The sequence below is a fragment of the Mus caroli genome, chromosome 2 (assembly GCF_900094665.2).
Source record: "Mus caroli chromosome 2, CAROLI_EIJ_v1.1, whole genome shotgun sequence".
Classification (NCBI taxonomy): domain Eukaryota; kingdom Metazoa; phylum Chordata; class Mammalia; order Rodentia; family Muridae; genus Mus; species Mus caroli.
Window position 1 is genome coordinate 23,495,431 of NC_034571.1, and position 140,917 is coordinate 23,636,347.

The 140,917-nt window shown below is 52.8% G+C and overlaps 1 protein-coding gene across 5 annotated transcripts; it reads left to right on the forward strand.

Annotated features, from left to right (window-relative positions):
• Positions 1 to 31,641: 31,641 nt before the first annotated feature.
• On the forward strand, positions 31,642 to 119,544 carry Rxra (retinoid X receptor alpha). Of its 5 annotated transcripts, none has more exons than XM_021180527.2 (10): positions 31,642 to 31,770; positions 93,921 to 94,186; positions 97,624 to 97,774; positions 98,315 to 98,494; positions 105,220 to 105,389; positions 108,890 to 109,019; positions 110,835 to 110,967; positions 112,805 to 112,896; positions 114,379 to 114,484; positions 116,153 to 119,544. In XM_021180527.2, exons 2-10 carry the CDS (start codon positions 93,977 to 93,979, stop codon positions 116,298 to 116,300), a joined length of 1,320 nt encoding a protein of 439 aa, XP_021036186.1. In that variant the 5' UTR covers positions 31,642 to 31,770; positions 93,921 to 93,976; the 3' UTR covers positions 116,301 to 119,544. The 5 variants fall into 5 exon arrangements, with proteins under 5 accessions (XP_021036186.1, XP_021036162.1, XP_021036153.1 ...); XM_021180503.2 differs by lacking the exon at positions 31,642 to 31,770 and adding an exon at positions 31,819 to 31,939; XM_021180494.2 differs by lacking the exon at positions 31,642 to 31,770 and adding an exon at positions 31,819 to 31,919.
• Positions 119,545 to 140,917: the final 21,373 nt, after the last annotated feature.

Genomic DNA, 140,917 nt, shown 5'->3' on the forward strand with positions numbered 1-140,917 from the left:
GTAGCATAATCTGGGAGAATGGGAAGATGGACCGGACAGAGAACCCATGGCCACCCTTTACTGCTAGCAGAGTGAGCTTCTACCTTCTCATCTGAAGGCTGGGAAGAAGGCCGAGTGAGGCACATGATTGCTGAGATGGATTTGAGTGTGCAGGGGAAAGTTGTGGGCAGAGCCCCCCATGCTCCAAGCCTGTGTGTGTGGTTGCTATATGACATAGCTTGTGAGTTGTTTGTTGGGATAGCATCTTGGCCAGGGTTCTCCAGGGAAACAAGGCCAATAGAATTTTATATGTCCTGGCTCACACGACACTGGAGCTCCTGAGTTTCAGGATCTCCTCTGGCTTCCAGGGGAGTCTGAAGTTCAGCTGAGTTGAGGCTGGAGACCCCAGACCCAGGGGAGCCGATGCTGTGAGCCTTGTTCCAGTGACAGGAGCAGAGCAGATCCCAGCGCCAGCAGGCAGGCAGAGAGCGTGGGTCCACTTCCTTTTGTTCCATCTTCTAGCCTCTGTAGATTCATGAGGCCACCTCCCAGTGTAGACTTCTTGTAGTCTTGTGTGTGTGTCTCCTCAGGACCCACCCTCACTCAGGAAGAAAGAATGCTTAACCTGCTGTCTGGGCACTCCAGGCTTTGTGCACAAATGTGCATCTGCTTGTGTGAGCTTGCTCTTTGCAGACTGGAGTGAGGTCCTCCGTTTTCCTAGGAGATGGATGTACATTCCACTACATGGTCTGCATGCTTATGCATACGTGTTCGAGCATGTTCGTGAGCATCTGCGATCTTCTGGGGTGCATGCTTGCAAAGTGTGCTTGTAGGCCCATGCTTTTGTGCTGGGCTGTGTGTACAAGGTTGGTCCGCATGTGGGTCCCAATGCAGACACATACCATGTCTCTACTGACCTCTGGATGTCACTGTGAGTGATCCCTGCTCTGTTCTGAGAAGGTTTGCAGGTGGCTTGAGCTTCTTTGTGGCCAAGTGTTTCTGTTTAGATCCTGGAGTTGAACTCAGGGCTTGTGGCTCCAATGGGGTACTAATGCCTATGTGATTTGCTTCTGTCACATCTACACAAGGCAGCCTTGTCCTTCTGAGAGGATGGAGGCTCCTAGGGAGGAAGGACCATCTCATCTAGCCCAGGAGGTGACATAACCAAATAGAAAGCAGGCTAGAGAAGTAGTGCGAAGCTTTGTGACTCCAGGCCTTGGTCAGCTCTGAGCACCCAAGCCCTGCTGCCCTGTGAGCACTGGTCAGTGCTGATTCTGGAGAAGACATAGTCAAAGAGGGATGGGAAGGCTGGGACACTCCTGGGCCAGGGTTCTATAGACCACAGGGTGCTCACTCCAGGACATGGGGTGCACAGAGAGCCCACAGGAAGGGGCCAAGGTTCTTGGGACCCAGACCTTGCACAGTTGTCTCACAGGGAGCCCTGACTTGGGTTCTGCTTGCTGGCTCATCTCCAGTCTCCACTCAAGGTCCACAGGCTCAGAGGGAGCCCATCCTCTGTGCTGCCCCCATCCCAAGTGGAAACAGCTGTGCAAGTTCCTCCTCGCCCAGCCACTGTGCTCTGCCATCAAGTCCACATCCTGCTTCTAGAGAGAAAACTAGGAGCGACAATAAGCATAAGAGGAGGGGAATTTCCATTTCAAACGAGCAAGGGAATTGGCACTCCCGCAAGCCCTGGGGAGTTGTGCAGCTGTGAGACAGTAGGACACAGGCAAACCAGGGAGGGGACAGAGGCTGGTCCTTGGTGGAGTCTGGGAGGGGATAGAGGAAGCTTTCTTTTTAACTTGGAGATGAAGCAAGGGAGTGGAGGGGCTTTTTTCTTTCTCTCATCCATGTGTGGCTTATGTGTGTAAACATGCATGTTACATCCATACCAACACACAAGTACACGTGTAGGTTGGGCTGAGGCTGATATTGGTTGCCTTCCTCAATCTCTCTCTGTCTTATCTTTGGAGACAGGGTCTCTCACTGATCGGCTAGATAGGCTGGCAGTAAGCCGCAGAGAACCACTCATCTTGGTCTCCAGCTCTGGGGGTCTAGGCATGCTGCCATGCCTGGCTTCTACGTGGCACTGAGGATCTAAATCCAAGTTCTCACCCTCGTGTAGCAGTATTTTACCTGCTGAGACATCACCCTGGCCCTGGGAGGGTCTCTTCTTGATGGTATCTGCATGCTGCCCTCGGGCCTGCATGAGGCTATGGGTACTACTCATGGCAGAAGCTGTAAAAAGTGGATCGTGGTGGTTCATTTTTCAGTATGAGGCGCACTTAGAGTGTGCCCCAGTTACAGAGAAGCCAGAGGCTTCTCCTCTCTCCCCTAGCTGGCAGCTGGCCCCTGTTTGTCTCAGAACTCTTGAGAGTTAGAAAGGTACAGGCAGTCTGCCATGTGACTGAGCCCACGACCAGAAAAAGGCAGCAGCCTCAAGGCCCAAATTATTCATTAGATAAGACTTCGTCCTAGGATAAAGAGACCTATGGGAAGAAAGAACAGGGATTTCTCAAGAAGTGGGGAATTTAAAAACGACTGTCTTGAATTAGAGAGATGGCTCAGTGGTTAAGTGCCCGTATTGGATTTGTGTAGCGCCCACATGGTGGCTCAAACTCTCCATAATTCCAATTCCAGGGAAACAGACCCCCAAAGGTGCCTGCCATACATGTACTACACATACCTATGCACAGGCCAAACATATATACATATAAAATAAGTATGTCTTAAGAACAAAAACTAGCCGGGCGTGGTGGCGCACGCCTTTAATCCCAGCACTTGGGAGGCAGAGGCAGGCGAATTTCTGAGTTTGAGGCCAGCCTGGTCTACAGAGTGAGTTCCAGGACAGCCAGGGCTACAAAGAGAAACTCTGTTTCGAAAAAAAAAAAAAAAAAAANAANAAAAANNAAAAAANAAAANNAAACTTGTCTNCCNCNCCCGCCACTGGCGCCTTTTCTCCACACCAGCATCCCTCTCTTCAGAATTGTATGTTAAAACCTGCTCTGTTCTCACTAGTCTCTTGGGCTTGTTAGCATCATCTTGTTTCTGACAGGGGCTGAGGCCACCTCTCTCCTCCAGGATCCAGTGGAAGCTCAGCTTCCTCATTGGTTTTCCCTGTCTGGTGAGCCGACTCCCAGGTTAGCTGGTGCTGAGGACGCAGGTGTGGGCAACCTCTTCTGAAGGCACCCCTGTCAGGGGATTTGAACTGGGAACTGGAAGTGCACTGAAGCAGCCATGCGTCTTATGGGGTCTTGGTGATTGCTGTGGATCTCAGGTCTCACTTGAGCTCATGGGCTCAGGTGACAGGTAAGGCCTGGCACTTACATCCCTGTACTGATAGTCTAATCACCCTGGAAACTTCTTCCCAATCCTGGTCCCTGGACTGGGACGCCATCACAGACATGAAGGGCAGGCCGGGCTATTTCCTGGTGGACTCTATAAAAGTGCTTGTGTTGTCTCATTAGCCTGAGCTCATTCCTACAAGTTCGTATTCCTACTGGCTTGTGCTGGGAGCCAGCTGAGTAGACAAAGATCCCTGACCTCTACGAGGAAAGGTGGGTGGGATGGGGCTTTATTTGATACATGGTATTAATAACAAACTCGGGTCAACCTCAGGAACCCTACCCTGCTCAACATGGAACTTGTAGATGCTTCTCCAGGATAGCTTTCACAGACACCCGATCCCTGAGGATCTGACCTTCTCAGGTGGGTGCATTCACCCAGCGATGAGACGGTCAAACCATGTCAATCCCAAGGCAGAGACAGCAGGTCGGAGATGCAGCCGATAGAGTGGAGAAGGGGCTCTATGGGTACATTCTGAAGCAGTGTAGATTGCCACGGTGGCCTTCATGCTGTAGCAAGCCTTGGTCTCAAAATCATGGGGTTGCATCTTCAGAGAGGAGGGCCAACAACCTGGACACAGTGCTGCAAATCTTGTATCTGGGCTTTGTCTCCTCCCACTGTTCCCCAGCTGGTCCTACCCAGAGGTGAGACTGTTTGCAGCCTATGGTCTTGGACTAGCAGGTGGAGCGTTGGCTTTTTCTGGAGAAGGCGCAGGTGGAAGGCCTTACTTACTTGCGAAGCCACCAGCCCAGAGCCCTCTGACTACACAAAGGCTGGCCAGCTCTCTAAGTGGGAGAGCCAATTTGCATATTCGTTATAAGTTCCAATGGATCACAGAGGTGCTCACTCTTGCACTGATCCTCAACCTATCCGTCTGTGTGACAACCTGTCAAAACTGAAGTACTTAGGGCATGGGGGTGAGCCAGGTGCACCTTTCCTCTTCTGGAATGAGAATCCCGATGTGGCCTGTCTACCTAGGAGCCAGCTCTGCGGACTATAGCCCTGGGCTCTTCTGGACTCTGCAGAGTAACTCAAGGTGGGCAGACCTTGACCCTGCCAGGGCCAGCCTGGAGACCCAGGGGTCCTCAAGGTCTCAGGTTCTAGGGTATGAATTTCTCATGTTGCCAGCAGTTCAAAAGCCAGACATCCTAAAACATCAGATACCGGTTTGAGGGGATGGTGCAGTCAGGGAAGTACTTGCAGAATAGGGGTGAAGACTAGAGTTCAAACCTTGGAGCCTGTGTAAGAGAGCTGAGTATGGTGCTATATGTGCATAATTCCAGCTCTCAGCAAGCAGAGACAGGAAGATTCCCTAAGGCTTGCTGCACCAATAGCCTAGCTTATTTGGAGGGCTCCAGGCCAGCAAGAGACCTTCTCTAGAACAGCAAAGTGGACATCAACAAAGGAATAATAGCTGAGGCTGTCCTCTGGTCTTCTTGTGCACTCACCTACACTGGATGTCTTAGTCACTGTGTCACTGCTGTGATGAGCCACCATGGCAGAGGCGAACATTTACTTAGGGCTTGCTTCCACTTTCAGAGGGTCAGTCCGATCATCACGGTGGGAAGCACATAGGTATGGTACTGTAGCTAAGAGACTTCCATCCTGACCCACAGGCTCTGGGCCGGGGCTGGGCTTTTTTTGTTTTGTCCTGTTTTTTTAAAATAGGGTTTCTTTGTGTAGCACTGGCTGTCCTGGAACTCTCTCTGTAGACCAGATTGGCCTCCAACTTAGAGACCTGCCTATTTCTGCCTCTCAAATGCTAGAATTAAAGGTGTGCACTACCACAGGTTTTAAAAGCTCAAAGCTCACCCGCAGCAATACACTTCCTTCAACAAGGTCGTGTCTCTTAATCCTAATCCTTCTCAAACAGTTCCACTCCCTAGTGACTAAGCATTTAAATATATGTGCCGATAGGGGCCTTTCTCATTTAAACTACTGCACTGTGTATCATAGCACAAATGCACACGCGCGCGCGTACACACACACACACACACACACACACACACACACAGACACATAACCAACAACAAAATAGCAGAAACTCCCATCTCCCAGTTCTAGAAACCAGAAGGGGAGAAAGGCCGCAGGCTTCTTCCTGCTTCTCCCAGCTTCTGGTGGGATCGACAAACCTTGGAGTAACTTGGTTTACAGCTGCCTCACTCCAGGCTCTAATTCTGTGTGGACATGTTCTCCTTCTCCCTCTCTCTCCTCACATGCTATCTTCTTATAAGGGCACTGGTCACCCTGGATTGAGAGTCCACTCATTTTTTTAAGGTGTATATATGTGTGGTACATATGTGTAGCTTCATGTGTGTACGTGTGCGTGGAGGCCTGAAGTTGACATTGGGTGTCAATCACTTGCCACTACTTATTTAAGAGCAGGGTCTCTTGCTGAACCTGGTTCAGGCTTACCAATTCTGGTTATTCTAGCCTGCTAGCTTGCTCCGGGCATCCACTGTCTGTCCCTGTTAATGCAGGGATTACAGGCAGACATCATATCTGGCTTTTAATGCATGGTAGGTATTTGAGCTCTGAACTCCAGTGTTCATACTTACATGACAAGAACTTTATCCACTGAGCAGTCTCTCCAGTCTGAGTCCATTCATCTTAACCAAGCAAGCAGACAATAATAAACCTACTGCTAAGTAATGTCACTGTCTGGGATCTTAGGTTTAGGACTTGGGCACTTAGGTTTGCACTTGAAGTTGCAGTTGTAGTTTTGACAGACTCAGAGGTATTATTCATCACAGATATGGGCTGAGGGGGAGCTGGGTCTGCCAAGGGGCTTGGCTTTCCTGCAGGCTGTGTGCTGTATCTCCTGGGCAGCATGGGCTGTGCCGCCTCTTCTCTGGGGGCTGTGTCTGTTCCTTTTGTCCTTCCTGATGAAAGAACTGAAAGGAGAAATGCTTTGTTTTGGTTTTAGAGGTCTCACCCACCAAGGCATGGAAGGCATGATATGCTATGGCGGTTTAGTGTGTGGGGCCTGCAGCAAGTTCACTTCACAGTAGATGGGAAGTGAGCTGTGTTGGAGCCTTCAAAGGCCTGCCCCTAGTAAACTACTCTGACCAACTAGACTCCTCCTCTCCACCCCCCACCCCCCCTTGTGGCAGGACGTGCAGGTTTGAGAATGTCACCCATAGGCTCTTTAGTACCTAGTGTGGGAGCTGGAATGTAGCCCCTGGGGAAGAAACATTTACAGACCCATTTTTTTTTTTTTATTTTTTTATTTTTATCAAACCAGTGTGTAGTTTCTGAGCTCACGGAGGCCATCAGAGCCTGCGGTTTTGCCCCAGGTCTGCAGAGCAGCTGGCTTGAGGCTGCGCATCTGCTTCTGTTGGAGGGATGGAGCCGGTCCTCATCTGGGGATCCAGGCAGCTGTGTGTTTAAGGCTGCTGGTGGTGGGGCAGGCCCAGGCAGTGGCAGCCTGAGCCCTGGGAGCTTCCCCCCCCCCCCGACCCCCCATAGGGTCAGCCCAGAGCTCCACCTCCCTGCCCGGACTGCAGAGCCTAGGGCCCCTTCTTTCCTCCTTTCCTCACTGCACGAGGTCTTGGGTAGGGGGGAGGGACAAACAAAGGCCCAGCATCCACATCATTTTTCTCCCCTTCACCCTCTGGCCCAGCCTTTTCTTCCTTTTATTATGTATTTTAATAGGAGCAGACCAAGATAGATGGCCCTAGCTGGGGTGGGAAAGGCCTTGCCTCTGCCCAGCCTAGCCTTGGAGCTCTGCTGTATTCTCACATGAGTGGATGAGGGCCCCAAGGACTGAAAGCAGGGTGCCTGCTGGCTTGTCTCCTGGGAACTCCTTGCCCAGGACCTGGTCTGTGGCTTCCCAGTTATTCCAAGACCCTCTGTTTCCTGCTTCCTCTGTTTCAGCAGGAGAAGGTCATTTGTGGTTGGAGGAGCTAGTCCTGTGGCTAGCGTGTGTGTGTGTGTGTGTGTGTGTGTGTGTGTGTGTGTACGCGCGCACACGCGTGTACCCCTACCAGGGCAGAACACACACAGTGAGGCTTTGGTCTTCCTCCCTGGTCACATTACTTAGGACTGAGGCCACAGCTCAGGGGCAGAAGGCTCGCCTAGCACATACACGAGTCCCTGCACTTGCTGGTCTACACCTGATTCCTTGTGTGCCTTTTGTTTGCATCTGTGTTGAGGACACAAAAGTGAAGCTCCTGGTGTCATTGTGTGCACCCCCAGTAGCAGCCTCAAGTGAAGCAGCTATGCTCATGTTCTCATAAGGAAAGTGAGGAGCCTGAGTCACAGCCCTGAGCCTCTTCTGCCTGGCAGGAACAGGGAAGCACCTAGACTGGTCCCTGTGGCTGTGGGGCTCAGGGGCTCAGTGACTGGGTCAAGTGCTGAGGTCAAGAGAAGCTTTGTCTTGACAAGGGCCCTTCCTGACCCCTGACCTCTTGGTGTCACTCCATCCCAAGCTAACAGGGGGATTTACCATGAAGAAACGGGCTCAGGCCTCTTAGCCCATCCTGTCTTTTACTCGATAAAACAAGTAACTTTAAACATCCAAAGGGATCCCCTCCCCTCCTGGGCACAGCTCTCGGATTAAATTTGATCAAAATATAAATTCAGATCCATAATATCTTGACTGGGCAGTGGTTCTGCAGCTTCTCTAACCCTGTGGGTGGGACACCTCTAGCCACAATAACCAATGACCGACATGTGGCCTGGAGAGTAGTGTTCAGCCATTAAAGGGACACATACTTCAAGCCTGCACAGAAGTCACTCGGTTCCTAGGAAGTGTTCAGAACAAGTGAATCCGTAGTGCGGAGACATAGTTCTTAGAGACTGGGGGGAGAGTGGAGTGGGAGTGATGGCCAGATGTCGGGACTTCTTTTGTGGGTGGTGAAACTGTTCTTGAACTGAATAGTGGGCATAGGTGCATAGTTCTGTGAATATTCTGGATACCCCTGCCCAGAACTGCACTTTGAATGATGATATATTCTCTCTCTCTCTCTCTCTCTCTCTCTCTCTCTCTCACCCCTTCATGTTATATCTCCATTTCTTTAAAATGTCCTAAGTGGGATGTCATGACTATTTTTACAAGTCTGCTCAGCTGGACTGAAGGTTGTCCATTTATCCAGCAGGAGCAGGGAAGCAGCCAGCCTGGGTCTCAGGGGCTCAGGGGCCTGATCAGGGGCTCATCATTTCTGGATGAGATTAGCATTTGGATAGAGACAGGGTAAACCAGTGACCACCTACACGGGGTGACATCATGCAATTCCAGGGCTTGAACACAACAAAAAAAGTGAATGAAGGGGATGTGGTTTGGGTGTTTATCATCCAAAGATTTGAATGTTGGAAGTGTGGTCATCTCTGTAAGGCTTTTGAAAGGTATGGGACCATGAGAAACTGGACTCAAGCAATCATTGGAGGTCCAGTCTCAGAAGGAACTAATACTTACTGGGGTGGGGCAGGTCTCCTGGGACTAAATTCATTCTTTCAGGAATGGATCTTCATAAAGGAAGCTTGACTGTCCCAGCTCCCATGAAGAGTTGTAAATGTCTCACCATCAGTTGACTTTATTCTCAGTGGTTGTATCATAGAAGCTACTTTGCCAGCACTGAGTTGGGTGTTTCTAACAGGTTCACTCTAGTACCCAGAATCTAGACTTTGATGCGTGGTCTCAAACTATGCATTTATGTTTCATATCAGCCATCTATGCTGCTAGCTAATGTAGAAATGATTCTTATTATCAAAGTGGCTCCAAACAGCAGCGACATGTCATCATTTCCAAGTCTCTGTGGGTTAGGAGTCTGGGGGGCAGTGTGACTGGACATGCCAGCTAGCTACCATGGCTTGACAGATGGAAGACCCTCTTTCTAGGGCTCACTCACATGGCTAGGTGGCTGGAATGGACTGTGGACCTCTGCTCCTCTATGCCATCACCTCTCCATGGGGGCCCCAGTGTCCTCATACCATGGCACCCATGTTCTCTGGAGCAAATGCTGAAAAAGAGAAAGCCATATCCTATCAATTCTTCAAAGGCACATGTCTAGTGACCCACTTCTTCCAACTAGGTCCCTCCTCCTCCTGTTTCCCATTGGTCTGTTCAGTTAGGAACCCATCTATGGATGAAGTCAGAGTATCTAGTCACCTCTGAACACTGCTGAACTCAGGACCAAACTTTCAACACTTGAGTCTTTGGGGAACATTCCAGATGTAAACAATAGGGACTACCTGGTGTTTGCTGTTAACACAGGCAGGAACTCTTGATGTGGACACTGAAAGCCAGACTTTCAGAGTTGAATTGTGCTGCCCCTTCAAGGCCTTAGCACTGCAGTTGCTAGAACTTTGGGAAAGATTGACAGTAATTCCCCATGATTACCCATGCTGCATCTCAGGAGCGTCCCCATGCCAGAGGCAATGTTTTTAAAGCTGCCTAATACTGTCTGCTTAGCAGGCCAGAAGGCTGACAAGCCTGAGTGTAGATGGCAGAAATGTCCCCACACATGGCTCACATGGGACAGCAGCAGTGAGAATGAACTGAGCCCCAGTCAAGTCCATGCAGAACCCCTCAGTCTTTGCCTTTCTCTCATCTCAGAAGGAGTCTGAAGGAAATCCCATTTATCCTCTAGCTTTCTAGACTCTCTCAGTCCTCAGCCTTCAGGTCTGTAGCTCTTCCCAGTGGCAACCAGAGACTCTGATGCCTCCTTCCTCAAGAGACTTCTTCTGACTCCCTTTCCTTGTCAACCCCCTGACCCATACCCCTGACTCCTAAAGTCAGGATCTTTCCTGGAAGGAAAAGGGATAAGAATTTGAACTAACCACCCATCAGTCATGACTCACCCATGGCACCAGGCCAGGAGGAGCTCTGACTTGGTCACCCAAGGAAGGGAGAAAACCATCCCCCAATGGCATACTTGGAAATGTCCTGAGAGCACAGACACACGCATCTTGCCACAGGGGTTCCCAGCCTGGAGTCATGTGCCCTTCCCCTCCATACGGACTCTGTCCTTACTGCTTTCTCCCTCTTTCCTCTCATGGATGTTCCCTGGTTCCCCTTCTATCCACTGGAAACAGCTATCTGGTACCTGCTTGGAGGTGTTGGCCACTCCAGTTAGGCAGAGGTATCTGCTGGCTTCAGGTTAGGCTTTCTTCTTATTGCGCCCCCCCGCCCCCCGGGCCCCAGCCCATGAGATCATGTCCCTCCCCTTACTCTCATCCCCTCTACACAGCCAATCAGGCCTTGTCACTCACTTCTGACTCATCACTGCCGATGATATCCTATTAAGAGTTGGAAATGTATTTTCCTCCTGCCGATCTTTTTCCTTTTCATTTAGCAAACATTGATTTTTCTCCCCTCCTGCAGATAGAATAGAAATGAAATCACATCGGTCTCTTTGGGGTGATTTACTTGTCAGAGCCTGAGGCAATGGGTAGTCACCCGACTCCTTGTGTCACCTCATCCACGGGTCACTTGATGACCTCGGATGGCCATTTAACCTTTCTCCTCTACCACATGCCTCCCAGCTGGGAAAGGAGACCTTGGGCTCCTTGGCTTGGGGGAGCAGGAGTCTCTCTTTACCAGACAGAGCTGCCTCCTCTGGAGGTCTAGACAAAAGCTTCTGAAAGAAATCCAAGTTCAAGGTTGTGTTAACACCAGACACCATGAAGTGGCAATTATCCAATTAACGTGATTAGTGTGGAGTGCACGAGCAACGTCTGCTCTGTATCCCCCTGCCTTCCACCTCACGAGTTCTGTCAGCTGTTCAGCAGAGAGGACACTGAAAGCAAAGAGGCTGGGCCTCCAGAGACTCCAGCCTGCCCTTTTCTGTGCCCCGATTCCTTCCTCTGTTGTTTGGAGATAAAGACCTCTTGCCCATGATAAGCTAACCACAGTGGGAGACTCTGAGGAGACCATAGGTTCAGGTCCATGAAGAAAGGGTTCTTGAGCAGGGGCACGGGGTACCAACTTGCAACCAGGAACTCCTCCTAGGTGGGGATGCATGTGGGTATGAAATACAACAACTTTGTGCTTCTATTTTCATGATTCCAAGGGGAATAGTTATCTCAATAGTGATGGGATTTTGGTAAGGATGCTATAGCTGTGTTTGTGGTGGTGGGGGTAGTTTTGTTGTTATTGATGCCAGTGGTGTTGGTGATGATATGGTGCTGTGGTTGATGATTACGGTAGTGTTAATGGTGATGATAATGATGATGACTGTTATGGTGGCGCTGCTGCTGCTGCTGGACTTGATGGTGATTGTTGGAAATGCTCAGGAGTAGATAGTGATGTTGATGAAAGTGTTAGCGGTAATTGCTGGAGCTGATAAGATGTGGATGGTAATGTCATAGTGCTTTTGATAGTAGTGAGGATGCTAATCGTGTTGATACAGACAGTGTTGACGATGTTGATGGTGTCGGTGCTGATGCTGATAGTAATGGTCATCTTGATGGTGATATTGTTAGTGCTGATGGTGATGCTGCTGACATCATCGATGGCGATGATGGTGCCGGGGGTATTGTTGATGGTGGTGAAGAAACTGCTTAGGTGTGGATGGTAATATGAAAAAAATGATGTTGGTGGTAATAATTATGGTAGGGATAATGCTGAAGAAAAGGATGTTTTGATGGTGATTAGCTAAAATGCTTTTCTTTTGGTTTACACTACAACTAATCAAGGAAACAGCCTTGCACAGAGCTCTTCCACAGTCATCTCTCTGCTATTAGAGCCAGGGTCTAATCTTTTCCGTTAACTCTGGATGGCTCTGCAGCTTGCTGTGACGACATTCTGTGAGTCCTGAGCTGAGACCTCGGAAGTCCACTTTCCCTGACAAGATAGCTACTGAGAAGGCTTTATCAGGTGATAGTATCCACTGAGCCGAGCCATCTGATCAGGCTGTAAGGGAAAGCCACAGTCAACCCCCCAGAGCAGCCGGCTGACATCTAAATACCTATGAACATGCAGCCAGAACACCGTATCAAAACTCTCTAGCTGGACCTTGTGGACTCTTGACCCACACAGTCTTGGTGTAAAGTAGATTGTCTTTGTGAGCCCCTAAATGGAGGGGCCCCATGATACATAGCAGCAGAGGAGGTGTGCCTGCTTCAGGTTCTGAGCCATGTCCTGGATTAGCATGGCATCTTCAGGTAGCATTACAGCTCAGCAACTTAGGCCTAAGCACCGCCTGCCCTTGCTTTGCCACAGGGACTCCTTTGTACAAAGACTGTTTTGACACTTAGATCCCTCCATGTGAGAGGCCAGTACTCATAGAACCATAAAACATTCCCACAGAAAAAGCCAGCGTGAGCCAAGAGCTACCATCAGGGACACCACAGTGGCAGAACATCACAAGGATGAAACTGGCATGAGAGGGACCACCCATACAGTTCTCGGGTCCTGATGCTGTTTCAAGTTCTGCTCTGCTGATCCTTGGGGAGGAGGAACCCTTGGAGGTTCTGGCTTGCTTCTAAAACCGCCCTAAGTGGGTAGGAGTAGCAGCACTGCTCCCTTTGGTACCAGCCAAGGGGGAAGGTGCCAGCACTGCCTTGGCACCCTGTGCTCTTTCTTAGGGCCTCAGAACTCACCTGGGGGAAGCGGCTTGCTATCTTGACACAAGTGAGAACTTGGGGGGTCTTTAAGCTTCAGGGACCGAAGTCACAATGCTAGGGCTGAGGTTTAACCTGAGGTCTGCAGGACTCCCAAGGCTGTACCCTTGCCATGTCATGGGCTGCAGTGTAAAATTCTAGTAAGCTTTAGTTAGGGATGAAGGACACCTTCCTGAAAAGCTCTCCTTCCTTAGAGGAACATGGTTTCCTTGGAACAGGCTTCTCCCCTGCAGAGAACACCACCTTCCGACAGGGCAAAGCTCAAAGTCTTCTCTGATTGGACACACCCAGTGCAATAGATCCTTATATTTTATTTGGGGGCTTAGAGGAAGAATGCAGTAAAATACTAAGCTGTGGATGTGAAGACGAGGAGAAAGCTCTTTGCTTACTGTATTCAGCAAGGTTAGGGCCGTCGTTTGTATGCCCATGGGGGCCACTTGTGTTGAGGGCTTCAGATACCATAGGGAACAGTATGGAGCCAGGGCTCGGGGGCATCAAGGGTCATGCAGACACCAGGCCTGGGATCCCAAGTACTTCTCCTTTTCTTCTTTGTTTTCAGGACAGGGCTTTATAGAGGTCAGCCTTGAACTCGGTGCATAGCAGAGATGATCCTGGCATCATCCTCCAGTTCCTCCCACATCCACCTCCAGGCTGCTAGGATTCCAGGTGTAGGTCACCACAACACACCAGGTTTATGTGGTGTTGGAAACTGAACTCAGGTTAAATGCTGGCTAGGCAGTCACTTTATCTACTCATCGATAATCCCAGTCCCTAAGTGGCCTTGACACAATACTCCTCACTGCCAAGGGACTCCTACTACAACCTCCTAAGCTCTGGGTATCTGCTATGTCTGCCTCAGATGTTCCACCTGACATCTTTTTCTGCAGTCACTATATCCTCTGAGGTTTGAGGTCTGATACACATCTTTATCCTTGTAGGTATGACTTGGAGTTATCTGGTCCCTCTGTCTGTCTGCTCATCACTGGCCCTGTTTACATTCCCTATGTATTCCAATGGTACCCCCAAAATGAACATCACACTAAGGGCAGGTACATGAGTGCATACCCACACTAGGTTATGCTCTCCATTGACACACACAGGGCACTTGCCATGGATGTACATAAGGACCTGCACTGTTGTAATTTTGTTGTAGTTTGAACTGTTGGCAGTTGCTGAGATCCCCTCACTCCCATAGGGAGCCTGCCACTCATGGAGATGAAGCTGTTGGAGTGAAGTCATGCAGCTAATATGTGTCAGGAGCAGGGTTGGATCTTCAGGGCCTCACTTCCTACCTCACTGACTCCCTTGGAGTTTCTCTGCTTGCTTGTTTGAATGATACAGGTAGGAGAGCCCATGTGTGCTGCAGGGGGCTGCCCAAGCATTCCTGTATGTGTCTTTTGGTGGGCACATGCTCTCGGGGTAAGTGGTTGGGCCATGTTTCTATATTTTATTTACATTTAACTTCTAAAGAGAATAGCATCTTCTCTCCCAATGTACTTGTCCTGTTTTATATTCCCATTGTGAAGGCCAAAGAGTTCTGTTACTCTACATCTTTGCCACCAGTAGGAAAAGTCTTGGAAATTTTAGCTGCCCGGCCTTGTGGTGTAATTTTGTTGTAGTTTGGACTATTTGTGCACATTCTTTTGTGAGATGTATATTTAAGTATGTTGCTCATTTCTTTAGAAAGGATTTTTAGATTTATTTATTTTTTATTTTATGTGTATGAGTCTTTGCCTGCATGTCCGTGTGTCCATCGTGTGCATGAAGTGCCCAGGGAGGCAAAAGGAGAGTGCAGGAGCCTCTGAACTGGAATCACAAACACTGTGAGGTTCCATGTGGATGCTGGGAGTTAAACCAGGTCCTCTCAGGAAGAGCAGCCTGTTTCTCCAGTCTCCTCTTACCCACTTTTTAAAAGATTATTATACGTTTAAAACATGCGTGTGTGTGCATGTACATGCATGTGTGCATGATTGTGGGTTCCTGTGCCTGTGAGAACAGGTGCATGAGGAGGCCAGGAGAGTGTTAGATCCCCTGAAGCTGGAATACAGGTGGCTGTGTGTTGCGGCCCGCCCGCGGTCTACAACACGAACGGTTCGACTGAAGAAGGGCAGTTCAGGCTGAAAGAGAGGTAACTAGATAGGGCGGAAGAAAAGAATGAAGCCAGGACAAACAGATTTCTACTTTTTGTTTGTTTGTTTTTTGTTTGAGGCAGGATTTCTGTGTGTAGCCATGCTGTCCTGGAGCTCTCTCTGTAGACCATGCTGGCCCGTAACTCACTGAGATCTGCCTGCCTCTGTCCCCTGAGTGCTGGGATCAAAGGCTTTTACTTTTGATGAAGTCCAATTTACTTTTTAAAAAGAGTTGAGGATTTTGTGTTCTATTCCTACCATAAGTTTGCAAAGACCTCATCTATTTCCTTCTTTCTTTCTTTCTTTTTTTTTTTTTTCTTTTTTTGGTTTTTCGAGATAGGATTTCTCTGTGTAGCCCTGGCTGTCCTGGAACTCACTCTGTAGACCAGGCTGGCCTCGAACTCAAAAAATCTGCCTGCCTCTGCCTCCTGAGTGCTGGGATTAAAGGTGTGTGCCGCCACGCCGGCCTATTTCTTTTTAGAGTCCTCTTAATGTTAATTTCCCATTTAGTTCTCTGTGGTCTGGGTCAAATTAAGCTCTGTGTCTGATGTTGGGATCGATACTTAATTGTTTATATAGTATATAGTGGATACTGCCCTTGAAAGCCTTCCTGTAACAAATTCTTTACCAGATTGTCTTGCTCCTATGTCAATTTTCCTGAGGCCTTATTTCAGGATTCTAAAATATACATAATATCTTTCATTTGCTTAAGATTCCATTTAAAAATGTGTGTATGAGCTCCTGCATGTGTGTGGTATTTACAGCCTGTCTTAGGGTTTTATTGCTGTGAACAGATACCATGGTCAAAGCAAGTCTTATAAAGGACAACATTTAATTGGGGCTGGCTTACAGGTTCAGAGGTTCAGTCCAGTTTCATCAGGGTGGGAACATGGCAGCATCTAGGCAGGTATGGTACAGACATAGCTGAGGGTTCTACATCTTTATCTGAAGGCTGCTATGAGGAGACTCACTTTCAGGTAGTTAGGATAAAGCCCATGCCCACAGTGAGACACCTACTCAAACCAGGCCACACCTCCAAATAGTGCCACTCCCTAGGCTAGTCATACTCAAACCACCACTTTCTACTCCCTGGTCCCCATAGACTTGTTCAAACACATAAGTCTATGGGGACCATACCTACCCATAGAATAATAAATATATTTAGCCCAACTTCCAAAGCCCCCATAGTCTATAGCAGTCTCAACAGTGTTAAAAGTCCAAAGTTTAAAGTCTCTTCTGAGATTCATCCAATCACTTAACTGTAATCCCTAAAAAAACACAGGAAACCAGCTGGGCAAACTCCAAACTCTGCATCTCCATGTTTGATGTCAAAGCAGTCTTCAGATCTCCAACTCCTTTTTCATCTTTGTTGACTGCAACAAACTTCTTTCCACTATTTCCACTCCCTGTTAGCAGCTTTCCTCAGTAGAGAAATGGCTCTGGCATCTTGAACATCTTGGGGTCTCCAAGGCAACTTCAATATTATAATTTCTTGTTTCAATGTCTGGGAACTACACATGATCTTCTGGGCTCCTTCAAAGGGCTGGCATCTTCTCCAGCTCTGCCCTCTGCAGCACTCTAAGCACAGGTTGATCTACTCCACTGCTGCTGCTGTTCTTGGTGATTCATCCCATGGTACTGGCATCTCTGACATATTGGAGTCTTCTGCTGCAAGGAGGCTTCACCAATATCCTCTCATAGGCTCTCTTCATGGTGCCAAGCCTCAACTCCTTTGCATGACTCCATCAGTTCTGGGTCATCAACTGCAACTGGGGCTGCACCTTCACTAATGGGCTTCCATGGCCTCTCACAGTGCCAAGCCTCAGCTGCTCTTCATGACCCCTTCATGCCTTCAAAACCAGTACCACCTGGGTGATTCTTACATTATCAAGTACAGCAGCATGAGGTACAACCTTGACTGTCTCTGGAACATAACTTCTTTGTGCTCTCAGAAAACACTTCTCAGAAGATTTCACCTCAGTAATAAGCTGGTATCTTCTTAATCACCATTAATTTTTAGCTCCAGCTAACCAGCATCAATTGTCCCAGTAGTCCCTTCTATTCTGGAATCTAAAGCCAGAGCCCCATGGCTAAAGCTGCTAAGTTTTGTTGCTTGCTGGGGCTGGAACATGCCCCACCCCCACCCCACCCCCGTTCTATTACATTATCACCAGTGTTCTGTTTTCTAACTTCTTCACTGCCTAAGCTTGTCTGTCCTGGAATTTGCTCTGTAGATTGACTTTGAACTCAGAGAACTGCAGGCCTGCCTCCTAAACACTAAATTAAAGGTGTGGTCAACCAAGCCTGGATTTAAATTTTTCTTCAGCTAGAACTTGCTCTGTTCTAGGCTGGCCTTGAACTCAGAGATCTGCTTGTCTTTGCCTCCTGGGATTAAAAGCTTATGCTACCTTCCTTGCCCTAAATTTAGCTGGGTGGGATCTTGCCCCAAGGTCACTACTCCCTTAATTCAATGTAATATCCTTGAACACAGGATTCAGCTCCATTTCACTTCCTGCTGCCCCTTTAATACCATATACTTTATATTTCCCCTTTCTCAGCTTGCTATGCTTGTTTAAAATGTTCTTCATGAGGCTTAACCAGAGAACAAAGTCTATGATGGCATCTCTGAGACTTCCTTTGTCAATGCAATTAATCTGAGTCTCTTCACCTTAGCCTCAGGCAGATTCTTTGGACAATGACAAAAAGCAGCCACATTCTTCACCAAACTACCACAAGAACAGTCTCTAGGCCACACACTGAAATTCTCCACTGGAACATCTTGGGCCAGGTCCGCGCAATTCAAATCACTCTCAGTAACAAAGTCTTCCATATTCCTACTAGGATGGCCCATTCCCCATTTAAAGCATTCCACGGCTTTGCAAATCCAAAGTCCCAAAATCCATATTCTTCCAAGCAAAAATATGGTCACAGCAATACCCCAGTCGCTGGTGCCAACTTCTGTCTTAGGTAGGGATTTACTGCTATGAACAGACACCATGACCAAGTCAAGTCTTATAAAGGACAACATGTAATTGGGGCTGGCTTACAGATTCAGAGGTTCAGTTCATAATCAGTAAGGTGGAAACATGGCAGCATCTAGACAGGCATAGGTGCAGTTGAGAGTTCTACATCTTCATCTGAAGGCTGCTATGAGGAGACTCACTTCTAGGCAGCTAGGATGAGGGTCTTAAAAGCCCACAACTATAGTGACATACCTACATCTCCAAATAGTGCTACTCCCTGGGCTAGGCATACTCAAAACACCACAACGCTCTTCCTTAGTAACTTTTTTTTTTTTTTTTCCGAGACAGGGTTTCTTTGTGTAGCCCTGGCTGTCCTGGAACTCACTCTATAGACCAGGCTGGCCTCGAACTCAGAAATCCACTTGCCTTTGCCTCCGGAGTGCTGGAATTAAAGGCGTGTGCTACCACGCCTGGCTAACTTATCTTTTTTTGAAACAAGGTCTTATCATGTAGACCAGGCTGGCCTTGAACTCATAGAAATCCACCTGCTTCTGTCCCCTGGGTGTTGGGATTATAGGCTGGTGCCACCACATCTAATAAATTGTTGTTGTTGTTGTTGTTAGTTGTTGTTATTATTATTATTAATTTCAAGACAGAGTTTCTCTATGTAGTCTTGGCTGTCCTAGAATTTGTTCTGTAGACCAGACTGGCCCTGAACTCAGAGATATGCCTGCATCTGTCTCCCAAGTGCTGCGATTAATGGTATGCATCACCCCCATCTGGCTTATTTTATTATTTTTAATGATGTGTTTTCATGTGTGTATGCCACGTGTGTGCAGGTACCCAAGGAATCTGAAGTAGATGTGGGATCCTCCAGGGCTGGAGTTACAGGTGTCTGTGAGCTGGTTGAGATGGGTGTTGGAAATGGAATTTCCAGGCTCAGGAAGAGCAGCAAACTCCTGCCCCAAGAAACAATCATACGTCCATGTGGCTTCTCTGCCTTCGTTTGTTGATACGTTGAGGTCTACTGATTGTTTACCAAATGTTATTGCCTCCCTGTGACGATCTCCCTTGGTTGTGTGGCATTCCTCTTGTTCCACACAGTTTGATTTGATGTTCCAGTAAAGATTTTGTGAAACTTTTTGAAAATATTTTTCTTAAAGCTTTGGGAAGAAAATTGAATGACTGATCATTTTTACCGGGGAAGCCACCGAGGTTTGGGGTTGTCCTTTGGGAAGTTTCTTGATGAATTTGGTCTCCAATAGTTATAGAGCTGATTGGATTTTGGCTCCTTAACATGTTCATTTTAGCATGTTGTACTGTCCAAGAAGCATGTCCCTTTCCCTGCATTGTTACATATGAAAAATTGTTTTAGTGTTTCCATGTGTATGTATAATGTATGTTCATGGAGGCAAGTGTCACCGAATGTGGGAAGGTCATGGTGTTAGTTTTCTCCTTCTGTCTTTACGTTGTGTGCATGTGTGTGTGTGTGTGTTTGTGTGTGTGTGTGTGTGTGAGCTCCAGGGATCTAAGTTAATCACTAGACCTGAGCAGTAAGCATCCTCTCTCACTGAGAAATCTTGACGGCCTGATTGCCATATATCAAGGTTAAAAGCTTTTTTCTTTTCCTTAGATTTAAAAAAAAAAAATTATGTGTGTCTGTGTGCATGTGAGTGTAGGTGCCCAGAATCCAGAAGAGAGCACTGAATCTCCAAATGCTGGGGTTTCAGTGACCGTGAGCCACCTGACACCAGTACTGGGATCAGAACTCAGATCCTCTGCAAGCCCAACACGTGCTCTTAACCACTGTGCCATCTCTCCAGTACTGGGGCTGAGAGCTTAATCCTCCCTGGGATCTTCACACCAAGTTTCCAGTCTGCAGTGGTGTTCTCATCCTTGGTTCTGTATGCTTCTGGGCTCAGTCCTTTTCTGTTGGGTAGTTTGAGGGTTGTCAGTTCTGGCGATGTTCTCAAAGAACGTTCTGCCTTTCCCTCTTCCCTTGACCTGCCCCTGTTGCATTGACTTTTGCTCAGATATTGACTATTTCAAAGCTTCCTTCTTTTTACTTTGGATTTATTTTATATTTTTTCCTTTAAAAAAAAAATCTCAAGATAAGCCTTAGTGGGGCCGGAGAGAGATGCTAAGAGCATTCGCTGCTCTGCTGGCGGGCTAGAGTTCAGATCCTGTAACTGCTTCGTGGCTCACAAGTGCCTGTCACTCCACCTTAGAGGCATCTGATGCCCTCTCCAGATCTCCAAGGGCACCACTCACACACTTGTGCATTGTGTGCATACACGTGCGCTCCCCCCCCCCTACTCCCACACCCACACATGCACACACAAGAATTAAAAATAAACTTTTACTAAAATAAATAAACCTTAGATTGTTGATTTTAGGACTTCACTGTTATGGCGCTTTGACATTTTTATGTTTTCCTCTAAGCACAGCTTTGGCCGAATCTTCCACATTGTAACTTGGTATCACAGCTTTTATCCCTATAGCTGGAGAGGGCAGTCTGGATTTCCACATCATGTGTGAGATTTTTATTTCAAAGCACTAGGTCACAAGTGGGCTCCTGGTTGGATGGATTCTTGCAGTGCTGGTGGCTGTAGGAGGGACAGGAATTATGTGGATCCCCACAGTGGTGCAACATACCCCTTCCATCTCAGACCCCACATCTTTCTTCTTTTAGGAAGCCATGTCCCTGAACTATAGCTAGAAACCATGTCTAGCCACTCTCTGTATCACTAACCCTGTCCTGCTGAACTCCTATGTCATCGCCCTAGGCCTCTGATCCAACCCATCACATGCCAGCCTGTGTTCTTTAGAGATGTTGGCTTCCTCAGATGTAAACTGCTGCTTGGGTGCCACTATCTTGTTCTTCTGTGCATAGCGGAACCTTTATCTTGCCTCTGCTCTGGGCTGAGGCCTGATAACCGTAATACAACAGGAACCACTCATGCTGCTGTTCTCTTCCCACTCCAACCTCTATATAGGCTTTATTGCCCCAACTGGATAGAGGACAGAAAGCAATGGAGAAGCACTATGAATCTTGCCCAGGCTTGGAGCTCAGAGGCCAACACAACATGGGCCTTACTGCTGTGAAAGTTGGGGCCTTTCTCAATACGCTGGGTGGCTCTTGCTGGTTATCTGCATCATCAACTTCTGACTGATATGGATGTAGAGATAGCCTGACTTTCTCTTGCTCCAGTTGGAGGTACCAGCTGGGGAGGAGACACATCTGTTCTCTCTCCTGTCAAAGGGGCATCACCCACTCTTGAGACCCTAAAGGTGGGGGGCAGAGAAGCCCCTCATTAGGATGAGGTGCGTTGCTGCCTTCCTTGATCATGCAAAAGGAGTTGCCTGAGTTTTGGAGTTTTCCTTTCCTTCTCTCAGTCAGACTCTATATTGTAAAAATGTTTGTGTTTGGGGATGCGGCTCAACAGTAGAGGCTTGCCTAGCAAGCATGAAGCACTAGGTTCATTGCCAGGCACTGCAGAAACAAAATGAACTATGACCTAAACTGTGTATGATTTGCTCATAACAGACACTGTGCTGTGTATCTTGTCTATTATTAAGTCCACTGCACCAGAGAGGAAACTGAGCCCATGCTCTAGGACATTCAGGCAAGAGGTGGTAGAATCCTGACCCATCAGTCCTAAGAGGCTCAGCCACAAACCCCTCATGTGTATGAGTGCTGATCTATTCTAGGGTGGGGATACAGACATAGGCACAAATTGGGGACAATCAGAAAGCCCCTGAAATAGTGACAACCTAGACACCTGCCTAGGACTTTTCAGTATCCCCAAATGAGCCCTGGGGACAGTTACAGCACTGTGTGTACCTTTTATAAGGAGACCAAGAAAAGCCAGTGTTGTCCATGAGAAGTCGATTTATAAGATGTTAGACTGTTACTCTCTTGAAGTACCCCCTATCTGGAAGTGTGCCAAAAGGGCTCTCCATACTCTCCAGAACCTATGACCCTGTCTGAAACTGACTCTCCAAAGGGATGACAGCATTCACAAAAGGCTCTGTAATCTGCCTTTTGATGGACCAAAGGGTCTGAGCCCCAAGATGCTGGCCTTGGCCTTGCAGCCACAGGAGTTGGGATTTAACCGTAGAGCATCAGTAAAGCCCAGCTCTCTCTGCCCTTGCCAGAAATGGATTCTGTGGTAATGGGACAGAGAGCTGGGGCACTCACAGGAGAGCTGACAAACAGCTAGAGCCTTTGCTTATGCTGGGTATACAGTTCAGTCTGGAGGAAGGCTCACCAAGACAGAAAAATGCCTCTGAGTGGAGTGGGGGGTTGGGGTCAGTGCTAATTCCTCTTCAGACTCAGAAGGATAATCACAGAAATGGCAAAGCCACAAATCCTGTTAGTGCTTTGTCTCTAGAGGGCACACATCCAGTGGCTCCAGACAAAGCAGCTCCAAGACTCCCCTTCCTGGGAGCAGCAACAAGACAGGGAAGCCCAGGGGAGGCGTGACAGCTGGGGTTGCTGGGGCTGGGCAGGGCTGGGGGCCCTACTCCCTGGACAGCCTCGGGGGAGTCTTATTTCTGAGCCTCAGTCTCTATGTTTAAAATTGGAGGGCAAGAAAGAACAGACCTCCAAGGGCCTGCGAGCTTGTGGGGTGTCCTAAGTCTTGGTTAGGAGGTCCCAGAGTCCCCTTTGGGTGTTACTTTCCCCTCATCTCCTTGTGCATTGGGTTTCTTCTGGACAGAACCTGGCCCACAGAACATTGTCCAATGCCAGTGTGTCAGCCGGGGAATGATATAGAGTGGTCATTCCTCGATGCATGCATCCTTACCCTCCACACTCTCCTGGGAAGTGTTTGTGAGTGATGGCCTTGGGGTTACCGAGTTTAGGGTGCTGACATCTGAAGTGCTGGGGTTTATACTGCCTGAGTCTAGGATTGGGGGGTTGGGAGTTTTAAGGTCTGGGGTTCTGTGGGAAGAGGTGCTGGTATTTGGAGTTCTTGGGTCCAACATGTTGTGGTTAAAGTGCTAGTTTGGGGGGGGGTACTAAAGTCTAGGTTACTCAGATTTGAAGTGTTAGAGTATGGCATCCTTGGGTCTGGCATGCTGGTACTGTCTGAGGGTGTTGGTTTGCACTGCTGGAGCCTGGAGTGCTGGAGCCAGGGTCCCCTCTTCTTGGAGGTGCCAGCTATTCACTTGTGCTGGCATGAGACAACTATGAACCAAGCCAAGCCATGTCTGCATCAGCTTTTAAAACCACTGGAATGAGCTCACTTGTCATGCTGTGGTCCAAATATTTTGGCCATTTAGATGCAACCTTCTGTGCTTGTGAAATTAAGTGCATTATTAATCTTGCCTGGCCCAGTGACAGGGTAGGCAGATCAGATAAATCTCCTCGCAGTGCAGAGAGGGAAGGAGGAACACGTTCTTATCGTATGAGGAAGACACTGGTTTCCACAGGTTCCTGATGGAGGGGAGCTGACCGTGGGGAGGACTGGCCAGGACTGAGGAAGGCCTGAGGTGCTGGGGGTGCTTTTCAAGAGAGGAACATGTTGTGTGTGTGTGTGTTGAACATTGCTTCTGGATGTTACATGGGTGACATGGGGTAAGGACAACACAGCTGAAGTGGGATAAGGGGCTGTCCTGCTGGATCTCATACTGGACTTGGGGGTGGTGGTGGTCAAGACTATATCTGATTACGAAAGTAATAAAATCTGTTGGGGAAGGAGGATGCGAAAAAGTGCAGAGGAGGCCATGCAAGCTCAGGCTCTCTGAGGAGCCTCACCATCGTCCATGAGTGGTGGGTGCATTTCTTTCCAGACCTCGCCATGTGCACTGGGGATTGGGGATTCCACCATTCATGCATCTAATATGCCTATCACTCTCCCTTGCACTACAGAACAGCAATTCTAGCAGAGGCTTGTATGAGGAAACCAAGCACCCTGTGGCTGGCCAGATCCTCTGTGCCCTCATCACAGGGGCAGTTGTCTTGGGCACTCCCATCCCTTTCTCAGCTGAGCTGTGATCTGTGTGGCAAAGGAGAGTTTTCCTTTCCATGGTTCTCCTCGTGGCTACCTGACAGGAGGAGCCTGTGCTTTTCCTAGCCACTCAATATCTCTCAGTGGTTTTCCCGACCTGCAAGAAGGCACTTGGGTCCCTCTTGGCTTTCCAAGTACAGAACTTCTTAAATGTTGAGACCAGAGGCCAAACAAGCTATGAGGAGGTCCCCTTGCACAACCCTGAAAGGCACATCCTTGGATAGACTCAGCTCACATGGACCTGCATTGTCCACCTGCCATGGTACCTTGAAGTTTGGAGCAAGAGTATCATCACTAGAGTGATCTTGAAGCTTCCAGACACATGATTTAGATGTGGCCCAGCTCCAGTGAAGTTTTTCTTTCATGAAACTGCCAGCCCTTACACAGAAAACTTCCAGCATCCTGATCAGGATCTTGCTGCCCATACCGTGTGTAGAACATATTACTCAGGCCAGGTCCAGAGATATATCATTTGATGGAAAGAGCACTGCATGGTCAGTCCTATCGAGGTGGGCATTGATGCCTGAAACCTGACTGGTCAGAAGTTAGACATGCTCAGGTAGGTCTCACCCTGAGCCCCACAGAGCTGGGTGCCCAACATTTTCCCACTGTGTCTGGATTTAGCATGTGATTTACTTGGCGTGGTGGTTTGAATAAGAGTGGTCCTTATAGGCTCATATATTTAAATGCTTAGTCACTAGGGAGTGCACAGTTTGAGAAGGATTAGGAGGTGTGGCTTTGTTGGAGTAGGTGTGGCCTTATTGGAGGAAGTATGTTACTGGGGATGGGCTTTAAGGTTGCAAAAGTTAATGCCAGGCCAGTCTCAGTTTCTCTCCCTCTCCCTCTCCCTCTCCCTCTCCCTCTCCCTCTCCCTCTCTGCCTTCAGATCAGGATGGAACTCTCAGCTACTGATCCAGTGACATGAGGGCCACCACGCTCCTGCCATGCCTCCTACATGATTATAATTAACTGTCTGTAACTGTATGCAATTCCCCAGTTGAATGCTTTCTTTGGTCATGGTGTCTCTTCATAGCAATAGAACAGTGACATAGACACTTGGACGACAACAACAACAACAACAACAAACCTCAGCATCCATACTGTCTCAACAGCTCAAAAGCCCTCAAATAATTACAAGCTTCCAAACAATAGCGCACGGCTGGGTGAGGAGAGCTGACTGTCAGGATGTGCAGAACAGGCAGAGCTGGGTTCTTTCCCTTCTGCTGTTGCGGAAGACGCAAGTGGAGTTGCGGCTTCCCTTCTTGAATGTTTTAATAACCTTCTGGTCATTAAAGCCATAGGATAAGAAGCTGGGATGTTAGGATTCTGTCTAGATCTGTCACTACCAGGGTGTCCATCAGGTGGCTCAGAGACAAGTGCATACTAGCCAAGGTCTGAGCTCCCTAGGCAGCTTCAACCAGAGTGCGACCTTTCTACCTAATTCCTGCTTTCCATGGTAAGGACATTCATAAAAAGGGTTGATTGCTGAGCCCCTGAACAGCCCACAGACCCAAGGCGGTTTCCCTCTTATATCTCTCTTTTCCTTTTCTGGGCCTCCATCACCCTGGGGGACAGGGTTCTAAGAGACTGTGGAGGAAGCAGAAGAGCTCCTGAAGCCTACACATGTCCTGTCTAAGGGAAGCCCCAGTTTAGGACAGTAGGAACCTTCCAGTCTTGAATATTTATTGAGTATCAGGGACCTCATGGGAGGCCTCTCTTCATGTGAGCGCTTCAAAGTATGAGTGCCCTACCCAACCAGGTAGGGTGTAAGGAAGGGCAGCATGTTTGGCTTAAGACCAATGCTGACCCTCAGCTTCCTGGTGATGCTGTGGGTGGTACAGGTCTGTCTTAGGGTATGGGGAGGTGTGATGGTTTCCTTTATTTCCGGGTGGTTCTGAGGCCTGAGGCTAAGCCCTCAGGCCTATTGGCTGCAGGCATCTGTCTAGGCTCCTCCGGGTGACCTCATTTCCAGGACAGCCCCTCCTTGTGTCTCAGTTCAGAAGAGGCTCTTTTGGGGGAAGTGGACCCTTATTAGAGGAACAAACAAAGGCCAATTGTCACTATGAGCTAGTAATTCATCAGCTTAGGAACTGGGCTCCTCCACGGATTGTGGCTGTCTTGTCTCTGGGACTCAAGATGCAGGGCTGGACTGGGGGCCCAGGGTGAGGTAGGATGGGGGGTAACGGCACCTCCTCTCAGAAACTGTCTCAGTTGCAGACCATTGGCTGCTCTCCAAAGCAAGCCCCTAAAGTTTTCTTAAATAAATGAGCCTTTGTCTCAGAGGGACCTAGATCTTGAGGCAGGGGTTGTGTGTGTGTGTATAGGGGTAAGGGGTAGGGGTGGGGTAGGGGCACACTACTGTACTGATAAACTGAGGTTCTAGGGTGGAAAGTCTTTTGGGGGTGGGGTCTAAGTGGAGGAGGACTGTGATATAAATAGGAATTGGGAATGCCTGCCTCAGACCCCTTCAAAACAATGCCCCTGTGTCCCTCCATGAACCTTCTGAGTTGCTGGGATGTTGTCTGGTACAGACATGGCGGGCTATGGATAGAAGCCTGCCCCCAGCGAGTTAAAAAAGATGGACATGTGTGTGTGTGTGTGTGTGTGTGTGGTGTGTACACAGGTGTGGGTATATTGGCAAATGGGTGGGGCCCGCAGACTGTTGCCGTGTCACATGGAAGTTGGGCCTTCAGGTAAAATGTGGAGTGGCCAGTGTAGCTGAGGTGTGTGGCAGCCATCCTTCCTCAGAGAGCCGGAGGAGGGGTGGCTGTGGGTAGGGCTGGTGTGCAGGAGGAAGCTGACTCAGGAAGGGAGGGAGAGGGCAAGCCTGGTGAGTTTTGCTAGGAGACTGGACTTCATCCCCAGGGCAAAGGGAACTGGGAAGGGGGATAAAGCTGGGGAAGCTGGGTGGGGGTAGGAGTACTGCTTACTCTGTGCTGGGCTGAGGTTTGACATCCTGACCAGTAGGAGGTAGAGTGTGGGCCTTTGGGGGTCTTTATTCCCAAGGCCTGCAGCTGGTCCCAGACCTGCAGAGGGAATGGCAGCCTCCTCAGGCTGAGCTGCAGCCTGGAGCCTGGCCAGGACTCCTCTCCTGAGCCCTGTGAGCCAGCGCTGGCTGGATGATGTGTGCTGGGGTGTGTCTTTGCCTCATTTGTTGGCTGGAGGGCCGGGCAAGGGAGAGCAGCACTTTAAGTACAGTTTCTCCTGCTGCAAGCCCGGAGGAGAAGCACCCAGCAAACTCCAGGGTTACTTTACCCATTCTTCAATGCAAAAGTGACGCCTCTTTATGGCGCTATCAATAACCGCTTGCCTCTCCTGCTGCCGCAGTGGCCACATACGTAATATTTAAACCACATTGGTGGATGACAGAGACGGACGGATATTTTTAATCCCAACAGACTATTACAGTTCATATCATGTCTGTCAAATAAATATTATGAATCATTTCCCGTTATCTTTATGGGGGCAAGTTGGCGACATCAGGGGATTGGGTAGGGAGGCTTCCTCTGAATATTTATCCAGTTCGTATGTATATGTATGTGAACAGGAAATTTATGGAGCAATTGTCGATAATAAATGCCCCGATAAAACACATTATCTCCTCGCTTGATGGGCTACGCGTGGAGAGGGGCAGGGTGCAGGCAGTGCGGAGAGTGTGCAGCCTGCATGCAGGTGAGGTTGGGATCCTATCCCAGGCTGAGAGTCTCCCTTGGCGTCCTCAGCTCCTGGGATGTATTCACCTCCTGCCTATGGTCATCATCTCATTTTCTGCCAAAATGTCCTCTGTGATCCACTGATCCTGTCCTCCTGTCTTCCAGAGGAAGAGACGAAGTTCACAGAGGCCCTTTGTCAAAGGGCTACGGTAGAGGTAGTGGCTTGGGCCTCCTCCTGCTCCTGGTACTTCCCACAGCACTCTGTTTTCTAACTCTGTCAGCTGTCCTTTCTCTCTGGTCTTCAGTTTTACCAGCCATCTCCTGCCCTGTCTGTCTGACCCATACCCTGTGGATGCTTGGGTGTAGGTGTGTGAGGCTGGCAGTCTTCTGGGGGGCTTTGTGGGAAATCTGACTTCGGGCTGGTACCCGTGATGCTGGGCCCCGGCTGCCTCTGCCTTAATCAACGTTCTACCAATAGACTAGGGAGAAGAGTCCTACTCTGCCCTCTAGGAGAAGGCACTAGAGGAGACCTGGCATCTGGACATACACGCATCCTCTTCTCAGGGCTCTGATTTGCCCTTGTCCCTCCACTCTTCCTCAGCACTCCTGGAACTACTTAATTTGGCCTTGGGTTTGGATTCTCTGGAGGCTCCTGCAGTTCACAGGGCTTTGCTCAAAGTTGTCCCTTCCTCGATAATCCCGGTCCCTCTCCACAGAGGTCCTGATTGTAAGCATTCCTTATCTGTCTCTCCCTGTGCTTCTCTACCACTGATGATAGACATAAAGATTCCTCTAGGACTAAAAACACCCCTCCTTCCCAGGGTCCTGACCCAGAGGTACCTCTTTCCTTTGTGGCCACCAATCAGGATAGATAGGAGTCCAACAGGGGCCAAATAGTATTCTTTCTCCCTTATCCTCTAGATTCAGGCATGGACAAGGGGATGAGTCTGGACCCTTGGGCTAGCCCCAGCTCCATGTAACCTCACCTTTCTGACCTTTGTCTACCATCATCTAGCTTGGCTCACTGTCATTCCAAGCTGAGCCACAGGGGAGGTGAACAAGGGTTAGGGTACTAGAGTTCAGAACTAGGCCTGGCAGAATGCTTAACTCCAGTTTACCTTGTGGAGGACTCGGCACTCCCTGGTACCTACCACTAACTTCAGGATCTCAACTTCCTGATCAAGAATATTCCACTGAGGGCCGGGCGTGGTGGCGCACGCCTTTAATCCCAGCACTCGGGAGGCAGAGGCAGGCGGATTTCTGAGTTTGAGGCCACCCTGGTCTACAAAGTGAGTGCCAGGACAGCCAGGGCTACACAGAGAAACCCTGTCTCGAAAAACCAAAAAAAAAAAAAAAAGAATATTCCACTGAGAATGGAATGGAGACAGCCCACTCCCCCTTGAGTCCCAGGATGAGCTGGGTCCCAGCTATCCATCTGATGAAGCCTCAGGGTGTCTAGCAACACTGGCCTTTAAAAACCCCATTCACGCCGGGCGTGGTGGTGCACGCCTTTAATCCCAGCACTCGGGAGGCAGAGGCAGGCGGATTTCTGAGTTCAAGGCCAGCCTGGTCTACAAAGTGAGTTCCAGGACAGCCAGAGCTATACAGAGAAACCCTGTCTCGAAAAACCAAAAATAAATAAATAAATAAAAAATAAAAAAACCATTCACTAGGTGATCCTTAGGCTGTTTACAATGCTGAGCAGAGGCAGTATGAGAAAAGAGCCAAGGTACCTTAAAAAGCATCCTTCAGGGAGTTAAAAACAAACAAAAAGTAAACCCAAACTAAACAAATAGCTCTCAGATGGCAGGCAGGAGCAGAGAGGTGTCAGCACAGAGGTTTAGGCTGCTTGAGCACATGGCGCAAAGGCCACGTCAGCTTGGGCCTGACCTCGCTGGGACAGCCCCTGCCTTGGGCAGTTTTGTGTGGGTTCAGTTGCACCAAAGAGTCCAAGATGAGGGGAAGATGGAATATAGTGGGCGCAGAAATAACAAGCAGCCTGGTCATGTTTCCACTCCAGAACTGGGGGGTTTGAAGTAGGGCCCTCCCTCCAGCACCCTACCTGCCCTTTCCTGGGCACCTGTGTCCCTGTCCTGTATTAGGGACAAGGCTCAGAGGTGCTCAGGACTGTGGATGCTGAGGCTAGATATGAGACTGGTCTGGATCATCAGGGTCTGGACCGCTGTATTTGCCACTGTCCACTTATATCCTGCAGAAGCCGGGCTTCTTAGAAGCAGGTACTACCTCTGGAAACTGCCACTGTCTTTGTCCCCAGCTAAAGTCCCCACATGGAAACCTGCCTGCCTAGCCCTCTCTGTCTCCCAGCACTTACAGCTTCCCACAGCAAGGGGTGAGGTGAGGGTGGGGGTGGGGCTCGGATGGGGAGGGTGTTCGAACCAGCAAATCAGGCTATCCACCATCTGAGGTGACCTCAAATGCCATTGCCAGCTTTGGGGATGGCCAGGCTTCTTCTCACCTCCAGGTCACCACATGCCAGTCCTTCTACCTGGGTGTGTCATCCTGACTCAAAGGGACAAACATGTCCTTTCTTCATGGCACAGCCATGAGGAAGTCACCAGAGTCCCTAGCTGCCTGGGCCTTGCCTCCCTGTCCCTGTTGATGGCTCGGCCTGCACTGCTTTATCCTGATCCAAGGCTTCTGCAGTCGTAATTAGCCACTCTTGCCTACGAGTCTTCCCTATCTTGTGACAAAATATCTACTTTCTGGCAAGCCTCATCCTGGCCGAAGAACAGTCTCTATATTGCTTGGTTAGTCACTTCAATGACCCAGTATGAAGGATGGGATTGTCTGCACTTTCCAGGTCAGGGAACTGAGGGCAAGAGTGGAGTGGCCTGTCTCGGCCACCAAAGAGTTGCAAGGCAGAGCTGGGGTGTGCCCTTGCCCTGCCCATCTTAACCACACCTTCTTTGAGAACCCAGGGTCAAGTCTTCAGTAGAGCCTGCTGATATTTGTTGATAGAACGAATGGCGCATAATACTGGGGGACAGAGATCATTGAAGTTTCTCTATCCACCCCCACAGACCTTTCCTCATCCTTTCTGTTCTGAAACGTAGCATGAGCAGGCTGTCTGCAGCCCAGATTTCACTGGCCAGGGTGGAAAGTTGGTACTTTATTGTTGGTCACCACGTGTTGCCCTGGCGAGGATGGCCCAGGAGTTTGACCAACAGGTCTTAGCTCTACTGTGATAACACGTCCCTAAGGTAAAGCTTATACTCTCTTTCTGCTCTCTGGCCTTGCTGTTGACATAGGGAGTTAGTTCTACCCCCTTACAGCCTGCCAGAAGAGTCTCAAAATGGCCCTGTCAAGGAAGGAATCTGGGGGTTTTCTCCTTGGCCAGTGGGTCCAATGAAGCTGTGCTGCCTGATGCAGGCACTACCAGAAGCACCCCAAGTTGTGTGGCCACACTAAGGGTCACTCCCAGGTGATGGGGCAGGCCTGGGAAAGGAGGCCTGGTTTGTAGCGCAACCCAGGGCATTAGCAACCCCATTTTGTTTCCCAGACATGGCCTTTCTCTAAGACAGGACTATAGCTTTTCTGGTAGGCTACTAAAAGGCGTCTTTAAGATAGAGTCCCACAACTATTGCTTTTTTTGTTTTTGTTGTTGTTTTTTTCTGAGACAGGGTTTCTCTGTATAGCCCTGGCTGTCCTGGAACTCACTTTGTAGACCAGGCTGACCTCAAACTCAGAAATCTGCCTGCCTCTGCCTCCCGAGTGCTGGTATTAAAGGCGTGTGCCACCAAGTTTGGCCAACTATTGCTTTTTACAGAGAAAAAGTGCAGGCCTGGAGGACGGTGGTAGTGGGCCCACGCAGAGCTTTCTTTTTTGTCTTGAGGGGAGGTGATCTCTTTGGGCAGCACCCACTCTGTGCAGCCTGTGGACTTTGGTAAACTCCTCTGCCAGGGCCTCCACGCTGGATTTTGGTCTGGCAGGCACCAGCTGGGAGTGGAGGGAGGCGGGACTGCCGGTTGCCTGGCTTGGCGCAGGGGGAACTCTGCGCTTAGGGAGGCTGGCTTGGCTCCGCTCAGGTAGCTCACACCCAAATCCGAATTCCAGCTGCCCAAGTCGGCGGGCGGGTTGCGGAGGAGGCCCAGGCTCTCCCTGGGTAGGAGTGCTTCCTTTCGTTTTTAAACAAACAAATCATGAATTTAAGTCAGGGCAGAGAGCTACCCAAGGTATAAAAATAGCCTTGGGGCCACGGGTGATGTCCGAAGCTGGCAGTAGCGCCCTTCAAGCCCTGCGCCTCCGAGGAGGGTGAGAGCCGTCGGGTTAACGTGGGTACCCCGAGCAGCACCCCAGCCCCTTCTGCCTGTCTGGCCTGCGGTCAGACACCAGGGTCCTTTTTGGGCCTCTCGCGTGTTAGGTGAAGGGGACTGGGACGTCCAAAGGGCAGCATCTCCCTGCCCAGCTGCTTGCCTCTGGCTCACGGCCCTTCACCGGCCTCAGTTTCCCCATGTGTCCACCGGGATGCGCAGGGCCTCGGCTCTTCTGTAGGGAGCCTTGCAGGACCAGGGTCCTCGCGCGGCCACGGCCGGCCTCTTTGTGTGTCCGCGCAGACAATGGCCCGGCCGCGGGGCTCTCCTCCCGGCCGGGCTCTCCTCCTCCTCCTCCTCCACCACCACCGCGGGCCGCCTGGTTTTTGGGCAGCCGGGAAGGGAAGGCTGCTTTACCCCACCGCCCCGCCCTCCTCCCACGCCGCCGCCCCACGGCTCCCGGGAACCCTTGGCAGATGCAAACTTGCAAGTTTGCAGGGCGCTCACAACTCGGGGCCGGGCTGCGAGCGCGGGGTGGCCGTGGTGGTGGCGGCGGCGGCGGCGGCGGCGGCGGCGGCGGCAGCGGCGGGCGGGGCGCGCACCGGTTGCGGGCGGGGCAAGTGGCGGCGGCGGCGCTGCGCCGAGTCCGCGCCCGTCGCGGGCCCCCCGCCGCTCCCCCCCCAACCCCCCCGCTGCAGGCCGGGCCGGAGCGGGTCGCGGGCGCGCGGCGGAGGCGCGGGCGGCGGGTGCGCGCGCGGGGCGCGCGCAGGCACAAGTAGTTTACATTGTTGGGCGACTTTTGCAACAACTCGCCGCGCCGCGGCCTCCGCGCGCCGCCGCCGCCGCTGCCGCCGCCGGCTCCCCGCCGCCCGGGCTCCGGGCGGGCCGCGCCGGGGGCCGCCGCGCTGCCGCCCTGCTGCTCCGCCGCCGGCTGGGCATGAGTTAGTCGCAGACATGGACACCAAACATTTCCTGCCGCTCGGTGAGTGCCGGCCGCGGCGGCGCGGGCGAGGGAGGGGGCCGGGGCTGGCGGGGCGGGGGCGCGTGCGCAGCGCGCGCTGGGGGTCCGGCCGGGCCCATTGGCCCCGAGCCGTGGCGGTACCGAGAGTTAGCGCGCCGGGCCCGGGGAGGCGAGTGGGCACAGGGCAACTTTTCCCGGGCCCAGGCGCGCGGCGGGAGAGGGCGAGGACGCCGGGCCTCTGACTTGCCGAGGAGCGGGAGTGGGCGGCGGGGCTGGCGCGAGCGCAGGTTCGCTCGGGACGTGGAGAGGGACCCTCACGCTGCGCCTCGCGCTTCCGCGGACCCCCGGGGCGCCCAGCTCTAGCTATCCGGGAACCGAGCCACGCCGGAGGAGCAACTTCTGCGCTCGCTGGAGGGCTCCGGGCCTCCCTGGCATTGGGATGGGGACAACGCGCTGGGCTCCGGGAGGCCACTGCTCTTCCCGGCTCGTCGGGCTGTGGCTTGGAGAAGGCCGCTTGCCCCTGGCTGTCTCTTTGCCCAGGATAGAGTCTGCGATCTTGCCGTTCCCCGACAGCAGACCAAACCTAGGTGGGCACGGTCACTCGGGGTCTCTGATTAAACCCAGAACTGGGGCCCCACGCTCTGGCACCCCTAGTTCTCAGTATTTAGGGAAGACAACCCATCGGCAGAAGGGTCGTTTTCTTGTTCTGCAACCCTCCCGCCAGCAGCACCCAGCCCCAAACAGCCTGCCAACTCCCGGAGTAGAACCAAGCAGGGTCAGAGCCCTCCACTCATTACTCTCCTTGGGGTTTGGGAGCCAGAGGGAAGCAGGGTAGGGAGACTTTATAAATGAGCTCCGGGAAAGATATTAATTTGGTGGTGAGGACAGCAGCCAGGCTGTCAGGCTGGTGAAGAATTGGTGCTGATTGGAAATCAGGACAGCAGATTATGGACGAAGCTTCACGATGATCATTGCCTCTTTGCCTCCCACCCCCTATGAGGTTTGGGATGCATTTTGGCTACCCTGAGGGGTGATCAGAACCCAGCATGGTTGCCAGGACTTTTGGTGATTTGGGGAGGTGGTACCTCCTTAACCTCTAGCCTTCTCACAAACAGGTCTGCTGCAAAGTGACTGGGGTTGTGTTACAAGTGTGTCACAGCTTCAGACTCTCCATCCTTATGAGTAGTGATAGAGACGGTGGGAGCACACCTGAGTTTGGGGGGTCTAGCTCCCGGGCTATAAACTCCTGTCCCTGTTGCAGTTGAGAAACTGACTGGGGAAGGCCTCACTTTGAGGCTACAAATGGTGGATTTGGCATTGTAACCCCCTGCCAAAGTCAGCCGACAAGAAAGCTTTGTTACTGTGGCTTGTTGCTGTGGGGCCTGGGGTGGGGTGGGGGTGGGAGGCTCCTGAGACATCTCTTTCTCCTCCACTCAAGCCTTGATGTGCACACAGAGTTAGGTCCTTCAGACAGGAATGCTTTGCTCAGTCTCTGGCCTGGGACACGGCCAGGGCCTGGCACTACTTTGGCTAGGTCTTGAGATGTGAACACCACCCCAGGAGAGACAGAGCTCGTTCTCAAAGTTGACACATACAGAACTGGCAATGACATTGCAGGCAGCTGGGCTGGAGTCTCCATGAAGAGGAGTTATGTCTCAGAGCTGCTGTGTTGGCTTCACAGAGTGGTGGCTCTCAGGACCAGCTTTGGCCTCCCAGGCAGCCTGTGCCCCAGGGCTGAGGGCTGAGTCCTGGGCTCTGATTACGTTTTATTTTTTACTAAGCTTGTGACCAGCTCTGAAGTCCAGTGCAGTTGAAGATCCATTTAAGCGGCTACTTGCCTAAGCCCTTTTGTCAACACAGCCTAATCCCTCCTGGGGGCTGAGTGTCAGAGGATCTGGCTCGTCCAGGGTCCCCACTGACAGCTTGGGTCTGACTTGAAGTGTCTAGGAAAGTTTGGCCATCCCTTTTTCACTTCCTTGCCCCTTTTAGGGTCCGGGACCGAGGGCTCTTTCCAGTGTGCACTGTGTGTGTTTGGTGGTCCAGGCAGCCTCCAAGCTTCTGCCAACTGAGCTGATCTGCACGGGACAGATCTAGAAGAAAGGGAGGTTGGGGAATTTGCCCCAGGCAGCCCCTGTTTCCTGGCTCTGCTGTCCAGGGCTGGTCTTCCTCCATGCCAGTTGGGGAGTTGGGGTAAGGGCTGGCCTCAGCCTAGATGGTGGGACTGGAAGGCTGAGCCTGCAGAGTCCAAAGGTCTCAAGCCTGCACTGCCCCTCTCAGCTGTTAGTGGCCCATTTGCTTGTGAGGGTAACAGGTTTCCAGAAGCCCGGCTCTAGACCTCCAGCCACCCTCTTGTGTGGTACTTGGGGACCTGGTGAGCTTGGGGCCTGCTTGAGGGGGCTTTTAGTAACATCAGAGCCCTTGTGACCCAAAATAGAGCACATTCCCGGAGTCCCGAAATAACAGAGTCACATGACTCTCAGGAGGCTGGGCTTGGAGTCCAGCTTGGGCCTGACTAGGCAGTTCATGTTTAGGCCCCTGGCTGTCTACTGGTTCGGGCATTTCTTTTGGGAAACGCTGGAGGAGACTTTGTTGTTGACTGAGGAAGTATTAGGGAGAGAAAAAGTGACCCCCTGATGGTGGTCTGACTGTGGTGGTGGACTTGTCTGGCTGTATTCTTCTTTGGGCTGGCCGTGACTATTGTGCTGGGCACAAGCATTTGTCTCAGATGTGGGCTCAGAGAGCTAGGCCCACCGGAAGGAATCACTGAGGGCGGGGAGCTCTACACACAGCCTAGGTCTGCACTGCTCAGTGTGTGGGGTGCAGAGTTGAGCCTGCAGCTTGATCACATGGGGCAGCTGCTGTGGGCTGGCTCCCAGGTCTAGGGCCTGGGTGGCTTTTCCAGCTGTGCATGTCCTTCAGGGCTGGGGCTAGGTGTAGCTCCTCAGGGAGGCCCCTCTGACTTCCTTGCTAGTGCCTCCTCATGTAACTGTTCTGAGGTTGAGTGTAAGAGTGGGGACCCCTATCCCATCCTCATGCCTTCCTCTAGGAAAGGGAGTGTTCCAGAGAGGTTGTCACTCTGTGGACAATGGAGGGGTGCTCAGGCCTGTTCCTCTCCACCCAAGGACTGGCTGCACATACCAAAGGAACTCCGGGATCCACATGTGTGGACAGAATCAAATTGCATAGAAGGTGGTATGAGATAGCCTTGGGACCAGCAGTCAGCGAGGCAGCCTGGAGCTTCCTGTTTCTAGGGGAATGGGGTGTTGCTATGCACATGTTCAGGCCAGGGTCTGCAGAGAGTGGTAGACCTTGCTCAGCTGTCTTAAGATGTAGGCCTGGAACCTTACAGATGGCTTAGGGCCAGGACGAGCCAAGACCTGTCTTCTCTCCCTTCTCCTTAGGCCTAAAGCTTGTGGGCTGGGCTGGGCCTTGAGGTATCAGATTGGCTGCTGGATTTTCATGGGAACTACTATCAGCCGGGCCAGGGATGAAGACAGGAGCGCTGGAGCGCTGGTTCTCAAGAGTATAGGTATCTGGATTGTGACTGGGAGTGTGTCCATTTGGGGATCACCTTCCAAACCTTTGTCCCAATGCTATTTAAAAACAAATTGTGTGTGTGTGTGTGTGTGTGTGTGTGTGTGTCTATACATGTAGGCACATGTGCCACAGCATTTGTATGGAGGTTAGAGGACAACTTCTGGGAGTTACTTTTTCATTTTACTACCATGGACATTTCAGGGATGAACTCAGTCCTTGATAGCAAGTACCTTACCCACTAAGCCACCGCATCAGCCCCCCAGTACTTTTAAAACAGGCTGTTTCAGTGCTGGGGAAGGGTTGGAGGAGATGGGCTGTCTGCCTGCCTGTGGGCCTGCAGCGTGTCCTGGTTATAAGGTATAATTGTTCCTTCCCTGTGCCTCCTTTTTATTCAGACTCTCTTCCACGGCCATATTCTCCCTCACAGCCACAGAGGATCCTGAAGGACAGATGCAGCTGGACAGTTGATATCAGCCATCTGCATCTGTAAAATGGACGCATTCCTTGTTTTTAAAGTCTGTTGGGCATGGAGCCTTTTTTGTCCTAGGATGGTTGGGAGTTCATAGAGCTTTTTGTGGGGTGTGACTCCCTCTTTCCCAAGGTGAGGCCTGTATACAGGGCCTCTCTGGGCCTCTGCCTCAGGATAAGGGCGGGTCACCAGGGTTGAGCCAAAACCATCCTGAGATTCCCCGATGCCACTGGGTATGGGAGCAGAGGTGAAAATTGGGCATTAAGACAACACAGCTGCAACCCATTGGCCGGGTGTCCCTGCCTAGGTTTTCTCTCCCTTGCTAGGCTCCCTGGACAGACCCCAGCTGCTACATGAGTCTCCCCAAGGCTCAGTGAGTCTGGTGGAGCGAAGGACTTCGCGTGAGCACACCCACCAGAGCCTGGTGCGAGATGTTCTGAGCAGTCGTGCCCCAGCGCCTCACAGACAGGGAAATTGCACCCTAGAGTTACAAAGCAATTGTCTAGCTCAGCAGCTGAATGAGCGTGAAACGGAGCAGAAAGCAGGGAAATAAAATTGGCCCAGGATGTGTGGGGAGCGGCCTGGGTGTGCACAGACACGCACCCCCCACCCCCACCACTTACCTGGTGCTGCTTTCCACGCCACCATGAGGCAGCAGGCCAGTGTTGTGGGCCTCTCAGGGCCTCCTAAACTTCACGTGGCTCTGTGAGTCTGGCTGCTGTTCTTTTCAATCTGTCCTGACCGGTTCAGGACCTGCCCACCTGGAGAGGGTGCTGATATGTATCCATTGGGTGCCTGCTGTGTAACTGGCACTTAATTCAGGACCTCATGGCTGACCCAGGGGCAGCCTTGATTAGTGATGGGAAACCCTGTGGTAGGGTCTGTTTGCCTTGGCACTTCAGTATCATGTCTCTGTGTGGTTCTCTGCTCTGCAAATTGATTTCCCAGACAGGCCCAGCCCTGATCTTCAGCTGGGCCAAAACTTGTTCTCGAACTTGCTTAGGTCCTGTTCTGTCAGCACCTCAAGAAGCTGCCTACACCAGTGGGGTCCATGCCCAGTCCAGTTCCCCAGGAGCCCTGAGCTGCTTCCACCCCTGGGCTGAGTATCTCTTTTGCCTTTTGACGGGCAGATCTGAGGTCTCACTGTGAGGCTCTGGACCCTTGCCCCTAGGAGGCTCGCCCTCCGTCCTCAAGAGTCACTGGAGAGTGGAGATTCCTTGATTGTCAAGCTGAGAGCTTTTTGGGATGCCGGGGAATTTACAAGGCTCCATTGGGCTGTGGAAGGTTGCGGGGGGTGGGAGGGCAGCAAGTGGTACTCTCTACCCGAAGATCCAGTGGCTTGGCTACTCTGCCTCACCCTGCCAGGACCACGTTGTCTGGCAGTATGATCCATAGGGGCCTGTGGCAGGGGACCAGAGGAAGGCAGCCTCACATAGTCCCCAGGGCACAGCACAGACATGGCTATATCTGCAGTCCCTGTCCAGAACGTGTTACGTGTGTATGCATGCACACAAGTGTACTGTGGCCTGGCCTTTGGGAATCTAGCAGCATTGTGCTGAGTTCTTTCTAAGGGGACTCCAGGCCTGCTAGTGGTCTCCATCCCCATGTAATTAGGGTGCACCTGCTTGGCACAGCCTCCTTGTCCTTCAGCCCATGGTGAGGTTGGCAGAGGAGGGGCTGCATTATAAGCATAGCCAGACGAGAGGCCATAAGGCAGGTCTGGATGAGAGTGTTAGGTGGAGCTGTCTCAGGCCTCCTGAGTATGCAGAGGTGGGTTAGAGGCAGTGCACAGGGCTAAGGGGGAGGTGTCTCCTGCTGGCTATGGAGCCCCAGATTGGGCCCATCCTCGCAGTATTTAGGCTGGGGATGGGGGCTCCCACAGACACTGGAGGCCTAGGCGGACCTGGCCTGGACTGTAGAGTCTATTCCTTCCCTGGTTAGTGGCACTGCTTTGGAGGAGAGGATTGCTTTCTTCTATTTCTCGCAGTTCACTCTCTTTTCCATTTATGTCTTTGGCCTATTCTTGGGGAAGTCCCTTAACGCCCTGGCTGATACATCCCAAGCCTGGGGCTTGTGATGTCAGGGTCTCCCAGATAGGTGAGGGAACAGTTGAGTGGTCATAAATTTACGCCCTGGTCTGGGAGAACAGACAGGCCCAGTGTATTGGATGGTGCTAGTGACCAGGTTGGCCTTGGGGGAGCCTCCACTGTAGGATCATCGAGACCCTGAGGGTGAAGAAAAGGTTTCTGGGCTTGGCATTGGGACACTGAGGCTCTAGATGTGTGTAGCTAAGGGTCTTCCTTGCTCAAGTTCAAGTCTGTCCTTTATGATGTCCTATTCCCGAAGCAGGTTCTCTCAGATGGACTAGGGACTCAGGAGCTATAGGCTCAATGTCTTTTTTTTTCCTTTTTTTTTTTTTGAGACAGGGTTTCTCTGTGTAGCCCTGGCTGTCCTGGAACTCACTTTGTACACCAGGCTGGCCTCGAACTCAGAAATCCGCCTGCCTCTGCCTCCCGAGTGCTGGGATTAAAGGCGTGCGCCACCACGCCCGGCTCAATGTCTTATCTTCCTCGGAGACCAGACTCAACTTTCCCAGACAGCATCCTGGAGCCCAGAGCTGGTGCTAATGGCTGTTAGCAAAGGCTATAGCATCCTGAATGGGAGGGGAGGGGAGCATGGTAGGCTGGGTCTAGGCTAGGCCCTGTTTCTGTCTGTCTATCTGTCTGTCTGAGTCTCTCGCTTTGTGTGTGTGTGTGTGTGTGTGTGTGTGTCTGTGTCTGTGTCTGTGTAAATCCTGCAGTGCCTGTGGATAAGCCCTGTGGAGTTCAAAGCCACTGGGTGTGCGCTGGCTGTAATGAGGTTACTGATTCAACTGGCTTCCTGGTGCTGCAGCCCAGAGTGCAGGGAGGTTGGGAAGCCCCGTGAGGGATCTAAGTATCCCATAATTGACCAATTTAGCTTAAGTGTCCGTGCTGGCCCCGGGCAGAGGTCAGGCGGTGACAGTCCAGGTGGCTGGAGTAGCTGCTTACAGGCCCAGGAGGTGCTTCATTTCTGCAGGCCCTCTGAAGTGAAGCTCTAGGCCGCCTACCTGGACCTCAGGGGCTTGGTGGCCACGCCTCACATTGTCTGCTGGTGGCCACCCCTCACATTGTCTGCTGGCTAGCTGGTTTCCCACACTGGCTACTGAATGCCCTCTATGTTTTTGCCTTAGGTCATGCAAAGGGTCGCATCAGGCTGTCTGGGTTTCAGTTTTGTCTTCAAACCAGTCGCTTCTCTGCCTCCTGTCCTGCTTCCCTACAGAGGCCGTGGGATGGGATTCCAGGCCTTTGGCTGGACGGCATGCTTAGCCTGTGAGGCTTCTGAGTGGCCAGCTTCGATCCTGTATCTCTTTCTGAAACTTCTGGAGGGCAGGGACAAGCTTGAGCCGATGGAATCGACCTCTGGTTTTGCTGGGGCTGGAAGATGCCCCATGCTCTGGAGAGGGGCTGGCAGGGCCATGTAACTTCTTTGGAAAGTCAGGCCTGGTGTCCAGATGCTCCACCAGACAGGTGCTCCCCAGACAGCACTGGGCACCATGCAGCATGTGTCAGCAAAAACACAAGCCGTTCCTTCAGCTCAGCATCCCTGCGGGTGGGCCATGAGGGGAGAAATGAGGTGGAGCTCGAACTGAAGGCCTCCTTCAGGGGCCTTGGTAGAGCATCCTTCCTTCAGACTCCTGTGTCTGTTGCATACCCTCTTGTCATGTAGCTATACAGAATGGCCTTTTAGAGGTGTTGCAACTGCTCTTGGTTTGGGGGGGCCCTGTGAAGGTGCTCTCTGCCCAGTTGTCTGTGTTCCTAAGCAGCCTCCTGCCTCCCGCCCCCTGGGCCTGGGCCTCCCTAGGACTCCTGGCAGCCAGAGGCCTCTGCTTTTCCCTCCTGGCTCCTTGGCTTTGCTCTTCTGGATTGGTGGCCATTCAGTCACGTATCACGGCTGGAGACCAGCACCTCAGGAATTACTGTGCTTCCTCTCCTAGCTGAGGGGACAGAAATCAGATTGAAATGTCCCCAAGACCCTGGAAGCCATGGGCACTTAGGCATTGGTGATCGGGCTGGACATGGCTCTGGATTTGAACTGGAGACATTAGAGAAGGCACTTTGAGGGCAAGGAGCATGCATTGCAGAATTCGTGACTCTTAAGAAAGGGGTGGTGAAAGGCCGGGGCATGAGGCCTACAGATGAGTGGGTCAACCCCTTGTCTGTCTAAGTTGGGACCAGCTTTCTGTCCTTGAGCTCTGACCTCCCCTACCTAGCCCTTTTCATGGTTCTCCATTGCTCCATGTTCACCCCAGTAAGCCCTACACTTGGGGTCAGGTGGCTCTGTAGCCTCTCCTGACCCACCAGGTACCTGCCTTCCTCTTCGCTCCCACCCAGGTTCTCCATGTTTCATACTTACTGGTGACTAGACCACCCCGCGTGGTGAGTGGGTGCTATCTCTTAGTCTAGTGCAGTGTGGGCCACCACTGGCAAAATCATCTCTTTGACCTTCTTCAGTTGCTTCACCTGTATAAGGTGCCTAGGAAATCAGGACACTTGATGGAGGTCTTGCAGTTAGGTTTTGAATCACAATTCACAAGTTTACTAGAAAAGCTGGAATTAAAGCAGACCTTTTCCAGGGAGTTATGCCACCCCCCCCCCTCCAGCTGAGGGTCTAGTGATGAGTTGCCCAGGTGGGTATGAGAATAAGTCTTCCCGTCATGGGCTCCAGAAGGATCTATCTGCCTACCCAGGCTTCTCTGGCCTGCCTCTTGCTACTTGAGTCACAGGTGTGTGCTGTGGAAACCACGTGAGTGAGTGCAGGAGTGTGTGTGTGTGTGTGTGTGTGGTTGGGTGGCTCATGTAAGAATGATTAACTCTATGTGGAGCTGAGGCGGAGCCTGGTGAGATGTGTTGGCTACACGACCCTCTGAGCTGTTCCCACCCTGATGACCGTCCCCTCCTGGCTCTGAAGACTTCGTGGGTATGAATATGACCCTGCTGGCCCACTAGAGGTCATTGCCCACTGGAGGGTGCTAACTTTGGGGTTCAGGCCCATTCTGGAAGGAACGGTAGGGTTGCCACTATAGCCAGCCAATCTCCACATCTCTGGTTCATCCCCATTTCTGTTCCCATGGGCAGTTTTGGTGTCATATGCCCGGAGACTACAAGAAGTATTACCCTGTCTCTCCTTGCTGGTTGGGAAGCTCTGATTGGGACCAGAGTCCAGGGGAGGTGGCAGAGCCACCCCCACCCATCCTGCTCTGGACTTTCTGCCCAGGATCAAGGTTGAGGAGGGTTGAGAAGTGGGGACTTAGTCATTGTACCAGGAGCAGAGCTTCCTTCCATCTTGGGCTCCCTGGGCATGATTTCTGGGCGTGCTACCACTTGAGGTTGGGACCCCAGGGACATGGCCTAGAAAGGCTGGATGATGGTGGTCTCCAGGCCCTGTGGCTTCTTAGAGGCTGCTATCCCTTGCTCTCTGCTGCATGTATTTTCTGAAACAGGGTGTGTAACTCTCTTCCTTAGTTGGTTTCTTTGGTGGTAGGCAGGAAGGATGGACACCCAGTTTTGGCAGAGGTGGGGAGTATGTGCTTGTGATGTCCTCCAGGGTCCTTGGCAGTTCATGGCAGAATGGGACTCAGCCCTGAGTCTTTTTGGGTAGGCTGTTTCTGCATGTCCTGTCCTTCAGGGCAGGTGGCTCCTGGGCTGTTTGCTGCAGGATCTGCAGTGCTCTGTGCCTTGATGGAATGTTTACGGGATGAGGTAATGCCTTCTGCAGAGCCCCTACCCCAGGATTAGTGCCTTCTCTGGCTTCTGGGGCAGGCTGTTTTGATGTTGCCATTCCTGAATCTGACAGCAGTGTGCTTTCTCCTGTGGTGATCAGCTTTAAGACTTTTGGGTGTCCCTTGGCTCTGGCCTCCAGCAGTTGTGTTCCTCACCGTAGCACCAGTGGGTACAGTGTCAGAACTTCAATCCCAAAGAGAAGTCAGATGGACTGGTTTCTTGTAGGCCTGCTGAGTGGCAGTCTTGCAAGGGGCCAGGGAGCTGATGCAGGGCCGTTAGTATCCAGCCATAGAGGACCTCTTTGGGGTACACAGGCAGGGCCTCCCTCTAGCTGCCAGGGTATAAGGAGACATGTAGGACTAGGCACATGGCAACCTGGGATTCCAGCAGGATATAGTGATGCAGAGTAGGAGAGCATGTGCTCAGAAGGAGCTTTAGGGAGAGCAGCGGCAAGCTGTGTGGTTACAGACATGTCTAGGAGCATTGGCCAGGGAGAGTGTGGGCTCTGGTCTGAGTGACTGAGGACAGAAGGCTGGAGGCTAGGTCAGAGGACACTGAGATCTGAATGCACTGAATCGCTTAGGAGGTAGAGCCTATGGAGGTGACGTGTGATAAAGACTCCTCTCCTGTACAAGGGCAACTGTCAAGGCAGATAGTAGCAAATGAGAGATGGTTACTAGGTAAGAGGTAGGGGAGGCCTGGGGTAGGGCTGAGGAGGGCTAAAGTTCCTCCCAGCTGTCTAGAGGATCCTAGAGGATCCTGTGAGTCAGATTTTGGGTGGACTCTATCCCATCTGTATCCTAGACTTACACTGCCTTTTAGGCATCACGGACTCTTGTCTTCGTGGCTCTGTATAGCACAAAGCTAAGCCATCTCCAGCAGGGTGGGCCCCCAGGTCTGACGTGAGTAAGAGGAGACGTGGTGGCTCTGGATTTGTGTTGGTGTTGAGGGGTGCCTGGACCCCTGTGGTTCTGGCTTCTTCTCCCTGACAACACTGCCTGTGGTTTTTGGACTGCAGGAGAAGTTTGACTGATCCGGATGGGGCATGCACGTGATGATATGGCCTACAGACAGCTTTGTGACTCAGGATGTCCTTTTAACTGTGTGTTCTTCCTTCCTCTGATGGCCCATGTGGGGAGGGCTGGCCTGCTCCATGCCTTATGAGTATCCGTGATGTCACTCTGGTCTGGGAGGCCCAACTGTAGGCACGGGCAGCTTCCCTGGCTGGCCTGGCCACCGTTATTTGTAAGACTTCTCTGGACAGTTGTTTAGGGATCTAGCTACAGCTCATTCTGATTCCCTGTGGCTGATGTCTTGTGGTTTATAAGGGAGGATTTTGTAGTGTTTCAGGACCTTCCTGTGTGAGGTCTAATGTCTGTCCACCTGGCTGCAGGACATGAGCGCCACTTCTGGCTCATGGATGGGACTCCAGTCCAGCGGACACCTTTGGTTCCTCTGACCCAGGCTGACATCTCCCAGATCATAGGTCATGGGACAGGTCACTGTGCCACCCTTGGATAACTCACTGGTGGGTAGTGTGTACCCTTTTGGCACCTGACTCTTGCAGCTGTGGCTGGTAAGCTGGTTTTGACCTGCTGGTGACATGGCCTCCTTGCCCACAACAGCTTGGAAACTTATCTGCTTGTGGATAGTTACTGTGTCTCCTGTGCTGGGTAGCCGGACACATGGTCACTCCTGGGGCAGAGGAGAGGATGGCTGTTGGGCCCACGTGGCCCTGGACATGCCTGATAAGCTGTGAGGTCATCATCAGAGGGGGCTGTGCAGTCCTTACCCGCAGCTGTGATTCCAGCCTGGCATGGTGGAGATCCTAGGGGACTCTGCACCTGCTGGGACTTGTGGGTGAAGTGGTGTGGGAGCTGGTCTTTGGGGGCCCTTCTCTGTTCCAGAGCTCAGGTTCTTGAAATGACCTCCTCCCCCAGACCCCTCTGCTCCTTTTAGCTGCTGACCTGCTGGCTGTCCCCTCCTCACCCCAGGTTTCCCTGGCTGCCTTTCTGAGAACAACACTGTGACTGTTGTCACCATTCTCCTGCTATGGCCTCCTCACTTGGTGTGGGAACCTGGGGACTGAGGGTCCTGGGTTGTCAGCTGTGAGGTATCGTGGGGTTGGCCCTTGAGACGTGGGGAACTAGAAGGGTGAAGGTCCATTTGTCCCTTGTCCTCAGCCCCTGCTTGTTATCTCCTTCTTGGGGACCTGAGCCTTGCCAGTCTCCTGGCTAGCTTGTAGGGTCTACAGACAGCAGCCACTGGGCAGAAATCCTGGACCTGGTCTGTAGTGTTTGGTCTTCTCTTCTAGCCTTCCTGCCTGTATCTAGGCTATGCTGGCTACCTCAGACTTTCCCCTGGGCTTTTAGAGCCCAAACTGCCATGAGCACAGGGCCCTCCTGCTGTTTGTGCAACTGGGTGCTAGGCAGAGTGTGCATGCGGAACTCCGTGTGTGTGGATGGCACTTGTGTCCATGCCCAACCCTCTGTGTGTGCATCTGAGTCCTGGTCTGAGGGTGTGTCTGTGTGTGAGGTTCTCTATTACCCACATGTGAGTGTGCGTGGCCATGAGTGTGTCTGAGTGTATACACATGTCCATATATGAGGTTCTGTGTACCATCCACATATGAGTGTATATGGCTATATGTGCGTGTATGCTTGTGTTCATGTATAGGCTCTGTGTATTAGCTACATTGAGTATATGTGGCCATGCATGTGTGTGTCTGTATGCACTTGTGTATATTAATGGGTTCTGTGCACCATCCATATGTGACTGAACATGATGTGTCTGTATGTGAAGTTCTGTATATTAGCCATACATGAGTGTGCATGGCTATGTATGTGTGTCTATATGTACGCTTGTGTTCATCTATAAAGTTCTATATTAGCCATATATAAGCGTGCATAGTGACATGTGTGTATGTCTTTATATGTGTGTCCACGCATGTGGGTCTGTGTATTGACTGTGTACACTCTGTGTCCATGTATGAAGTTCTGTATATTATTTACCTGTGAGAGTTCATGGCATGTGAATACATGTCTCTATACATGTGCCTGTTTTTGAGCTTCTGTGTATTATATATCTATGAGTATTCACACTCGTGTTCATGTGGGAGGTTCTGAATATTGCCTATATATGGAGAGTACATGGCCATATGTAAGCTTGTGTCTATGTGCATACCTGTGTCACACATGAAGTTCAGTCTGTTGTCCATGTGTGAGCATGCATGGCTGTGTGTGTTGTGCACACCTGTGTTCATGCATAAGGTTCATGTATTGCCTGCGTATTTGACTGTATGCGTGTCTGTGTGCATACCCATGTCCATGTGTGAGACTGTGTAGTGCCCACATGTGAGTGTATATGGCCACGAGTGTGTGTATCTATGTGTAACTGTGTTCATGCATGAGGTTCCTGTTTTGTCCTTGTCTGTCTGTATGCGCACCTGTGTCCAGGCATGGGGACATGTCGTGTTTTAGATTCTACTGTCCCCTGGCCTAGTCATCCTTAGCACCTACATGTCCTTTCGGAGGCACCTCTGCGGTCCCTACCAGTCTCTGAGTATTGACCCGGAAGGTGCCTGATGCTCTAGGGGAGAGGAAAATGTGCCAGCGAAGGTCCAGTGGTCCTTCCCTGCTTTCTGACTCCAAAAGAGGTCTGTGCCCTGAGGGAAAGAAGTTAGTAGGGCCTAAAGCCAGGGTCTGTTGCGCACACTTTAGTATAAAGGAGCCTGGCGTGAATGCTGGCAAGGCTCAGCAGGGAAGGGTAGGAAGGAAGGCTTCCTCTCATTGTGTGATGAGGAAATTAGGTCTGAGAGCTGCAGGCAGGCTGTGCGGGTGGGGGAGACCAGGGCTAGCTAGGCTGCCCGTGGAAGACTGTTCTCTGGTGCTTCTCTCAACTGTCCACTTTAGGCAAAGCAGGCATGTTTGCAGATGGGGAAGAGAGCAGGGCTGCTATCGGAGGCTCCAGCTTGAAGGGGTACAGTGCTTACTAACTCTGCCCTTCCTTGTGTGAAGCCACACGAGGTCGGAGAAGTCATGACGCTGCTTCGCTAGAATTTGAATCCAGGACCCCAGGACTCCCCCTTTCAACACTTCCTGCTGGGTCCCAGGTGCCTGGTTCGCCTTATGGTGTCAGCAGGGGTGGGGACGCCTTGTATCTGGGAGGTACTGGAGCCAGCTTGCCTTGCTAGGCAAGGAGATACCCTGTTTCCTTCACAAACAACTGGGGCTGGCCAGAGCAATTTTATTTTTATTTCCTATTTTTACTTCCTCGTGGGCTCTTTTCAGAAACTCTGGGTTAGATGAGCTCCACCCTCCAATCTCCACCCGGCTTCCTGGCCCAAGCCTCACACTCTGGATAGGAGCTCATGTGCATGTTTGTGTGGCATGGGAACAGTACACCTGGTGCTGGGATGGGAGGGGGGGGGGACTCCTGCCCTTCTCATGTTCCAGGCACTGGGTGGTGGCAGGCATGAGCCTCAGTGCCCGACTCAGTTTCTCTGCTCATCTCTCCGGCTCTTGCTGGAGGTGTATGCTTGTGGAGGGTGGGGCATGGTCTTTGGGAACTGTGTCGGCAGTGTGTCCAGCTGAGACCTGGCTAGGCAGGGTACAGTGAGGGTGGTATTCCGCTGGACTATGGCTTTACATTTATTTTGTTTCCCTGGCCCTGGCCCAGATAGAGCCCTCAGTGGTGTATGCGGTTTTAGGGACCTGCAAAGCTCAACCTGGGGTAAGGGTTTCTACCTGTCAGCTGCCATTTCAGCATAACCAGGACTTATGCTGGTGACTGGTAGATAGGGATCCTGAACTCCACTCACATTAGGGACAGCCAGGCCACTGACTCCCAGGCCCAGGGAAGGCTGTTCATGGACACCTGGGTTCACTAAGTTCTCTCGATTTAGCCTGCTAAGCCTTTCCACCTCTTAAGAGTTCTGGGAGAGAGTTGCTCCCTATATCAGCGGGTTTGGAAGGAGGGAGGGGGAGGCTCACTGAGGTGTCACTGAGCCCTGGAGCTGCTTAGCTTGTGGCCAGGGTAGTGATAGCTGGACTTACTGTCTGTGTACTAGACCACCCATCAGGTTTGGGGCATTTGGCGAGTAGGAACAGTTCTCTAGCTTCCCTCCTACCTAGTCCTTCCTGCTCTGGTTGGCTCTGTGCTGGTACAGGTGGTAATAGTGGCTTCCCTTCAGTGTGAGCCACATGGGGCATGTGGCTGTGGTGGTGTTGGCAGAGCCTACATCTGTAGGTCCTGGGGTTTTCAGGTAATCCTTTGATTAAAGGCCAGGAAATAGAACCTCACAGTGTGTGTATGTGTGTGTGTGTTTTTCTTGGAGAGGCCCATCAGCTTACAGATTTCCATGTGGCTGCCCATGGGTGCCCTGGGCTCAGGCATTTGGCCTGTGGAGATGAGGGTGCTCCTGCCTCAGAGCTGTGTAAGCCATCAGTGGGCCGTGGGGCTAGGCGACATGTACCCCTAGGCAGTGTGTATGTCAACCCTGGGGATCGTGGGAGCCATCAGCAGCCTGGACACCCTGGGCAGCATATGTGTCTTGGGCAGCACATGCACCTGACTAGCATATCTCCCTCTCTGATTTCTCATCTCTGTGTGTGGGGCCAGGGCTCTCACTTCTAGAGTGGTTTTGAGAGTTGTTGAAGTAGGGCTTATCTCTTGGTTCTGGGCCTGAAATAGGAAGTGATGGCTGAGGGCCTATCAGAACTGCAGAGTCCTAGTCCCAGGGGCAGGAGAGGAGTTGCCCATGGGTCAGTAGCCTGGGATAGGAGCAGTCCCGATGGGACTGGGGAGGACAATGAGCTGTGTACATCTGGGGGAGAAGTGTTTCTCTGAAGGGGGCATTTGGGATGGCTGCTTCTAAAACCATCCTGAAGTGCAGGGGTTTCCAGGGCTAGGAGGGAAGACTCACACTGGCTGTAGCCCCAACAGGGTCTCGAGAGTAAAGTCATGTCCAAGCCCCACTGGTCTTCCTAGTGATCCAGCCTTATTGGAGACAGACTTATCCTGCAGGACCCACATGCCTTGGGACCCATCCTCACCAGTACTGCACCGAGCATAGCCTTGAGCCAGCTGTTTGATTCCGGGCTTCTTCCTCCTCTGCATACGTTTTCTGTAACTGTGGGAAAGAGTACTTCCTCCCCCAGACAGCAGTCAGGAGCGTGCTCAGCAGATGAGATGGATCTGGTGCCTGCCTCAAGCTCTCTGGCCTCCGTGCCCTGCCAATGTACGACATGCACGATATAGGGCTGACTTTGTGCTGGGTCTAGCTGCTGAGCCAAAGGTACCTAATACCTGTGTCCTGTGCATTCCTACCTCTGGGCTCATGTCCTCCTCCTGGCTGGTGGCCTCCCTCACCCTTGTGCTATTTGTTCTCATCCCTGGGGATTTAGACTCAATATCTTTGGGAATAGAGTGGCCTAAGCCCCATCTCTGCCTCATGCGTTCATCAGGTGTGGGTTAGTGGGGACCTAGCCTGTCTGGAGTCTGCATAAATATGGACAAGCCCACTTCCACACCCCTGTCCAGGCCTTAGTTTTCCTATCGATTTCTGTGTGAGGGTGTTTATCCTGAGCTTATCATGGGAGGGTGGCTAGTTTCTATAGCCTGTGTGGACTGGTACCAGCTAGGCCTCATGCTTTCTCTTGGGGTTCAGTTTCCTGCCTCAATACTCGCCACCCACCGGAAGGGGCTGTGATTGGGGTCCGCCCCATGTGCCTGACTCAGCAGCCACAGGGTGGGGGAAACCGGAGGTTTCTTGTCTAACCCCAACGCAGGCACCCTCCCACAGCTGAGATTCCTCTTATGAAGGTGGGTGTGGAGCCCTCAGTTCCTAGAAGAACAGGGTAGGGCTAAATCTTAGGTTTTAGACTCCTCCTGGGTCCCGGTGGATGCCTGCCAGACTCTGCAGCTCTCTTTGGTGCCCTCTTCTCTGTTTCTGACAGGTGTCTACTTGTGTGGGAATACACAAGACATAGGCATTACTACCTATGTACACCGCCTCCACCAAGCAGCCCTGCTGGGTTAGGTTCCTCCCACCCTCCCCATGACTCCTGTGTTTTTAGGGGCTCAGTGCTAGACCGAGGCCTAGTATGGGCCCTGACTGCAAGAGACAGTGGATATGGAGTTGGAAATGACATGCCCACTGTGGTCTTTGCCACCTGGGAGTCAGCTTTGTGGCTACATTTCAGCAGGACAGAGGTGCCTAGAGAGTGGGGTTGGAGCTCTGAGGCCTTGCCTGGGTAGCTGCCTGGATGGCTTGTTCTGGAACTGCTTCCTGGAGACCTCTAGAACAGTAGTGGTTGAGAAGACAGTGGAATGGGTGTGCCCAGTGGCTGTGACTTTAGTGAGGCCTTAGTGTCCTCAGCTGGCAGGTGCTGGCATAGACTGACATCTCCAGGAGATGGGTCTCCGGAAATATCACAGTGGCTTAGGAGGGCAGTTCCCCAGTGGTCCTGAGCATTGCTGGGATGAGGCCCGTAACTGAAAGCCTCAGCTACACAGGGCTTATGTTGTCCTGGTGACCGACAGTGGTGTGTCTGACTGGCTGCCTGCACTTTGGGTCTAGCTCAGAGTCTGCCTGGAACTGGACAAGGCCATGGGGTTTGGTCGGTTGGGTCCACTGACCTAGCAGCTGCCTGGCCTCTCTCCCTGGTATTGGCTCAGTAGTGGGCAGTGTCCATCCTTAGGTGCTTGTGGAACCTGCCTGAGGAGGGTTCTGCTGAGGCCTCAGGAGCCTGGGGAAGTTGAGTCAGGACAGTGTAGGGCAGCAGAGAGGCAGCTGGAGGAGGTGTGTGACCTGTGCTGTGCATTGCCTCACGTGAGGGCATGCTCAGCCGCTCGCTGTGGAGCTGCCCGATGGATGCTTAGGGATCCATAGTCTGCATCCTCACCAGCACGCAGCAGCAGTGTGGGGAATGGGCAGAGGAAGGGTTAAGGAGCCTAGGCAAGTAATAATGTCTCTAATTTCCCCGTGTGATTTAATAAAAATGTAAATCGCTGGGTGGACGGCCTCACCGCCACAGTGTTGACCGAGATGGATTGCGGGCGCTCGGTGGTCAGCCTGCCTTTGTCTTCGTGCTCCCGACAGATCAGTACTTCCTGCTCTCCGGGAGGGTGGACACTGAGGGATAGACACGTTCCTCCTTCTACCTCCCTGGCCGGATGGGCAGCCAGAACACCTGGGCATCTGTCAAGGAGGGCTGCAGAGGAGCTCTGGGTGGCCTGGCTGGACAGACCACCCTTCTTGTCACCTATCCCTCACCTTTTGGAGTTTCGGTGAGCAAGCTAGGATGGCTTGGAGCCTGCACCGAGCATGGTCAGGTCCTGATATGTCGAGGGTTTACTGGCCCCTGGAGCCAGGGAAGACCTTGCTCAGGGTGACATTTGAGCAGAGGGTGTAGAATGAGAAGGAGACTTGTGGGGATAGAGAGAAAGTGACTTCCATCTTGAGAAGTAGTGTGTGCAAAGGCCCTGAGGTGGGGTTCACTGGTTCTGGGGGAAAGAACAGACAATGCGGGGCTTGTAAGCAGTAGGACCAGGTTCGGTGTTGCACGATGCCAAATGGGTTCTGTTTGTAGAGTCTGGTGGGTCCTGCTGAGAAACAGCCCGATGTCAGGAGTGAGTCCAGAGGCTGGGGCAGCTATGTGTTTGTGGTCTGGTGGATTTCAATGATGTGTAGGGCCATAGGCTTCGAGTGTAGACTTGGTGTGGCCACATAATTGGGGCTTGCTGGTGGTGAATTTGTCAAGGGTATGGGCTGGGCAGGAGAGCAATGCATGTTGACAGGTTTTAGGGAGACTTGGAGGCCTCCTAGGAGGTGGAACTTGGGTGTCTGTGGTCAGGTGGGACATTTTGATGACCTAACTTGGGGATTAAAGTGGGCACTGCCATTGTAGTATGAGAAGTCTTGGATAAGTGGCTAGGTGCTGACTCTCAGTAAACACAGGGCAATTGCCTAGAAAGGTCCCTGGAGATGGACATTGGCCACTTGTGTGAGCTGCCAATTTGAGAACCATCATTCTTAGGTTGGTCTGATCTCTGAGAAGATGAGTGGCCAACACACAGATGAGGTTTTAGCTGAACCCAAGTGACCACCTCACTGTCCACTGAGGGGGCTCCCTAGCTCCTGCCTGGTTTATCTGGCTACGTCTGCTTACTTTTCTGTTGATGCCACTGGGTGCCCTGTGCCTAATGTGCTGGATACTGAGACTGGGCCTGTTGGGCCAGGTCGTAGTCCCAAGGAGAGCTGATTTTCAGTCGTAGCTCAAACCTCCAGCCTCCCCAGCCCTGAACTCTTTCCTAGTTTGTAGTCAGTAGGCTCCCACAGGACCCTCACTGTACGTTATGTGAATAGAAGCTGTAGTGAAGCTCTGGAGGGGGCAGATGCCACTTAGCTGTGGAAAAGGCTGGTTCCTGCTGAGTATTGGCCAGTAGAGCATGCTTACTTCCCAGGGAAGGAAGTGGGCTACCTTGTTTCACTCAGCCCACTGGAGCTTCTCCCTGGGGAAGATCTGACTGGCCATGCAGACACCACTTTCCCAGCTGACCTAGAACCACTGCCTCCCATTACTTTAGCTGCCCTTGCCTTACCATGGCACTTGTATGTTGCCAGTGGTCTAGCCTTGGATAGCTTTGGGAAGGGACAATTTGATCTGGGTGGCAGGCTTGGCTGGGGTTGGTAGAAGACAAACTGACATCTAAAGGGACCTGGAGGAATAGACAGGGAGATACTGGTATTAGGAAGCCTGGCTGGAGGAAGAGGGCCCAGCTGGTGATCCTGGTTAGCTGTTTTGGCAAGGCTGATAGCCTGTTTCTGTGGAAGAGTGTCTTATACCTTTGGTTGCAAACCTTAGTGGCTGCAGTGGTGCCAGGGAAGGTTGATGGCTCCAGATGCTTGCTATTGCTAGCACAGAATTGCGTGTGGATTTGGGCCCATCATCTTGGGGTTGGAAGCAGGGCTGCCATGGTGTTGTGATTTCCCATGGGTTGTCCCCTGTACAGGTGACATCCAGCTTTGGGCTGGGTCCTATGGGCACCTGCCAACTTGCCTCAAGATGTGCGTGATCCCTTCCCTTAGAAGTGTAACTCTACATCTCAATTCTCTGGTGCTGAGTCTGCAGTGTGATGTCCCTCAGGGAGGCTTAACAGAGGAGGAACAGAGCCTGGCTGGCTGGGGAGGTAGGCAGAGTGGATTCAGGCCACTCTTGAGTAGAAGTGGTGAGGGCTACTCATTGTGCCTTTAGTACTTCCCTCTCCTTTTGGCCTGCTGACTCCTGTCCCCATTCCTGTCCTGTTCTCCCTTCCCTGGACCCCTACTCATTGCTTCTGCTCAGAGCTTTATCAGCTCCAGGGACAGGGAAAGCTGGTCTACCAGATGGCTGGGCAGGCACATTGGGCCAGCAGCATTAGGCTGCATCATTTAGAGAGTGTTTGATTAACTGGCCTGTCTGGATCAGGCTGGGCAGCTGGGCAACATCAGCCCCCACTCTATACTGGGTGTGGAAACCACAGAGGATGGAAGATCCGGCCTCAGGGAGCCCTTGGGCTGCTGCCGCACAATGATGCATGTCATGCAACATCGACTTTGCTCCCCGGTCCCCAACTCCTCAGTGGTGTCTATTGGCAACCCCTTGACCACCTTGAGCCTCAGTTTCCCCCTCTGTAAGGGCAGAATTACTCTTTATTTGGAGGTGATAGCTTAGAGTCTGATACATCTGACAACATCAACCCTGGTGGTGTTTTGATGTCTATGTCCTGTTGGGACTGCCAGAGTTCTTCCTGTGGATTCTAGTAGTGTTTTCCCCTGAGTGGAACTTGTGGTCCAGCCAGTGCCACATGGAGGACAGGCTGCAGCCTGTGTACTCCACCTGAGCTCGCTGATGAATCAGCATGGGGGTGAAGGTACCTGCTGAGTGGGGCCCTCTGGCCAGGTTACCTTTCTGGGAGCAGTCTGGCTGTGTGGTCTAGAGCCATCCATCCATCAGGCCATTTTTTTGGTTGAGAGGCAGAAATGGGAGCAGATGGGAGGTAGGCTCTGGCCTGGCATGAAGAGATTCAACGAGAGGCTGAGGGGTTGAGCTGGGGCCTGTCCCTGTTCTGGTGAGTGTCGAGGTCCTCTCTGCACTTTGGTTCTGGTGGCTATCGGAGCCAGCGTCCAGCTGGGCTGACAGTGGTTTTGGATGGACTTGGCTTGGCTGGCATTGCCAGGGCCTGCATGTTATCTGCATGTATGTGACCAGGCCCCTGAGCCTATCAGTGTAAACAGTTTTCTCTTCACTATCTCAGGGTCATTGCCTCTAAGCCCTCCTTGCTGGGCTTTGTGGAGACATGTGTAGCCTTGATGTGTAAATGACCAGCTATGGAGAGGTGTTAGCACTAGTGGACCCTGAGCTCTCAGTACTTTGCTTGGGAAATTAGCATGCTAGAAACCTGATTGCTATAGGTAGGACTTAACATATGAAACTCAGACAGGTATCAAGATGGGCCGGGAGACCTGGTGGGTGTCACTGGGACATGTAGTCCCTCTGGGCTGAAGTCTTCTACTTGCACAGAGCAGATATTGGTGAGGAGCACAGAAAGACCTGAGCTAACAGTGGGATGGTAGCATGGGGTGTGGGACAAATATGTCGTGGTAGCTGAGCAGGCCAGTTTTGAGCTGCTACCCATGCGGGTTCTCCATCTTCCCGACCACCTGACCCCATCATCCTAACTCGGTGTCTTACCAACATGGGGAGTCTGGAGAGGGCAGTGATCCATGCCTCAGGGAAACGCAATCCTTTTGTGGCCCCTGAATATTTCATCAGCAGATTAAAAATTGAAGCTATGCAGTCCCTCTCTCCTCCGGGAGGGTGGGGGAGGGGCTTGCACTCTGTCTCAGGCGGGATTGCGTATTTTTCTTGGTAATGGAGCCGTGTCAATTAGAAAATGACATTGCTGTTTAAAATGTCGTTCTGGGGCCCTCTTTAATTAAGGCCAAGATGGAATAACCAATCTGTTGCCGTGAATGAAATTTTAAACATCAGAATGAGAGGTGGTGACGTGGAATGGGCTTTGTCACAGAGTGGGTGCAGAGCCCTGGGTGATGGATGGAGGCTGTGGCCTGGTGCAGGCTGCACTAGGTGTGTGTGTGTGTATGTGTGTGGTGTGTCTGCCTGTCTGCCTGTCTGTAAGGAAGAGTGTTGTTGAGACTGATAACTAATAAGTCCAGTGGGGAGGGCAAGCTGGCTCTGGCTCTTAGGAGCTTAAATTTGATAGGTGCGTGGAAAACCCTGGGGGAAGGTGTGTAGGGGGTGGCAGAAGAGGCCAGGGAGGGATTGGTCCCTAGGTAGCTTTTTAGAATCTGAAGGATAAGATTGGGAAAGGGCTGCATTGGGGCCCTGGGTGCCTGTAAGGCACTGTGATGGGAGGGTCATAGGTTTTAACTCTTGTGAGCAGGGGCTCCTCTCCAGGCCCCCAGATGGCGGCACAGGACCTGGCTGGATTGCCTTGTCTTCCTTGCCTAGCCCCTGTCCAGCAGCAGGCAGAGTGGCCACTTGCCAAGGCAGCAGGCCGTGTGAGGGGAAGTGTCTGGGCCTCCCGGCCTCCTGCTGCTCTGTGCTCGGAGCTGGCCAATGCTTGTTTTGCTTTGGTGGGGCCAGGCTCACCCTGGCTGCATCCTGCAGCTCCCAGGACGTGGGCTTGACTCTGGAGTCAGCTTCCCTGGTGATACAGTAAGCAGCTGCCAGGACTGACAGAGAGGGAGAGTGTGAGGGCTAGGCCCCACAGCATACAATGTGGCTTTGGCTTTGTGGCTGCCGGCTGGCCCTGTTTGTACCCATACTCCTGTGTGGTCAGCTGGGAACTCGGAAGCCTGCCTCCCTTCGGGGACATGAAGGACTCTCATCCCCTCTCTGGGTTGGATCAGCCAGCAATGCTTTGCAGACCTTGGCTCTTCCTTCCACCTTGCTTGGCAGGAGGAGGTCCAACCCTCAGTTGTACTTTCCCCTTGGGGACACTCAGCCCTTCTCCTGAGGCCTGCTCAGAATGGCAGGCCAATGGCTCCTGGAGTACAGGTGGAGGACAAGCAGCTTAGCTCTTCTATGTGTCTGGAGAGTTGGGGCACAGAGTTCTCATGTGACTGGGAGGGGTGGCTGGGGTTTCTGACCTGAAGAAAAAGACAGTCTTTAAGTTTTATGAGAACAGACACAGCATTGAACAGCGTAGCTGGGGAGGATATGTGTTGATCTTCTTAAATAGATGTGAAGGGCTGCTGGGTCCTGCTCAGCAATCTTCCCAAAGTAGAATTTGAATTTCTGATGGTTTTTGATTGTGTGAGCCCTCTGGGCAAGTGAGGTGGACAGAGGAGACTCTGGTGGCTTGGGCTGTGTGTGCATGTGTGTGCTGCATCACTATGTACGGCAAACTCTGCCTCGTGTGGCCCAGTCACAAGTGTTCCTCACTCCAACCCTTAGTTGCTTCTAAGAGGTGCTTGGTACCCCTGTGTCCATGTGAGCCACTTAGAATTCTCAGTGTGGTAGTCTGTGCATAGCCCCCTTTCTTGAGGTAGGGAAGATGATACTGAGACCCGTTTGTACCGTTTACTCTTCTCCAGGACGGGAGGACTAAAGTGTTTCAGCATAGGACCACCAGGAATCTGGGATGGGGTTGGGTTTGGGGACCCAGTGGTGCCTTTGAGATGTGGTTCATTGTTGGGTCTGAGGCTACACCTATGTGGGATCCAGGAGACTCAAGACAGCTCAGAACACCTATACAAGTCTCCCTGGGAACAATTATGGAAAATGACCTGGAGATGCTGTGAATTGGGGCTGGGGCGTGTGAGGGGTGCTGCTGTGGAGAGCTATGGACCAGGATGCCTGTGCAGTGGGCTCAACACTGATTGTGGAAGGCTACATTGATGATATTTGCTGTAGTAGAGCTACGCAGGCTGCAGTCTCTTTTGGCAGATCTCCTGGAGCCTTCCACTTCAGGGATGGCAGCTCTCTTTCTCCATCATGTTTGTAGTTCTTGTTGATGCCTCGTCACAGGCCATTATGCTATTGAGCAGTTCAGCGGTGTTGAGTGACCATGCCCCCAAGGGCCGTGGCATGGCTTGTCTGGCTAAGTAGCTCTTCCTGCCTTCTCTGTCTTCAGCATTATTTAAGGTGCTTTGGGTTTCTTGCACCCAGGCCATTGTCCAGTCTATATGGACAGTAGTATTGGGGCAGGGCCTGGCACTAGGCCATTCTCTCTTTTTGATGCCCCTGCTATGCAGTCAGGGGCATCCCTGTGCTGAGCTCAGCGGGGAGCTCACCTTCTCTGTTGCTGCTCATAGGCCCAGGTCTGGGTCAGACTTTCCCTCACAATCCTCAGACCACAGCTATCATCAGGGGTGTGCATAGCTTTTTCCTGGATAGAGAACCCCTTGGCTTCCATCCCAAGGTGGATGTGGGGGACAGAGGAGCTGAGAGGCTGCCAGCAACTTCTGTTGGCATTGAGGGTCCTGCCTTGGAATTCTGGAATTCAAAGAGCTCTGCTCTAGTTCCCAGGGCTGAGATTATAGTCAGACTTTGAGATTTGTAGCAGAGGTGAGCCCCCGTATCCCTGCAGGCAGGAGCCCAACATCCCTGTGCATCTCGTGGGCACCATCTGGGTACACAGAGCAGGGTATGCTGGAAGGCAGGAGGACAGGGCCTGTGTTGTGAGAGATTTCCCTCTGTCTCTATTTTTCTCCCACAGGTCCCTAGCCACCTAGGGAGATGCAGGCCCAAGTGTATAGAGTCTGTTATAGACCCTGCATCTGCCAGTATTGCCCTGTGGGCCATGGATATGTTGGAGCATCCTTTTTGTGTGAGAAATCACCCACTGGCTGGCCTCCCATAGTAGAACTGAGTTCTAGCTGCCTCCCTGTCAGTCACTCATAGCAGGTCAGGGAGGTATGGGGCAGATCCCTGGCCACTCCCAGCCCCAGGTTCCTGGCCTGCTGTGCCCTCTTGAGAGCTGGGAGGTGAATGACTTACAGCCATATGGTGCTCACTCGGAGACTGCCCAGCCTGGCCTTGCTGCTGCTCTTTTGTTCAGTTTTTTCTCCTTTGTGCTCCACTTTGTAGAACTGAGGTGGGAAGGGAAAGGCTTGCCTGTGTCCAGAATACAGGGGCAGCCGGGACCAAATGGATGACACTGTGGTTGCCCAAAGATTTATGAGGCCTAGAACTGTGGAACTGTGGAACTGTGGGACCCTGCTAAGGGAGGGGAGGTCCTCTCCCAAAGTATTCCCCTAGTCTAGCAGGGCTGGAGAGTCAGGTAGCCTGCCCTCCTCATTGTGCAACCCACAGCTGGCCTGGGGAGCTCCTCCCAGCCTAGGCTCACCCTGCCCTGGAGTCTGCGTTCTTTGGAAACCATCCTGGCACCACCTTCCAGTGGAGCAGAGGCTTAGAGGAGGCTGGGGGCTGCTCCCAGGCCGGGGTGGGGTAGCTCTTGCTCTCAGATGGTGGCAGGGCCCCAACCCTTTCTGTAGAATCCAAGGCTGTGCTGTAGGGCTGTCCTATGGGAACCTGGGTTAGTCCAGCCTCCTTGCCCTGGTGACCTGGAAAAGCAGGAAGCCTGAGCCCTGCTTCCTCTGGTTCCACCTCCTTGGTATCCTAGCCCCGACACCTGCGTGGGAGGAGACTCTCAGGTGGTAGAGGGACTCAGGGGTCTTGGACAAATGTCTTCACTGCCATATTGAGCCATCTCTCAATAGTGAGATAGTAAGGGGGGAGTTACCACCCAGTTGGATTTTGGCTTTGGTGGGAGTCATTCAGCTTGCTAGCCAGGTTCTGCAGTGGGGCTACATTTGTGTGGGCCTCTGGGACAACGTATTTAGAGCCATCGATCACTGCGTCCTGACACTGGAGGATGGGAGAACCCATGACTTGACAGAGCTGTGCCTTCCCCAGTGATGGTCTTGCTTAGTGAGCTCTGATGGTGTGCTTGCTGTGTCATACAGGGGAGGGTGGGAATCTGGCCTCATTGATGGCCCTCATGGGCCTTGATGTTGGGAAAGGGTAGTTTTCCCAGGTAGGGGCAGCCCTGCCCAGTCTCAGCCTGCTTGGGGTCCTACTTAGCCACCACCCTTGATGGCTCTGATAGGTTATCTCCTCCGGGCCTTCTCACCCTACCCATCTGCCCTGAGCATGGCACCCCCAGGAAGCTTGAGGCCCCGAGTGGGCAGAGAAGTATGAAGGCACAGCCAAAGTAGAAACAAAGCAAAGCTGAGGCAGCCACGCCCGAGCACACCCCCAACCCCAGCCCACACCAGCCCCTGCAGCTCCTTATCTGCTGTCTGCAGGCCTGTGGCAATCGCCTGCTCTGTGTGGTTGAGAAATGCGATGAGCAGATAGCCTCTGGGTGTCAGGGCGGTTGGACAGGTTTGGTACCTGCCTGTGGTGAGAGCCATTCCAGAGCCAGGGAGAAACCTGGCCAGAGTTCACTGCGCAATGTGCAGGCGGCTGCAGCCTCGAGCGACCACAGCCTTTGTCTGTTGCCCAGGCCCTGGATCCTGGGAAAGGGAGCTTTGGGGTCCAGGGCTGGGACTCTCAGGCTGGGTCATCAGGCCCTTCCTGGACCTCAGTTTTCTCATCTGCTCCACATGGACATCAGAAGTGTCCATTGCGTTAATGACACTTCGAACTTTGTGTTCACAAGAATTCTCCTTAATGTGGTGTCCCTAAAGAAGTGACCTGTGGGGCTGTGTCAGGGTGGACTCCTAGGCTGTAGACAGCCAGTGCTGTTCCGGACCAGGAATGTCAGCTCCGAGCTAGGGAATGCGTATCCTTCCTAACCAGAAGCCAGATCCTGTTAGCCAGAATCTTCTAGAACAATCGTGTATAGCAGAAGTGGGCCCCTTAGGGCAGAGTCTGTGTTCTTAGAAAATTGTGTGCATCATGGCTTCCTCAAGGGCCTCTTTATCCCTTTGCCCATAGCAACCTAACCTGTCCCGTCCTTGGAGTAGAGCAAGGGTGCAGTTTGTGGCCAACCCTGGCAGAGGGCGAAGTCACAGGGAAGGAGGTCCAGAGTTCTGCCTGAGGTCTGAGGCGCAGGGCTGAGGACACACAGCTGTATGCCTTAGTGTCCCCAAGAACACAGGGAAGTGACAGGGATTGAGTTCAGGGTGGAGACAGTTCTTCTGGGGTGTGGCAGTCCGGGTCAGGCCCTAATGGCTTTCCTACTTGATACTCATTCCTTCAGAGAGAGAGAGAGGGCTGCCAGTGGGTATGTCACCAGCTGGGGAATGGCCAGGAGCAACTGCCTGCTCAGGTCACAGCATCCTCACCGTAGAGTGGCTGTCCTGGCTGATGTGTGTGAGCTGGGCACCGGGCTGGTTGAGCTGTCACCAGTCCTTGAAACAGTAGGTGGGCGGGGACCTGATGATCTAGCTGTGGTAGCTGCTTTCCGGGCACAGGGCCTCCCTTAACCTGAGGTGGAATGAGCTGGAGGAAGGCTTCTTGGAGGAAATGGCACCGTGCAGGTTCAGACAAGGGAACAGATGGAACAGTTTGTGCCCAGGCCCAGGGATTTAAGAGAAGCATTGGAAAGGTGTAGCACAGAGGCTGAGAGGTTCCCAGGGGTCTCACGTAGGGTGTGACCCTGATTTTGTGATGTTGCAGAGCTGTGGGTATGCTATATGCAGGGGCAGCAGGACATTTGGGTGACCTGCTTCCCAGGCTGCTATTTGGATGCTGTTCAAACAGGGTAGTTCTTAATCTTCCACTTCAGATGTCAGCAGCCTGGGCAGGACTTTGCCCAAGACAGGCAGGGATTTTTGTAGTCTTGGGCCCTGCTGGGATTTCAGGCATGAGCTTGGTGAGTGTGTGTGTGTGTGTGTGTGTGTGTGTGTGTGTGTGTGCATATGCATGTGTATGTTACATTTGTGCATATGTACATGTGTACGTATGCATGCATATGTGACACCTCTTTGTTAATTGTTAATAAACGTTAGCATTTCTTCTAGGCTGTGCTCCACAGTTAACCTGGCAATAGCCAGGTAGGCCTGGCTTACTATAAAAGGGGCTGTTCCCCCTCCCCCCCCTTTTGCTCTCTCTGACTCTCTTCTCTCCCTGACCCCTTTCTCCCTCCCTCTCCCACTTCTACATGTGTTCCTGGCAGGTCTGGCCTTGCCTCTCCTCTCCTCTTTCCTCCCTCTTTCCCCCCACCTCCTCCTCCCTCCCTTCTTCCCTCTTTCTCTACCTCCACTCCCTTCTCAACTCCCATCCCCATGCCCTAAATAAACCCTATTCTATACTATACCGTCATATGGCTGATATCTTAGGGGGAAGGGGTACCTCAGCATGGGCCCACCGAGGCAGCCCTCCCACCTCACCATACCTCCATCTACAAACACATTTTTTGCTCATTTTTAATAAAACACAATAAGTAAGTAGCTAATTAATTGTTGCAGGTGTGAGGGCCTGAGTCTCCTCCCCCACCTGTATTGACCTGCCCTTCTTCCTTTTCCTCCTTTCCTTCCCTCCCTCCCTCCTTTCTCCCTTTCCCTTCCCTCTCTCTCTCACTCCTTCCTTCCTTCCTTCCTTCCTTTCCTCCTTCCCTCTCATTCCCTTGCTCCTCTCCTCCTTCCTCCCCTCCCCTCCCCTCTTCTCTCCTCTCCTCTTCTCTTTCCTTTTGTCTTTCTTTGACAGGGCCTCATGTAGCTCCAACTGCTGTTGGACGGTATACAGTACAGAATGGTTTTAAATTCCTGATCCTTCTGCCTCCCAAGTGTAGGATTGGAGGGAAGCACCACTGGGCCTGGCTTTTCAGTCTTTATCCCTCAGCAGGTCCACGTAGTCCTATGTCACTAAACCCCAGTGGAAAATAGAACCCACAAATTATCCACTTAACTGATCTCTAGGCTTCTGGCCTCTCAAGGGATAGTGACTGTGACATTTTCTCTCCAGGCTGGCTACAGATGCTGGGCTACAGAGACCCCACGAAGATGGCTGTCTACCTCCATTAGTGGGTCTGGAGTACTTTCACTTTACTCAATAAATAAAACAAGCCCTGGCATCACAGAGGCCTTGCAGTTGAGATAGATCAAGGATGTGTGATCCTGGAGATCAGAATGAAATGGCATGTGAGCACTCTGGCCAGGACAAGTGTGGGTGTGTCAGGTCTTGGGATACCCATCTCAGAAGGGTTGGGCTGCTGCTGAAAGCTTATGCCCCCATCCACCTTCCTGTGGGCTGGGCCTTTGCTCTTTACCTCCCTTGTCTTGTGCAGCCATGGTGGGCATGGTAAGGCATGGCCACTACCACTTCAAGAGGAGTCACTGGGAGGTTCTAGAGCTGGGTGGTAGCTTTGGCATGGCATATTGTCCCCGGAATCCCTGAGCCCTAATCTGAGCCTCTGTTTTCACATTGCCTTGCCTTGGGAGACCCAGAGTCCCTTGGAGGGGCATTAGAGCTGTCTGTTGTCTCGGTGCTCTGGGTACGGGTCTTAGGGCACTGGCATGAGCAGGTGACAGGATGGGAGACTGGGCCATAGAGGTAGGATGTGGCTACCCTGTCCAGCTGTCAGCCCTAATAACTCCTGTACCCTAGCCTTCCCAAGCATTGGCTCAGGTTGCCAGAGCCGCAAGGACGGTAGAGCCCTAGGTTCAAATTCTGTCTCTTTAAGGCCTGCCCCATCCTTCCAGATCCCTTTTCTGAGAAGCTGGTGTTGGGAGAATAGTGGGCAGCCAATGCTGGTGCCAGTCCCATCGCTGTTCCTGCTGTGGTCATGGCTGTACTCGGTTCAGTGTGTTTTTGTGAAGGCAGACTTTGAGGCCCATGATGTGAGCCTGCCATGGGGTACATTGCTCACAGGTGAATCTAGGATCTGAGGCCACAGAGGAAGGAATTCTGAATGGAACCTCAAGGATGATACTCCTCCCGCTCACTCCAAGTCTGGGTTCCTTGTTAGTGGGGCTGTCCCAAGTAGCAAAGACTCCAGAGTTCCCAATGGACTGGAGGGTGGCTGAAGGCTGTAGTCAGGTTGGGCCTGCATGTTTGGGGCTGTGGAGCAGGTAGAGCCCTTTGAGGCTTGCCAGTAGGGTTGGGAAGCCTAATGAAGATGGGAGTCCTGGTGAGCCCCAGTCCCTGTAGCTTGGGTCTGGGAGTCCCTGGGTAATCAGGAAGCCCACAAGGGGCAGCACCCTGTGATTGGCTGGCTCAGACTGGACCTTTTTTTGTACTGCCATTTTACTCACAGTTAAACTGGTGGCTATATTGCTAATTACTAATTGGTTTTAGAACTTTCTCTGGGCCCCATTCTGGGTCTAAGACCCAGAGAGAAATTTACGGCCCCACCCCCACCCTGGTTATGGGGATGGAACACACACAGGACCGAACCATATTCAAATCAAATGGTCTACCTCTGGGCCCAAGAGGGCCCAAGCCTTTGGAGATATTTTATTATTCTTGTTTGGTTTTCTGAAGCAGGGTCTCACTTTAACCCATATTGGCCTTGAACTTAAAAGTAACCTTCCTGCCTTAGCCTCTGGAATACTGGGGTTACAAGTATGTGCACCCATGCTTGGATTGGATGATTTTATAAAAAAATTAACTTGTTTGTTTGTTTGTTTGTTTCAAGACAGGGTTTCTCTATGTAGCCCTGGCTGTCCTGGAACTCACGCTATAGACCAGGCTGGCCTCGAACTCAGAAATCCACCTGCCTCTGCCTCCCGAGTGCTGGGATTAAAGGCGTGCGCCACCACCGCCGGCAAAAATTAACTTTTATGTGTCAAAATTTTATGCACATGGGGGCCTGAATGGGGCATCAGGTTCCCTGGGAATGGAGTTACAGATGGTTGTGAGCTGACCTGTGGGAATTGAACCTGGGTTGTCTGCAAGAGCAGCCAGTGCTCTTAACTGCTGAGTCATCTCTCTCTGGACCCTGGAGATGTCATTCTCCTTCTGCCTCCCATCCCCATCTCCTCTGTAGTCTGCCAACCTGCTGCATGCCCCATCCACCAAGGTCCTCCCCTGTGAGGTCTGCTGAGGACTTGCCCATCTCCCACTGAGTTCAAACCCTCTCTCTCCATTGGCCTGGCCAGTGTCCTGATGAGCAAGGACAGGACAGCAAGAGCAGTGGCAGGAGTTACAGGTGACCAAGTCTAGTTCTGGAGACCAGATGCTTCCAGTCTTGGGATTTGTCGGGGCCTGTAACATCCTCCTCTGTGTGGCTGTCGCCCATCATTTGTTGGTAATGAGCTTTTTTACACTGTAATTTGTGTCTCCTAATTACCCAACAAGTGCCTAATGGTTCTGATTAAAATCAGAGGGATTCCTTATTTGGGAGCAGGATGTGGATTCTAAGGCTGCGTACTGCCTGCCCGAGTGACCAGACACAGGTAGAAGTTTCCAGAATAGTACCCTAGAAGGAGCGCTTTGGTTTTCTCTTCTTACTTGGTAAGGGTTCCCTCCCACCTATCCCCAGTGTCCTGTCTATAGAACAAGGACAGGGGTGCTTTGTCCCCTTGAGAGCCTTGGCTCCTGGCACTGCCCCATGGCTTGGTCTGGACTGCCCGCCGGTGTAGTACCTTTCTGTGTACCCACCTGCCATTCCCACTTGCCATGGCTGGCTCCTGTCTGGCTTCTAGCTGCTGTGAATGCAGGGCGGGTATTTAGGCAGAGGCTTCATCTGAGCCTGTGACAGCCTCCTTCCTTACAAAGCATGCTCACAGAGGAGTCATCCTGGTCCCAATCCGTGCTCTACACTCTGTCATATGCATGGCCTTGTCTTTGTCCATTAGAGGACTAATGGGTCTGCAAAGCTGGGTCATCTTTCTCACTCTCCCAGGCCAGGTTAGGGGCAAGTCTAGAGCTGTAGGCTCAACCTACAGCGGGTTGGCGGTAGGGAGGTGAGCACTCTGTTCTTCACTGTTTTCACCTTGCTGGAGCCACTGTGACCCTAGAAATGGGTGTGACCTGAGTAATGGCCATAGGCCAGTGGGTGGCAGGAAAGGTCAATCACTCTCTGTCCCCTCCCAGCTTGGCGGGCCACAGGACTGTGTGGGGCTTCTGAGGTGTATTCCCTACTTAAGGAGCAACCCACCCATTGACTCCCCTGTGCAGGAGAGGTGTCCATTTCGGTAATCATCTTTCACCCCTGCATGGTTCTTCTCTTGAGTATCAGCCCTCCTTGGCCTCATAGGACCCTGATCTCCTCCCGAGGGCCAGTTAGTGACTGGGATGCCTATCCTGTACTGTCCCTCAGTGGGTCCCTCCCTGGGATCTGTGGTGGAAGTCTGGGGTCACAGTGGTGGTAAAGATGACCATGTTCCCTCCTCATTCCTGGGCTGTACTAGGGACCAAGTGCAGATTTTGGTGTGACAGGTCCAATTTCAGCAGCTGCTCCCACCCCCAGCCTTTGCCCTAAGCATCCAGGGATAGATAGCATCTTCAGGTAGCACTGATCGGAAGACCCTCCTCCCTGTACAACCCTGAGGCTTGGAGCCCTGAAGACCACTTAGGTTGGTGAATGCCCTATGGGCCTACTCATAAAAACCTGGGGCTCCCACTCTTATTTTTAGGGTTTTTAGATCCTCACCTGTGGCCATCAAACTGGCATAAGGGAAGGGTTGAAGTTGTGGTGGCTAGGAGCGTACCTTGCACGTCCATCTAGGGTTTTCTTTTTTTAAAATATTTTTTATTAGGTATTTTCCTCATTTACATTTCCAATGCTATCCCCAAAGACCCCCATACCCTCCCCTACCCCCTCCCACTCCCACTTTTTGGCCCTGGCATTCCCCTGTACTGGGGTATATAAAGTTTGCATGACCAATGGGCCTCTCTTTCCAGTGATGGCCGACTAGGCCATCATTTGATACATATGTAGCTAGAGACAAGAGCTCCAGGGTACTGGTTAGTTCATATTGTTGTTCCACCTATAGGGTTGCAGACCCCTTTAGCTCCTTGGGTACTTTCTCTAGCTCCTCCATTGGGGGCCCTGTGATCCATCCAATAGCTGACTGTGAGCATCCACTTCTGTGTTTGCTTAGTCTTACAAGAGACAGCTATATCAGGGTCCTTTCAGCAAAATCTTGCTAGTGTATGCAATGGTGTCAGCGTTTAGAGGCTGATTATGGGATGGATCCCTGGATATGGCAGTCTCTAGATGGTCCATCCTTTCGTCTCAGCTCCAAACTTTGTCTCTGTAACTCCTTCCATGGGTGTTTTGTTCCCAATTCTAAGAAGGGGCAAAGTGTCCACATTTTGGTCTTGATCTTCTTGAGTTTCATGTGTTTTGCAAATTGTATCTTATATCTTGGGTATTCTAAGTTTCTGGGCTAATATCCACTTATCAGTGAGTACATATCATTTGAGTTCTTCTGTGATTGGCATCTGGGGTTTTCTGTTCTGTCCATTTTTCTAGATTTTTCTGTAGTGGTAGTGATGCTGATCTTTCTTGTACATATCTAGGACAATTAAATTAGCTCACTGTTCAGCCAAGTAGTCAAGGCCTCCGAGTTTTGACTCTAAGTATGGGCTATACAGGAAAAGGCTAACAACATGGCTGGTGTATGCTGATGAATGGCAGGCACATGCACAGTGGGCTTTGTGGAAAGTAGATGCTGGCGCCTTAAGGGAGCTCTGTTGCTAGATGACACATGTAACCCTGGGAGACTCCAGGTAGGGCCTGGCTAGTGTCTTTGGTGAGGTCATGTCAGTAGCCCCTTCTTGGTCGATGATGACCTTATTGCATATAAGAGCAATTCCTTGAAGTTTGGCATCAGTGCCTGTGCAGCCACAGAAGCTGAGGCCCAGACTGGCCAGGCTAAGGCTCACTGGGCTCCGCTTTAGCTGCCTGGCCCTATTTCCTGCAGTCTCTGGATCCCTTCCTATTGGAAGTTTGGGACAGCCCTAGCCCGCTCACTCACACCTAGGGCAGGGTCGCTATACAGTAACAGTTATAGGCTGGATAGGCCTCCAGTCTTGGTGGTGGAGGAGAGTCCTGCTGGCCAGGCTGGGGCTGGCTGCTCCCTGCCGTGGCCTTGGCTCAGCCATCACTGTACAGGAAGAGGATTCCCCATGAGGATAGTGAAGCTGGAGGTGAGTACCATACACTGTCCAAGGTAGCCGGCCTACAGGAGGAGGCTGAAGGGTGAACCCAAGAGGCAAGGCACCTACTGGGTGTTTTATCAGGGGTCATGGGTCAGAGGGCATGACCCTCGATGCTTGTCTTTCAGAACTGTGCAGGGAGGGTAGGTCTGAATCTGCCAACCACTCTCATCCCTCTTTTCTTGGGGGTCAGGGTCAGCATCTCATCAGCATCTCTGAGGCTAGCCCAGTGCCTCAGCATGGACGTAGGGAGTCACAGTTCCTGAAGACAGGCTTCAGGGCCCCTCCAGACTTGTTTGCCGTGGGCCGAAAGGTAGCATCTGGACGTAGTATTGCTGAGGGGAAGAAAGGGAGGGCTACCTTTTCCGTTGCTGCTGCTTGCTGCCCCACCCCCACTTTTAGGTCTGTCAGGCTTTGGCATGGGTTCAGGAATGGCGCGTGATTGGCTCTTCCTAGCTTCCTCAGAAGGTGCTTGTTGTTGTTGCTTCTGCCCCAACCCATCTGGAATGAGTTACATAGGGTGTTAGCTGTAGAGTGGTCCTGTCATGGCATGAGCAGACTCCCCCAACCCCCGATCCTTGCTCAGCACCTCTAGAAGCCACCCTCTGGGCTGTACCCCATGTGAACAGCTAGCAGGGTGCAGAGCAGTGGGGTAGAGGAAGCTCTGGGACATCCCTTGGATGGTCTCCTGCTTCCAGAACTCGTCCTGTAAAGGCAGTATGGGGTAGAAAGGGGTTCACAGACTGCCCACAGAATTCTCTCCTTTTTCATCTGCTGAGGTGGTTGAAAGGAACCTCCAGAGTCCCTCATGGCAGACACCGGGAGATAGGAGGCTGTGGGAATAGTAATTGAGAGGCCACCAGCCAAGCAAGAGGAGTCCAAGACCTTTAGGTTTTTCTTTCCCTTGGAGGGAGGAGCTGTTGGCAGTACTTCAGGGGGTCCTTTGGTAGTCAAACCTGGCTTGGCTAACTGTTTGCTGACCTTGTAGATCCTGCTCACCAAGCCAGCTCCCAAAGCTCTAGGGGCGTGCCTGTGGTGACTGCCTTGCTGGAGACAGAGCTGAGAAGCACAGGCTCCTGTCTGGAGGAGTCTGCCTGCCCAGCTGAGCCTGATGGCTTGGGTTGCCTGCAAAGGGGCCCTGGGCTCTGCTTAGCTACCCCCAGGATGAATTCTGATGGGATAAGGTTTCCCCAGTGGGTGATGAGGGGACCCATTAGCCATGCATTCTCTTGTTGTGCCCCCCTCCTGCTCCCTGTGAAGTGGTCTTGCAGTGAGGAAAGTTAGATCTGCCTGCTCCTCTATGAATGGTTCCTTGGTGGCTACCACCAGGTCCACTTGAGGAGTGCCAGCTATCTGGACCTGCTGTCCCCTTCCAGGACCATGGTGAAGGTGATGAGCCTGGAAAGCTTACTGCCCTGCTCTTTGTGAAAACCCAGGCATGTGGTTGTGTGTGTGTGTGTGTGTGTGTGTGTGTGTGTAAGATTATGTGTGCTTGTGTGTAAGCATGTTAGTGGGTGTATAGGTGTGTGTGTGTGTGTGCATGTATACATGCAATGTGCATATGTTGAAAGTGAGCATGTAACTGTGTGTGCATGTTTGTCCCTCTGCTTGTAAGAACCTCTTGTGCCTAGTGTCCTGTTCAGTTCCCCAGAACTGTGAGCCTTTTGTCTCCTCTATTATCAAGGACCTGGATTTTATGGTCTCCCTAGGTTCCAGGCCAGTGCTGTGCCAGCTGGTTCTTCTCTAGCCAAGTGACCAGGTGACAGGACATCTACCCCAAAGCTTTCTGGTTCCCCTACCTTCTGTGCCATGTTTTGGAGGTGTCAGAGGAACAGCTGGGTGGGGACATGGCTCTGCTGGTTCAAGGCCTGATTTAGCCTAAAACTTTAGGGATGCCCTTTACCTGTCATGATGTGGTGATGTGTATTCATCTGTGAGACCTTGTCCAGATCTCAGTGCTGAGCAGTGAGCTTTCAGAACTCTATACCAGGCAAACATGAGGCTGTGTTTTCCCCATGGTGGGGATCCCTAGGGTGCCTGAGCAAGGCCCAGGGCATGGAGAGAGCATCTGATTGCATGATTTCCTGGGACACAGCAGGATGTGGTCTCCACAGAAAGAAGTTCTGGAGGAACCCAGAGGGGTACGTAGGGTGGCAGCCACAATCTTCTGGGGAGCTTATGCTTTGATGTTTTCCTGAGATGAGTCCTTCTCCGCCTCCAGCTGGTTGTGTGACTGGGGCCATGTCGGGTGAGGGGAGCATCATGAGGGTGGGACAGACTCTGCACCTACAGAGAACTTGATGCAGCTAGGAGAAAACCGGCAGTTCTCTACTCTCTCCATCCCAGCCAGGTCTTTTCTGGCCTCAGGGCCCAGGTCAAACCTCCTTTTCTGATCCTCATGTCCCCAGCTCTCTTCTTACATGCTAGCCCCTCACTCCCTCTTTCTCTCCTGGTGGCACTCCACTTCCATAGGGCGAGATATGAGCTTTCCCAGATCTCTGCCATGCCTCCAGATCCACATGTGATAGGGGGCTGGTCATGCCCTTGTGTGAGAGTCTGTATCTCTTGGTATTTATAGCCCGGCTGTGCAGAGGCCCTCAGGGAGCCGAGAGGAGTTGATTACCTCATTATCTCCGGAGAATTATCCTTGTGTTTGTTGGATACTGGGATGGGGACACCTGGACAGAAGTGCTTGCATGTAGAACCTGTTGTGATGCAGGGCCTGGGCCAAACAGAGACTGTAGCATGCTGTCACTGGGCCATAGGCATAGCCACATTTGGGCCTCAGAGACTGGGCGGGTGGCAGTGTGGACACGGTGGCTGTGGGTGCCCCATTACAGAGTACTGTTGCCATCTGGGTTGGGGGTTTGACAGTGGGAGAGACATCACCTCTAACTTAGGCTATCAGAACATGGCTAGGCTGGAAACCTGTCAGATTTTCAGGGTGGGATATCTGTTCTGGAGTTGAAAATGGAACATGGGTGTGGTTGGCTACCACATGGTGTCAGTTGTTGGTGGGGCCCTGCCCCTCTTGTTGGGGCCTCAAGACTGTAGAATTCTCTAGCAAAAGACTTGGGTCCAATGCCAGTCATGTAACTCCCACCCCATTAAAAGTTTTCCTTCCTTCTGGGTGTCAGGTTCAGCTCCTCTAAGGTTTGTGTCCTGGGAAGAGTTCGTCCAACTCACTGGGCCTCAGTTTCCCTTGTTGTCTGATGGGGTAGTAGTGTGGACTCAGGTGGTGACCTTGAGTGTCTCCTGCTGTCTTCAGGGTTCTGTGACTTTGTTTAAAATTCAGCTAAGGCCTCCAGGCTGCCCAGAGTCACTGCATGTGTAGAGCAAGGCCTCTCTGGCTTTGGTACTGGGTGCTCAAGCTGGGGACCACAAGGCTTGTTCTTTCTAGATTGTGATCTTCTGAAGCCTCACCCTTGGCAGATTGCAGGATCTCCTTCCCAGTTCTGGACAGGGCATCTGAGGCATAGGGTAGGACAGAGCCTGGGGCCTGGGGCTGAGTGCTGGCAGGGGTGGGGTGAGGGGCTGGGGGCTGGGGTCGGGGGACCGGGGGGATGGGGCGGGGGGAGGGCAGCTCTGCTCCTAGTGCATGGCCCTCTCATGTCTCTGCCTGTTCCTTTGTTGGGCAGTCATGGGGAGCACAGTCTTCCCTGTGTGTTGGGCAGGCAAACAGGCCGAGATGGCCACTGTCCTTCCTGGGTGCTGTGCATGTTGAAACCCATCTCTGACGTGGCCAAGATGTTGAAATAAGTTCTTGTGAGTTTCCCAATATCCTGCCAGCCCGTCACAGGACTGGTTGTCAGGTGCCTGGTGCCAGGCCTGGCCTGTGTCTCCCCCATGGGGTGCCCAGGCCTCATTTTCCTCATGAGAGGGGGAACACACTCTCTCCACTGCTGCTGAGAACACCAGTTAAGGTCATGATATCAGGGGAGGGTGACAATACTCCAGACTCAAGAAATCCTAATAACAGCTCAGTTTTTTTTGGGGGGGGAGGGTTAAGGAATAGCAGAGTGACGGGATTTGATGTCAGGCCTTTGAGCCTGTGCCCGAACAGAGTAGCCTGTGTGAGTGGATGGGAGAATGAGGCAGGGTGCCATGGTAGCATGGTGCTCGTATGTGTTGGCTAGAGAGGAGAGGTCAAGTGGACAGGAGACTCAGCACAGTGTGTGCGCTCCCAAAGGAAGGAAGCCTGGACTGGCCATGGGATCACCTGCGTTAATGGATGCTGGAGGTTGTGGGATGTAGGAAACTGTGACAGTACCCAGTGTTGTCCCTCTGTCCCTGTGGCCAAAGCCAGGCAGGCTGAAAAACTCATTGATCACCAGTCATTGCAGGCCCTTGACCTGGAAAGTCTTCCCACCTCGCAGGAGGTTCCTGTGCTATGTTTAGAGAGAAAATAGCTCAAGGAGGCCCTATGGCCATCCTGGTGTACAATAGAGCCCTGTGACCAGATGACCAAATGGCCAGGGGCTGGGGCATGAAGATCTAGTCATTAATTTGGGAATTGCTTGCACACTCTTGGGGCAGATGCTGGCTCTGCCCTGGTGGTCTCAATGGCCCCAGGCTTATGGCTTTTGTTGATCTGGCCAGGGTTGAGGACTGTCCTCTGGCTCTGTGAGCTAAGGAGTAGGGTACAGGAAGGCTTGAGACCATCCTCCTAGCTGGCAGAGTGACCCAGTGACGCCATCAGGTTGTGTATGTGTGTAACTTTGGTTCTAGGAATCTCATGGTTGAACCTTCCCAAGCTGTGGTGTAGTGCCTGCCCTGTGCTCATCAGTAGGGAGGGGCCCTGCCCACGAGGAAGCAGACGCTCTGAGAGGGCAGAGGGTCTGGGCGTGGCAGCTGTATCACCAGGACTATAGGGAGGGAAGTCTGAAGCTTGCTTTCTGGAAAGTGAAATTTTTAATGCTCCAGACTGGGAAGGAGGGTACATGTGGTTCAGTTGGCAGACATGACAGGGCAGAGCCATGACCACAGAGGCCTCCTCAGCTACAGAGTTACAATCTATTGTATGTATTACATACCGATTGGGATCTGAGCCTTGTGCTATGGTATGTCAGCTCTGCACACCCCCTCATGTCCTGTAGCTGTGAATACCAGGCCCTTCTGGCCACCCTTCCAGTGAGAATATGACAGTCCAGAGAGGTGACATCACTTTCTGGCCTTGGACTGACACCTTCTGTGTCCTGTTGCTGGGACCCCTAACATCTGTCTGCTGGCCCTAGGACTGTGCTGGGGTGGCTTTTCATAGTGACATTCATGCAGGTTTGTCCTGCCCACCCTGCCAGCTGTGCTTGGGGATGTGGGAGGGAGCCTGTTGTACTGTAGCTGGAGGGACATGAGCCATGCTTCTCTCAGGAAACCCTCTCTGATGTCTGCTTCCGGCCGCCACCTTGCTAGATGGGTTGGGGCGCTAGGCAAGGTTGTCTCTAGCTGGATGGGAGTCACTGACAGGGCCAATCTCCCATTCAGTTCTTCCTGGCATTAGCAGTTGGGGATGAAGATGTCCTATTCCCAAGTCCTCTCTGGTGTCCGTCTGTGTGTGGGGCACACAGTCCTGGTGATAGTGTCCATGAGGATGAGTTGACTCAGATGTACACAGATCTAGCTAGCTGTACGTGTCGCAGTCAGAACATGAGCCCAGACTTGCTGATGGTAGGAGCCTACCAGTTGGTTCTCAGCGCTTGTGTGATCTGGTTTTGCGGTGGCCATAAGTCTACTTCCCCCGTGCGGCTCCAGGCTGTCTGCAAGAGAGTGACTCTGGCCCCCAACTGGCCAAAGAACAAGTGACTGGCAGGCTACCCTCTTGTGGGTGGGCAGGCCCTGGGGTTCTGTCCTCCCAGGCCTGAGCCTGAGGAAGGTCTTGTGGTCCGGTGAGGGAGTATGCCTCGCTTCCTTTGGCCTCACACATTTAGCCTGAGAGCAGGCCCAGAGGGGATGGCGCCGGAGGAGCAGCTGCCTCTGAAGCTCTGCAAATGGGGGCATAGGAGAGAGACATTACAGTCTGGCCACTTCCTTAGCCTGCAGCTTTTTGCAGAAGAGGAAATAAGTCCCAGAGGGTTTGTTTGGTCAGCCTTTGTCCAGTCACACACAGCCTTACAGTCTGGGCCTCAGTTGGAGCTTCAGAACATGGAAGCCTCTGATGGGTCTGCAGTGCCTGGCTCCATTATCCCATCCTTTAGCAAATGTCTATTTGACAGCTTCTCTGGGCCAGACCTGATGACATGACCAGAGCTATGGGTGTGTGTGTGTGTGTGTGTGTGTGTGTGTAGAAAGAGGTGAATTTGTCCTCTTGTGTGGTGGTCACTGTTGAGTGGCTCCTGGGGAAACCTTGTTCCAGACCCGCAGTGGGAAATCATGAACCTTGGAGAGGGCACTATGTGCTGAGCTCTTTCTTGGAGCTTGGTTGGCAACCCCCAACACGTGCACGTGCACACCACATATACACACTCACACACACAGTGGACTAAAAAGGCTGGGTCTGGGCAGATCTTGGCCCAGAGGACTGTTAGTACATCCCAGGGTCATCTCAGTGATGGGCCCAGCTTAGAACTAGGGTTGAGCCAGACTGGGGGCAGGTGATGCTTGGATGCCCAGGGTGGGCCCTGGGGGTGGGTCACCATCCTGGGTCTGTGAGGCCAGCAAGCTTCAGAGTGGTTAAGGGCAGTCAGGGTCCCCGGGTATAAGAGTGTGTGTCAGATGTCTGTGTTCAGCAAAGTAAAACAAGCTCCAGCTACCCTGAGACTGGCATAGAAGCCAGAGGAAAACAGACCTGCCATGTGCTCTCATCCCCCAGCCCCAGGGCAGAGCTACTTGGTGGCTTTGGCTCTGCCTGTGGACAATGGCTTGCCTGGTATGTTCAGGGTAAAACACTAGAGGAACTCAGTATGGCTTCTATCTGTGGTGGGAGCTTCAGTGGGAGGCAGCCCCTACCAGAATCGAGTGCAGAGTAAGAAGGGGTCCCAGGCCCCAAATGGGTACCCTCTGATCTGGGGGGGAGATTCCTGTACCTACATAGCTACCCATCCAGTGACCCTGCCTTGTGTGGACTTCTAGGAGGCTAATGTGTTTTGTATCCCCTTTATTCATCCCGTGGGAGCAGGGCCTGCCAATGCCCCTGGCTTAGCTCTGTTGTGTCTCTGCTGTCCAGAGGTGGTTATACGTCCTCTGCTTGGGCCCCTTCCACAGCTGCCTGTCCTTCTTTGTCTTTCTTCCACACCCAATACTACCTCTCCCTTTTCCTGTATACCTCTACTCCCTCTCCCCCTCCGTCCTACAGCTCTGTCCCCCCTCCCTCCCTCCTTCTCACCCCCTCTGATCCCCTTGCCTTTTGTGCTCTGGTGGCCTCGGACTCCTGACTAGCCAGCAGAATGGCCCTGGGCAGGTTGCAATTTACTTCTGAGTCTCTTCATCCTTCCTGCAAAAAGAAGTCAGGCTTGCTGGAGGTTTGAGAGAGCCGGAGAGGTCCCAGTTGTCAGCTGTTGTGCATGGAGCTTGCTGGATAATCAGGGAGTGTGGGCAATAGTCTTTTCTGGTTACTATCTACCGGTAGAAGGTGGGGGTTGGGCACGCCCACCTGTGGATACCAGGAGTTGGGGTTCTTCCCGACTCCTTGTAGCTGAGTCTAGTGAGGAGCCTGGGCTCTGAAAAACTAGTGTGGTGTGGCCCAGGTGAGCACAGGCAGGGTCTGGGAAGGAAGCATCATTTACTTGGCTGGGCAGCTGGCCAAGTGGGCAGGCCAGGAGGAGGTCTGGGCAGCGTGTCATCCAGCCTTCCTTTGTCCTGGCCCCATGCCCTCTGTGCAGGCATGCTCTCTGCTGCTATGACTGACTCTTACCTAGGCTGGCCTCAAGGCTGCCACAGGGCTGCAGAGACTCCAGATAGTTGCTCAGCCTCTGGAGGAGGCTCAGATGTTAGGACTTTCAGGGGGACAGAACTCCAGCTTCCTTGCTTCAGAGATAGGTAACCGGGGTGAGCCTTGACTTCATTGGACCTTACCTTCTGCTTCAGGGAACTTTGGCCAGTTCCGAGGGCGACTGTGTTGAACCGGCTAAGCTTGGATGCCGTCTCCACATCTCACCACACAGTCCCCCAGGTGGAGGGTGATGCTAGTCCTGTCATCCCTCCTGATAAGTGGTACTTATCAGAGTGGGCAGTACTAGGGTAGCATGTGTCTGGTGCATGGTTGTAGCTAGAGGTGGAACCGGAGGGGTGTCCTGGGTGAAGTGAGTGTGGATGGGCTTCGAGGTGTTGAGCAAGCCTGGGGCTGATTGGTGCTCAGAAGGAGCCTGATGGGAGGAACTGTCTGGTGCCTGTGAGATGCACACACCTCTCCCACACAGCTTGACGTTCTCACAGTGAGGCTGCCAGAGGCTCCTCCAAGTCCTCCATCAGCCCTCACAGCAGCCCCTTCCCCACACTGGCGTTAGGATTCTTCCTTGCAGTGGGTTTTTAGTCCCGTTGTGACTGGGAGGGAAGCTGCCGAAGTTCAAGATGTAACTTCGTTCTTGTTTTCTTTCTTGTATGAATGGGTCCAGTTACAGGTCCTTGCAGCGCGGTTGGCAGTGGGCCGCCAGAACCAATGCCATGATGACTGCTCTCTGAATACATGATTCTGGGTTATGGTTGCTGCAATGTGTTTGCTGGAGTTCCCTGGAGGTGACAGGTCACACCCTTGGGCAGGATGTTCCTGTGTCCACTGATGAAGTCCTTCCTCTACAGTGGGTGCCACCAGATCTAGAACTAGGATCAGGATCTCAGCTGCTGAAACTGAACAGCAAGTCTTTGTGACCTGGTCAACGCACTGTTGGATTTTAGAGAGTGAGGGGAATTCAGAACTCCATCCATGTCTGACTCTCCACCTTTGCCCTCTATGTTGCCATTGGTTGGACTGTCCTGCCCTCCCAGGAGCCTGTCCTGCCCTCCCAGATGGAGCAAGGCAGAGGCTATCAGTAAAGTGTCAGGGTATTTCACAGATGTGCTGAACTTTGTCAGATTCTCTAGTAAAGAGCCTTCCTGTACGGGAGAAGGGTCTGGTGCTGATTTGAGTTGAGCTGGAGGTGGCACTGGCCACCCAGGCTGGCTGAAGCCCTGGCGTGCAGCTTGGCATTGGTGCAGGCTAGGCCTATGTAAGCTGCTACCCTCGGGAGAGGTGGCTGCACGGGCCAGGGCGGGGCTGAGGGCGGGGAGCAGGCTTTCAATGACTTTGATGGGATTAGAAGCAAACCCAGCAGGAAGCCTGGTTCAGGGCCAGGCTGGGGATGAGAGCTGGTGAGGCCCTTTCAGGAGCGGCTGGCCATCCCACAGAGCACTGAGGACTTGCCATCTCAGGGAGAGTGCCGCATCCTTTCCAATGTACCCAGCATCTGGAAGCCCAGACAGCTGTGGTGTGTTATGTGCAGGGCCCTACTCCTGGATTCTCCACTTACACTTCCTGTGTTCAGAAATGGAACAGGGAAAAGTGGCCCAGGCCTGTGGCCCCGTGGGTTTTAGGGACATGAATGTTTGCCACCTTATTAAGAGCTAAACTCCAATGTGCCCAGAAAACAGGCCTTGGCCCCCATTTCCAAGTTCCTGTGGGTCACAAGAACCACGGCAACAGCCCTTACCATTAAGCTGGTCTTCAGATGGTAGGTCACCAAGCTCAGTGGACCTGGCCACAGAGAGGGGGCGTTGGCTCTATGCAACATTTGATAAGTAGGAGTCCATAAGCCACAGGCTCCCAGATGTCATCTTACACCCTGCCTCCAGAGTCCTCCCAGCCTGGCTGTGGCCTTTGGCCTAGAGGGATCCTGGCTGTGATTTTTGTTTTGTTTCCTCAAGTCAGATTGTCCTGCTCTGCCCACGTCCTGGCCAGAGAGAGGCCCTGCCTTATGTCCAGGTGAGGACAGAGTCTCTCATTTGTCCTCATGTGTCTTTTCTGCATCTGTCCACTGGCTAGCAGATGCAGCTCAGCCAGGTCACCTGCCTGCTGGCTTAGTTCTGAGACTTCCACCCAGATCCCTCAGCCCAGCCTGAGGGCCCTTCCACCTTGGCCACACCTCTGCACAGCAGGACTGATGTCATGTTGTCCCCTGTTGGGCCTGCTGGTCTTTGCTTGGTTGTGTCCCATCTCACTTCTTCCCTTTGATTTCTCCTTCAGATTGCACCCTATGCTCCTTCATAGGATTGGATGAGAGTAGCTCCCACACCTCAGGAGTCTGTTCCATGTCCTGGATATTCCCAGAGTTGCAGAATCCTGAGCCCATCTTAATTGTACCTATAACTCTGGGCAAAAGTCTAGTCATCTTAGCATGATGTTGGAAGATAAATGGGACTGTGAGCAGTGACCAGTGTGAGAGGAAGCAGGCTGCTCAGTGGGTACTCAGGCCAGGGCTGAGGTACTTTGAGGTACTGTGAGAGGGTATGCTTCACTCTGCCATCTGTGGGGTCTATGACTGGGCCCTGGGATGGGAGCAGCCCCCACCGGTCTGAGCCAGTGTCTGGTTCTAGGTTACAGATGCTACTTGTACAACTCCTGCACGTCCAGGATTCACTGTGTCCCTAGCCGCCCTTATTCCTGGGAGACATACAGGACATCTTGGTTTCTCAGTCTCCGTGGAAGGACACCAGGCCCTGGCTGGTCAAAAGTGGAACTCTTGCTGGGCCTTCCCTCCCTGTGGCCTATGCTAGACTGCACGCCAGCCTTGCCCTACTGTGGGAAGCAATATGAGCTTCCTCAGTCTCAAAACTTGCTGGACTCTCACAGGGAGAGGGCCAGCATCTCCCTTGATCTAGGTTGGAGGTTCCCTAGGCCCACAGGCATGCAGAGCAGACTCCATCTGACCTCAGGGCCATGTCCTCTGGGCACAGGAAGGTCTGTGGTTCTCATAGGCTGTTCAGTTTCAGAGTCAGGACTACAGCGCTCTTGGTCTGTCCATGGGCATGTAGTGTCGTGTTGTGCGTAGTTGTCTGTTGTGTTTCCCCCCTTGCCCCCAGCCTACCTGAAAATGACCTTCAGGAGTCCTTTTCTGAAGCCTCTGTCTGTCTGTGTGACTGGATGGCCTGGTGGAGTTCAGGGCATCCTGGCTCCCATCTCCTATCTTGCCTCTCAGTGGACCAAGCTTGACTTTGGCACTGCTGCTGTCTACCGGCAGCAAGCCTGGGCAGGTGAGTGTTCCATGGATACCTGTGGTGTGGGCCAGAGGCGGTGTGCTGGCCCTGTGAGTCACTTGGATCCCGAAGTGGGGGTGGCAGGGTTGGCTGCAGCTGAGAGGCTCAGGCTGACAGGCCAAGGCTTGCCTGTAGCTACTTGATGGAGCCAGGTAGGAGCCTGCTTGAGATGTGGTTGGACAGGGCTGTGTGGTCACAGGAAGTAAGGAGTCTCCTTTGGGGCAGTGTTCATGAGACCAGACCTTAGTGGCTACTGATAAATGGGCCCAGTTTGCCAAATGGTCTTCAATCTCGAGGCTAGCTGTGTCTTCCAAGAGGAGCAGGGAGGACTTCTTGGAGGAGGGACCCTTGATGGGAAAACCCAGAGAGAATGACCATGTGGGATGAACCAGGCAGGACCAGATGGGCCCTGATGGCTGATGGTCATGTGGCCTTCTGTATGTGGGGCCCACAAGGACATTGACTTTAGGTAGGCACTGTTCAGGGAGAGGTAAGTCTACCGGGGAGCCAGGCAAAGTGTCTGATGTCAGGTGTGGTGCTTAGTGGGTGCTCTCAGGGTCCTTCGCTCTCCTCAGCCCTGAGGCCCAGACTAGGCCTTTGATCCCTGTGCTGAGGCTCCATCAGTATGTCAGGTGGAGGAAGAGGGACAGTCACCGCAACATCGTGGCTAAGTCTAGCCTACAGGAGCTTGGTCTGTCTCCTGTCCCTCTTACCACTCTGTCCACTGTGCTTAGCCTGGCTGCCTGTGGTAGGACGGAAGTTGAGGTCTGGGTGGGGGGTGTGCCCTGAGCCTGGGGAGGGAGGGGTTGGAGTCGTTGGACCAAAAGGAGGAGGATGAGAGGCAAGGGTGAGATCAAGTCGACCCCATGCTTCCCTGGAACTGTGGGTCTGCTTGAGGGGGGTAAGGGGTGGGGTCTTTAGGTCACATGTTTACCACTCCCCCACCCGTGAGGGATATGTTATGCTAGTCAGTGTATGGTGGCCATGGCTGCTCACTTCAGCCTTTTTAGTTCTCATGGTGTGAATACCACCATGGCTGACCCAAAGCCACCTATGTGATGTCATGTCACCCTGTTAAAGAACTGACCGCAGAAGAACTGGTCCTGCTGTTCTGCCTCCTCAGAGTGGCCATAGTGCTCACAGGTCTGCTCCAGTACTATGCTGCTCATTGTCAGAGGACCTATGGCTGGGCTTGGCCCAGGTTGTGCCTGACAGAGAAGAGCCCGACTGAGCGGCCTGCTAGGGATGGGCTTCCCTGGCTATGTCATGGGTGTAGGCACTGGTTAGGCCTTAGGCCATGTATGATCTACATAGATATGGCTGTGTTCCTCATATATCTTAGCAGCTATTCCTGTTAGAGAGTTCTCCAGCACTTGACACATTTAGGTGGGCTGTGGTAAGGCCTGTGCCTCACAGGAGGACCCTCAGTGAGTGAACAGCGGCCTGTGACTACCCATCTGGACTTGCTCTGTATGGTCTCTGCATTCTCTACGAGTTCTGTCAGCACAGAAGACAATGGATGGGGTTTGTGGAATGTGCTTGAGATGTGTTCAGAGCTTAGCAAGAAACCATACTGAGGTTGGAAGCAAGACTGCTAGCTTTGAGAGGTGGCCCTGCAGTTCTGGATTCCACCTCCTATGGGGCCAAGGTTGAGCCCTAGACAGGTAGAAAGGGTAACATTAAGCATTGCCATCCATGGCTGCTAAGATGGCAAGAGTCAGCTTTCTGAGGTTTGGTGGGCACAGATGGCCACCAGATGATCCTGTGAAGGCCTACCACCTCATCCCTACCCTCGCCTGGGGTACAGGCCTTGTTTACAGACCAGACCTAAGGCAGGTGACTCAGGGGTCATAACTGTCCACCAGGCACTGCCATGGTGACATGCTCACCTCTCGTGATGAAGTCTTGGTCAGGGCAGGGTAAGAATCAAACAGACTGGCTATGGTAGTCCCTCCAGTCAGGACTGCCTGGCGCCTGGCTATAGGCTGATCTGGGTATAATCCTGTCTGAACCAAATGGAACAGGGTCCGGAGCCTCCAAAGCAGATAGAAGAAGTGGCCCTGGCTAGCATACAGAAGGGCAGGAGCCTGGGATCTGTCTGTCTGGGTGTTGGGTCATTATGAAAATAACACAAAACCCAAGCCAAATAAAAGCACAAAAATATGCTGTGTTTTCTTTGACGTAGAGCCAGGATCCCAGGAACCCTCTACTGCAAAGTGAAAACCCTGGGGATGTCTCTATGGTCTCCTACCTCACCCTGAGTTGGTGTGCATAGGTAACTGAGTCTGGGAGCGGAGGAAAGGGATATCTTAGTGCTTAGTTGGGGGTGTTGGGGAATGGGGGAAGACAGGACTGCTGCTGGCCATCAGACCAGGAAGAAGAGAGCCCTCCTGCATCCCACTATCCCAGGGAGCTATGGCCCGTGGGGTTCTCACATGCTCAGGCCTGTCCAGTTCTCACATTCTGTCCCTGGTCAGCCCCTCCTCTAGCCCCAGATCCCATCAGAAGTATTTCAGATGGGTATGTGTACCTCAGTGTGTCCCTCCAGCCTTGATGACCTCTTGGTAGTCTCCCTGTTCCCAGTGCTGCTGTGGTAGGGACAGTGTATGTGATAGCAGCAGGTGCTTGCTACTTAGAGCTGCCCTGTTAGTGGACTGCACTGCGGGTCCCCACCTCTTGAGTAGGACAAGCCCAGCGTGACAGAGCCTATTGAGTCTTAGACTTGTTTGAGGGGTCAGTGGAAGACTGCGTGCTGTGTCCCCATGTTCAGCCCCCATCGCTGGGCCTGGGTTTGGACCTTGACTGGAAGGGCACAGAAGGAGCCCTGTACCCTGAAGAATGAGCCCTCATGTAGCTAGAAGGTAGTTGAGGGTACAAAAGCCTCTTTCCTGCCATGTTCTTGAAGCACCCTCACAACACTTGCATAGACACTGCTCTTCGGGCCTGGTCTTCCCAGCTTTTGGCCACACTGCTCCTCACACCAGTTCCAGCACTGGCATTGCCAGGCCTCCAGGCCTAGCCTTGCATCTGCTCTGTAGGACTTTCCTAGGAGTTGACTGCCTGGCTTGCTGTTGAGTGTGCTGCTTGCCGTGTGAGGGTATAGGCAAGGAGCAGGTTTCCCCAGGGCCCAGGCCAGCATGAGGATAGGCTCATTGTCAGATCATGAAGCACTCTTGAGTGCCAGCTGGCACTGGGTTCTGTTGTCCCACCAGTGTGCAGATGGGGAGCAGGCCCAGCCAGGTAACCTGATCTGCTTCTAGTCAGGTATCTGGCTGGAGGTGGCGGGAGATTTGAACTCCCGTCAGTGCATCTGAGCCCTGGTCAGGTGGGGATCTGTTTGTACCAAGCACTGTCTGTTTTAGTTTGAGGAAATGAGGCTGGTTCCCAGTCTTCTTCCAAGAAGCCCTTGGTTTCGGCCATCGGGAGCTGCCTGTGGTCACAGGTGTCTGGCCAAGGGTGGAGGGCCGGGCGGGTCCTGGAAAAGGGGAACTGGGCTATAGGGCCAGTGCCAACGACACTTGTTCCTGAGAGCCTAGCTGCCTCCAGAGGCTCACCGGGCTTGCTGCCTTTCCCTCCTAGGCTCCAGCTCCCTGACCAAGCTGCATCGCCTGAGGCTGTGGGACCCTGAGCCGGCAGGCCGGGGACTGATGGGGCCCCCACCATGGTGGGACCTCTCACCTGCCCTCACCATGAGGCTGCGCCTTCTTGCCTCATTCTCAGGAGGGGGCCTGGCCTGGCGGGCAGGGGACCACAGGTGGCTGGCAGGTGAGGGTAGAGTTTGGTGTGGTATAGGGGATCTACCTGCAGGGTGTAGGAGTTTGGGGAAGGAGAGGGCCTGAGGACCACAGGGGAGGAGAGTCTGGGTTCAGGAGTCTGGGTATAGACCTCTTTATGGCCTATACCTGCAGCCTGTCGTGGCTGGGCCAATCTAGGCTGCACAGCTCAGCCTGCAATGAATACACTGAGGCCTGTCCCAAGAGCCCACATATCTGGGCTTCACCTCGGTATCAGGGGCAGAAGGTTTTAGGAAAAAGGTCCAGGCTTTAGGCCGTCACTAAGTCAGGGGGATTGCTTTTATCTTGGGGCTCTAGGCAGGACCTGTCTCTCCTGGGTCTGGCTTATTCTCATTCTTACAGGTACGGAAACAGAACAGGTGAGCCTAGCTGATGGGATGTGGAGGACTGGGCCTCTCTTCCTGGGCCTGGCTTTGATATACCCTTGAGGGGGCACTAGAGCTTGGCCTGCCTGATGCTGTGAGACATGGTGAGCCTGGCTGCCTGCGGCCACTTGAGGTGGCAGAAATGGGAGCCTTTCCCTAAGTCTCTACAGCTGCTGTCTTGGTGGTGGGTTGATTGGCTTTGGCCCTTTCCTCTATCTAGTAGCAGTGACATCCTTTGTATAGTGTGCCTTGGCACATACTTTGTGTTCACATATCTTTATAGATAGCCTGAGAACTCACTCTTCTGCCCATATTTGAGGGAAAACTGAGGCTCAGAGAGGGGAAAGTCACCTTTCCAAAGCCACTGGGAGGCTCAGATGGGGGCCCCAGCTTTCACACTGGACCGTGTGTTCTTTCTGGGCCTTTGCAGAGTCTCCATTGTGGTTTGTAGTTTGTAGTTGAGAAAGCTCAGCAACGTGCTGTGGGCTACATGCAGAGATGAGCCCAGAGCCCAGGGCTGTCGACTGTCCAGACCTGCTGGACATTTGAGTTTTAGTCCTTTTCCCACTTCCTGCTGCTTTTCCTTTTTTTTTTTTTTTTTTTTTGATTTTCGAGACAGGGTTTCTCTGTGTAGCCCTGGCCATCCTGGAACTCACTCGAGACCAGGCTGACCTCGAACTCAGAAATTCACTTGCCTCTGCCTCCCGAGTGCTGGGATTAAAGGTGTGCGCCACCATGCCTGGCTGCTTTTCTTTTTTAAAGACTTCTTTGCATTTTATGTGTCTGTGTGTTTTTGCCCGAAAGCATGTAGTTGTACCTACCATGTGCGTGCCTGGCACCTGCAGGGGCAGAGAGGCCAGTTCCTCTGGAGCTGCATTTGGAGATGGTTATGTTGCCATGTGGGTGCTGGGAACCAAACCTGAGTTAGTTACTATGTATATGCAGGTACCCACAGAGGCCAGGAGAAGGCATGGGATCCCCTGAAGCTAAAGTTATAGGCATGTGTGAGCCACCTGATATGAGTGCTGGGAACCAAACCCTGGTCCTCTGTAGAGCAGTGAAGTGAGCATGTTAGCTGCTGAGCTGTCTCAGCCCTTGTGTCTTTCTGGCTTGTTCTTACCTCTTCCCAGTTGCTTGTTTTCTAGGAAGGAGACCAATGTGGCACATGAACATCATGCGTGCAGGGAAGTCAGTAGGCTCTGAGCCCAGGGGTCTTATTAGGCCGAGTGTGTGCAGTCACTCAGTCTGGCATTTCTGACTCATCTGCAGTGTTCCCAGGCTTCTGGGTAGGAGAGAGGCTCCAGCCTCTCATCTCTGACATAGTAAGAGTATACCTTATTGTCCTTTGTCACATTCACCAGGGATACTGAGGGCTTCCTAGGGTGGGTGGGCTGTGATCTTCTCAGAAAGAGTGGAGCTCCGGACCATGCAGGTTTGAGGAAACGGGGAATCTGTATCGGTGTTTGCTGCCTCTCATCTGTATAGAAGGATAGAAAGCTAATCTAAGTTCCATCTGGGTGGAGGTTTTGGTCCCCAGAGTCTGCTTAGGGGCTGTCCTGCAGCTTGTCGTTTATTCTGTCCCCTGTCCCTGAGGGCCTCTATGCTGGTGGCACTCCTCAGGTTCTGGGGTGTGGGCCCCAGTGCACATTGCTGCCTATCTCCTGCCCATCCTGTGCTGCTGCAGCCCTGCGTTGGAGTGGGAGGCTGTGAGTGATGGTGACCAGGTGGGAGATCCTGTCCCCATACTTGCTATTGTCACCTAGGCAGAACTCACTCCCACTTGCTGGTAGATGAGGGGGAAGTATAAAGAGCCTGACCAAACAGCCTGTGCACAGAGATCCACTGGGGTGACATTCTTGATGGGGGTTCAGCCTTATGGGAATTATAGGCCCAGCTAAGCCAGACATGGGGGTCTCAGAGGCTAGGGAGATTTCTGGGGCTTAGCCTGTGGCCCCAGACTGTGAGTGGCATATACCCATTCACATACCTCCCATGGAGACAGCCCTGTTATCCTATGGATGGACATGGTGAGTGGAGTCTCTGTTGGTTTCCATGATCAGCAGTACAGACTTTGTCCATGTGGAGTTAGGGACAGTGAGGTACCTGGCTGTGGATGGTGATTGGAAAGTCCCATTCCCACTCTCACAGATGAAATCCTGTCCCACTGGAAAGAGGCTTGGCAGCCAGGCCCCTATATTTGTTGGGTACATGCATTGTATGCTCTGGCCAGTCACAAGGCATGGGCAAGCCCCTGTGGAGGGGAAGAGAAATGTGCCATCGTGGTATGATGAAAAGTCACAAGGCATGGGTGAGCCCCTGCTGAGGGAGGGTTGCATATGCTGGGTCTGGGGTTTCTGCAGAGGCTGTGTGGGTCGGGGAGAGCTTGATTTCTGACCCTGGTGCCTAACAGATCAGGCTAAGCCCTGTTTCTGTCTATCATGTGTGTCTGGGCGCTACCTGCTACACCACATCGTGCTTATGTATGGAAAATATCAGCGGGTGTGGGAGGATTTGGGGATGTCCCCACAGGGGCACTCTCTGCCTGGGAGTATCCCTTTGTCCTGACTGTCCAGAGTCCCCAGCGTTCATGTCCCATGAAGCCACTTCATTTTATGGTAGATGGGTGAGACCTGGGTGGGTATGGCCCAGATCCCCTCCAAGTGTGATTTGAAGCCAGTCAGGAATGCAAATGAAGGTGAGGACTGTGAGGGAGGACAGGAAGCCCAGCCGGGGTTCCGTGGGTTCCGCGACAGAGCTGTGGGCAGGTGGGCGGTGGGACCTCTGAGCCACCAAGGAGCAACAATGCTCAAATTGAAACAATCATTTCTCTTCCTGTTAAATAGAAACTGCCTTCGAGAGTTTGTAGCCTCAGGGCCCCCTCTCCTCACCAACATTGGGGTTTTTCTTGAAGTCCCCCCTCTTCCTCTCCCGCCTACTTACTCTCCTCCAGAGTCTGGGCAGGCACCATAGAGTGTTGGGGACAGGCAGACAGTTCAAGGGGACAGCCTGGAAGGGAGGCTTCAAATGTCCAGAAAGAAGCCCTGGCTGACCTTAGGGAGGTAAGCATCCTTTCAGGGTCCCGGGAGGGAATGCTGTCGCCCCTATCCCTAAGCCCAGGACATCATGACGGGAATTTTCAGGGCCCAGGCTTAGGGTAGTTTCTGTCTGGCTGTGCTGTGGTAGAGACAGGGTTGTCAAGAAACTGAGCACGGGCTAGCTGGCTCAGGAAGTCCTCACTGCAGGCCAGCAACAGGTTCTTCCTGTGGTGTGTCTGCTAGCCCACATGGTACATGCCAGCCTAGAGAGGGTGCAGGATGGGAACCTGAGCTGCAGCAACTGTCGCCAAGTGTGTCTCTATCACTCTGCAGTCTGTTTTTGAGGTGTTGACAGTCACCTGCCCTGTGTGAATGTAAAGTGATTGCTGTTATCAGTGTCTTGTCTGGTACAGAGCAGGGAGGACATCACACAGCTGCTCCTCAGTGGCCCTGCCCCTTTGGTCACGTCCCTCTGTGGCTATTCTCCCATTCAGGCAGCCTGAGGATGAGTGGGTGTGACTCCCACCTTTGCCTGCCCCTGCCCCCGGCAGTACCTGTCTGGCTTCAGGGCAAGAAGCTTGGCGTGAATGTCGGGCAGCAGGCTGGAGCAGGCTGCCTGTTGTGCTCAGAGAATGGCTGGCCATGAATGGGTCTCTTGCTTGGGATTGGAAGCCAATTCACAGGACTTTCTAGGGTCCTGGAGCTGCGTGTTACCTGTTCCTCTGTTCTCCTGACTTTAGCTGGGGCAGTAAGGCCATTGACTGTTGCCCTGTAGCCATCCCTGCAGTAGAGAAAGAAAGTGCTTTTCAGTACAGTCTGGGGTTCCAGACTGGAACTTGGGTTCTCTCAGGTAGCTCTGAAGCATCTAACGATTCTGAAAAGCACCCATCTTTCTCTACCGCAGGGATGGCTATGTGCCTGTAGACTGGACACAATCATCCATTAAGCCTTCTCCCCTGGGTAGGTGAGAGGACAGTACCCAGGTCAGGAGCCTGGTGCCAGACAAAGCAGTCTGGAATGATACTCTCCCCCCAGAGCAGCTCATTGCAGGCCTCCAAGGAGGAGCCCGCCTAAAGGACTAGAGTCCACCTTATCTTTGCCAAAGAAAATGCGTTGCTCTCTACAGAGACACCTTGAACACACAAGAGGCAGTAACAGCGAAGGAGTCAGAAATTAGGCATGTCTGTATAGTATGCTCAGGTTAGAGCCAGGCAGGGGGTGTCTGCAGCGGGCATGCTGGTACCTGATAAGCCCGAGGCTGTGAACAGCTGTGAGACTTCCCTCTGCTGCCCCCTAGTTGTATTCAGGCAGAGGAAAAGTGCCATGCAGCCAGGAGCTGGAGGGGTCCAGCTGGAATCACCTGGCTCCTGAACAGAGTGTGCCCTCTATATAGATACGGATATATCCATGGCTGGCATGAAGGCACATCTCTACGCATGAGGAGTTTGGGAGTGGAGATGGCCTGGTGGTTTGGGGAGGACTGCCTGGGGTCGTGAGCACCTCAGCAATTAGACATTCCAGACAGTGACCACCATGGTAGGTGCAGACGGTAATGACACTGACTGGCAAGTGTCAGGGGCGGGGTGCTTCAGGAAGAGTTGGCATGGTGGGTACCTGCCTGTCAGCACCATGGCCTTCACCCCTGAATATACTGGTATCTTTACTTCTCAACTCTTACGTGAATGCTGCCTGGCACGGATGCAGCCTGGGCATGGCATCTCCTCCTCACCTCCTTTGTTCTGGCTCTGCTTCCTGCCTCTCTGACTGTGGTTTGATTCTAGCCACACCTGTCACCAGCAAGCCCAACCATAGTACCATTCATGGCTGTATGGGAGGTAGCTGCTAGACTGTTTCCTGTGCCTCCTGGTGCCCCTCCATGGACAGCCCCAAACTCACTGAGTATGGTCAAGAGAACCCAAAGCACAGTCTCTTTGCCACCTGCAGAACTTCTCCAGCCTCCATCTGCACAATGGAGTAGAACAGGGGGTTCTTCAGGTGATGGTGGTGATGGTGATGGTGATGGTGATGATGGTGGTATTGATCGTTATGATGTTGGTGATGCTGTTGATGGTGGTGGTGATTGTGATGTTGATGGTGGTGACCATATTGATGATGTTGAAGATGATGGTAATGATGCCAACATGGATTATGATGATCGCAATATTGACGTTGATGGTGATACCGTTGATTGTATTAATGGTAGGGATGGTGGGATGATCATTTTGATAACGGTGCTTCTTGAGGCCCTCACAGCCATCCTCCTGACTTGAGATTTATAGTGGATATTGTTTCCCATGTCGACACCCTTCTCATTTCTGTGACACCATTGCAGAGGTACACTGTACACTAGGAGCTACGAATTTGGCCAGGACAGTGGAACTTTGGGTTGCTATCCCCTGAGGTCAAGGGATGGTACAACCCTTCCTTGAAGTCCTTATAGAGGCTCTTGCAGATCTGGCTCGCAGACCTTTGCCTTTGTGTCTGTTCCTGATGATAGGCTACACGGCCAGCCGTCTACACTTGTTATAATCCTTCCTCAGGGATCAGAGACCTTGAATAATATACCCCTGAGCCCCTCACCTTCACCTTAGACCTCCTCATTACCATATGTTTCCCAGTCTCCCACTCTGAGCTGGTTCACTGGGGAGAATGCAGTCTCCACCATCAAGGCCTCCTGGCCTAGGAGGGTAGGTGGTGGTGGAGGTGAGGCCAGGGAGATAGCACAGTGTGTGACAGCTCCTAAGGCAGGGTACCTTTATGGCTAGTGACCATAAAGGTGGGTTTGACATTCAGAGTCTCTGAGGCTCCCTGGGTCAGATGAACTCCGGGGTTGGAGTGGAGCTCGTAGGAGCAGTATAGCCAACACTACAGACTGGTCCAGCTCTCTGGACCTTACGGCCTTCATACTTCAGTGTTATCAGGGAATCATCCATCTCCCTCTGAGCTCAGCCTACTGTGTGTTCCCTCCCACCCCCAACTTCATTCTTACCTCTTTCCTAGTAGCCTGGTGTTTAGCTACAGGGACAAATGTTGATCTGGGATGATCATGGCTGACCCTCCCACTGGGCCTCTGGGGCATCTCTGCCGTGCTAAAGGTTGGTTGGATGGGGCAGGGCCAGGAAGTTAGCTTTGGACTGGTCAACCCTTTCCTGTGGGGCATGCAGGGATAGAGCCCAGATGGGTGCCTGGGATTGCTGCTGTCTGTGGTTGCCATGGTGATGGGGGGTGTGTGTGAAGGGAACACACTTCTGTCCACTGTGCCTTTGTATTTTCCACTCTTAGGGTTCTGTGGGATGGGGCCATCACAGGCTCAGAAAGAGGGCCTGCTGCATTCTGGCCCCTATGTGCCGACAGACTTTCTGGGTCTGAGTCTATGAGATTATTTACTGGCTCACTTCTGACCAGTTCAGTTCTCTCTGCTTGAGGGGCCCCTGTGGTGGGCTGCCTGTTCTAACTGGGTTGGAATCAGTCTCACTTTCTCTGACTACCCAGGAGGGTCTCGTTGGCCTGAGGCTTCCTGATAGGAGGCTGAGATATTGGCTGGGGCTTTTGAGCAAAGGGCATGGTGATACCAGAACAGGCCCCTAGAGTGGTAAGCTGACCCTGGGAGAGGAGACAGCTCACAGCTGGAGGTGGCCACTGGGGAGTCCCTCCTCAGGGAGTGGAAGTCAGGCTCGTAGTAGGGTTGGGCACGCAGGGCTACTGGAGACTATTCTCTGGGCTGGCACAGATGCCCCAGACCATTTTACAGAGAAGGAAACTGAGACCCAGCAATATTGAGAGGTGCCTGTGGCCTGCCTTCCTTCTCCCTCCTGCTCTGACCACCCTTGGCCTCCCTCAAGCCCTGGTGCCATGGTCCCTGCCACATTCCCATTGCTGCTCTCCAGGACCACCACTTCTCCCTCCCAGGGCTTCAGGGGAAGCAGTACTTCCTGAAGGAAGGTGGAGGCTGGAGGTGGGCAGCCCAGGAAGCTCTGAGGACCCACTGCAAAGTTTCAGTTCCGGGGGGTATCCCCAGGCGAGGATCAGGGCACTGCTTAGAACATGACAGGCATCCTGGTGTCAGCTCATTATGTGGGCTTTGGCTGCATGCTGGATACCCTCCTCAGGCCCCTCCTGGGTGGCCCCAGGTTATCCCCACCTCCCGTGTGCTCTCCATTGGACCCATCTGTCCTTCCTGCCAGGCTCTAAATAGAACAGCCACATGGTCCACTACTGTTCACCCAGACACACAGACACACAGCCTGCTTAGAGTCTGCTGTTCCGAAGTGCTCTGCATGACTGAGCTCCCCTTTCCAGGAGCTGGGGTTCCCTGGCTACCTTGGAGGAGTTATGAGGCTTTCCTCACCCCACCAGCTGCAGTGGGCTGGGGTTTTCTGTACCCTTCCTGTCAAGCAGAGGCTGGAAGGAGGTTCGTGGGGGTTCCCTGGGCCTCCTTCTGTGGGTCTTGCTGCTGGCAGGCATTCTGCAGACACTGTATGGCATAGGAACTGGTGGGGGTGGTGCTCCTCACTAGTGCCTGGCATCTTGAAGTCACCAGAGGTGTCACCAGTATTTCAGTTTTATTAGTGTCACCCACCCTTTGAGGTCTAGGGAATGGCCCTGGGTGCTGGGCTGGGGACAGTCTATCTCTGCTCTGTGCTGGCTTGTTACTTAAACCTCCAAGCATTCACAGTGTGGTCAGTTTTGTACCAAGGGAGTACTCTCTGTCCCTCTTCCACTCACCCTTCCTGGACTGCAGTGCCAGCTGCCCATGATGTGTGTGGGATGATGGGCAACTTCCTTGTGAAGATGGACTTTCTATCCTTTGTCTGTCCTTGAGGCACATGCAAGCCCCCTGGCTGAATTCCTTCCCCAGGGTCCCTGGCTATGTTGGTGGTGGTCTTGCAGAGGTATCTCGGATTGTAGAGTTGTGTGTGGGGTCCTTCCGACTCATAATCTGAGGGTTTAGAGTTATGCAATTCAGTTGCCCCCCTACTCATGTTCCCGAGGCCTTCCTGCCACTTCTTGGGCAGGGAGTATGTGTGTCCTGTGATTCCTAGGTCTGAAGCTGGCACTTTGCAGCCCTAAGCCCCATTCTACAAGCCCTGATCCCAGAGTGTTGTGCAGGTTTTCCTTAAGCAGTGGAGATGGCTGGTGCTAACACCCCTGCAAGTCCAAAGTGAGGCTGTCAAAAGTGTGCCTTATGGAGGCCATGGCTTATTAGGGTGGTGACAGCTAAGTACCAGACAGAGCAGAGCATGCACACAGCACACATGTATATATACATACATACGTGGCATACATGCACATGGCTTGCATATATACAAGACGAACAAGGAGGCTTTCCTTGCAAGGATGTAAAGGCATTTCTTGCTCATTCACTTCCTGATTAGAAAGTTTCTCCCTCCAGAAGGTTCCAGAAAACACACCCAGTCTATTGTCACCCAGGCTCTGGGAAGGTGTCTACAGTGGACATTCTTTGTAAACAGGAAAGCCTGGGGTGGAGGCCTGGGGCTGTGGGGATCTGCCAAGGTAGGCATTGCTCTGGTGGCAGCCCCTTCCACTCAGGAGTCCCCGGGGACTTACAGTCAGCTTGAAACAACTGTCTGAGGCTTGGCTGTCTACCACCAGGCTGCAGGCATGAGGGAGGGCTGGGGGAGGGGTGCCTAGGGGAACCTTCACACAGGGACAGCCACATTCCCAGACTGGAGGCTTGGCTCTTGCTCCTGCTGTCTCACTTTCTTCCTGAAGTCTCTGCCTGTGCCACCTTGGCCTCTTTTCTCCTCCACTGGTTTTCCCCTCCTTAGCAGTTTCCATCTTGAGCCATGTATGGGCGGTGCCTTGAAGGGCCAGAGGAGCTTTGGGGTACAGCCCGTAGGTAGCTGGCAGCCTTACAGTCTGCTTCCCTCCCTCCCTAAGTCCTTCATTCTCTCCTGCTGAAGCTTTCTCCTGCTACTCCCATAGCAAAGCCCAGAGCCAGAGGAGCAGCTTTGGCTTGTGGCTTTTTACACAGACCCAGTTGTGGCCTGAACATCCTACCCTAGGTATCCCCTGTGGCTGCAAGGATTCCTCCTTGGCTCCTTGGGCGGAAACACTCTCATATAGTGAACATGGCCAGTTTTCCCTGGTGTTTGGGGACAGTAGCAAATGAGAGCCACCCTTAGTGTGACAAGCTGCCCTAGACCCTGTGCCACTCCCCATGAACAGGGGATGCAAAGAGCCTGAGGACTCAGAGGGATTTCTCTTCTGGTCATGCCTCATCTTGTTCTCAAAGACCAGGAAGAGTGGACCCAGCCTGGGCCCAGCCCAGCTCCTTCCTGGTACCACAGCACTCCCCTGCCTTCTTCTGGAACGCCTGCAGAAGGTGCTCAAGGTCAGCAAAATGTGTCTTTCAGCCAGGCTGATGGGATACAGTGAGGGCTTAGACTGGTGCTATGTAGGGCATCGCAGTGGTACACCTCAAATGCAACACAGCATGGGATGGGAAGGGCAAGGCACAGGGGAGGTGTGGCTATAATGGGTCAGCCCAGTGGCTTCCAGGTGTCCCAGTGGTTGTGGTTGCCTGGTCTAGGGGCAGCTGCAGATGTAGTAAGTCTGCCTGTGTGCAGTTCTTATCCATGAACCTTCCCAGATCCTTCCTCTGTCAGAGGTAGGAGGTGGAGACTTTTCTGACGTGGTCACAGTAATTCATTTGATGTCAAAGGCACAAAGACATTCCTGGCTTGTATAAGCAATCAGATTTTGTATTTGTTACTTTTAGACACACTCTCTGTTCCCTGCGGATCTTCTCAAATCCATGTGGAGTTTAAATAGCCTATAGAGCTGGTTTGTCGTTGATGTCGTGGCCAGTAGGTGCTCATCCCTGCCTTGGTTCCAATATTAAAATTTTCTTATGTATTGGGTGTTTTCCCTTCATGTATGTAAGTATACTCTGTGCACAGAGTCCCTATGGAGGCCAGAAGAAGGTATCAGATCCCCCTGGAACAGGAGTTACAGGTAATTGTGAGCCAGCGTGTGGGTGTTGGTAACCCAACCTTGATCCTGTGGAAGGGCAGGCAGTGCTCTTAACCACGGAGCCATCTTTCCTGCCCTTTTTTTTTTTGAGACAGGGTTGCTCTTTGTAAAGGCTGGTTTTGAACTCACAGACAGTTGAGTTCTGTCTCCGCCTCTGCCTCTCTAGTCCTGGATTAAAAACATGTACCACTTCACCCAGCTAGTTCTGGACTTCTTTTTTTTTTTTTCCCTCATTTCTCTCTCCTTTTATTATTTTTTTATATTTTTTATTAGGTATTTTCCTCATTTACATTTCCAATGCTATCCCAAAAGTCCCCCATACCCTTCCCCCCACTCCCCTACCCACCCACTCCCACTCTTTGGCCCTGGCGTTCCCCTGTACTGGGGCATATAAAGTTTGCAAGTCCAATGTGCCTCTCTTTCCAGTGATGGCTGACTTTTGATACATATGCAGCTAGAGTAGCTCCAGGGTACTGGTTAGTTCATATTGTTGTTCCACCTATAGGGTTGCAGATCCCTTTAGCTCCTTGGGTATTTTCTCTAGCTCCTCCATTGGGGGCCCAGTGATCCATCCAATAGTTGACTGTGAGCATCCACTTCTGTTAGTTCTGGACTTCTTAAATTGGCTTTTTTTTTTTTTTTTTTTTTTTTTAATTTTTTTAAGTTCAACAAGCTGATTTGTTCCCACTTTTGTGAATGGCAAGGGTTTCTGGCAGGTGAAGTAAGATTTGTTTGCTGATGGAATTGATCCCTTCTGTCAGTCAGGGCAGTCATAGTAGCCAGGTTGGCCTCACCATAGCAGACCTGGTCACAGTGGGACCTCCTTACTGCATCCTCCTCTTGAGGGGAAGAGGGGAGAAGTTCTAGGAGTCTTAGGAATTTGGTTACGTTTCTCTTGAAGGGCTGGTCCTGGTGGCAGGGCCTCTGTGCCATCAGTGGCTTGGAACTGGCACAGGTGCTACTGAGACCACCCTGTACTGTGCTTGTCACCAGGTTCAGAATGGGCTTGCGAGCTTTGTCCAGCATCGAGTCTGCTCTGAGCCACAGTCACAATGCCTGTGTTGTCTTAAGGCCTGTGTGGTGTCCTCCATCATCTGCTCTGGGCTTCTTCCTGTTCTGCTCACATTCCAGGATGAGTTAGGCTCAGAGTGGCGAGGTCAGTCGCAGGGTGCCCACACCTGGTGTGGGTTAGTCACTCATGCCATGTGCCTGTAAGTTGTTTTCAACTTACCAGGAGCAAGCATCATGCCAGGCAGCAGGAAAGGCCAAGACTGAGAGATGAGAGGGAGGGAAGAAAGGGGGGAGGGAAGGGAAAGGGGGACTCTAAGAGCACCAGCCTCAGAGGGGCCTGTAGCTCCCAACATGGTGTGTATCTCTGCCCTGTGCAGGCTCCTCACTGTCTTCTCCATGGCCTGTCAGGCTGTGGGCACTAGATTTGACACCTGGAGGCCTGACTGAGATTTTTCATGTGTTTGAAACCCTGCTTGAAAGGTTGGCATGTGGCGTGGAGCGAGAGGGGCCAAGGTCCTGTAGTCAGGACTGCCCTGCTGTGGTACCCAGAAGTCTAGGTCATGTGGTCCAGAGGGAAGGGTCACAGACATTAGAGCCTTTAGCTTGCTGTGCTCGCCCTGAACCCAGAGAGTCTAAGATGGATGCCAGTGGCACCTCCTGGGGCCCTCAAAGATAGTCTGGGTTTTAGAGTATGGCAAGGGGTCCTGGCACCCTAGGTTTGCCTGCACCTTGAGTGAGTAGGGGGTAGGAGATTCCCAGGTCCTAGAGGATGCTCTAACCCTCCTTCCTGCCAATTCTTGTCTTGCAGACTTCTCTACCCAGGTGAACTCTTCATCCCTCAACTCTCCAACGGGTCGAGGCTCCATGGCTGCCCCATCGCTGCACCCCTCCTTGGGTCCAGGAATCGGCTCTCCGCTGGGCTCCCCTGGGCAGCTGCACTCTCCTATCAGCACCCTGAACTCCCCCATCAATGGCATGGGTCCGCCCTTCTCTGTCATCAGCTCCCCCATGGGCCCGCACTCCATGTCGGTACCCACCACACCCACATTGGGCTTCGGGACTGGTAGCCCCCAGGTAAGTGCTAGGATGAGGTTTAGTGACATGGGACAGAAAATGGGAGCTTCCCCTGTAGGCTGTAAACCAATGGTTCAGAACTGAGATTTCTACTGTTTCTTCATGAGAGTGGGCTACAGAGCAAAAGCTGGTCTCCGAGAGTCATGCTGGTAGTGGTAGGACTGACCCACACTGGCTTCTAAAGCTCTATCAGTTGAAATTTCTTGCAGCTGGTCTTCAGCTCGGCCTGAAGCCTGTCCCCATGACTGTGGAACTCTGGGGTATATGCTTCCCCAGGCTTGGGGCCATCTTCTAGTGATCCCTGAGGGCTCATAGGTTCCTCTTCCTGGGACACTGGCCTCAGTATACCTAGGCCTTCAGGGAAAGCACATCCTGGTCCTGGGAACCCATCCTTAGGTTCTACAGAGGCCCCTGGAGACAGCCTCTGCATGGGCTCTGGCTCTCTGTGGCTCTGTGGATGGTGGCTATCTGCAAGACGTGACTTCCTTTTCTGTGGGCTTAGGAGGGCCCTCGTCCTGCTGTGGGCACTCTAGGGGGTCTTTCTCAGCCTCTTCCACCCAAGGCCCTGAATGCTTGTTGGATATCTTATAGAGCCTCACCCTGCTTCTATTTTCTTGAGGGTCTTGGTGAGTTTCTAACAGGATTTTGTCCTTGGTGTACACGAAACTGCATCTGGAAAGCCAGCTCCTTGGGGTTCCTTTTACCTTTTCTGAAACAGGTCAGGGATCCCCTTTCTGCTCTGAGCTTCTCAGGTTGGGTTCTGTTTTCCACCCCCAATAGCTTTGCTGTGCCAACTCCCAGTGGCGTACCTGGAACCATCCTCACTAGAACCAAAGGGCCAACAGCACCTATGTGTCCCTTAGATTTCCAAAGCCTTGTGCCCTGAGCCATGACATCTGTGCCCCTCTTCCTGGTGCCGGGGGTGTGTAGAGAGACCACTCACACCTCACCAGGTAGCCTCTTGAGACTGGTCTGAGCCTCTTAAGCTTCTCCTCCAGACAATCTGGCTGCTTTTTCTAGGTTGATTCCATCTAAGCCCCTTTGCCCTAGTGTGTGTGTGTGTGTGTGTGTGTGTGTGTGTGTGTGTGTGTGTATGCATTCTAGCCCAAGCATCTGAACACATAGAAGAGCTAGGGTGCTATTTATGAGCAATCTGTTACACTGTCCCCTGCTCCCCACCTTGCTTTTCAGAAGCAGACAGAAGGCCTGAGGTGCTGCCGGCATGACTGCCTGTGTGCAGGCCTGAAGCAGGCCTGACCACGCAGCCACCTCCCCTGGCATGGCCATGTTCTTTTTTATCATAACTTCTCTATACCCTTGCTAGCTCTGGAAGCCATGAGTAGTGAGGGTAAATGAAGAGCTGATCTTCATAGTTCCCTGGCTTCAGTGTTGACCCCTCTTGGCTCTCAGCTCCGTGAGGTTCCTTGCTATGTCAGGCCACAGCCACCCGGTGCCCAAGCCATCGGTGTGGCTCATTTGTTTTGGGGGCTCTACTAGGACAGGGCCCAGTGGGATGCTCCCCACTACTTCCCAAACCCAACTGTCTGGCCATGCTGGCTTCCCTGGGTAATTTACAACTGGGAAGCATTTCTGACTGCCCAGATGTAGAGAGCAAGGCATCAAGGCCTCTGATTGTCCTGATTTACGGGGAGGATCTCGCACTGTGGGAACTGCAGTGACTTTGCAAGCGTGTGTTTCATGATGGCTGTAGCCAGGCAGATGGGGAACGGGGCTGTGGGGAGCTTGCAGTGCATGAGAGCAGGTCTGCTCTGGATAGCTCATCTGAGTGGGCTTGGGAGGACAGGGTGAGGTAGGAGTGGAAGAGGGGATGCCTGGGAGATAGGTGGGGACCCAGGTGCAGTAGTGATGGGGTGGAACTGAAATAAATGCTAAGGATATGAAAGGGGAAATGGGACGGCCCCCACCCAGGGAGGCTTCAGGCTCCAGTGAGGGCTGCCCAGTCCTGGGTCTCCTGGAAGATGGGTCAGAAGCACCCAGGACGATGGGGCTGTGGTTTGTGGGGGATGCTGAGGAAGGGAAGAATAGAAACTGTCCTGGTCCGTCAGTGCAAATCTGGGAAGAGCAAAGAAATCATCTTCCAAGTCACAGGTTCCCAGGTTGCCTACCGTGGAGCTCTCTGGGCCGGGGGTGCTACAGACCAACCTTTGCTCTGCCCTGACATCAGGTTTCACGGGCCCCAGGCTGTTTATTCTGCCCAGAGCCAAGACCTCCAGAAACCTGCAGGGTTAGGCTTCCCATACAGTGAGTGGAGTGGAGGGATGTACAGTCTTGCCAGCAAAAGCCGGCTGTCTCCCTGCTGCCCCAGGATTCCCACATAGGGCCTTCAGCCAGTGAACACTGCTCTCTTCTGCAGTGAGATGTCCTGCCTGCCGCCAAGACCTTCCAACCCCCTCTGACACACTCAGGGTTGGTTCTCTGTGTGGGTCTTCAGGCTCCCCAGCAGCCCCCCAAAAGCTAACCAGGATGAGGTATCCTTGCTGAACCTCACAGTCTGGGTCACGGTGCCAGCCAGCCAGGGCTGCAGAATCTGCTCTTTTCCTGCCCCGTGAGAAAGGGGTGGGGGATGGGGCAGGAGGCCCTGAGGAAGGCTGCGAGGTTCCCCTTGCAGGGGAGCAGCAGGGGCTATACAAGGCCAGTGCCGACTGCACAGCTGGCTTTCTGCCTTTGTCAGGGGTTTTCAGAAGTGGGGGGACTACCCAGCCGGGCTCTGACGCCCTGGCAGATAGGCAGGCAGGGGGAAGCGCCTCTGGGCCCTGTGCTTACTGCAGAGCTAGGCTGGAGGCTGCGGAACCAAAACTGCTGTGTCATTGCGACGCTGCAGCTGTTGCCTGGGTGACAGGGTGAGTTTCCCACGCTTGCTCCTGGCGGCCAGCGGGCAGGGAGAGGCAAGGGGTGTGCTGAAGCCAAGATAGCCACATGGGCTCTATGGCTTGATGTCTGGGGTGTCCATTTGCTTTCCTCTCCTGTTCTGCCCCCAGATACCACTGTCATGCAGGGTGGTGGGGATATGTGTGACTCTGGAGGAGCCCAGCCTGATAGCAGCCCTGAACCTGGGCCTCTTGTCCTCACCCGGGTGGTGGGGGAGTGCTAAGTACCTGGGCTCTCATGTGTCCAGGGCCCATGGCACATTGTTAAGTGGCAGCTGTAGCTCCTTGGTGGGTGGTGGGGAGTAAGTGAGCCTCTTGTATGGTGCCGAGAGTGCTGGGATCACTGAGATGTGAGGTCTTTGGTACCCTGCAGTGGCCTGGCTCTCATGAGGGGCTACTCTGAGGATGATGGTCCTGTTAGCTTGTAGCTGTTCTGGCCTGAGTGAGGCTCTGTACAGGGGAGTTTTTCCTTGTAGGAGACCCCGCTCTCATTAGTGCCCATCCCCAGCCTGCCAGGGCTAACTTACCCTACTCCCCCTCCTCTTGCAGCTCAATTCACCCATGAACCCCGTGAGCAGCAGTGAGGATATCAAGCCACCACTAGGCCTCAATGGCGTCCTCAAGGTTCCTGCCCATCCCTCAGGAAATATGGCCTCCTTCACCAAGCACATCTGTGCTATCTGTGGGGACCGCTCCTCAGGTAGGACTGCCTGGTGGGCAGGGACACAATACCTGGGCACAGTTCACTGAGTGTCCCTAGCTTTTTCCATTGGGTTGGGTACAGAGAAGCAAGAGCCCAGGGTAGCCCCTTGTGCCTGATAGAATAAGGGGTGGGTTGGGAGCTCCAGGGGTCTCACTTTGTCCTCAAGTGAGGTGGACATTAGGATGGGAAGGGTGGTCTAGAGGTATGCCAAGAGAAGATGTAGGCATGGATGGCTGAGGTGTAGTGTCTGCTGGCCTCCATTTTGAGCCAAGCCTGAGCCGAGAACAGTGCCCATCCTCTTCCAGGGCACAATAGCTCAGGCACAGAGAGCACAAGGCCACCATTGCTGGGGATGCTATGCTCAGGGCTGCTGACCCATAGCGCCAATCTGTAGTAGCGGTGGACCTGTTCTCTGATGAACAGGGAGGATCAGAGTCCAGCCTGAACCTGGATACAGAGCCCCGGTCTGCAGCATGACACGTGGGCGAGAGAGGGCCTTGTCATTACGTTCACCCGTCCTCTACTTCCACCCTGCAGGCAAACACTATGGGGTATACAGTTGTGAGGGCTGCAAGGGCTTCTTCAAGAGGACAGTACGCAAAGACCTGACCTACACCTGCCGAGACAACAAGGACTGCCTGATTGACAAGAGACAGCGGAACCGGTGTCAATACTGCCGCTACCAGAAGTGCCTGGCCATGGGCATGAAGCGGGAAGGTAGGCTTTGAGCACCCCGCTGCCTGGCATGCTCTTCTCATCAGGGGGCCTCCATTGTCCCTTCCTCAGCATTCTTCATGTGGGGGGCATTTGCATACAGAGTCCAGGCCTGCAGTTTGCAGTTTGCCAGACTCTGGTATAGCCTGGCAGGTTTCTCTGTGTGCCTCCTGCTCAGCAGAGCCCCTGGCCTGTGCTGTTAAGACAGCTGTCTGGATAGCTTGCCTTCATGCCAGCCCTTCCCCAACCAGATTTTCACTGTTCTACCGTGTGGCTAGGTTTTAGGATTTTAGAACAGACAAGACAGACCAGGTCTGTCCCACTGGCAGCATGGCTCCTAGGACAAGACTCTTGAGGTATGGCCGGGGTGAGCCAGCAGTGTTGGAGACAGATGAGGCTTGGAGACCAAGCACCGGGCCAGAAGCACAGCAGAAGAGGCTGGAAGCAGAAGTGGGGGCAAGGAAGGTGGGAAGAGAGGCTTGGTTGGTACCTACATGATCTCTGTCTGCCTAGGGAGGAGATGGGAAGGGAGGCTCATGAGATAAGGTACATTTGGGTTGGAGTGGGGGAAGGGGCCCCTAGAGACCACTAAGTATCTCCCAGAGCCCGCTGAATTCAGGTGAGGGTCATCTTGGGCTTCCCTTCTTCTCAAGGTCACTTGCAGTTTCATCCCTGGCAGGGTTACCTGTTAGCCTACAGGTCCTCTGAGGAGCAGGATTCTGAGCCTGTTTTATCAGCAAGATGTATGTGTATGAGGTCGGGAGGCTAGGTGACAAGTCCAGGTGACTCCCCAGAGGTCCCAGATGTCAAGCTGTATAGCTAGACCTCCTGAGCTACTCTGTGTCCTCCTGGTCCTCCATGTGGGACAGTAGTTCTCTGGTTTGGTGTTTGTGTGTGTGTGTGTGTCTGTCTGTCTGTCTGGGTGTATGTATCTGTCTGTCTGTTTGTATATCTGTCTATATGGGTGCCTGGGTGAGATTCCTTCATCAGTTTAGGCCTGGGCCTCACAGGGCTGGGCACTCTCTGAGGCAGGCTCTATACCTCGCTGTCCCCAGCACTGCCCCTCCAGCTTCCTCTGTCTGGGACACAATGCCTACTGTGTGTCCTTCCACCTTCCCATCAGCCTACTGTGTGTCCTTCCACCTTCCCAATGCCTACTGTGTGTCCTTCCACCTTCCCATCAGCTCTTCAGTCGCCTTTGTTCAGGGGCTCCTGAGTAGGGTCACTGCTAGAGTTTGCTTTTCTCTTCACAGTGACCCCTTCTTTTGGTATAAAACCTCTATGAGAGGTTTCCATGGCCTTTAGGGGCCAAGTCGTAACACAGTTGTCTAGCTGAGCTAGATCCCAGCTTCTGGCTCTCCCCTTTTTTTCTATAGTGAGAAAGCAAAGGGAGGGAGTGCTCTGCCAATGGAGGGGGTACACTGTCTGTCCTTGGGGACATGCCCTCAAGGGAGCACTTGCTGAGAGTAGCCAATACAGCACACCCTCTGGAGGACAGGTCCTTGAGTGGTAGATCTGGGGTGGGCCGTGGCCAGAAGGTGGACCTGAGGCTGTATGAGCCTCTCAGGAGCTGAGCTCAGCCCTGAGTTCACTCTTTCTCGGTGCTATTCCTGGTGATGGGCACTGTTAATGATCTCTGGGTATGAGCTCCCATCCTCTGAAATTGACCACCAGATAAACAGGTAGTCCCTGGCTTTGGTCAGCATGAGCTTGGGAGCTGGTACCTGACCCAGTGTTGGGTGGTGAGCATGGCTTCATGTAGAGATATGTCCAGACTGATGCCTGAGCATGGACAGATTAGGTACTGTGTGCCAGCAGAAGGGAGTAGTGTGTCTGTGAAAGCCAAGGCTACCAGCACACCTGGCTTGTGGTGGGCACTAGAGTTCTGACCCCAGAGAGGGACTCTCTAGCTCACATGACCCTTCTACCATTGCTCCCGTGATTAACCTTGGGTGCTGGCATTCAGATTACAGCTGCCTGGGCTTCCAGAGGTGTGGGCATTGTACATGATGTCCCCTAACCTCAGTGGAACAGTAAATCTTGAGGTAGGGAGTCTGGAGTCGTCTAGGTCTTACTATGTACTTCCTTTGGGTGGGGCACTGAGCACTCCCTGTCCAGTCCTTGTCCCCCCATGCCTGTGCCTAATGCTACCTGCCCTGCACAGAAATGGAAGTGGGGTGCAGAGAAGAGGACTCCACTGCAGCCTGCTCTGTTCCTTGGGCCACACTGTGTTTGTGACACCTGAGAAATGCTTTGCCCATTCCACTAGAGAGATGCACCCCCGTGCCTCTTTGTTCCAGCTGGATTTATGAGTATTTAGTGTAAGCCCTGTGAAGCACTGTCTTGCCCTAGACAAAGAAGCCATGCACGTGTCTGTGTGGCAGCTCTAAGATGTCTGGAGGTCCTTAGGCATGGTGGGCACTGCCATTCCATGTCTGGTCCTTGGCTGGGGGAAGGGACTTTTTCTTGCCTACCTGAGACCTATCCTATTTCCCAATGCCTGTGGCTGTAGTCCACAGCTCTGCTCTTGAGATGGTTGGCCCTAGAGTATCCTGGGAGCCCATTGTGCAGGGGTCTTTGAGAGGATTCCCAAGGGCTGGTCCCTACTTCTGCTTGCTTTTAGGTATTGGACACTGCCCCTCACCCCACCCTGGGATCTGGACCAGTCCCAGACTGAATTAATATTTGATTCCTTCTGTTCTCCTGGGCTAACCACTAGGAGAGTTCTATGAGTAGTGGGTGGGGCTGTTGGCTGTAAGAGTTGGATAGTCTGACAGCCTTTGGAGAAGTTGTGAGGCCGGTTGCCAACCCAGGGCCTTTGGCCCAGAGAACGCAGGACGTGCACCGTCGGCTCCCGTGCTAGCTCAGCCCCCAAGGTACCCAGTCCCGGCAAGCAGCAGTCATTAAGCCTTGGAACTGGAATCTAATGATCTCTGTCTTCCAGGCTTGGTCACACATAACCCAGGAAACCGAGACGGGTGTAGAGGTGCTGTGAGGAGGGAGCTGACCACAAGAAGGCTGTGTCTCCCTGTGGGGTGGCCCTGCCCTGGGAAAGGCACCCTGTCTTCAGGCTGATGAAGGATACTGCAGGCTGATAGCATCTATGTTGGGCAATAGCAGGGGCCTGCGTGTGCAAGCAGCCACAGGGACTTGTTTGGCAGCATTCCCCAGCTGGGGGTAGGCAGTGCCCTTCTCAGGCTGGGCCTGGGCCTGTTGGCTGGGGCAGGTGGTGGTAGGGCTGGGGGCCCTGCAAGTGTGATGATATGCAGGCTGGAGAGGCTGCACACTACACACCCCATCCTCAGCTCCCTTCCCCTGAGGCCTCTTTGCATTTCCTTCCTGACTCTCTTAGCTTCCTGCACCCTGTTCTCTGGCTCTGGAGCACTTGGGTGCGGAAATGGCAGTTTCGTGTGTGTGTGTGTGTGTGTGTGTGTGTGTGTGTGTGTGTGTGTGTGTGTGTGAGAGAGAGAGAGAGAGAGAGAGACAGACAGACAGACAGACAGACAGACAGACAGAGGTGAACCCACCATTTCTGCTATAGGGAAATGGCCCTATCTTAGTTGTTTCTCTAGGCTTAGGTCTTTACCTCTCTGGGCCTGGTGTCTCCATCTGAACATGGGGCTTCAGTAAACAGTTTGTGGAACAGAGCAGAAGACAGCTCAAGCTCAGCTGGTAGTGAGGTTGGAGCATGGCGACCACTGTGTATTTTTGTGTTGTTTGTGCATGATGCATGCCTGTCTGTGTCTTCACTCTTCTTGGGACTTGTCCCAGACTTGTCCTTGAGGGAGGGAATACCATACCCTGAGCTTGGGACCTTGGGGAGAAGCCGTCCAACACTGCCTGGGTATTCAGAAGGGGCAGTAAGGCCAGTGTTGATAGAACCCGGTCCTGCCTATTTCAAGGCCCAGCCCTGGGCTTTTAAGGGGCAGAGGAAGGCCACAGTTTCTGGCAGAGCCCCAAACGTGGGAAGCATTAGGGTCTGGGATAGCCATTTGCCTCTATATCCTGTTCAGGTCCCTCAGTTCTGCTTGTGCCCAGTGGCTGAGCAGTACCCCAAACACTCCACTTTTGACTGTGTGTCCTAAGTGGGAGCCAGGTGTGCTGGAGGAGGGTCATCTCCTGCTCAGCCTGCATCTGGATCTTGGGAGGGCTGAACCACAGGCTTCAGGCACCACCAGCAGGCTGAGGGAATCTCAGTCTGCGGCAGCCACCTCCCCCGCAAGGCCTGCGCGGGCTTGGAAGGATAACGAGGCTCTGTATTTACAGACGCCTCCCGCCCGAGGCTTCCGGGCGCCAGTGGAGCATAAGTCAAACATGAGTGTGTCTAAAAGGTGATTGAGCTGGCAAAACATAAATCCCCTACTCCCTCTGCCCCCTCCGCTGTCTATAAATAAAACGATAATATTTATAACGATGCCGCCCTGAGCTGCTGGGGCCTTTGGAGGCTTCAAAGTGCTTCACAAAACATTTGCTAATTAATTCTCAGCTGCCCCCGCATGGGAGGCAGGTGTGAGGAGCCCCTCACCCGCCCATGGCCAAGCTCTCAGGGATAAGTGGCTGCTGTGAGGGCCTGCCTTCTGGGTTGCCTCCTTCTGGGCTTCCTATATCCCAAGGCTGTCTCTGTGAGCAAGGAAGTCCCTTACTGGGGAATGAAACTGGGCCAGCAGGGTGGGGCCCAGCCTGCTCAGGTGCTTCTCTCAGGGTCCCCTGGAGGGCAGGCTCTGCATTGACATTTTACAGGAAGTGGGGCACAGAGATGCTAGAGGAATTGCCCAAAGTACCAGGGCTGCTCAAGGTATACGGCTCATCCCAGAGCCTGCAGTCTGCTGTGGCACTTGGCCCTCAGAGTCTGTTTTCCCCATCTGGGAAGGTGAGGCTGTGGGGTTGACACTGTCCTAGCCTGAGGTGGAAGAAGAGTTTTGTCATCTGGCTTTGGGATGGGGTGGGGGTGGAGGGCTGCCTGACCCTGGCTACAATTGGTCTGTTCAGGTGTCTCTCAGTGGGGCTGCTTAGTATTGGTGAGCTGAGTGGCCAGAGCCCTCAGTGACTTGTGGAGTGACCCTAACACAGATGCACTGGCAGCCACATGGAGGGCCCGTAGAAGCCCAGCTGGGAAGGGATGGAGTCTGGTAGCCTTTTGTAGCCCCCGTAGACTGGGCACCATCTGCCCATGGCATTCAACTCTACACCAGCCCCAACCTGCTGTCAGATTTTTCCAAAAGAGCCAAGCTTGCAAAACACCAGCCTCTGCCCAGTTCCTCAGCCCAGCTGGTGTTCTGCAGGCGTCAGACCAGCCTCCCATCCTTGGCTTGTTCACAGGTAGAAAGTCTCTGCTACAACCAGGTCATTGGGTTTGGGGAGCTTGGCCCCAGCTGAATGGTATTGGTGGGCCCAGCAAGGAGCAGTAGCCAGGGGATTAAAAATGTCACTCAGAATCTACGCAGAGCTGTGGCAAGAAAGGGAACCACTGGTCTGAGCCTTGCAGTGGGATCCTGGGAGGGCTGAGGGGAGATGGACGGGGAGAGAAGGCTGCTCCCTGGGAGGTGGCTGCCTGGAGCTCTAGCTGGGCTAGGTAAGGCCACTGCAGTGTGCGAAGCCCTCCCCCTTCAGCCCTCCTGTTGGCCCTGTGATTTACTCTGTAAGCCATTCAAGGAGGCTGTGGGCCAGGAGGTAGGTCTGACTGTAGAGCAGGAGGCTGGTGCTGCCCTGCTGAGCTGTGTGCTCTACCATCTGGGAACCCAAGGGTTAGGAGAGCTCTGACCAAGGTCCTGAGATAGCAGCACCAGGAAGATCCCTTGGGCCACACCCTTGGGCTCTCCGAAAGGCACCCTCCTGGGGCACTGGTCTGGAGAGGAGGTCATCCAGGTCTCCACCTAGCCTGCTGCAGGAACCCAGAATGGAGGGAGGGGCGTGTTGGCTGTCCGGGCAGGAGCAGAGTAGAACAGGCTCACAGGAGTTCTTAGAGGTGGGTGGGAGGAGAAGGCACACTCGCTATGTTGCTCCCACCCGAGGCTCTGCACTGGACCTGCTTCCCAGAGGTCAGCCTGCCCACCCCACTAGTTCTTTTCCTTCCACGAGAGCCAGGCTGCTCACAGCTATGTGGGGGCTGTTGTCTGGGGTGTGAAGCAGGGTGGGCAGTCCCAAGGCCTGTGGCATCATGGAGGAAGGGGACCAAGCTATGGGCTATGTGAGGTCGGAGTGCTTCTTGGCAGAAGCAAGGATGGAGAGCATGGGACATTGGGTGCCTTCATCTTTGCCCAGTGTGTCTCTGAGTGTGACTGTCTATTGCTGTGGATGACCACTGTCATCACCTCAGTGGTCACCTGTTTGTCACAGTCACCCATCCTGCCCCTGATCAAGAGAACGTCTTGTACTCTCCTGGGTACTTTTATACGTTGTTCCAGTGAATTGGTTTCTTCATTTTACTCCTCCTTCAGTCCCATTCCTACTTCTTCTTCCAGGAAGCCTTCTTGGGTTTCCCCACATCCTTAGACCACCAATGTCTTGAAAACCCCTGTTAGTATTCCTGTGACCCATCAGCTCCAGGAAAGGCCATCTGCCCTTAGCTCAGATGGGGTCTGGTGTATTTATATAATTAGCTGAGTGTGTTAAGGGTATACAGCCATCCAGTGGCAAGGGCAAGCAGGTATTAGGCTGGCCCTAAGCATGTGGGGGATGTCCTAGGAACTGTGGGACCGGCCAGCCCAGTGACTGTCTCCTGTTCACAGCTGTGCAGGAGGAGCGGCAGCGGGGCAAGGACCGGAATGAGAACGAGGTGGAGTCCACCAGCAGTGCCAACGAGGACATGCCTGTAGAGAAGATTCTGGAAGCTGAGCTCGCTGTCGAGCCCAAGACTGAGACATACGTGGAGGCAAACATGGGGCTGAACCCCAGCTCAGTGAGTGTCAGATGCTCACCTGCCTCAGTTTCCCCTGTACTCACTCTCTTACCCTCCTGCTTCAACCACCAACAAACCCCAGCCCTTTGGCTGCCTGGCCTTTGTCCCCAGCAATGAGACCTCTGTCCAGCTGGGTGGCCCTGTGAGTGTGGGGATACGCCAGCCTTCCTGCTGGCCTTCCTTGTTTGCCCCATCCAAATACGCAGCAGGGTCACTGTGGGATCTCGGCTTACATCACGGTGAGGCTTGAGCTCAGTGCAGGGGAGTCCTTTAGAGAAGCTATGTGGAGCTGAGCCTGGGCAGAGCCCTCTAAGCTCCCTTTCCCACCCACTGCTACAAAAAGGTGCAGAGGCCAACAGGGAGGTGCTCATCGCTCGTGGGTGGCAGCTGTTGTGACGACTGTTGAAGCAGAAGTGTCTCTTGGCCTTCAGCTGGTCACCCTCGAGCTGGCCACCTGTAGGAATGGCCTAGACAATCATCTTCCCTAGTTTCCGGTGCCACCTGCCACCTATAGCTGTCGTAGCCTCCAGACAAGACTGGAGGGCCATAGTTCCCACTGCTGGTTCGCCTCCTGGCTGCTCACAGGATCTTAGTTTCAGATCTTCCTGGCTTCCATGCCTGTTCCTGGACTTTCACCTGAGCTCTTCCCTAAGTGTCCCCTGCTCTGCTCCTGCTGTCACTTAGGGGCCATTGGCCAGTGTGGATGTGTTTGGGTGGGGTACTCCATTTGCCCAAGGCCCCAGTGACGAGGCTGCAGCCATGTCCCAGATTGGAGCAGGGCCTTGCACAAACCCAGAGGCCTCATATGAGCTTTTTATTGATATCCTGACCTCATCTGGACCCTCATGTAGGCTTCAGATCTGGGACCAGAGTCCTGCCATTAACCACTGGACACCCAGTCCAGGTAGACCTTAAGGAAATCCCTTCCAGCTTCCCCCCCTGAAGCAGACTTAGCTGGTCTTCTCTTGCATCTTAGTACCCTCGTCTCAGCCTGTGACTGTGGTGGACACAGAGTACCAATTCTTTTCCTTCAACTCCAGGCACAGGGCAGCGGTATAGTGAGCTATCCCAGGAGTCAGTGGGGTGACTGAGCTCTGTGTTGTCAGGAGCCTTGCCCTGTCCCAGGGGCTTGGGCATGTCTCTTCCTCTCTAGTCTGTGAGCGGAGATCCCCCCTTGCATATTTGTGAGGACCCGTGACACAGTTCCTATTCCCCCACCCCCACCCCTGTTACCCAGCATTCATCTGTCTAATCCCAGAGCTGCCTTACTGGAGACAATGCATAGGGCCTTGCAGGTAATCTTCCTTGGGGGACCCAATCCTGGCTGTGTGAAGATAGCTCCCAATGGAGGGAGAGCACAAAAACCCTTGCCCACTGGAACCTGCCCAGTGCTCTGGTTGGAGTCTGTTCCCTAAGCCCTCTGACCAGTCCTGGAAGGGAGAGGAGAGCAGCAGCAGGACTCTGCTTTGTGAAATAGGGCCTGAGGGTGGTTGGCTGGGGTCTGAAGGGTGACTAGGGTTTTCCTTTATCAAGTAAGGCCATTGTTGGGAATGGCCTCAGACGTGGCCTTAGCTGTTCTTCCATGAGGGTTCAGGTCTTTAGAGCGACACTGTGGAAAGCCAGTGTGCTTCAGTGTCATGTGACTGGCCTTGATCTGCATACATGAACCTGGTGGTCTTTTCTCTCAGGCAAGCTGAGGAGGATAGGCTGCACCTAGCCTCACAGATGGGCTGCTGGCTCCTCCGGGTCCTGCCTGGGTGGTCTTGTGACCACGCCTAGCTGGCAAGTGGTAGCTCATTAAATGTCTGCTGTGGAGTCTGCTGAGAGGAGTGAAGCTACAGTGGAATGGAACAGGGCAGGACCAGAGTACTCTCAGCCCCCTCTTCCAGACGGCCCTCCTGTGGGTGCCTGCTGGGCGTGGGCCCTCACACCTACGTGGCCCCTGCCTCTTCCTTCTCAGCTCCTCTGCTCAAGCCTTGTGTCCAGTCCTGGCAGACGGCATGTGTACACATGGCCGCAGAGGCCACAGTCAGCCCCAGAATAATTTTGAGCTCTTTTTCCCAATCATAGTAGTATTGTGACACTGGATTCAAGAGGGTGGCCAGGGAGAAAGCTGAGATCACAGAGCTTGGGTGTGAGGCTTGTCTTACGGTCTGGTCTATGTGTTCTCCCAGCTGGCTTAGGGCCCTCATTGTCTCCTGTCTTGGGGCTGCTCCCCAGGAGATGGCAGGGAAGGAGGACATCCACGGAGCAGCCCCTTGTGGCTGAGAGGCAGAGCCAGGCTGCAGACAGACAGTCCCTAGTACCTGTGGTGCCGGGGCTCCACTGGCCTCTCAGGTTTGCTGAGGGTTGTGTGGCTGGGAGATGTCACCCATTCCTTTGGACTCTGTCCTGGGGACCATGGGCTGCCATCCCCTGTCCTTGCAGCCCTGGGCTTCCCTGCGGCCAGTCCTGCCAGGCCAGTGATGGGAAGCTGATTTGTCAGTGCCTTTCACCGAGCGCTTCACGGGCCCTTCACACGGGGCTGGGTGTTTAGACTGAACGTCACTGCTGAGCAGATGGTTTCTGTCAGCTGAAGGAAGCCCTTTAAAGCCGACAGTTCTCTCCTTATCCGATGCTTGGCTACTTCTTTTTTTCAAAATCAGGAGTCTTGTATCCTGTTCTTGGGTACTCTTGCCCACCACACCCTGAGGTCAGAGGCCGTGACCCTGGCCCACCCGACAGGGTAGGCTTCCCAGCCTACTGTAAGGCCCACCTGAGCTCCTCACCTATAACAAGGTCTGGGTGTTCCTCTTCTGGCAGAACTTTCTAGAAGGCTTCTGGTGATATCACCTCTACCTGCGACTTGGAATCCGGACCAAGCAAAGACCAGTCCAGCCCCAAGCTTGTACTTGCATGTTTGATAGGACTTCTCACCTGGGTGGCTACTGCTACCTTTAAAGATGGGGTCTGGCCCTATCTCAGCTCCTTCACCTGCTTGTTAAATGGCTCCTTTTTCTCTTCCCCCAGCACCTGCTCTCAGGGGTGGGGAAGACCTGATAGGCTTCCATGGTACAGATTACGTTTCCTTCAGCCATTGAGCTGTGTGACCCTAGTCTGTCTTGGTGGGCCCCAGTCAGGTTTTGGGCAGCGTTGACTCTTATCTTCCTGCCTTTCCTGATTTGGAGGTTCCCCAGGCCCCCTGACTTGGGACTCCGGCCAGCTTCAGGTCAGCCATGTCCTCTAATCTGCTTTTCCTGATAACATCCCTTCTAACTTACAGCCTCCTGCTTCTTCTGATGACCGCTGCCTTGGTACTAGTCCCGCTCCAATAAGCCAGGGCTTCCTCCAGCCTCTGTTACTATGGCGGATCTCTTCTCAGAGTCCTTTCACTGTGCCAGGCCTCAGATGGTTTGGGATGCAGATCCTGGCACCCCACTCCATGGGTGTTTTGTGTGGGGAGAGGTGGTTCTGTCGGGTATCAGGTGTGAGGCTTGATCAATGTCCTTCCTCCGTTCTAGCCAAATGACCCTGTTACCAACATCTGTCAAGCGGCAGACAAGCAGCTCTTCACTCTTGTGGAGTGGGCCAAGAGGATCCCACACTTTTCTGAGCTGCCCCTGGACGACCAGGTCATCCTGCTACGGGCAGGTGAGTAGCCTGGGCAGGTGGCTGCTAGTGGATCAGTGGGCTCCTGCCCACTCCTGCGTGAGGTATAGAGCTACCTTCCCCTTCCAGCTGAGAAAGTCGGTAAAGGGTCTTCTCGGCTGCCCGCCAGGTCTGTGTGACCTCTGCAGCCGTGTCACCTTGGAAGCTTCAGACTTTTTTCTGAGCAGAGGCCTTGATGCAAGTGTCTGGAGTGTAAGAGTGTGTTTCTCTCATAGCCAAGGGACTGTTGGGAAGGAGTGTAGCCTTGAAACTTGGGCTGAGGCTAGGTCTGTAGGCTGCCCTGGTCCTTATTGATTAACTGGGCACTGGGGCATGCTGACTGTTGCTCAGAGTCCACTAGGTCACCAGTAGGGGTGTTAGGATCGAGAGACTTAGATCGCCAACCTGTGGAGAGATGGGAATATATTGAGAATGGCATCTGCAACTCTTGCTCGCCACAGAACTCTGGTGACAGTTGACACTGCCCCACTCCGGTGAAGAGCCCTGGAGACCATGCTGTCTCGAGGGGCCTGAGTGCCCTGACTTGCTTTGGTTTTCTGCTTGCACCAAGGGCTCTCAGCCTCAGCCCACCCCAGTAGATACCATGAGCAGAGATGGTTCCCTGTTGGTTTGGAACCTATTTAGTTGGGGTGAGGCTCGCATGGGCACTGATCTTCCTACCTTCCCTTTGAAAAGACCTCTTGGTAGGTATGGGTTGCTGAGATGAACAAGATGGATCCTGCCATGTTTGCCTCTGCCTAGGTGGGCTTGTGGGATGAGCCATGTGAACACAGGACTTCTCTGAGGCTGGGAAGCACTGTTCAGGAGGAACACCACTGTCTGGTCTTTACTGCCACGACTGTAGGAACTGCAGAGCCATCTGGCCTTCTTGCTTAACACAGGTGTCCCAGTGAGCACTTGCCACTGAGGCATGTCAACCCATGTAGAAGGGACAGCCCTAGGGTGGAGCCTCGGGTGACCTGCTCAGTGTGGGGCTCAGGTGCCTAGAAATGAGATGAGGCAGAATTGGCCCCACATATCCTTATGGGGACCCTGAGGTCACATTTCTGGGAGTGATCTCCCCTGTGGCAAGAAGCTTATCAGGCCCCACCTCTCACATGCTGACTGCTTCCATTTCCCATTGTAAAAGGGGCCGGTAGGCTTGGAGCAGGGATATGGGAACTGCAAGGCTTGGAATTTCAAAATACAGGGAGTTTCTGGACCTGCTGAAAGGCTCATGCCACCTTGTCAAGGAGCCCCTGGCTGTTTGTGCAGAGTCCTGTCTTCTCTCCTTCTTGAAGGCCCATTTTTAGTGCTTTCATAGTAGCTCTGGTTGGTCAGTGCTGGGGCCTGGGATGCATGGCACTAGGCCTGTGGCTCTAAGGTGGTTTTCCTCTCGGTACTCAACTCTCCTGGCATTCTGCATGCTCCAGACTGGCATCAGTCACCTCATAGCCGTCATGGGGAAAGTCCTCGGGAGGTCTCCCAGCTCCTCTGAGGCACATGCATGCCCTCTTCATGTAAGAAAGAAGGTTCCATGCCCTGTGTTTGTTAGAGGGAGTCCTCGGGCAGAACTTCCCAGGCTGGTACATTGGTAGAATGTGTGCTTGCTAGAAGGAAGAGGCACTGCTCACGCTCAGGTGCTCAGGAACCTTCCTCCAGGTACACTTACTGGGGTCCCATTTTGAGGACCCTAACTTGAGTGTGGCAGATGAATCTAGAGCATGCTGCTTCTGTGATCTGGCTGTGGGTGAGGGAAGGGACAGTGATGGGGTCATAGAAACAGCAGAGTGACCATATGCCTCACCCCTTCCCCAGGCTGGAACGAGCTGCTGATCGCCTCCTTCTCCCACCGCTCCATAGCTGTGAAAGATGGGATTCTCCTGGCCACCGGCCTGCACGTACACCGGAACAGCGCTCACAGTGCTGGGGTGGGCGCCATCTTTGACAGGTGGGCTGGGTGGCACTGTCTTTGATAGGTAGGCAGGGTAGGTACCATCTCAGATAGGTGGGATGGATGCCATCTTCAACACATGAGTGGTGTAGCATCATCTTTGATGGTATATGGGTTGGGGACTATCTTTGATTGTTAGGCTAAGTATGGATTGTATTCAACAGGTAGGTGGGGTGGGTGTCCTTTTCCATAGGTGGGCCAACTTGAATAGGTATGTGGAGGGGGGGGACTACCTTTGACAGGTAGGGACAGGCCCCTTAGTCTCTTTCTGCTCTGTTGGACATAGCCTCTGCGTAGGAAAGACATTAACGTAAAAAAAATGCAGGCCAGACATACAGAGACTACTGTCTGTGGAGTGGAGTGTCAGGGGAGTTGAGGCCACAGGCAGCCCTCTTCCTTTGTGAGCTGAGTATCCCCAAGTATAACAAAAACAGATTATGCCACTGGTACGGTTTTATACGTGTCAACATCTGGCATGTCTCAGCCATGAGCACTGTTGTCATCCTGGAGTGATCTGTGCCCTGACCTATCACTGAATAACTGGTGTTTCTGATCTGCTGCTCCTTACAGCCCCAGTAGACCTGAGTCTAAGGCACCTCTGCATGTGCCTTGGCTGCTTTTTAGAAACATGCTCAAAGGAGCAGGCTGCCTGGAGTGCAGCCACATGCAGAGGCCACCTGGCCCCAGCCAGTTACACTCCTGCAATGCCTGTCTTACTTATGCCTACCAGGTGAGGGACTGTGACTGCCTGCTCTTATGTCTGGATGCCCAGCCTTTGTATATAGGCTAAGGGCCTGTGCCAGACCTCAGTGTTCTGGGGCCCTGGATGCCAGTCTCTGCCAGCTGAAGTTGGGGGCTGGGGCTGGTGCATAAGGCAGTGAGTGGGAATGAGCAGGCCCATAAGAAGTGGGGTAGGGGCGAAGCAGGCGAGTCCCTGAGCTCCTGAAATTGGAGGTGAGCAGAGCCACCCACCAGTGCTCTGGGATAGCAAGGACAGTACACAGGCTGAGTTCTTCCCAGGGAAAGGCCAGCTGGAGCACACAGGCAGGTAAATGCTAACCTCAGCTCAGTACCAGGCTCTGAGCGGCAAGCCCTTGACAAGCTAACTTACAGGGCCACTCCGCAGGGGAAGGTATTGGAGCTTAGCCTATAGGGTCTGATTTTGGGAAATGTAAAGTGACAGCTCTGGGGGCTTGATGCTTTTATCTTCTGGGGACGTGAAGCGCTAGTTGGAGAGGCCTTCGCTTATCCTTGCTGTCAAAGCGAGTGGACTGTGAAGTCTGACCCTTGGTGGCAGGGCTCCTCCTTGCCTCTGAGGTCAGAGAGACTCTGGTTCAGGTGCCTGACAGCGGAGTGGAGCCTAGGATTCTTCCAGACTCCATACATGTTGAGTGGGCTAAGGACACTTGAAGGTCCTTTGGAGGGGTCCCTGTCTTGCTGAGGAAGCTATGTGATACCTGCTGATGAAAAATGACTCCCACCAAGAGGCTTTGTCCCAGGGAAAAGTCTAACCTGGAGCTAAAAGAAACAGCTCTGAGTGCAGGGTGAGCTCGACTAGCCATGCAGTGGGAGGTCTCATCTCAGCTCGCCTTGGCTCATCAATCTTGGGGTTCCTCCTCTGGTCTCAGATTCCCAGACTGCACTGGGGGAGTGGAGGACCCCATCTTCCACAGGACTGTGAGGTCACAGTGATGCTCCCGTCTGTGGACCTGGCCAGGCTCAGTGCAGTCATTCTCGGTCCGTCCTGAGCTTCACGCGTCCAGTGGATCCTTCTCGGTGGGGCTCTGGTGAGGACGTGTCTGACGTGGACTTTGACACCTGCTTTTTCCTGCAGGGTGCTAACAGAGCTGGTGTCTAAGATGCGTGACATGCAGATGGACAAGACAGAGCTGGGCTGCCTGCGAGCCATTGTCCTGTTCAATCCTGGTACGGTCCTCCCGCCTCCCACCTGGCCAAGAGCGTGCGAGTCTTCCCAGCTGCTCTGCCCCATGCTTTGACCTTCAGGGCCCAGTGTCCACATTACAACAGATATCAATCTCCTGCCTCCACTTGTCTGGAGATGTAATGGAGAGGCTCAAGTGGCACTCTATGCGGCCAGAGTAGGCACTTGACATTAGTGCTCTCCAGCTGAGCCTCGTGGGCTCTGCTGTCCACCGTGGTCTAATGTTAGAGTGAGCTCCCAGGATGGGGTTGGTGGTCAGATGGTCAGTCCATCTTGTTAGGTGTCCTGAGGGTAACTAACATGTCTCAGACCTTGGCTTCAAGGATATTTGGGGTCAGGGCAGAGCAGCCTCTTGAGGACAGTAAGTCCTTTTGGTAGCTCTGGAGCTGCAGTGTTCAGGGCCTCTAAGCTGTTGCTGTCACAGAGGCTGAGACTGTCTTCTGTGTGGGAGGCTGTGGTGTGAAGAGTGGCCCAGGCCTGTGCTCACAGCACTGGGTTGGTGGCAGATGCCACTGGTGGCCAGTCCACATGGTGATGGGAACACACAACTGAGAGCGTGGAATTCTTGCTGGGGAGAAATTCAGGGATTCAAGAGATGGCTGTGGGCTTGTGGGTGGCTCTGACTAGGCCCTAGGAAGCCGCAGAGGCTGGAGCCCTCGCTGCAGCAGGGTATGCATGGGCTTCTGTATTTGGAAGTCAATCCTTGTCTGCCAGGGGAGGGGTTGAATGTGGGTTGGAAGCTTGGCTGATGGGGCTCACCAGCCCTGCACATGGTGAGTAGAAAATATGGGGGGACAGGGACATAGGCTTCCACCCCAGATAGCTCACCAGGCTGTAATTCCTGAGCCAACTTGATAGTTTCTCAGGTTAGGTCTGAGTAGTCTGGCTGGAGGCATGGTGAACCAGGGAGGCCTGGGCCTGGGGCTCCTAGGGATAGGGAGGAACTGTCAGGGACTAGATCAGTTGAAGGTGTCTTGTGTGTTCTAAAGAGCTCCCAGACCCCAAAGTACCCTCAGCATTCTTACTGGTACACTGTGCCCTGATGGTGTTGATGACTATGGCTGTGGTTTTTCTGTAGCCTGTATTGTGGCCAGTGTTTAGGCGCTGAGGAGGGGTCTCCTGGCTCATGGTATGGGGAGATCCTCAGGGAAGGGCTTACAGCTTTTTTCCTGTAAGTGGGGCCAGGCCCAAGGGCAGTGAGAGGACTGGTTATCTCTCATGACCACCTGGGGAAAGATGGGGAAACTAAGTCCTTGAATGACAAGGTACTGGTTTAAGGTCACTTGACTTTCAAGTGGCCGAATGGAGACATAATATGACTCTAGAACACCCATCCTCCTGGTCTGGGAGCTATGGGTCTGCAGGGCAGCCATATCTAGTTGTGTAGCATGCACACTCTCTACTATTCTTGCATGTGGATAGGAGATAGTCTGGGGGCTCTGACTTGAGGCTATTTTTCTCTACAGACTCTAAGGGGCTCTCAAACCCTGCTGAGGTAGAGGCGCTGAGGGAGAAGGTGTATGCGTCACTAGAAGCGTACTGCAAACACAAGTACCCCGAGCAGCCGGGCAGGTGAGCTCCGTCTCCATCTTGGACAGCCCCCTGCCTCTACCCTTGGGTTCAGCCACACATCTTCAAAGCCCTCTGTATGCCACAAAACAATGGAGTCTTCCTTAAACCAGTCTGGGGTACTTTTAGGCTTTGAGCAGGAGCTAGGCAGCCTTGGACTCATGAGCTCTGAGAACTACCCACTTTCCCCTATACCCAGTTGAGATAATTGATCCATTTCTTAGTGCACAGTAGGTCCTTGCTATTTACGAGTATGAAGCCTTATGTTCTTCACCTGTTAAGTGACCTGGAAATGCCAGCATAGCGTAGGTGCTGTAGCTGTACAGTTGTGCATAATAGGTGGCTGAGTCTGGAGAACACATTCTTTCTGCTGGCCTAAGGAAGACTGGCATCTAGTCATGTTCAGTGCTGGGTGCACAGTCTAGTGTTAGGCACACAGTAGGTGTCCATGAGAAATGGTGTTTTCCAAGGATTCAGTTCTGCTTCTTCTTGCAGTCTCCCAGTGTTCAAGCTAGGTGTGAGTGGAATAGTGGAAGACTGGGCAGATGGGCACACTAACCAATCTTGTTGCCTGGCACACACATGGTTAACTGTCCACACTGCTGTTTAGCCCTCATCTGGTTTGGTTTAAAGTGAAACTTCCCGGAGGAGGACAGGAGGGTGGCAGCGGCTTGTTTTTCCTGGCTTCCTGCCTTAGCCCATCTCGCCAGCTCAGCAGAAAACAGCCTGTTCTCTGGCGCCTCTCCAGCCTCCAAGCTATGCTTGTGCCTTTAAACTGAGGACTGCGGGGCAGCCAGCCACAAGGCTTCCTCCCTGGAAATGAAAGACATTGTTAATAATTAATGAGGCCCAGAGCCCCCTCCAGTATATAAGGAGGCCCTGAGCAGACACAGAGGTCACATGTGAGACTCCAGGTCCTGTCCCCACACCACACTGTCCACCTTCCGTGAGCTCTTAGATTCCTTTCCCATGCCTATCAGTTTTTTGCCCAGGAAACATTCCAGGGGTAAAGGAACCCAAAGGCCTCTGTGGTCCTCCCCGGGGAGGTGCTCCTGCTGAAGCAGGGGATCTCCCAGCTCACTGCTGGCTCTACTGTCAGTCACCCCGAGTACCATGCGTGTGACTACCGGTGAGGCTGCCCACAGAGCTTCCTGGTGCCTCTTCCTAGGACATGCCCCACTGCCTCTAGCGAGACAGCCGCTCTTGCAGAGGCCTCTCCGATGCACAAAACTTGTTCATGCTCTTACCTGCCGAAATTTCTGTCAAGGCTCCCCGTTGCCCGTGGAGCAAGCCCACACTTGTAACTGCTCTCCCAAACCCTGCCAGCCTGTCCTGGCCGACAGTAGTCAAGCATTGGCTCTTCCTTTCATTTTAGGGCCTCGTGGATCTTGATGCAACTCAGCCTGCTGCACCCCTGCCGCACCCCCACTCCACCCCTGCCACTCCTCTGCCCCTTGTGCTCTTTTGTCTCCAAGGAACCTCCTTTCTCTAGTCCCCACTTCTTCCCAGAGCATCAGCTTAGGCAGTTTCCTCTGCAGACCAGGTTCAGGTCCCAGGCACTGGGCTTGGCTGGTCTCCGGGGAAGTTACAAGTCACCAAGTAGAGCAGGGAGCACTCCGAGGGGAGCATTCCTTACCTCCTGGCCTGTCCTTACTCTCTCCTGTCCTGCAGGTTTGCCAAGCTGCTGCTCCGCCTGCCTGCACTGCGTTCCATCGGGCTCAAGTGCCTGGAGCACCTGTTCTTCTTCAAGCTCATCGGGGACACGCCCATCGACACCTTCCTTATGGAGATGCTGGAGGCACCACATCAAGCCACCTAGGCCCCCGCCGCCATGTGCCGGTCCCGTGCCCTGCCTGGACACAGCTGCTCAGCTCCAGCCCTGCCCCTGCCCTTTCTGATGGCCTGTGTGGATCTTTGGGGTGCAGTGTCCTTATGGGCCCAAAAGATGCATCACCATCCTCGCCATCTTTACTCATGCTTGCCTTTGGCCCAGGGCCATAGCAGAGCTGGTGTGACACCTGGCCAGCTCCTGCTCTACATCAGGCTCTAAGGCTATGCTGCTGTCACCCCGAGGGTCGTGGGGTGACATGGGGCCTTCAGCACCTGGAGCTGCAAGAGCTGGGAGAAGGGCTTGTTATGGTTGCTGGTTGCTGTCGCTGGTTCTCGACATCCCACATGGCACCTCTGTTTGGAGTGCCCCATCTTTGCCTGTTCAGAGTCCTGGTACCCAGCTAGGGTGGGAATCCACCTGGGATCAAGAAGGAGCAGGTGGGGCAGGTCGTATCCTCCTGGGTCATAGCTAACCTATAAAGCCTCTTTCCAAAGATGCCCTGAGATATCACTCCAAGCAGGATTCTGGGACCACCTTGAGGCTGCGTGGGCTGGAGGTCCTCTGTCATGTCCCCCAGTTCCTTTTTATGTCATCGTCCCTCATCATGTCTCACCAACCCAGGGTTAGCCAACTATAGTAGCCTGGCTTTTCCCTATCACAGATCTTCCTTTCTGGTCTTCAAGATGGCACTACCGATCATCCTGGAGGACTGCCCTGGCTCACGTAAAATGGGGTTTCCACTTCAGTGGTCCTGTGGGACACTGGGCATCCTGAGGCTCAGGGAGGAGAGGAGGGCTGTTTTCTGGTTTTGGGGAAGGTGGCCTGAGGGACTTGGAGATGAACCATGAAGGCATGGCAGGTGACTGTCCTGGTGTGACTGAGTCAGCAGGCTCTCTGTGGGACTCTAGCATGGGCCCTTTCTTGGACTGGCCACTTCTGTTAGAATCCTGACAGACAGGGACTTTCTGGGACTCCCTCTGGTATGGTGGTATCTGTGGACAGTGTTTGCTCAGAATCTGACCCAATGGTTCTGTCATGCCTGCTCAGGTGGCTGGCTGCAGACTCAGGCTTCAGCCCTGTCCCATGTGGCTCTTGAGTGTGCCTCTCCAGTTGACCAGCCTTGTTTGCACTGTGGAGCCTCTTTGGGTGTCAGTCTTCATGATCTAGTCTCAGACTCCAGGGCCCAGGTTTGTCAGGAGCAGGTGCCTTAGTGGGTATGGCCATATTGCCTCCCCAATAACTGGTCTCTCATGAGGTAGGAGGGGGAAGGCCCTCACAAAACAGACCATCTAGGGGATTGGACCTAGAAGTGGTGGGTGGGAGAATCCAGTTTCCTAGGCTCTGTGGGGAAGGACACATTGCTTTTCCATCTTTTCAAAATCCTAAACCATAACCGGCAGAGGCAGCCATAAAAGATTCCAGAAACATCTTCTCTGTATCCCTTCTCTCCATGTAGTGGCATGGGAGCTGACTGTGGAGACAGCACAGTTCCCAGGACCCGCTGGCTGCCCCTTTCCTAGGCTTTGCTAGAAAATCTGTACAGCCTTTGGGGCTAGTAGCATCAGGTGGAGGAGCAGATTCCCTAGTCCATAACCAGCACCGTGCCTTCTGCAGACCCCCCTCTTCCATTGTTCATGCCAGCCCCATTCCACACTGTGCTCTGTCCCTCTGAGCCACAGAGCATGCACAGTGGCTCCAGCAGAGGAAGTCCTGGGGCTGAGCCATGTCTGGGCTTGGCTGGCTATCAGGCACTGGGGCCTTGGCCGCAAACCCCACTGGCCCACATAGCCTTACCTGCCACTGCTTGTCACTATAGATTCCCTGGTGAGCTTCCTGCTCCTTTAGCCTCATTGTCATCGGGGGCAGTGTTGCTTGTTTGCAGCGGTGGTGTGGCGTGGTGTCACTAAGGAGAAAATTGGAGCTTCATTTAACCAGACCTTCAGTCGTGTTACCAATTTGGCTTAATTATGATTGTAACTATTATTGTTATTATTTTGGTGAAACAATCTTTAATTTTCTAAAGATAGCACTAACATCAGCTCATTAGCCACCCTGCGCCCATCCCCACCTCAACCTGATTGGATTGTTGCCACCAATGGTCACGTGACTTCCGCATTGCAGCTTCTGGGCCATATTCCTCATGTGTGTCACCACCCTGCTTGGAGATTCATCTGGGGCTCCTGTGGCTGAGAAGTGAAGATGACCACAGGGCCTGTGGCAGCTGCTGGCCTGTGTCACCCTGAAACAGTCACTGGGGGGATTTGGCCCCACACCCTCAGTTTTCCAAATTACAGCATCCCCAGGATCCTGGGCAACTTGGTGACAGTGCCAAGAGACACCCAGGCCCCCTCCCCTGGCATCCCAGGATAACTGGCGAAAGCAGGCAACCAATGGCTAGTCATCTGCTGTCCCCGTTGTAGAACTGGGGCGTGTGACCTGGTCTCCATGCACATATGTGTATGGTGTGAACATATGTGCTATACAGAGACTGCCCACTGACGACGGGAGATGCGGCACAGTTACTGATGTTTTGTGTTCTTTTTAATCAAGACTTTCCCATTTTCCTGTACATTTGCTTCTCGTGAGCAAGGACCTGAGGTCCCCTTCTGTGGGGAAGTCGGGCTCTGGGGACTCTCTGGAGGCAGGGGATGCATCTATTTTCAGATGCTTCAGGGCTGGAGTGCCCTGAACTCTAGCCATGCCTTAGCTGGGATGTGCGGCCACCGTGGGGAGGAGGCCGCGTCCGCAGGGAGTAAAGATAGAGGAATGTTTAACGCACCGGGAAGGGTAAATGAATCTATTTTTGTACAAATGTAATTTTATCCCTCATGTAAACTGGATGGCATGGCGGGGGACCTGTTTTGTTTCTGCTTTGAGTGTCAAAAACTGTTGGGACACCCTGACGCTGAGACAGCAGAGGAGGCCCTTACCAGGAGGCTGAAGGCCCGTGAGAACAGCACAGACAGACATTTCCTTCGGTGGGAGGGGGGCCACACGGGCAGGGTTTCCTTCCCCTTCTTGGTGATTTGAACAGCCCTGCTCTGTCCTCGGTGCCTGCCTGCCTGCTGGCCTCTGACTGTGAACTGACTCCCTGCGGAACTGCTCACTGGGACATTGTGGTGCAGACGCCGGGGGTTGATGAACAGCAGTCTCAGGATTGTAGAAAAGAAACAACAACGTGAGAGGAGAGACAAATATGAGCGTTTCAAAATATATCTCCATTCGGTTCTCATCTGTCCTGTGTTGGGGAGTCCGATCTGGGGGGGTTGCAGACTTCTGGGGCAGTGGGAGTGGGAGGTCCTGTGGTCAGCTCCAGTCCCCAGCTTCCTCCGGGAGGGTCTTCTCTTCCATGTCTGCTCTGCTATGAAGCTCTCCTCTGGGGCCCCTTTGAGGCCTGCACAAATTGGGCCATCCCCAATCTGGGTTGCTACCTGCCCAGCCCTGGCTTTCCTGCACCCAGCTTCTACTTCTGTGCTAGCTAGAGTGGGCAGGAGGTTCACACGGAGGGACTCAGATACGTGATGTCATCTAACTGCCCGATTAATTACAGGTTAACAATGCCCCATCTGTGCCATCTCGTGATAAATGCCCTTTGTCTCCGTGCTGTCTGCAGGTTAGGCTGCATCTGACCCCAAGTTTGGTGACACTGCCCTGTCATCTCACGCCCCTCTCTGCTGATGGGTTCACTCCTGGGAGAAACTGGGTACTAGTCTGAGGCTGGGAGCAATGGGACCTGAGGGGCCTTGTGATGTTGGACAACTGTTTCTAGCTGTGGCCAGCAGCCTGCAGAGCCAGGCTGCTGACTTCCCAGCCTAGGAGGGTTCTGTCACAGTGCACTTCATACACTTCACTGAAATACCCTGTGTATTTCCCCCTCGGCTGCAGAGGGCAACGGGAAGCTGAGCCCAGACTTCATACTGCTGTTCCCACTTCCTCAGGCACAGAAAAAGAAAAAGAAAACAAAAAAACCCAAAAACAAACAAACAAAAAACCCAAAAAACTTCGGTTCCCTGAAATAGCCTTCCTTCCACAGGTCCCCAGTTAGTGAGACTTTGCAAGGTGCAGTTTCTCTTCATTACTCAGAGGGTCTTTGTCCTGAGCCAGGCCTTCCCCTGGCTAGAGCCAGTGTCATCCCCAGGTTCAATGTGGACTTTTGGCAGTCTAAAGGTAGGAGACCTGGAGGGTCTCTGAATTGCTGAGCTGCCTACCTGATGCCTCTGGGTGAGTCCAGCCTTTCTGCCAGCCCACTTTAGCCCTCTTGTGATTTAATTTTTGTGCCCAAGGCTCATGCTGGCCTGCTCCTTGGTCTGGAAAGAGGGTCATCTCTGAGGAGTGGCGACTTGGCTTCTGTAATCTGATGACCTCACCGTGCATTAGAAGCAAGATCGGTCCTCTGTTGGTCCTAACCCTTCTACAGAAGTCGGAAAGGACAAGGGACCCTGTGAGAGGCTTCAGGTTGGGGCAGAGAGCAAGGTAACCAGCTGGACAACAACTGCAGAAAGGACAGGTCTCAGGGCCCTTGGTGCTGGGTTTTAGTGACCCACAGTTAATGGGATGAGAAGGGACTGAGGGAGGCCAGTCCGGGTGGGGTCTACCTGGGGTGGCACATGGGTCTGATCACCTCCAGGGACATAGGACTGCAGAGTGCTCCACCAACTGAGCAGACCCAGGCTGCTTGCCGGCATCACTTGGCAACCTGGTCTAAGGCCTCCTTGCTGCCTCTGGTTGCCATGGCAATGCCTGCTCAGGGCAGTCCCTCTGGACCAGAGATGCTGGGCTTGATAAGTTTATCAGCAGTAGAATCAGGCAGTGGCAGGCTGAGCCAGCCTCTAGGCCTGTGTAACCTGAGAGGCCAGGGTGGGGGTAGGGCCTCAGGTCTGGGGACACATGATGTTTGCATGGAATATCACCAAGCCCCCATTTTCTTTCTCTGGTCTTATGCCCAGTACCAGGAGCCAAGGGGAAGGAAAGAACAGACCTACCCGTCAGCAAGCAATAGTGGTAACGTGAGTGTGTGTAGTGGTGGTAGTATAGTGGGCACATCTTGGAGCAAATGGGGCTAGCCTTGTCTCTGGGCCTGAAGACAGCAGTGCCATGCAAGTGCTAATGTGTGTCAGGAAAGTCAGGCAGGTAGGGGGTCAGAGCATTGAGGGAGTCAAGGGAGGTGGCAGTTCACAGAGGGGAGTGTATCCTGGCTGTCAGAGAGTGAAACAGACGGTCAGCTGATGCAGAGGCCCGTAGAAATGCCAGGAGAAGCTCTGAGGGCTTGAAGATGAAGGCCCAGCTTGCCAGTACTTGAAGAACCCTGGGGGCAAAGAAGCTGCCTGGAGTGCTGTGCTAATATGGATGAAAAGTCTAAGGCTGTGGAGGCTGTCCTGGGTGGCCCAAGATTGACCGCAGCAGCAGCAGCAGTTCTCAAATGTAAGGTAGCACTGCCCCCTGCTGGAGATATTTGCACAAGGCTGATTCCTTCCAGGACCGTCTGGTTCCTCCTAAGGCCTTGTGCTCTGCAATGTACTCTATCCCCCCTATGATTAGAATACTCCTAGTCCCAAGGTAGACAATTCACCATGCTGAAAAGAGCAGGGCTCGGCAGGGTTGTAGCATCTGGAACATTCACCAGGACCTGGGGAATGTGCAAGGTTAGGCTCCTATCACCAGTGCTTGATTGGCAGCAGAGGCAAACCTTGGGTCTATTTCCCCATCTCTGATAAGGACAGGATCCCCATGCCCAGGGCCCTGATATCAAGAGTCCTGGTCATGTGGGAAGAAGGTCTTCAGGTACCACTGCTGTAAAGAGGCTCTAATGCTGGCACTGAGGCAGGGCAGTTTATATTCAGATACCAGCCTTGAGACCCACCTTGAAGACTGGGGCTGAGGGCCCAGGTCCCAGGAAAAGGCACCACCCCTTGCCTACTGAAAGAAGGCAACTCTACTGGCACCATGGCACCTTCAAGGGTGAACAATGAGTCTCAGAGCTGCCTGAGCAGGTCAAGTAAGGGGAAAGCTTGGGGCTGTGAGGAAACTATAGCTCCTCTCCTTCTCTCCCCCTCCCCCAATCCATCCCTTCTTCCCTCTCTTTTCTCTTCCCCTCCATCCCCTTTCCCCCTCCCCTCTCCCTCTCTATATCCTTCTTGTTATCTCCCTCCCTTTTTCTCCCTCTCTCTCCCTCCCTCCCTTCTTCCCTCTTTTCCTCCCTCTCTTCCCTTCCCTCCCCTTTCCCCCTCCTTTCCCTCTCTCCCTCCCTCCATCCCTTCTTCCATCTCTTTTCCTCCATCTCTTTTCCTCCATTTCCCTCTCTTCCCCTGTCCCTCCCTTCTATTTTTCCCTTTATCTATCACTCCCCTTTGCCTTCCTCCCTCTTTCCTTCCTTCCCTCTATCTCCCTCCCTCTGTCCCTTCTGTCTCTTTTCTCTCCCTTTCTTCCCCCTCCCTCCTCTTCTTCTTTCTCCCTCCCTTCTGGCCCTCCTTTTATCTTTCACCCCTGTCCTTCCCCCTCTCCTTTCCTCTCTTTCTTCTTTCATCCATTTATGCAATGTTCTTGCCACCTTCTGCTCATCTATCTTTCTGTTTATCCAAACGCTCGCCCACCGTCTACCCAGCTGTTCTTCTACTCTTCCATATGTTCACTCAACCATCCATACATCTGTCCATTCATCTTTCCATCTATTGGCTCTCTGTCTGGACATTTCCTAGGCTCGGGTCCCATCCTGAGGGGGCTTTATCTGTCCCTCCTGGACAGGAAGGCATCATTGACCAGAATCCCTAAGACTCTAGGTTGCTTTCTTCCTGGCCCTGTCACCATCAAGTGGTGTGACTGATGCTGTCAGATCCACAACAAGAAACCAGCTCCAATGTCCTAGGTGCTGAAAGATGAGGGAACCCTGTCCTCTGGAGCAGATGGCTGGAGCATCACCTCCTATCTGTCTTCCTGTTGTCAGCAGCTGTCAGTGTGTGGTCCAGCTTGTGTAGGGGGTAGTAGTACCCCATGCCCTGGTGTGAGAGTCAGGAAGCCAGGTCTAGGGCTCAAGTCCAGCTCATGAAAGCAGACAATATTGTTTCCCTGTCTTTAGACTCACCTGTGGGTGCTGTCAGACCTGGCACAGTTACTGTGTCCTGTAGGACACAGTCACAAGGATAGTTATCCAAGAGCTCAGACTAGAAATTGTCCAAGAGAAAGGGTCACTATGGGTCAGCTGGTAGGCCTCTGCTCCCAGGCCAGTGCTCTGGATGAAAGCAGGCCTAGGCCAGCCTTGGAGGACCTCACAGCTCTGGGGATGGAGCTACACACTCAGGGCCCACAGCCCAAGGCTGGGTCTGCTCAGAGTCAAACATGGAGATGGACAGAAGGAGGGCAGCAGGCTTCAGGATAGACAAAACACACAGCTGCAGTAGCCACTGTCCTGATGCTGCAGGCCTGGTGTGTGTGTGTGTTTTACACACTCTAAATTCCCTAGATGCACTCGAGGATTCAGAAAGAAGAGAGGCTGTTGCCACCAAAGGCTTCCAGTAGTCCCACTGGATGATGTAGGCCTGAGGCAAACAGGTTTTGAGGGCTGAAGATGGTCCAGCAGTCACCATCCATGCCATGCATCCTGCAGGCTTGAAAACTTATATCTACCCCAAACCTTGCCAGGGAACACTGATAACACCTTTCCCTAATAACTCTAAGCTAGAAGTGACAAAGATGTCCTTTGATGTCCCCCCGCCCCTGTACCATGCCATGCTGCTCAGCAATAAATGGGCGGGGTTAGGGGGCACCCTGAACATACATGGAAACATCCTAAATGCTTCACATGATGGGAAGATCAAGGAGAGCCCTTCTTTGAGTGTTCTTGGGGCTCCACTGAGAGGAAGGTGGAGTTGGTGAAAGCCAGGGTTCTTTTGTAGAGCAGTAAAGTTATTCTGGGCTATCCAGGGTCAGTGGGCTCCTGTCAGCACCTCAGAGGCTTTTGGCATCATGAGGCAACCCACTGCACACAGGAGGTGAGGGGCTCCCAGGGTGGAGATGGAGGGAGGACATGGTTAGCCTGTGTCATAGGAGTAGAGCCTCTCTGGAGGGCAAGACAGCTGCCTGGTGGCTTGGCAGAGGGGAGGGTGAACCAGCGGAGGTCAAGGGGGCCATGCCAGAATAATGCAGTAATTGGATTTTAGCTAGAAGTTTTAAATCCACAAGGCTGTGCTCATGTAAATTAATGATTGAATAAATAAACAAAGAGCGGGAAAGAGGAAGGGAAATTCCAAACAAACTTTGCCGCCCTCAGCCAATACTGAGTGGAAGCTTTCGTTTGTGCCTGAGTGTGGGGCCTGCAAGGTGACTTCCCCAGAGGAGCCTGGTGTGCAAGGGAGAGAAAAGTGACACTGTCACCCATAGCACATCTACCATCACTTGGATGGACATTAGCCCTTCCCACTTGACCAGTACCAGGAGAAACAAGTAGGAAAGATTAACTATCAATCACTCTTCGAAGTTTTCGATCATGGTCCATGTGTTATGCCGTTTCTGGGATCATCACAGGGGGAGGATGAGTGGGGAGCATGCTGTGTAGCAGAGCTGTGTATCTCATGGTAGCCAGGAAGCGGAGAAGGAGAGAGGAAGGGTCCAGGACAAGCCATGACCTTTAGTTCAGGTCCCCTGTGAACTACAGTCAGCTCCCAGCTCCCGATTGCCCCTCTAGTGGATTAATCCAATCACAGAGTTAGTGGCTTCAGTCTCCACTCACCCCTTGGTAGTGTCACTAGCTGAGGACCACACCTTTAACACGTGAGCCTTTGTGGGGTATGCTTGATATAGAAAAGTCAAACAGTCCATTCAAAGGCTCATGTGAGGCTATCACTAAGAGTCCCGGAAGTCTGAAGCAGTCCCAGTACAAGCTGGGCATGGTGGAATACTCCTGTAATTCCTTCACTCAGGAGGCCAAGGCAGGAACACCGCATCCCAGTTTTGAGGCCTGGCTGAGCTATACATACCAAGAGCCTTTCTTTAAAAAAACAACAATAACGACAACAACAACAACAACAAAAAAAATCAGCCCAAGGCTCTCTTTGCCTAGGCCCCAATAGAACCAGATAGGCAGCAATATACTTCCGGCAGACAGAGGCAGAGCAGAAACTGACCAGGAGGAGTGAACCAGATGAACCCCACATGGGGCCCTCCAGGCAGCTTAAGGTCTTTAAAAGAGATGTCCTGAGAAACCCAAGGAGATAAGGTGAGTAAATGTGACATGATCACAAACTGTCAGGACTACCTCAGTTAAGGGATGTGTTAAATTTAAAGATGAGACAGAGGGGAGAGCCTGAGGCAGGAGGAGGAGGGATGGAAGGATGAAGGGAGGAGAGAGGGAGGAAGGAAGGGGCCTGGAGGGAGGGAGACACTAGGAATGTGCAGAATCTCTGTTGACAGCAAGTCTTCAGCAAACCGAAAACCATTCTTAGGTTTAAAAATGTATTATGGGGTGTGGTCATTATACCTACTGCAGGTCCTGTTGGAGCCACCAGGAACTAGGTCAGGCGGTTTTTGTTTAGTGTTTATTAGCATATATTAATTTTATATAATAAATACTAGGTTACAGCCAAGTGTGGTGGCACACACTTTTAATCCTAGTAGTCGGGAGGCAGAAGCAGGCAGATCTCTGTGGGTCTGAAGCCAGCCTGTCTACATGGTAATTTTAGAGAAATTACTGCCAATGTGTTTCCTTAGGAACAGTCTGTCAACAGAAGACCAGTGAGATACCCTAGCGATAATAAATAAGGACATGGCATTTCTAAAAACACCCGTGGCTTTGTCCCTATCCAAGAAGAAGAAGAAGGAGGAGGAGGAGGAGGAGGAGGAGAAGGAGGAGGAGAAGAAGGAGAAGGAGAAGGAGGAGGAGAAGAACGAGGAGGAGGAGGAGGAGGAGGAGAAGGAGAAGAAGAAGAAGAAGAAGAAGAAGAAGAAGAAGAAGAAGAAGAAGAAGAAGAAGAAGAAGAAGAAGAAGAAGAAGAAGAAGAAGAAGAAGAAGAAGAAGAAGAAGACGACAGGGAGGAAGAGAATAGAGCAAGCAACCCGTGGTGAGATGAGGGCAGAAAGCATTTCATGGGCTAGCTCATACCTCCTCCCCATGCACTTCTCTGCTCCCCACTTCTTTTTTTTAATATATTTTTTATTACGTATTTTCCTCAATTACATTTCCAATGCTATCCCAAAAGTCCCCCATACCCTCCCCCCTACTCCTGCTCCCCACTTCTAAACGACTCCTTTGCTCAGTTGTGCTGGGACAAACGCTGCTTTATAAAGTGAGTGCTGGCTTGCAGGTGACCATGGGGACTATCCCATCACCAGACAACTCAGCGCTTTCTGTGTGCGTGATTAGCACACACAGAAGCTATTACAAACCTAAGGGTGTTGAGAATCAAAGCACTGTGGCAAGGGGCTAGAGGTGTCTACAGTGTGAGACACACTGGGCTTCAGAGCAGAACAGCACAGGATGGGGGTAGAGGGTAAGCTGGCTCTCTGGAGCTAAAGGGTCCTGGGGTGAGCTGGTGGAGGCTTGAGGGTCAAGCTGTCACGGAGGACTGTGACTTGCCAGGGCCCTGGATGGGGACAAGTCAGTGGGAAAGTCCAGGAATCTGACAGTAAATGCAAATCAGGTGAGCTTTGAATTCCTCTCATATGACATTCTAAACAGCAAAGGAAGATGTCGCACAATAAGCAAGCAAAGGGAAAATGCACTGTGAGGCAGGGGCTGCTTCAGCCATGGCTACCATGTTGAGAAGGAAGATCAGAGACCCTGCCTGGGCACAAGAGATGAACACCTGATGACTCGTTCTGTGGCAGCATCAGGACTGTGAAGGGCAACTGTAGAAGCCAATAGAACAACCACCAGCTGCCTGGGAAGGGCTGAGTGCAGCCTTCAGTAGTGCCTAGGCATTCCAGGCTTCAGGTCTGACTCTGCCACCACCCTGGCTCTGGTGGCCACTTCCTGTTGGTGGGATCAGGTATCAGCCCTGCTGGAGAGCTTTGGAAACTCCCCTACTCCCTGTCTGCCCTTTCCCTGACAGAGACAGGCTCTTCTGTCTGCAGAAGTTTAATAGCTGGGGTGCAAATCTTGGAGCTGTCAGCAGGCTATGCTGTCTTTCACTTCAAGCTCGACTGAAGACTGCTTTAAAGGGGAGACTTCCGTGGATTATTACATCAAAATAGTTTTAAGTGGAAGAGGGAATTCACAAACTATATCCTGCAACCAGATTTTCCCCTTTGATGTCAGTAGGGGCAGAATGCTCCGTAGACTCGCCACAACCCTGATTTTTTTATTCCGTTTCTGTCCCAGAGAGTCTCTTGTGAATTGGGTATTTGTCATACACCTGTGAACCAGGCAGGGTACACGAGGCTCCCATGTACCCATATCCACCACGAGAGGGCAGCATCACCTCACTAAGTGCAGATCAATCACACACACACACACACACACACACACACACACACACACACACACACACACACCCCTACCAGGTCTCCTAGCAACCATTTCCTAGACCCTCAAGGCCCAGCTGAGTTCACCTATGCTGCTCCAGACTCAGGAGGCCAAGGTCCTGCCTGGGAATGACCTTAGAGGACAGCAGAGCCCCTGCTTGCTCCTTGATGGTGTGCAGGGCTGAAGAGTGGGAGAGGCGGGCGCTGAGCAGAATAACTTCAGCAGATCTTCTATCTCTGTGTCCTAGAGTACCAGTCCTTCAGCATGGTTGGAAGTGTGCTTGAAAACATTGACAGCCCCTTGCTGTCTCTGGCTCCCAGGGCCTCAGTGGGGACAATCAGATGACTAGGTTAAGTGCACATCCAGAGAAAGGAGCTTATGGTTTTGTGGGCTTAACTAGCTGTCTGTGCTGGGCCAGGGCAGAACTGTGTGGCAGTTAGTTAGCCAGGGCCTCGGGCAATGGGAGACATTTGTCTCCAGGCACTGCTTCTCCATATATTCATCTGTTTACCCAGCCATGTAGCCATGCTTACCTCCATCTACCTACCCCACCCACCCACTCATGCATCCACTACTCATCTGCCCATCTCATCTACTCAACCATCCATCTGTCTATCCGTCTGTCCATCCATCCATCCATCCATCCATCCATCCATCCATCCATCTGCCCATCCACTCATCTACTCAACCATCCATCTGTCCATCCATCCATCCATCCATCCATCCATCCATCCATCCATCTGCCCATCCACTCATCTACTCAACCACCCGTCTGTCCATCCATCCATCCATCCATCCATCCATCCATCCATCTGCCCATCCACTCATCTGCTCAACCACCCATCTGTCCACCCATCTGTCCATCCATCCATCCATCCATCTATCCATCCATCCATCCATCATCTAGCTGCATCTACCCATCTACCACCCATATATCTGTCCCTCCATTTATCCCAGTTCCCCATCTGTCCATCTATCCACCTATGCTCCACCCGTCCACCCATCTGTCCGCCATCCAATGGTCCATCCTCCATCTGCTCACCCACCCATCCATTTATCACTCAGAACATACCTTTGGAGATGTGTGGTCAGGTCATGTGCGTGATTCCAGGCAAACGCAGAGTTTTTGTTCAACAGAAAACTCACATGAACCAAATATGCATTTGAAAATTGAAAACTTCCTGCTAGCCACATTAAAACCAGGTGAAATGAATTTCATATTTTATTTAACCCAGTATGTGAAAGTTTCCATTTCCACATGAATTTAATATGAGCCATAAATAAAGGATTTTTACTTGAATGTTGGTCCTGGTCCTCAAGACCTGGTGTATACCTTCCCATGCCAGCTCATCTCCCTTGGGCCCTGCCACAGGTCATGTGCTTAGACCCACTCTATCGTCCGATTAGGGTCTGGAGTGTTCTCCCAGGCCGCATCCTGGCAGCAGGTACAGGCTGAGTGGCCCACTATAGTGAAGTGACCATACCAGTGGGCAAGGGGACTGGTAAGTCTTCCCAGCTGACGTGGCAATTGAGCTTGGCACTGAAGGGTGAATAGGAGTTCTTCAAAGACAAAACAGGGCAAAGAACACCTTCAATGTCATCTCTGGCTATATCTCCAGAAGATCACCAACAGCCAGAAGGAATCAGGTGTGTTCAGTGGCCCTCACACCAGGCGTTGCGAAGAAACCACGAAGTGAAGTCTTCTGTCACAGCCAAGCTCCGCGCCCCTACTGTGCACATGGAGCCAGGAGACCCTGTTCTGCACCTCTCCTGGCTGCATCTGGGAGACCCGATGGCCTGCCTTTGGCTGCCTCTGCCCTGCCCCGGCCATCTGGGCAGAGCAGAAACTCACTCTTCCTCCTGCAGGTGGCGCCCTAGAGACCCTGCAGAGCCAGTTGTCCACTGTGGTTGGAGCAGGTCCAGTCCTTCCTTTCTGCACTTTGGAGGGGGCTGTGGCTCTTCTAACTGGGTCCAACTACTGTTTCCTAAGAGTTTCTGAGATCACCAAGGCTGTTCTCAACCACTGTGTTATGCTTGGGAAGCTTCCAGAAACTTTTCCCATGTGGTTCAGACACAGAGGGAATTCCTGGAACCCATCTGTAAGGAGGTTTCTGCTCTGACAATCTTCCTCAAGTCTAACTGAAATCCCTCTTGCTGTTGGTTCAATGCCCTCTTCTTGTGGGGCTGGCTCCCCAGCAGGAACCAGGCAAGTGTTGGTACCTAATGGAGCCCTCCTCCATAATAGCGCTCCCTCAGTTGGGAGGAGCACTGCTTGCCTCCTTCCGGGGCTGAGGTTGCCCATCCCCTCCTGCCTGGGGGTCCCAGGAGGGAACAAGTGAGACCCCACAGATATGGTAACACAAGTCTAAGTCCTTCTTAAGTGAAGGAAAGAAACTGTGGTCCTTCTCAGGAGGGGCCACACCTATTGCAGCCATGCCAGCTTTGGATCCTGGAAGCTTCCTGGGGGTGGGAGGAGTGTGCAGTGGGAGACCGGTTGGATCTAGGTTTTGTCCTAGGTGGTCTTGGACCCTGGGCATGTTATGGTCTCTGTCATGACAACCCTACCTTCCTCCTACAGAACGTTGAATTTTCTCCAGGTTTTACCATTTGTCTCTCCTGCTGCCCCCACAGGGCTCACAGGAGATGAGGTGATGGCCTCCCTGCCCACCTTGCCCTGGGGACACTATCTAGTCAAGGGTTAACCTGGCAGGCTTGGTTTGGCCACACCCTGCACAGTTCCCAAAGGCGTGGCTCTGACCCAACTCCTGGTAGGTGACCTCTGACCTCAGCCCACTTGGAGAGTCTGGCCTGACAGTGTCTGTGTTTGCCTGACCGTCTCGGGTCACCTCAGTGGTCCTTGCTGACAGTGTGATTTATGGTGGGGCCTTGAGCCATGCTAGGTCACTTGATCTCAGCAGAGCTGAGACCGCAATTTTCTTACATGGTGCTCAGGCAGCCCACTTCCAGTAACAACCCCCTCCCCAGTATGGAGGTCCCATAGGCTCACCTGGCTCACTCTCACACATTCAGGAGACTGTGCAGACAACACGCCTTCTCTGGATGGGAACCTGCGACAGTGTAGGCCTGGCCTCTCCTGGGCTCTGTCTTCTCTGCTGGTGTCTGCATGCATCCTGTCCCTAAGCATGCCCCAAGCGTTAGGAGAGCTGCCGGGTGCTCCAAGGCTCTCAGCACATCCCTGGATCTGCTTCAGGACTAGCATTTCAGTGACTGGTTGGGAGGGCAGGAGACAGGGAGGTGTCATGGGTCATTCTGTAATAGCCTGGGGTTCATAGGTCTTGCCTTACAGTTTATTGATTCCTTTCCTAGCTTGCTGACCCCTTGATGGCCTCAACTCCCTCTCTCTGACTACTTGGGTCAGCACTCCAGGGCAGGAATATACTGGGTAGGGCCAGCATCTCTTAAGATAGCACTGAGGCGTAGTGTTTTGTGGGGCAGTAGAAGCCGGCCACTGCTCCCAGAAAGACTTCCCTGACATCCAGGAATGGTGGAACATAGCATGTGACCCTGTGGACAGCTCTCCCAAAGTGCCTGTGGCCTAGTAGTTCCAGATCCAGCCCTGAGCCTTGGGCATAGCTCTTCTGTAAGGGATGCCTGCCCCTGTGTGCTCCTGTGTGGCCCTGTGTGGCCCTTGCTTGCTTTGGAGCCTCTGATGATTGTCCCGCAAAGCTGTAGAGTTCACCCCCTCTCTCCTCTGCTCCAGTGTCTACCTGACAGGGACTGTGTCTGTCTCCAGGAGGTCTCATCCAGGTGAGGTGACCCCGGCTGCCAGCTCAGACGAAGACTGATCTTAATGAAAGCTCTAGCCACCGCCTTCATAGCATGGAGACCCTAGCTACACGTGTAGTTGGCCCGATGCCAGGTCAGTCTGAACGTGGGCCTGATCTCGACCACAGTGCCTTGGTCTCTGCTGAGCCACAGTCTGGCTGAGGCCTCCCCATCTGAGCCAGAGGCTGTGTGAACCCCTCAGCCCCTCAGCCACGTCCTCAGGATCCTAGGCATGGGATCCTGAAGACATGGACTTTGAAGGGTGTCTGATGTGCCTGATTCTTTGAGTGTGGCCACTCCCCCGCCCGCCAGGCCTGCAGACGTGGCTGCCCCCACACTGCCACGTCGCTACTTCCACCCCAGCCGGCAGGAAGCTGCTCACTCTCGCTCCCTCTTTGTAAATTTTTGGAGGGTTGTTGTTGCAGGGAACATCTGGATGGGGCCCAAGGAACATAATAAAAAGGAGAGAGGCCTGGGGAGGAGCGGGGGCTGGAGGTCGGAAAAACCATCTGACTTCGCTTTGCGGAGACAGCTGCAATTATGCTGCCGAGGCTTTTGCAGCCGCTTCAGACCACGCCGCTGACGTCAGTGGGAAACTATGAAGCTCGCCATGGTTTGGTGACACAGAACATGAGATACATCCCAAGCTCCCTCCTAGCCCTGCTTGGAGTGGGATGGCTGATGGGTTTCCCCGGAAGTGCATAGTCCAGGGTCTCTCTAGGGAATAACCGGGCTCTCCCATCCAGGCCTTCCATGTGACAGGAGGCTGAGCACAGAGCTTCATCCCATGCTTACATTGCTAGCTCCATGGAGAGAGGCACCCTGGCCTTTTCTCCAGCAAGCTCTGTCATCCCTCCATCACCCCCAGGGCCCGACAAGGGACATGGCCATCAGGGTGTCCTTCTTTCGGTGTCCTCCGGTTCCAGCAACTTTTCGGTGCTTCCTGTGGTTTTATAGGGCTGGCTGTCAGTGCCTCTCATGGTGTCCTCGATCTTGGCCGCTCGCTGTGTACTATGGGAGAGGAATGCAGCTCAGACCATCCTTCTTCCCTCCTGACCCAGAACAATCCTGAGCTAGGCAGGTGCCTTGCCCGTGTGGTCTTTGTTGTACGAGGAGGTGTTGCAAAGATTTCAGGCTCTCCAGGGACACTGGTACATGCAATAGGTCCAGCCCTCCAGGAGGGGTTCACAGCCTCCCTGCTAGGTCTGTCCACTTTCTGCCATTGCAGTCAGGCTCCTCTGGGTTGGAAAGGCTTGCCGCTCGTGAGGACGTGCAGGACATAGGCGTTGTCATCTTTGTACATGGTACAGACATAGGTCTGACAAACAGCCTCATATTGGTTTTGAAAATGTGGCATAAAATTAAAACTGATGGAGCTGCCCGCAGCCTGCTGCACAGGGAAACAGTGTGAGTGTCTGTGGAAGGCTGTGCTTGGGGACCCAGCCCTGCAGGGCTCAGGCCCTACAGCTCCACTGGGTTGAACAAACCTTTTTAGGGCCCTGTGAGCCATCCCACAGCTTGAAGGTACACTTTTTAGGTGGGGAGCTCAGGTCATATCATTTGTCACTGGACTTAGGTTGGCTGGGCCTCTGCCAGGAAGAGAGGCCTAGGTCCTAAAGGCTATGTAGCTGACCTTAGGGCCCTGCTTAGAGAAGCCCTAGCTGTGACAGGAGCCAGGGCCCAAGCAATCTGACAAGAAGCCATCTGGCAGCAGGGATCCCTGAGTCACAGCTGGGATGTGAGCCCCTGGGAGGCCTGAAGACATTTTTTTTTCCCTGTGGAAATAGCTGTGGGCTCCTGAACTGACCCCTCCCGCTGTCTTTGGGGGCCCTGGGGTTGAGCAATACTGTTGTTCACCACTAGTGGGGCTGACCACCTTTGTGGGACTTTCAGTCAGCCTGAGTTGAAGCCAGAGCACCACTCGGTGGCAGACAGCTGGACTTGGGCCTAGTCGTGTCTCAGCGAGGGCTTCTCCTTGGAGCCTCTGTTCTGGTCCCTGTCTGATAGAGCCTCCTGGGCAGGCAACATGGTGGCCATCTTAGACAGGCATACAAGAAGATTAACCTGACTGAAGTTGTCTCTTGTGACCTGCTCAAGGAAAGGGAAGGGCTGGTAGGCCTTAGGCAGTTGTGTTTGTTCTCCTGAGGCTGGGAAGTGATGTCTGCTGCCTGATGCGACTGCTGGACACGGGGAGCAACTGCTCTGAAATATTTCCCAGTGGAGTCCTTACCCTGGTTGCCCTTTTTTGTGGGAGGCACCTATCTGCTTTGTGTCCCCATTAGGTCTCTGCTGGGGTTCCTGAGTGGTCAGTAAGATTTCTATGGTGTGCTGGAAGACCTTTGTGTCTCCCAGGGTTAACTGCAGATATACTTAGGGTGATGCTGAGGTTGTAATAGGGGCTTGCGAAGGTCAGAAATCTGCAGGAGGGCTGAGACTCACTCCCATCCCACTTGTGGGCTAAGAGGCTATTCCAGGCTTCAGGTACCCATGGAAGCCGTGACCACAGGAGAGGAAAACTTAAAGGGGAGTTGGTCTCTGCAGCCACCACCAAGGCGAACCATTCTCCAAGAAATCCACCAAGGCTGACCCTGTCAGGCCCAACTTCCTCCTTTGCAGGATTCTGCCCAATTCAGCAGTCCCCGTGGACCACAGGGACTGACGGGTGTCCTGCTAACACAGGCACCACACACTGGGTGTAGTTAGCTCTACACTCTGTGTACAGTTGTGACAGTGACTTTGGGTCTCTGGCAGTGGTTTGGGGCTCACCGCTCACCCCACTTTTGAGAATATCCTTCAGAAAGTAGGGCATGGATCAGAATCAAGTCTGAACCCAGAGCTAAGTCCTAACTTTGGCCCTTAGGAGCAAGGACGTCAGAAATTTGCTCATAGACTTCGGTGATCCTATTGACCCTTCATGAAGGTCATAAGTTCTGAACTTCCCAGGTCCCCATCTGAGAGATCTGCTGAATGACAGATGAAATGCTGAGAGGCCCACGGAGGAAAGGTACCCACGGAGGGTCCCATAGCTGGCTAATGGCAGTGGCAGTGTCTTGACACAAACTCAGACAAACTTTCATCTGGCTTCTTAGCCTGGTGGAATTAGCACAAACCATGTTGGAGTGTGTGTGTGTGTTTGAATGTTAGTGTGTGAGTGTGCATATGTGTGAGTGTGTATTTGAGTGTGTGTGTGTGAGTGTATGAGTGTACATATGTGAGTGTGCATGTGTGAGTGTATGTGTGTTTAAGTGTGCATGTTGACTGTGTGCACATTTGTGTTTGTGTGTGTGTAAATGTGTATGTGTGTGTGTGTGTGTGTGTATAGAGGCCTTCTGGAGCTGAGTCCTTAAAAGGCAGCCTTTCTGTAACTTTGTGTCCAATCCTTCCAGAATCTTCCAGCATTCATTGGATACATGATAGCTACTCATTCAGTGTCCCAAAGCTTCCTGCTGCTTCACTGTGTCCTTTATACAGTAGCCTCCTCCACGCCCAGGAGCAGTGTGGTTGGCTGCAGCCGGATGCCACCAGGCCTGCATCAGCTGAAGGTAGATCAGGATACTTCCAAGTGATCGCCATGTGACTGGGCCTCCCCACACAGCTGCATAGATCAGTTTGTGTGTGCCCACAATATGGTACTATCCTTCCTGGCTCAAGACCCCCATCTGGCATAAGCAGATCTGCCTGACATTGATGACTCAGCCTCACATGTCATACACTGTCACCCCAAAGGGTTCTTCTGGTCACCTGACCCCTTGGATTGTCTTAAGCTTAGCCAGGCCCCAGTAGTGACATTCTTCAAGGTGGCCTTTGTGCCCACGGCCCATGCTGTGAGTGCCTAGATCTCCTCTTTGGTAGGAAGAGCCAGGTGTATTTGAATTGGCTTGAAGCCCAGGCTTCCTCACGTGCCCTCCATCCAGGGCAGTAGCTAGGCGGGGCCTGAAGGGCCTTTGCATGACAAGTTTGGGGGGGATACTCACCAAGAGGGATGTGTGGCTCGAGTGTCCTCAGACTCCTCATGTGTAAGTTGAGCAGTGACAGAAGTTGCCATGGATGCCAGAAAGATGGACACCTGGCCAAGTACACACACCGTGTGAGCCTTACAATTCCGGTAGCTAGGCTGTGGCACACCTGTGCTCTGGCCTTCGCCTTAGGGGAACTGTATCTTTGTACTGGAGAGCGCCATGGGGGTGGGAGCAGAGCAGGGCTCCTCCCTGGTGGTCCACCAACAGAGCCTATGGGCTGTGAGGAGCTGGTGGGCCGCACTGATCCTTCTGTCTCATTACTCCTGTCCCCTCATACAGTCGCGACGACTCTAGGCCTGAAGGGAGATGATGGCTTGATAGAGCTCGGGCATCAGTTTTGTTGGAGCAAGATAAAAATAAACCTCTATAGTAACTTAACCACGAGTATGCAAGCCAACAGGATGAGCACTGGCAGGAGGCCATAGAGATGGCACAGTGAGATAAGGCAGGCTCTGGTCACCCAGGGACACCTGGTAGCAGACCACACCCTCCAGAAGGGTCTGTGTCGGTGCAGGCTACAAGCCCCTGCTCCTGACCTCTCCATAGCGGGGACTCACATGCCCTGCCACTCAAGGCTTCTCTTCATTAAGGTAAAGAGCAAAACAAAACAAAACAAAAAAAACCCCTAAAGACAGACAAGAAGGCCCAGTTTGCATTTCAAGACAGAAACTCTGTGGTCTCTGACAGGAGCTTCCTCTATCAGCGAGGAGGTGGCATGCGCAGGACTGCCTGATACCTCTTATTCCTGTCTGTCTGATCATCTCCCCGGAAGTCCCTAGGAAGCTGTGAATAGTACTGGTGGTGGGAGTGCCCCTGTTTCCCTTCTGACCATGATACTCCCCTCCCCAGGCCAGCCTGCAGGGATAGGCCACTGCTTAGAGCTCTTGAAGACAAGAGTGGCCATAGCCTGCCATCAGGCTGTCATTTTCTGCTCAGATGGGGTAGGTAAGGCTCCAGGGAATAAAACAAGTTTCCATCAGGATTTGAGGCCAGGCTGCCCATCCTTATCATGGACTCCAAACCCTGAAGGCTGAGGCTGTGGCCACCTGCAATCTGCCTGCTCATCTATTAGATTGTCTGCAAGGTCCAGCCTGATTGGCCCTGACAACAGGGCCATGGAATCTCAGCTCTACCTAGGACCACTCCCCAAGCCTCAGCTTCTAATCTGTGAAATGGGGCGACATTGCCTTCTCAGCATGGGGTTAACGCAAAGACATGGGAGCAAAGGTGATGTGAGTACTGGGTGTCAGGCTGGTGCTGCCCCAACCAATTCCGACTTCCCTGCTGAAGCATAGTCAGACCACCTCCAGCTGGCCATTCTTGACTCTGGAGTGTTCCCTCTGGACTTGATTCTCACCAGCACCATGAATACTCTCTACTAACTGGACTGGGCCCTCTCCTGACTCACGACAGCAGCGGAGAATGACGTCATCAACCTGGGCATCTTGTCACATTCAGGATGATCTGCTATGCCAAGCAGCCTTGGAAACTCCTAAAGCCCCTGCCAGGATCAACTGGTCTGTCCTGTCTGCTCCCGTGTCCTGCATCTGGGCGAGAGTGAATCTGGGAGGTAATGGGTAGGCGACAGTTGAGGGAACTGGCTGGCTAGTAGGTGGGGTGTGGCCCTGGCTACTGGCCAGCCCGCAGACTGGGACCAAGACTCTGGGTCAAGCTTGTCTTATGTCAGGACAGCTTGGGCCATGGAACAGAGGCAGCGTTGCCAAAACAAGGTTTAAAACATCTCAGAAAAATATGTGTGGGACTATTTTCCATGGGATTCAGGCCCAGTACTGGTTTGTTGGGGAGGAGGGGGAGGTGAGGGTTTAGGAGAATGGGGAGTGGGAGGAAAGTGAAGAGACCCCAGGTCCATTGTGAACCTTTTTACTGGGGTCCTACCACCTTCCCAGGACTTGGGAACCCTAGTTTTGTCTCTTCCTGATCCTCCCCCACCAGCATCCTGGGAACAGGGCCCTACTCTACTTCCCTGATAGGCAGCTAAGGATAGAGGCAGGGAGTGGCTGGGTCTGGACCCACTGAGGAGTTTGGGAAACCCAGCAATATGTTAAGATGCAGAACCCGAATCCAAGGCAACATCACCAAGAACACCAAGAAGGCAGTTCTGGGCATGGGGACCGGACAGGGCCTCCTATGCTTGGGTCTCTTGCCACAGACCTTCTAAGCAGCACCTGGGGGCAGTGAAGCTCACAGGGTGACATTTCATCTGCCCCCTGTACTTATGTGCTGCTCTGTGCCCACTCTCCTGTGCGTGGCCTCAGATGCGTGGGGCTGACAGTGAGCCCCAAGCCTGTACTCATGCCCAGCTCTCAGTGTGCGTGCGTGCGTGCGTGTGTGTGTTATCCTGAGTTCTCTACTGCCTGGCTGTTCCTGGGGAGTGGGCGAGACTACATCTGAGACATGGTGAGTCCCTCAAGTGCTGTGGGGTTCAGCATGGAACTTGTTTGGAGTGAGGTATCTGGGGCAAGCTTATTCTACATGGCTTCCAGTGTTCCCATGGACCCTCCACTCACTAACCACTGCTACCAAACAGTCATCTACAGCCTACAGATGTCATGTACCCATAGCTCAGGGACTCAACACACCCACATCTGCAGCCCGAGTCTTAGTTGTGGGAACCTGGTCCTTCTCTCTTTTTTGGCCTTTCCCATAACACGAGTGTCCTGAGGACTGGACTTCCCTAGTTAAGTGTGTGTACTGTGTTGGGAGCATGGCTGGGATTTTTCAACAGTGACTTATGACCACCGTCTACACATAGGCCCCGAATCTCATGTTTACCCTGTGCTCTTTATTTCCCTTAACTAAGATCTGCTCACCTCTCTCAAGTCAGGGCCTACCCCTAGAGTCATATACTTGGGTATAGACTTTGGCTTTCATGTTCCTCTTGAGAGATCGTGGGTGGGGGTGGGGGGCAAGCAAACCATCCCAGCCAGGCGGAAAACAGGTCATGGAGGTTCTAAATGGACATAGATGGGGCCCTCATGACCTTGGGGTTGTGGCTCCCCCATGCCCTGGTCTTCCCAGTCACGTGAGCTCCTATTGGCTGAAGCGGTCTCATGGCTGCTGCTGCTGTTCAGTCTCCCTGGCTAGGAGGTCTGGCTTCATGTCAGTTTGATCTAGAATTGAATGATATGTTTACCTGCTGTTATGTGCCCCAAGTCCCAAGGGCTCTGGTTTCACAATCGTCTCATCTTGGTGCTGCTTGGTGGGGTTTGTGGGTCTCTAGACTGCCCTCTCCATTGTCCTCGCCAGAGAAGACACTGGGTGGATGTAAGCTGGCAGGGCAGTTGGGAGGCCAAGTAGGTTGGGCATCATGCACAGACACAGGGCATTTGATGTCCCTCCTTATTGTACCCTTTCTCCATTCTCAGTCTGAGATGCTCGTGCACCTGTTCCAACAAGCCTACCGGGACAGTGGCCGCACTGGTGACCTGGACTCTGCTTGTACATTCTGTCCTGTGGGAGCTGGGGGATATGGAGCTGGTGGCTGTGGAGTGGAGCACCAGGATAGGTCCACTGTGGTCTTCCTCTCAGAGCTACAGGGACCCATGAGGCTCACTCTTAGTACAGGGCATAATGGAGGTGTGAGGGTCAGTCATGCTTGCACATGGATGGGAGGGGCAGGCAGGATACTGGAGGTGTGAGTTCACACTCAGAGGATGCTGGGTGCCTAAGCCACTCCCTTGAATGCAGACATTCTCTCTGTATTTATTTGGAGCAATGAACAAGCAGGCTAGGATGACAATTGATCCTGTGGGAGGACAATCAGAGGCCAAGCAAGACCTGCTGCTTTGAGATGCCACTGGAGGTCCTCCCTGTTCTTGGGACTCCAGAGGACACCTTTGCAGTTACTGACTCCATGGACTGCCATTGGCCCTACGTCTTAGTTACTTTCCTTGTCACTGTAACAAAATAGATGACCAATAGATGATCTGTTTTGGCTCCTGACTTGAGATGCTATAGCCCATCATGGTAGGAAGACATGGTGGTGAGAACATGAGGTCAGAGAGCAAACAGGAAGTGAAACCAGCTTAGGAATCCCAAAAGCCCACCTCCAGTGACCTACTTCCTCCAGGAAGGCTCCACCTCCTAGAAGTTCCACAGCCTCCCAAACAGAGCCCACAGCTGAGGGCCAAGTGTTCAAACACTAGGGAACATTCACATTCCAGCTACAGCATTCTGCACCCCCTGCCTCTAACGGAACCTAACCACCTGCCTTGTAGGATACCATGGGATGGGGGGTATATCCTAGGCAGATGCTTCAGTGTCCCTTGAGGGCTGCCTTCTGGTCTCTGTCATTTGGCTTCCCAGAGCATATCTTACTCTGAGGTGCAAGAGTGTCAGATGCCACAGGGATGCCAAACAGGTCAGAGACACATCCTGTGATATGCAGCGCTATTTATCTTATCATCAACTCATTGATGAGAAAAAAGATACCCAACAAAAGCAATTCAAGGAAGGAAGGGCTTATTGTGACTAGCAATGTGAAGGTGCATGATCTGTCATGACAGAGATGTCTTTATGGCAGGAAATGGCTTCGTCAGATGGCACCCGCAGTGAGGAGGCAGAGGGAGGTGGGTGCTGATGCTCAGTTTACTTTCTCCTTTGTATTAAGTCCCTGGGATGGTGAAGTAGAAACTTAAGGGTTCTTTGGAAAGTCAGTTGTGTTGGATGGTGTTTTGCTGGGGCAAACACGTGAAGGAATGTTTTCCTGAAGTGGACACAGGTGAAAGACTAAGGCAGACTTGTGAAGGAATGTTTGGCTGAAGCAGACACAGGAGAGAGGATGTTATGCTAAAGCAAGCATGTAAAAGGACACGTGATGGAGGATTCTTTGCTAACAACATGCATACATTAGTTTGTTTTAAATTGCGTAGTTGAGCTGCATTTGTCTGGACTCCATAGAAAGAAACGCACCAAAACACTTCTAGTGATGTGCCGCTTCCTCGGACTCAGGCTCATTGGTGGAGTGATGTCAACTGAGACAGACACACATGCTGAGGCAAGACCCGTGGAGGATACTTGATGTTTGGAGGGTATAAATGGAACTCAATGGACACTGACAGAGGCTGAGCTTGACTTGCTTATAGAGCTAGTTGTGAACCGCTTCCAGGTCTCAGGTCTTCGCTGATCTTTGCTTCCCTGAGAGAGACACAGCTGAGAACTTCTCCTGGTGTTCCTGCTGGTCCCTCCTGCTGACTTGAGCCGAGGCTGAGGCCTGGCTGTCTCTGCTAGGTTGTGCCGCCACTGCTGATTCGTGTTTGCTATCCCGACTCTACTGACTTGGACTGCTGGTGTATCCGTGATGTGTTTGTGAGTGGATGGAGCTGCTG

Coding starts and splice junctions, on each gene's coding strand:
- Rxra (XM_021180486.1), top strand. CDS start 32,873: ATGGACACCAAACATTTCCTGCCGCTCG. Junction 97,775..98,314: donor CTGTGGGGACCGCTCCTCAG/GTAGGACTGCCT, acceptor TCCACCCTGCAG/GCAAACACTATGGGGTATAC. Junction 109,020..110,834: donor GGTCATCCTGCTACGGGCAG/GTGAGTAGCCTG, acceptor CCCCTTCCCCAG/GCTGGAACGAGCTGCTGATC.